We start from the raw sequence: 144179 nt of genomic DNA, 5'->3' as shown, positions 1-144179 counted from the left end.
GCTAACCTCACTGTTGCTAGCAACCAGGTATTTGTTTGGATGTCAGAACAAAGTGTAATTATGGCAAACAGGCCTGGACTGGGATTCAAAATAGGCCCCGTTATTTCAAGTATACAGGCGCCCAAACATCTACCCACAGGCCCACTGAACAGTTTCTGCATATGAAATCTTACAGGAGCTCATCTGCAATTGGGCAGAATTCCTAGATTTACAAAATCATTCTTCACTCCAAAAAGTTAAAAAAGAAAAATCTTATATACCAACCCCACAGTCTACAGCCTTACGCATTTCATGTCCAAATGGCATTTGAAATTTACTGAATAGTATTTCAGGAGAGTTGTCATCCACTGTAGCGCTGTAACAACATGTGACAAATATTACTGTGTGGTGTTGCCCTTAGACACCACTTGCATAGCTGCTTATATCACTTCCATGAACAGTAACAGCTCATTAACAACCAATAAGGGTACTGGCAGATGGGGAGATTTTTTTACTTTATTGCAGGTGCAAAAGCATTTTTGGGAGATTTGTTGCCTGCGCTAGTGCAGCAAATCTCCTCAAAATGCTTTCCCACCTGTAATAAAGTAAATTGCCAATGGGAAAACATACTTGCGCTCTGCTTAAATTGAAGGTGACACATCTCACAGTGTGCCATAATCCTAAAGGTGACCTATAATGCTGAATGAATATGAAACACCGGGCTTTGGACATATAAGAGAACCATATCAGGTTACACTTGCTAGGCACATTCCAGGCACGGCACACCCGCGAAACTTTTTATTTAACTTTCCTAGAAAGTTAAACCTGATCATATCTTCTTATTGAGTGAAACTGCATTGCTTAAGGCAATGTCACAGGATTTCAATCCCGACTGAAATCCAAATATGTCAGTCAAAAATGCCCCCCATCGACTGCCCATTTCTGGCAATCAGAATCTCCCATGCCGGCATTTTCATGTTATTCCCTCTGCTAGAAAATTTAGATTCCACCATTTCAGCAGGGAAACGTGGTGGCCGAAACTTACCTTGTGTGCCACCGTAGTTAATATGCACCACTGTATATAAACATTGGGCATGCAATAGGTTGCATTAATGGTGTAAAAATAAAACAGCAATCAAATCAACAAAACATAATTTACTGACTGCAAAAGCATTGATGCATCAAATTCAGTATATTTACCATACTGTATAATGATTTGGCAGAACAGTAAAACATGATATAGAAGTCAATGGCTGCCGAATTACCCCTGTTAACTTGAATGAATTATGCCAGATCAGAGGGGATGTAATGTAATGCCATAAAATAGAGAGTTTTGGTGACATACAGGAAAAAACATACACCTTTAGAAATAGCAAGACGAGCTTTATTTAATGTGCGATTTCAGAGATTGCGTATTTAACACTGCTTTCGAAGTATGCTATTTAATTTTGAATCACTTTTTTTCATCCCGTTTACCCAGGCTGATTAACAGGCCACACAGATACAGAATATTAGTATAGTTTCAATAGGAAATCTAGAATTTCCTGGTTTGATGCTCTAAAGCCAACATGACTCCCACATCAAAAAACAGCCACATTCGATTGTTATTTACTTTGTGTGTTCCCCCAGCAACTAAATGGTTAACCACCCTAACCCCAACTGTATTCTCATATCCGTGTTCCCTAAGCAGGCAATGGCAGTAGGACAGGGCTCAGGGCCCTTGTTCTAATTGCCAGCACTAACTACGCACTCTCTGCACTTACTTCCCCTGAATAAGCAGCTTTTACTTCCTGCTGTAATATAATGGGGTTTCAAACCTTATATATCTTGCCTATATTGCAAAGCAGGAGGTCATATGTGCTATTTTCCTTTGCCTGTATATGGCAGGAAACTTTTCACCCTGTGTAGGGTGGGCAAGAGAATAATAGAAAGACTGTGCTTCTAAACAGTGCTAACTACTAGCCATACAATATTTGAGTTGTTATAACAAGTTTAGTTTTAAAATGTGAGGAGGCCACCCTGTGACTGTGATTACCACTTCAACATGGCAGATTAAAAAAAATTAACATGAACTTCCTGGTCAGAGTGCCAAACAGCCAGCATATGCAACATAAATAAGGGAGCTATAACTTTGCATCACAGCATGACGGTGGTTAAATACGTGCGGTAATAAAGGCAGTCAAAAGAAATGCAAATGTGCATGACTCCTCCTAAGGTAGTGAGATACAAATATTTTATTTTAATACACAAAATCCATGAATATCTTGTAAATTATATACTTATAGTTCTGATGTCATCAGTTATAAATGGTGAGTTCTGATGTAATTTCTGTCACATGACTCACTGAAAATTGTGTATTATAATAAATAAAATATGAGGATATTATAAGTTACCTCGGAGTTCCATGACCTGTATAAAAGCACTCGGCCTTCGGCCTTGTGCTTTTATATGATCATGAAACTCCTCGATAACTTATAATATCCTTATATTTTACAAGAGGGGGTACTTTATTCACTATATAATACACAAAAGCCATGAATATCCTGTAAATTATATCTTTATAAACGGTGATTTCTGCAGTGGCGTAACTACCGGGGGAGCAAGGGGTGCAATTGGGCCAGGGCCCCCCAGCAGCTCGTGCGCCACTGGATTCAAGGTAGAAAATATCGTACGGAGGGGGGTACCAGGGCCCGCCCCCCTCTGGTTACGTTACTGGATTTCTGATGTCATTTCTGTCACAGGACTCACTGAAACGTGTGTATTATAATAAATAAAGAACCCCCAGTTGTACGGTCGGCAGAGTGTTTTTATACAGGTCATAGAACTCCAAGGTAACTTCTAATATCCTTATAATTTTCAAGAGGGGGTACTTTATTCCCTATATTACCTATTAATACTTTGCCTCTACTCTATTTAATAAGATGGGGAATTAATAGGGGTATCATACAGAAATGCTAACAAGCATGGCCCTGCCAAGTGCATTTAACACCACAGTACACTAGCCGCTCAGCAAAATGGAGCAACAACAGAGCGAGCACTAGGGTAACCAATTGAATTGCAAAATGAGCATCACATGATAAGGTGTGATCGCCGCCAGGCAGCAATTAGAAGGCCAAAGGATGCGTCACGTGAGGAGGTGTTTCAAGATGGCGGACTGTGATGCCGGGTTCAGGCTGCACCCCCAGTTCCCGCGTTGTTCGGTGTAGGCGAGGAGTAGTTTCCCTGCTGGGCGGGAGAGCTATTGATGAGCGATAGCGCCTCCCTCTGCCTCAGAGCCCGGCGACTTAGCGGAACGGGTTGCGCGTGCCCGCGCACTGTCGGTTCCATTCAGAACGAGGGTAGTCGGGGGCGCGCACGTACCCCACCCAGAGCCGCTCCCGCGCACGCACCGCAAGGACCGCTCCCCCGTCCCAGGGCCGCCGATGAAGCAGGAGTGAGCAGGGCGAGTGTGTAAGATGGCGGACTTCCTGCCGTCCCGCTCCGTGCTGTCCGTGTGCTTCCCTAATTGTGCGCTCAACAACCGGGAGGCCGAGCAGCAGCGCAAGTCTAAGGAGATCGATCGCTGTCTGTCCCGGGAGAAAACCTATGTCAAGCGCCTGGTGAAGATCCTACTGCTTGGGGCCGGGGAGAGCGGCAAATCCACTTTCCTCAAGCAGATGCGCATTATCCACGGGCAGGACTTCGATCTGCGGGCCAAGGAGGAGTTCCGGGCTACCATTTACAGCAACGTCATCAAAGGTACCGAGTCGGGGGATGTTACATGTGGGGGAGGGGGCATGGTTACAAGAGTTACCCCCACGGGGGCAGGTGTGTGTCTGGGGTAACAGCAACGTCATCAAACCTACCCCATTAATACTGAAGATGTCTAAAGCTGCTTCATTAGAGTTGCTTCAAGGGCAGTTCTACTGGGGCACCAGAAGTACCTCATGGGCAGTGCTAGATGGGAGGTGGGTATGTGCAGGAAGATGACTTATCCTGTTGCAGTGACTGGGGGAGCAGCAATATCAGACCTACCTCAGGAGCTTTTCTAGTAGGACTGGGGGTATCTACAAAAATGTCCTCTAAGAAACCCCAGAGCATTTATCGCAAGCGGGTGGTGGTTTCGTATCTACTGCAACATCCCTGGGGGCAGTTGTGCTGAAGCAGGGAATGTAACTGCATCAAAGGCAGTGGAATCACCCTTAGCATCATTATAAAATGTACATGCATTACCCAACCTTTAATTCTATTCACTATATTAATTTCCCCAGTACAAATAAAGAACAGGCCGTATTTTCTTCACTGTCAGAAATGTTCGTGCTTCAGAGGGCCGTAGTTGGATTGGGAAAGTCCATATCCGCCGCAACGCCATCCCTGGGCACTTGTACTTCATTGTATCTGTCATGGCTTCATCACAAGTTGCTTTACCCAGGGGCAATGTACTGGGGATATGTTGTAATCAAATGTCTACTCCGGTTTCATTTTTAGTGGAGGCCCCAGTGCCCTCTAGTTACCCTAATGGGCATTCATGCTGCTCCGGTTGGCAATGATACCCAGGGGCAGTTATGATTGGACCTTCAGGTAACCAGTGCAAGGAGTAATCATACGCGTGGGGGAAGGAAAGAAGATAACCCAGGGGTTTAGGGAAATTACATTGTTGGAGTATTTTATTGAAGTTGGGGGCAGCTGTGGCACTTTACATTATCAGAGCTTTGCTTTGCACAATGATTAGCTCAGGTGCCCGTGCAATGTACTGGAAGGTAACACCGAAAATCTGGGGAGTTGAAAGAAATGCAATCATGGGTTCACCACCTCCCCTGGTGCAGGAGTAGTAAGTCACATAGGGTCAAGTTATCAAATGTGTATACAGTAATGTCCTCTCTTGAGGGATCAGGTCTGCACTATAATGACACTAAATCTGGCGTAGAGAAACCTGGGAGGGGGTTGGACATAATCGGTATGTTGCAGCAGTGATATCCATTATGGCTTCTACAATGGATTTTAACTCCACCAAACAGTAAGTGTTTACGGAGTCATATATTGGTTCAGGGTATGTAGATATTGGGTTTTCCAATCAAAGGGATCCCTGGATGGAGTCTTTGAATTTGCACACCCTGCATGGAAAATGGGGTGTAGGTAACATTAATTGCGGCATGATGAGTCATGATGGCAGGTATTTGGGTCAGTGATATGAGAGATGTTGCCCTCATGGACATCAGAGCTACAGTTTACCATCATTCTAAATGACCTTTTGATTGGTCGATAAACCTGTTTCCCGTGACCACGCCACCTCTGTGTTGTCATGCTGACCAATATGACATAGTAAGCGCAGGTTGGAATGCTTATCTGCCCCAGTTTACTTTGCTTCGGTTTTGGGCTTTGCCACTCCATGTGCCACATGCAAACTTCTCTGCCAACATGGGAGAAAGTGCCCCACATGCCATAGGCCTGAGAAGGAGAACAGTTTTTATCCTCAATGGGAAGCCCCAGTTATTGGGAGTAGAGTGATCCCACTGGGATCATTGCAGATACTCTGCCCACCACTTAAAGCAGAACTAAAGTCTAAAATAGAATAATGCTAGAAATACTGTATTTTGTAAATTAACATAAACATGAACTTATTGCACCAGAAGCCTTATTAAACAAATGATTTGTTTTCAAAGTTGGACACGAACTGTCATCTTGTAACTTTGTTAACATCTTTGTAAGACCATGCTGACTCTGGTCTGGGCTTCAGTTTGGAGGTTAAAGGGGACCTGTCGCCCTAAGAAATAACTCCGAATTATTTTCTATACTGTTAGTTGAGCAAAATAAAATTTACTTACACTACATTTATTTACATTTTTTTTTTACTTCAGTCTAGGAATTACACAATCACATCATGCAGGCAGGAGCCATTTTCTGGACACTTATTAAGACACCCCCAAAATCTTATGTATGCACCAGAATGGGGGACCTAATGCCCATGCACAGTACCCTATCAAATTATAGAGTGTCAGGAGGGAGGGGGAATGTGTGGAGGGCAGTGGCATCTAGGAAGTGCTGAATAGAAAGTGAAATGATTGCCTCACCTCTATGCATCACTGCATACAGTTAGGTTTATTATAAAAACAGTAGAATTTTTTTAATTAAAGTATATTGGAAATAGATTTCTTTTTTTATTAAAGAAAGTAAAACTTTAGTTTTATTTTTTTACCTTTATAATCCCCTTTATGCCTGGTTGGCCAATGGCCCCATACAATTTTCTGTACGGAGGGTTATCTGTCACCCAAAATTTCGGTTGAGTGCTTAGCTGTGCTGCAAGTGGTGCAGATCAAGATTTGGCACCACAGCAGGTCGCCCACACATATTCTAGTGCTTAAACTTTGAACCTCCGCCCCACATTAATTTTCCGTCCTGTTGCGTATTACAAGCTGACTTATATAAGTACCTCCCTGAGTGTGCCTACCTACCCACACTGGGTACCAGCCTTGTTACACCTAATTCTGAATAACTTCTTAGGCATGTTACTCCTGCCTACAAAAATGAATGTACCCACCCCCATTGGGGATTTCTATATCAGTGCACCTGTTGCTAAACATAACCGCACAAGCAATTAGGGCATGACATCAGGTTCAACTCTGCTCTCATTTGGATATATCTAATATGGCAATAAGCGCCAGTCCCTCCATCTGCCCTAGAGAGAGAGAGAGTGTGTGTGTGTTTTATGTGTGTTCTGATGTCACCTATGTGTTCTATCCAGGGGATTCTGGGAGTTGTAGTCTAAGCATTTCTTTGCTATGTTACACGCCTATAGAAATATGCATGCGGAGTATCATGTGCTGTGTATATAAATATGCTTTTGCTGCTTTCAGTTACATAATAGCTTGAAGGCTTCCCACCCACCGAGCTCACATTCACATACGCGTGTGTCAGAACTGACAGGAAAACCGCGCTTTTTCTCAGCTGCTTTCTTTGCATGGCTTTACAATTTCTGTTCTTAGCCGTATTAGCCACGGCGTTTTTGTTGGTGACGCTGCCTCATTGCCCGCTAGAGACGGAGCATCGCTATATTGCGAAGATTGTAACTGCAGAAAGCTTTGGGTGTGTCCGACTCTGTACTGTGTGAGAATCTGATGTTACAGTACTATAAAAAATGTTTTTAACTAGAGCCTAGTTAACTATGGCTGCTGTCAGCACAGTCCCATCTAGTGCAAGGAAGTTTTTTTTTTTTATGTGAGCCATGATTATCCGTGTCGTACACTAGGAGGGTTTCCCAATTTGTATTTGGGCTTAAAAACTGCTTCTTCTCATTAATTGATACAAATAGGCCAAATGTCAGGTGCTGGCACGAAATAAGCAACATTTTGTGACCTATTTGACTATGCGAGTATGGTGATCTAGCCAGTTGCTGTGTTCCACTATAGCTTCCACTGCTGACCACAGTTCTACTGCTTTTCTGTGCTACTGGTGTAATATGGATATTAGTCATTTTCAAGCCTGTGAAGTTAATGGGAGGTGGAACGATTACTTTTAAAGTTGCCACTCCCTTCTGCCATCAGCAATAATGTGGAGACACAGACACATGGTAGATTAAGGGGGGGGGTTGTTATGGGAGTTCTAATATTCAGTGTAACTAGAACATGCAGATTAAAGGCACACCAAAGGGGAATTTCTTGCTATCTGTTTGAGGATTGTATTGAATGTTGCTGGCAATGTACGGCTAAACCGAAACACCCTTCTGTTCCACTGGTAAGTTTGTTCACCCACTCACATTGTAGAAACTTGTGTGCTTTTCAGTAGCTTATAGCTTTATAATACACAAAAGCCGTGAATATCCTGTAAATTATATCCTTATAAACGGTGAGTAGTGATGTCATCAGTTATAAACGGTGAGTAGGGATGTAATTTCTGTCACATGACTCACTAAAATTTGTGTATTATAATTAATAAAGTACCCCCAGTTGTAAAATATGAGGATATTATAAGTTACCTCGGAGTTCCATGACCTGTATAAAAACACTCGGCCTTCGGCCTCGTGTTTTTATATGGTCATGAAACTCCTCGGTAACTTATAATATCCTTATATTTTACAAGAGGGGGTACTTTATTCACTATATAATACACAAAAGCCATGCATATCTTGTAAATTATATCCTTATAAACGGTGAGTTCTGATGTCATCCGTTATAAACGTTGAGTTCTGATGTCATTTGTCACATGACTCACTGAAACTTGTCTATTATAATAAAGTACCCCCAGTTGCAAAATATGAGGATATTAGAAGTTACCTCGGAGCTCCATGACCTGTATAAAAACACTCGGCCTTCGGCCTCGTGTTTTTATATGGTCCTGAAACTCCTCGGTAACTTTTATAATATCCTTATATTTTACAAGAGGGGGTACTTTATTCACTATAAATTGATTTGTATGTGATGTGCTCTATACATGAGTTTAGTTTTGTTATTGGCTGATTTGTGCAAGTGACTATTTGATTGGTTGCCCACTTGGTCAGGTACCGAAGTGAATTGCCGCATGTACAGTTTCCCAGTGGCACCAAAAACTAAATGAAGCTTCCTTGCAAAATGTCTCTTGTTGCACAGTATTGTAAGTTTATTAATGTGGCTAGATCCTACCCGTGGCCAGGAGGAAGTTCAAATCTTTGCACCTGATAGTTGAGGTCAGCGGAACCACCAATTCTTAGAACAGGGAGTGAATAATACAAATATGCCACAAAGGGCTGTTGCTTTAGTAAATGCAATGCATTTTTTTTACTATAATACACAAGTTAATTTGGGAATGTTGGTGAAGAGTTCTGCAACCTCCCATTCATAGGGCGAACGTCACATAGGTTTGGGCAGTGAATAATAACAGCATATGTGAGTTTCTATTGGCCGTTGCCTGGCAAAGGAAGTGTGCTGCAAGTGAGAATACAATAGCAGGTATGCATGTAGTATGTACAGATACTGCAGGGTACGGAGTGTGCTAGTGCGGGTGTGTTGTTCTTTACAGTAGCTTTTGTGTGTTTGTAATAAATGGAGTAATGACCCATGAAGGGTGTTCCTTCTATCTACTGTTCTTTATTAGCAGAGCTCAGGTGGAGCATTGGTTGTATGTAAAAAGCTACTGTCCTTTGTGTTTTTTGTGAATAGAGGAGTCAACATTTGTTTTAGAGCTGCTTTCCCTTGTGATCAGCCCCAAACAGCTGCTCTTGGGACAGAGAGACAATTTCAGCCACAGGCCCTGGGCACAGCAAGCGTAGGCATCAGCTCTTGGCCTCCTCGTAGGGCCCATCTCTGCTGCCTGTAGCTACACACAAGCTGAGGCGGTTTAGATGCATGGAGCCGGGCCACGGAGCGGAGCTGCTTCTCTCAGCCTGCAAAAATACACAAGCTAAGCGCAGCGGATCCCACTCACCGTTTGCCCTTAGAACAGGTATAGAAAATGAACAGTAACATCAAAAAAATGAAAGTGTTTTAAAGTAATAAAAATATAATGCAGTGTTGCTCCGCACTGGTAAAACTAGTGTGTTTTCTTTAGAAACACTACTATTGTTTACATAAATAAGCTGCTGTGTAGCAATGGGGGCAGCCGTTCAAAGGAGAAATGGCCCCAGTTACACAGCAGATAGCAGAAAAGCTCTGTAGAACATAATGGTGTTTATCTGTTGTCCACTACATTTAGCCTTTTTCAATTTCTACCATTGCTACACAGCAGCTTGTTTATATGAACTATAGTAGTGTTTCTGAAGCAAACACATCAGTTTTACCAGTGCAGAGCAACGCTACATGATATTTTCATTACTTTAAAATATTTCCATTTTTTTTTTGATGTTACTGTTCCTTTAAGAAATGTTAAAGTGGTTACTGTTCCCTAAATGGCAGTTCTTCCCAGCGTCAGTGATGCAATGCCAAGGGGCGCGGGTGAAAGAGGATGTCAGGCACGTTGCACACTGGGGAGAGGAACTATATCAAGTTTTCGGTTCATAGTTCAAGATGCAATAACTGATAATGTGCTTTCTGCCTCTGGGTGGAATCCGTTCATCTGACTGTGCTGCTCTCCCACAGCAAATGCCTAAAAGTACTAGTGGATGTGATACCTGGATGTGTTGTTACTCTACTTATGTATTTACACCAACTTAATAATCTACCCATGTGCCATTGCTCCAAGCTCCAGTTAGGTTGGATGGCCCACTTTTTGCAACAGAGAACAAATGAGTTTGGAGCTAGTAGATGTGCCTTTTGCCTCAAGCCCTTAAGGGCAGAAACTTATTACCAAATGTAATATTTTAAGGTTGACATTTTGCCCAAATATTGACTTTTATGTGCTATATTTTACTTTACTGTAGTATATTGATGGTAGGGTGCACCCATTGGATTGTACTTGAAACCAGCAAATTGCATGTGCACATGGAAATCTGTCCCCATGTACTGGGAGTGTATTACATGGTTCTCCTTGGCTGTGTAAATCCTAGCAGCCTAGTCCGTATGAGCAGATTGAATTGCTATGTAGCCGTGCCATTAGCAGGTAGATGCGGCATATGGTAGCCATGCCATTAGTAAATAGGTGTACCGTATTGTGAGTAACTGGGCCCTGAGGCCCACACATAACTTTGCTTATCTTGTTTGTTATATAAGTCTCCTCGGGGCTTCCTCATGTTTGTCATATATACAAAGATTTGGTCAGACCGTTTTTGACCATACTTCCCATACAACTGGGCATGTATTCGCAGGCAGACCACTAATCCTTTGATCCTTGTGGATGGAATATTACTGGCCTGGGCTTGTGCCCTCTTACTTCGGAAATCGAAGCGCTGCGAGTGCATTGCCGTTGGCGGTTTCTCATTTTAGGCGGTAGGGGGAAGGCAGTTAGGGGAGGTTGTCGCCAGAGGCGACTAAATCTCCACGAATCTGCCCTTGTGCCCCTGCCCTTACCAAACTGTTAATTGAGTGGATTCCTGTCTGTGTCTTAGAGCTCGGAATTCATGGCTAGCAGCCACCTGGGCAGCTGGAGCCTGCATGGGGACTGATTGCATGGCACATTCCTGTTGGTTTGTGTCAGTGCCCTATACTCATCTGCTTTCCATTGAGTTGTGGTGCACCTATCAGAGATGTGATGGTGAAACCATGCCTAGTCCGTAGTGTCCCATAATTACTCCTAATTGTAAGTATGCTAGTGCTGTTCCTAGGAATGTTCCTATGCTGATCTCCGTGCCCTGTATGGTATATGTGCCAGCTGCAGCACTGACAGGACATGACAGAGCAGTCCTTGTTATGGAATTGCAGCTTCCTCTTTGTCGCTGTTCCTCATTCCATGCCCACCCCCTCACACATTGTGTTTGGTGCAGATCTGTTTGCCCTCTTGTCAGATGGCCCCTCCCACAGCAGTTTGCACAATGCTCGGCAGTCTCAACCGCAGGCATTTCATCTGGTATCTCTGCTATTTGTGTGTCGCTCAGCTGTACGGCAATGGTTTGTATGGACTTGCAGTCTTAAAGCAATAGCACTTACTTAGGAATTCTTCCAGCTGTACATAATGATCCCGGGGGCCCATAACTTGAGGCACATGCAGCTTATGCTTCTCCCCCAGTTGCCCGGACTGTCTGGCACTATAACTTGATGCAGAACATTGTGTTCGTAGTGCCAGTTTTCTGCCATCCTTGCTAGGTGTCTGGGTCAGATTTTGTACAGAAGGGACCATTATGCAGTGCAGGGGTGTCCAAAGGGTAGATTGGGATCTACCCGTAGTCCTTTAGTCAGTGATCAGTAGATTTCAGGACACTGTCAACAAACAGTTTGTCTAAATCACCCTCCTGTTTCATGCTTTTCATTGATATTATTTATTTATGATTACATAACAAAGTTGTTTTTTTAAATCTAGTAATAGAAATTCTCTTATTAATCAATATAATAAAGTAATATTTTCCATGGAACAGAATGCTAACCGTGATATTATGGATGTAGATCATAATGGGTCAGCATCACTAAAACTAGACCCTGTATTAGTAAAGCATGGGAACTGCTGATGTCGGGCCTTGCCACCAGCATTGAAATCCAAGTGTTGGTCCTGAAGCTATGTATGTTTGTTGGCTCTATCAGGTCTTGGCCTGAGTTCGACGACCCCCCCCACACACACACACGGCTGCTTCAGAAGGTAAAAAATGACACTTTACACTTCAATATTAGAAAAACGGTCACACATAGAAAGTCATTGGAAAAAGTCGTTATTTCTGGTGATCTATATGAAAACAACTAGTTGTTTGAAGTGAACCACCCCTTTAAGGCCTTGGGGCTTGATTGGAGCTACCGAAAGTCAGTGGGACCCTGAGATTTGCAAAGCCTATAATAGATTCGCCAGAGGGGTATTGCCAGTAAGCAGTTGTGACTAATTCCCTGATGTAAACATGGGGTTTGCGCCTTCCACTTCCTTTCCCTGGCTTCCTGTCTCCTGTTAAAGGGAAAGTTAAATATAAATTGCTTTACTATAGTCAGATTATCCTGTATGTATGCCCTTACATTGCCATGCCCAATTCAAATGATCAATCCAGTAGCAGCAGCTGCCTACTTTCTGCCTGCATTATACGCTTGTTATGGGGAGTGCTGTCATCACCCTTGGGATTCTGTTCCTATAGGCCCCTGTGGCATTGTCTGGCTGGTCAGCTGGACGTTAGAGACCTGAAACAAGCTTCCAGAGTTGGTTGCAACAAATCTCATAGCTTGCACCCCATGCCTCGCCCACAGTGAATGATTTTGGGATCACCTCAGGGTGAAGGGGGTTTAATCATCTTGTTCATACCTTAAGCTTCCATGAGGATATATTGCTAAGTGTCTCCTCATTGTGGCCTGGAATGATGGCCCCTGCCAGGCTGATATTTGCCTGCTATGAGATCTTGTGCTATATACCGTACCTGCTATCCGTGTTCCCTCTAAGCTGTGCACAAAAACATTGTGGTGCGCACAAATTATTGTGTGAAAACATAACATTTGTATCAATTCTGGCCAAGCACACAGTTAAAAAAAACTATATAATGCATCAGTCTTGGTCGATACCTGGGTGCTATCTTTACTGGCAAAATTATCCAAATAACGAAAAAGAAAAAGATGCACACCAGGATTTGTGTACAAAAAATTAAAATTCCTTATTTATTAATTTACATAAAAAATTTGGCCAACGTTTCAGTCTGCTCCTAAGACCTTTATCAAGACCATATTCTTAGTAAATCCACCATGCTTAAATAGCTAAAAACACGTCACTCACCCAGTCGTGCACACCCCCGCGATCATGTGACTGTGAGGAAACCCAGCACCATGTAGATAAAACAAATTTGTGTTGTTGCTACAAAGTATAAGAAAACCTTGTTACACAAAAATTGATACAGAATAAAACAAAACATACAGACAAATCAATGTGGAAACGTTTTAAAGCTTAATGGCAACTATGTAGCTAGTAGATCCTGATTATCGCTGATTTAAAAAACATAAAAAAGGACAGTATTCATTCAATCCTGCGGGGGCAACAGTGTTAAGTTTATGGATCCAAAAGGTTTCACGCTGCAGTAACAATCTAGATGTGGAGACAGATCTAGATTGTTACTGCAGCGTGAATCCTTTTGGAAACCTTTTTTAAATCAGCGATAATCAGGATCTACTAGCTACATAGTTGCCATTAAGCTTTAAAACGTTTCCACATTGATTTGTCTGTATGTTTTGTTTTATTCTGTATCAATTTTTGTGTAACAAGATTTTCTTATACTTTGTAGCAACAACACAAATTTGTTTTATCTACATGGTGCTGGGTTTCCTCAGTCACATGATCGCGGGGGTGTGCACGACTGGGTGAGTGACATGTTTTTAGCTATTTAAACATGGTGGATTTACTAAGAATATGGTCTTGATAAAGGTCTTAGGAGCAGACCGAAACGTTGGCCAAATTTTTAATGTAAATTAATAAATATGGAATTTAAATTTTTTGTACACAAATCCTGGTGTGCATCTTTTTCGAGATTTTTTCCCAGGCCAGCACATCACAGTGCTCCTGCTCCACAGAGGGAAGCGCTGGCCTGGGAATGCTTTATTCCAAATTGAGAGTATAAATATATATAGATAGTTGGATATCATAGTTACAGCACTCATATTTGATTTGCTTGTGTGTCAGTGCTTCTTGGGAATCACATGATCAGCACTGTCTGACCAGCATGATAGCATAGCGTGGTGGGCTCCGCTCAGCATGCTTGTATTTTTCCCAGGGGCAGTCTGTAGTAAGTATGCTACCGGGTATATAGGCATGCATTGAGCCTCATTCCTGCTCTGGCGTTATTAAAGTGCATAGGACTCTAAGCAATGAGTTTAGCTTTTTGTTTATGATTAGCAGCCCGCGCTTTAAGTGTGCAGTGGACAAAAGGGGCCTACAGGAGTGAATAATGGAGAAATGTTGAATAGATCATGACTACAATCCAAACACTCCAGTTCTAGTCAGTGGCTTAGGGGCTAGGATCTGCTGCTGCACATTGAATATGGCCCCATACAGTTCAGGGATGTATTTATGTACCAATATCATACCCAAATCCAATTTTCCTAATGGTTTTTGCGCCTTTTTGATTATCAGTATTACATTGCATAGATTTGCATGTTTTTAATGCCATTTTGTTAGTCTGATTTTCTAATAATGATTTACTTCTCTCTAGGTATCAGAGTACTGGTGGATGCACGAGAGAAACTGCACATTCCATGGGGCGATCCAGCCAATCAGAAGCATGGAGAGGTGATGATGGCTTTCGATACAAGGTCGGCCATGGTGGCCCAGGGTATGGTGGAAACTCAAGTATTCGTGTCACACCTGATATCGATTAGGGCATTGTGGGCAGACAGTGGCATACAGACGGCTTATGACCGGCGCAGGGAATTTCAATTGGTAAGATACAGCTATATGTTATACATATTTTGTACATCATTTTGCGCTGGGGGTGCCTTATGGTATTCCAGGCCTGCCATAATTGAATATGGGTGGACAGGATAATGGCCTGTGTTGCTGGCTAAGGCCCTGATACAAACTGCTGCAGAGGGAAGTGAATGACAGTCTGCCTCTTAAAGCAGCCAAGGGCACTTTTATAATAAACTGTTAGTTTGTGACCCAAGATGGTAGCATTTATGTTAATGTGTTAAGCCACACGGCATATTTAGCGTAATTTTAATCTGAGAAAGATAAATCTAAAACCAAAATACATTATGCAGTGGCTTTGCTGGCCCTTTAACTAGTGCTTTTGTGACATGGTATATTGTCAGGGCCCAGTGCAGCAGGTTCTGCCCTGTAATTAACCATTTCCCAGATTACAAGTGTTTGCTGAAAGTCCTCTCTTACTACATCTGTTTGCCTTATATCCACCTTCTATTGGCCAATCAGCAGTTAAGGCATCTCTTACTTACTTTGTGTAGGTCAAAGTCCCATGTCTGCTAAGGTGGGTTGCTGAGTCCTTGAATCACAAGCAATTGGTTTTATCTATGTTCGCTCTTTGCTCCCTGGGCATTTAGCTATATGTAGTAATTATATATTTAGTTCTTTACACTGCGGGAATCTAGGTGTAATTTTTACATTAATGATCATGCTTAAGGGGGGGGGGAATAAGGCGTGTAAATAATTGAGGACATGGGATCAAACAGAGATTGAGGTCTGATGTTTTCCCTGCAGTTGCGTCCAGAGTAAAAGCACTGTTTTGTAGCAACTTCTAGACCCACCCCATCAGAGACGCTAATCTGCTTTGGAACAAGTCGGCTGACCTAGGGATACCATTGTACAGACTCATCACATGTCTGAAACCAATTTGCCCCTAATTAATACACAATTAGGCTGATCAGACTAACTTCATTACTGGCAAGTCTCTTTGATAGTGTCTGATTCATTTATGGGAACATTTCACAATTTACTCAGTCTGTAAAGAACTAAAAGATTAACCCTTTACCCCCTACCATTTTGCAGCTAACTTGCCCCAATTCCCTTGCACTGCTTCTCTACCCAGAATTCTTAGCAGTGTTTGATGTGAGAGGGAAAAAAATAACCAAAATAATTTGCCTTGGAACCGAACATGTGGTATGTACGAAGACTAACATTACCCAGAATCCCCTGCATCTTGTATTCAGTGTACTATTAGCCCAAAGTCACTTTGATCTATATTGCCTGCTTATTTGTCTCATGACCAGGATGCACAAACCACTAACTGGCAGCTTGTTTTCATGGCCCTTATTGCTGATATTTTCCTTTAATATTTGTTTAATGTGGATATGAGAGGGTGTTGTTTATAGGGGTCTTTAGTTAAGGTTTCTTGGAACATCCCTAGACAGCACAGGTAACAGATGGGTTAATGCAATCTTCTTTTTAGGAGGCAGTAAAAAGTAGGCTCTCCTCCCATGCTCCCCCCTCTTCCCTGCATTAACCCCTCCCTAAGTAGTTTTTTTTTACCATCCTGATTCCTGGAGGTAGGAGGCAAGGGAGCTCAGCTCCCTTACATTTATTTTATTTTGTACATTTTGGTACTTTTAGTTCCTATTCCTATTACGGTAGTTAATATACCACATTTCTACTAAAAAAGCACTTATGGAACAAGCTAGCCAGATGCTATGGGCCTAATCAGGAGACATTCTCAAGGCAAGCTCTTGCACTGCCTTTTTCTATAGACCACGGAAAATGGTTATGCTGTAGCGCTACCTTATTATATATAATTATAATTGGCTTCAGAGGCATGCTGCATTGCTGCCAATGCTTAAAGGGGCGCTGTAAATAGGTATTCTGCAGCGCTACCCAGTTATGCAGTGATTCTACCTGCTACAAGGTGTTTCTGACGATAGTAAAGCAAACAAAGCCGCTTCAAAGGACGTCACAACCACACACATCACAACCAGATTTTGTATGCACCTCCTGGGCCTCATGACTACTTCCATAGAGGTTGTTCCCTTTGCACAATTCCATTTGCGTCCCATGCAGCTGTAATTCCTTTACATGTGGTCACACCTGCTCCACGACGACCAATAAATATTCAGTCCGACAACACCACAATGGTAGCCTAAACTGAGCATTTCGGCTTGGTGAGATGTATCCCACCTACTCTGTTGGGCAGAAACCATACCGCGATCTACATTCAAGGTCAACTGAACTGGGAAGCGGATTTTCCCAGTCACCACTTTCTTGACGCGGGGGAATGGTCCCTCCACAAATCAGTTTTTTTCAGAAACTCGTCCGTTGCTGGGGTTTCCCCAGATAGACATCATGGCATCCTGGTTCAACCATAAAGTAGCACACTACTCCACCAGGTACCGGGACCCTCAAGCCTTTTCAGTGGACGCAATGACAGCTCCTTGGAATTTCGACCTAGTTTATAGCATTCCTCCAATATCCATGATTCAGCCCATTCTCCGCAGGCTATTGCTGTTCCTGCACAACAGCCGTTGTAATTGCACCGTCCTGGCCCAGGAGGGCATGATCCTCTAACCTCCACCACCTGGCCATCGCCCCGACCATGGAGGTTGCCACGGAAACCAGACCTTTTCCTACAGGGTGACTCTCTCCACCCATATTTGGAGAAGCTAGCTCTCATGGCGTGGCTCTTGAGAGCACCATCTGGCTGAGGAAAGTGTTCTTATCCAAGGTAACTGCCACTCTACTACAAGCTTGCAAAGGTCTCATGGCAAACTCTTGCCATGGTATCTGGAAGACTTGCATTACTTGGTGCCGTGATTCACACCGGAACCCAACCAACCCTGCTGGAATTCCTACAGAGCTTAGGTTTTAGCTCCCTTAAAGTTCAGGTGTCAGCCCTCTGTGTTCTTTCAACACCAACTAGCCCTTCACTCAGACGTCAGAACCTTCCTCCAAGCCGTATGCGACATACAACCTCCATACAAACACCTGGTTCTCCCATGGGACCTGAACTTTGTTTTATGGGCCCTCCACACGGCACCATTTGAGCTGTTGCATTAACCCATCTGTTACCTGTGCTAACATGACAGGACTCCGAGAAAAGTATTTACTGGTCAGTAGAAACAAATTCCCTTTTCCTCATCCCAGAATCACATGGCAGCTCCCACTTGTTTGAATAAATACAGATGAGCAGATGGGCCCATGTGAGTGGTGCAACTGAAGTGCATGTAATGCCTGCTGTACAGAGGGTGTGTGTTCCCCTTGTGGTTTTCCATTTCCTATTAAACACACAGCATTTCTGTACTCTGTGTAGTACCTCCTCATTGGTACATTTCCCTGTGCCTCAGCCAGTTGCATCTGTGTGTGTGTGTGTACAGCCAGCTATGAGGGGCACTTGTCCTTTGCACTGATGTGAGTGCCCGTCTCACTGGAGCATTGCTAACTGACCTGACGATTTATAGAAGCCTAGGGCCAGATAATCCATTTGAGGACCAAATGATGCCAGCTTAAACAGGACAGATACTATTGGGAAAATTCCCTTCCTATCCTGATTTATGGGGCAGTAATAGAATCAATAGTGAGTACTGCAGTTAATAGAGGGATTTATCTAATCACACACAAATGATATTAGAGCAGGGTATGTCTGGCTACAGAGGAAATGTATTCGCATTTCAGGGGGGGGGGTTGTTTATAAAATATAGGTCCAATTAGCATAGAAACCATTTATCTTAGCAGGTACTGCTTCCAATTGGCCATCATTTACAGTTTGTTGTATAAACAAAGGTTTCAGGACTATGCCAAGCACTGAGATTAGTTGCCCACGATGAATTGCCTGAAAACCCGGCAGCTTGTTTCTGCTTCTGACCAAAGTTGCCTTTTGAGGCAGCTTTGGGCTGCTTGAAAAAAAAAACCCAGCCCAGCACATATTTTCCCACCAGGGATTTAAATTGTTGCTGGACTTAAAGGGATAGAGACACCAGAAACAAAAACTTAACGTCTAGCATAACATCTTTGCAAGAACTATATTTTCGCCATAAACTTCTACATTACCAATCAAATCCCATGTTCCTCTGTGAGGGGGCTGCCATATTTGTGCTGCAGTGCATCAGCAAAACATTCAGCTTGAAGTAACATATACTTACAAAAGCAACATGACATATAGGTGACTTTTAACATACATAAAAATTTTGAACAGTAGTTTAACCGGTCTCCCCAAACAGTCTGCACTGAATTAGTTCAGACTCTGATTGCTGGGTGCTGAGCCATTGATCCTTTTGTTAATCTATTCATTAAGCCCAGGTTATTAGTGAGCAGGACATGCAGCTTCTTACATTTAGGGAGAGGATATACACCTCTCCCTTTAAAGTGACTGCTGTCCTGTCCCGGTTGCATTCTAGCTTGCCTGTGCATTAGGGGTAGCATTGCAGTCTTGAGCACAGAAAATATGGCCATGCATTGCACTTCTAGTCCATGATGAGAATTTACAAGTTCCAAGGACTTGGATGGGCAATTTGAGATTATTGTCCATTGAATTAACCTGTAAATTGAAAGGAAGGGTTACCGCTTTTAGTATTGCCCAGTTTCTGCTTAAAGGAGAATTAAACCATTTACCAAAAAAAGCCCTACCCAAACCCCACGTAGACCCCCCCAGGAAATGCCCCTAACTTTATATTTACCCCTCTGTGCAGATTCAGGTATCAGAGTTCACCACAGCCATCTTCCGGGTGTTTGGTAAGCTGAGTAGGAGACCGGCGAAGTGGCACATGCGCAGTTGGAGCAATTTCTCGGTTTGCAGCAACTGCCCATGCAGTGGACGTAAATCGCCAAATCGCTGGATGAGGACACAAAGACCTGTAAGATGGCTGCCGTGGACTGTGATCCTTGAATCTGCACCGAGGGGTAAGTATAAAGTCGGGCATTTCCCCGGATGGCAGCTAGGCTGGGGGGGAGGGGGGTCTAGGTGGCATGGTGGGTATGGGACCTCTTATCCAGAATTCTCGGGACCTGGGGTTTTCCAGATAATGGATCTTTATGCAATTTGGATCTTCAAACCTTAAGTCTACTAGAAAATTTGCACAAACATTAAACCCAATTAGCTCATTTTGCTTAGTTGGAATATTAGTCGGGATCAAGTACAAGGTACTGTTTTATTATTACCGAGAAAAAGGAAATCATTTTTAAAAATTTGGATTATATGTATAAAATTGTGTCTATGGGAGAGGGCCTTTGCATAATTCTGAGCTTTCTGAATAATGGGTTTCAGGATAACCGATCCCATACTTGTATAACAAAAATATCTTCCCCCGGCAGTTGCGGCAGCTTGTGCCATACAGGTTTATTTACGTTATACATACCTATGCCAATTAAGCTCAGTGTTGAGGGGGCATGCTGGGAGCTGTAGTTATGTAACAGCACAAAATGTGGGGGCCTGATGATCTGCTCAGACTAAAGATGTAGGGGAGGGCCCTGGTTAGTTTGTTGTCCCTGGGCTTCCTGCCTGCATACTGATTGAGTGTGAGAGGAAACAGCGTTACGTCTGTACTGGTACATTTGCTCCGAAGTGACGCAGGTGCATGTGACTGCTCTCTTGTTTCCCTTCATTTGTTTAATTTCTCTTGTAAAGCTACAAACCACCTCCTGACAGGAAACCATCTCTGCTGTGGTACGTGTCCCTGTGGCACTGCGTGTGCATGAAAGTGTGTCGCTGCTCATACACCAGGAGCTCCCCATACTGAACATACGGTGAAACACCAGAACTTAAACACAATGAGCCCATTTGTTAAACTGCGGGCAGCAGGACAGAGGTACAGGCAGCAAGCTTGGACTGGCAGTCTGTGGCTTCTGGCAAATGCCAGAGGGGCTGCTGTAAGATGCCACAGACACTATTGGGCTATTTGGGCCTGTGTATTTGAAATGCAAGAGCCCATTTTGAATCGCAGTCGGGACCTGACAGGCAGGAATGGCACAGCACTTACAGATGGGGCCTTTTCCAAAGCAGGAACATAGAGTGAGTTATGCGAGTAATCGTAAAGCAGGCAGTTTTGGCACAAATAGGAAATGAATTAACGAGGGGTTGGCATAGTTATGGGGCTTCTGTACCCACTAGAGACTACATACCTGAGGTCTAGTTCTCGGTGTTGCCTGTCCGACGAGATTATTCCCCTGTCCTCAGCCCATGGCCTGAGGGTGAGTGCCAGTGAGAGGGAGTGCAGCCTCATATAGGGAACTGCCTGTGCTCCCCAGCTGCTTCAGCACAGCTTTTCAGGCTCCTTAAAGGGGTGGTTCACCTTCAAGTTAACTAGTAGTATATAGAATAGGCAATTCTAAGCAACTTTCCAACTGGTCTTCATTATTATTTTTATATTTATTTAATTATTTTCTCTTCTGACTTTTTTCCCAGTTATCAAATGGTGGTCACTGACCCCATCTAAAAACAAATGCTCTGTATGGCTACACATTTTACGGTTATTGTTATTCAGACCCTCCTCTATTCCTATTCCAGCCTCTCATTCAAATGAATGCAGGGTTGCTATTATAATTTGGACCCTAGCAACCAGATTGCTGAAATTGCAAACTGGAGAACTACTGAATAAAAAGTTAAGGGCTAGTCCACACGGGGAGATAGCCCTGCGTTTGCGGTCGCGGCGACAAAGCGCCGCGCCAGTCGCCGCGACCGGCGCAGGCGACAGTTTTGTATGGGCGCCTATGTAAAAACGCCTGTGCTAACCACACGAGGCGATGCGCTTTTCAACAGTCGCCTGAAAAAGCCTGGCGAGGCATTTTCAGGCGACTGTTGAAAAGCGCATCGCCTCGTGTGGTTAGCACAGGCGTTTTTACATAGGCGCCCATACAAAACTGTCGCCTGCGCCGGTCGCGGCGACTGGCGCGGCGCTTTGTCGCCGCGACCGCAAACGCAAGGCTATCTCCCCGTGTGGAATAGCCCTAAACAACTCGAAAACCGCATATGTATAATAAAAAGTGAAAAACAATTGCAAATCGTCTCAGAATATCACTCTCTACATCATACTAAAAGTTAAAGCAAAGGTGAAAAATCCCTTTAAAGGGATTCTGTCGTGATTTCTATAGTGTAGTTTTTATTTCTAAATTACACTGTTTACAAATAATTCACTCTACCAGATACAATTGTCTTCCCGAACCAACAAGTGTAAGCGGTTATCTTGTGTCAGGGGGCTGTTATCTGTTATATTCCCATTGTTCAGTTGATCGACTGCCGGCCGGGCGCCCGAGGGGGGGTGGTGAAGTGAGGGGTGATATCACTCCAACTTTCAGTGCAGCAGTAAAGTGTGACTGAAGTGTGTCGGAGCACAAGTTGCATGACTGATGGCACCTGGGAAGCTAAAAACATGGCTAGCCCATGTTAGATTTCAAAATTAAATATAAAAAAATGTTAACTGATACATATTGGAAAAAACTCAATCCTCATTTGATATCCCTTTAAGAAGCATCCATCCAGCCTATTATTCTGCACTGCCAAACCATTAAAGGGGATGTAACCCTAAATGTTGCTTAATGAATTAATATACATCTGTTCCTCATATTTATTGGTTAAAAAGTTGTGTCAATGAAACTGCTGCTGACAGCAGTGTCTGTCCCATTCTGTACTCTGCACTGGTTTCTGACTCCTGAAATTTTCTAACTTGTAAGGGTCTGGTCACACGGGCAGATTCGGGGAGATTAGTCCCCAGGCGACAAATCTCCTCTTCTTCGGGGTGACTAATCTCCCCGATCTGCCTTCCCCTGCTTTCTGATGGCTAAAATGAAAATTGCCTGGGGGCAGACACTCGGAGCGCTTTGTTTTCCGAAGTCGCCCGAAGTTTACTCATGAAGCAATTATGGGCGACTTCGGAAAACGAAGCGCTCCGAGTGCCTGCCCCCAGGCGATTTTCATTTTAGCTGAGGGAAGGCAGATTGGGTAGATTAGTCGCCCCAAAGAAGAAGAGGAGATTTGTCACCTGGGGACTAATCTCCCCGAATCTGCCCGTTTGGCCAGACCCTAAAATATACAGAGGAGTGCACTGGGCATACAATTATATTAATTAAAGTGAACATATGAGATGAAATTTTGAAAGATAAACGAGCATGCTGTGCTTAGTCTTTAAATCTGTTTCCTGGCTGTATTACAGGGGAGCTCTTTAGGGACTCTGCACTGCCTGTATCTCATGAAGGGTAAAAAGAACATGGCTTTTTATCCCAGTATTGCTTCTGATTATTGCAGTATATAAATATCCATGGGCACCTCCTATTTGATTATATCCAATATGCTGGTTATTCTTGGGTCTGACACCACTATGTGCCTCACTGTTAACTTTGTGTTTAACTTTATCACTTTTTATTCTGTTTAGGGGGAATCTGTGAAGTATTTCTTGGATGATCTGGACAAACTCGGTGACAAGGTGAGTTCCTCTGATACAGTCAGGACCTTGCAAAAGGCTGTCTCTCTTCTGGGATTAGCAGTTTGGAGACAGGCAGGAGTCATTGTGTTGGCTTATGCTTGTGAGGCTTTGGCTTTCCACACTCTTGCAGAGGCTAGTGTGCTTCTTGTCTTTTTCTCCAAGTGTGCATAAGGAGGTGTATGTGGGAGGTTACATTTCTCTGGTACCCCCTGACCCGCCCCTCAGGCACTTTCAGTTTCAGTACTGTCTCTGTGCTGGCCCTGACTACCTAGCAGATTTGTGCAGCAGCAGGTCGCTGGGTTATTGTCCTTTCACTTCAGTTTCTACATGGCCTAGTTTAACCCTTAAAGGAGAAGGAACCCTTGTAGAAAAAAAAAAACCCTTACCCCCCCCCCCCCAGGCTAACTGTGCCCCGGGGAAATTCCCCGTACTTTATACTTACCCCACGTCACAGATTCTGTGATTGCCGGTCTGCCCAGTCAGTTTACCGAGGACCCGGAACATGGTTACCGTGAAGTCCACTGCCAGAACGAGGGGTAAGTATGAAGTATGGGCAAATTCCCCGGGGGGAGAATTAGCCAGGAGGATGGGGGGTAGGGGTTTTTTTTTTGTACAGGATTTCCTTCTCCTTTAAGCACACTGCACACCTGCATTTCTCATGGAAACCAAGAACTGGAAATCGTAACTTGCTCATTTTTGCCCTTGGCATTTATGTGTAGTGTAGATTTTGAGATGCCAATCGTGCAAATTGCCTGTTTGGTGCAGGTATCCCATTCCTTATCCTCGCGCTGCATTCCAACAGCATATCCTTTCCTTGGAGCATCCCTGTAGCCACAGTGCACTGCTAAATAATGCTAAAGGCTTTCTTAGTGGCTAATGTAATAACGGCGTATTTGCTTACTCTAGGACTATCTTCCAACCCAGCAAGACATCCTTCTAGCCCGACGGCCCACCAAAGGAATCCATGAATATGACTTCGAGATCAAAAATGTCCCCTTCAAGATGGTAGATGTGGGAGGTCAGAGGTCAGAGCGTAAGCGGTGGTTTGAGTGTTTCGACAGCGTGACCTCCATCCTCTTTCTGGTGTCCTCAAGTGAATACGACCAAGTCCTGATGGAAGACAGGCAGACAAACCGTCTCACTGAGTCTCTGAACATCTTCGAAACAATAGTCAACAACCGTGTTTTCAGCAACGTCTCCATCATCCTATTCCTAAACAAGACGGACTTGCTGGAGGACAAAGTAAGAATAGTGAGCATTAAGGACTACTTTGCAGATTTCGAAGGAGAGCCCCACTGCCTCGAAGATGTGCAAAAGTTCTTGGTAAATTGTTTCCGAAACAAGCGGCGGGATCAGCAGCAGAAACCTCTCTACCATCACTTCACCACCGCCATAAACACGGAGAACATTCGCCTGGTTTTCCGTGATGTTAAAGATACCATTCTTCACGACAACCTCAAACAGTTAATGTTGCAGTAATGACTTTTATTGGGTTTTTATTTGCCATTTTATAGGCTTTGTTTCCCCTTTTTAAGTTTACATCGTGAGAGGCAAAATGAGTTTTATTTTTTGGATTGAGTCATCTTGGCTTCTATTGGACGTCTGGCTGAACTCTCACCTTCTACATAGTATTGCCTTATTTTGCAAAAAAGAAGCCTCACTCTTAAGTTGGAAGCAACAGACTTAAGCGCAGGTCCTACTGGCTTAGGCATTGTGGCTTAGTCGCAGGAAATACATTCACTTCCATAAGTGATTTTACTTCTCGTTATATTGCTATGATGCTTCTGTCACAGGCATGAGTACCACAGCTGTCGTTCAACTCCCAGACCCCACCAACAGCTGAATGGTAAACATGCGGGGAGTTGCCACAGGTTACCCTTCCCTGTTAAAGGGGAACTATCGTGAAAATTAAATTTTAAAATTTAATTTAAGCTTCCTCATACTGAAGTAAGAAACTTTCTAAAAATTCTGCATTTCTGAATTAAGGATCATTCATCTGACACCCAATTCCTGAATGAAGACAGAAAGAAAAAAAACAGATGCTGAGAGAGGAAAAGTGAAGATAAACTTGATTATTTCAGAAACACAGTGTAGAATTTGTAATCGATTGTATTTAGAAAGTTTCTTATTCATTATGACGAAGCTAATATTACATTTTCATTTTTGCGTTTGTTCCCCTTTAAGCTTCTTATAATTGCTGTTATAGCTGTGCCTTTGACCAGAGATCAGCACAAAGATATGTTGTTAAACAAGGTTGTTTTCTCTTTAAGAAAGGGGGGCCTTATTAAGTTGGAAATTTAAGTTTTTACAATAGATATTTTTTTTACGCGAGTATTCGCAGGCAGCGTGCCGATTGGCTCAGTTTCTTTTAAAAGAAAACAAAACATGACTTTGAGATTTTGCCTTTTGCATTCAAGGCGCCCGTGGAGTAGAAGCCAATGAATGGCGTAACACATTCATATTTTAGTCGTGCACTTTTAATTGAGTTACAAATGGATTCTTTCTATTATTGCAGAATTAGAATTCTTTGTTTAAGGTAATTGAATAGTTTCTCCTAATAAGAAGAGAATCCAGACGTAGTGCCAGGTTAGGTAAGCAGCCATTCTACTTTAGAGACACTGTCTGCATAGGAGGGACTTTTTTTTTTTATAAGGCATTTTTATTTGAAGCTTCTATGCTTTATGTTTTAGAATAAAAAAGAAAACTGGTTCTTATTTGGGCTACTGACCGCACCCTCCAGCTCCTTTGGTGGAAGTTCCTTTTTAAAAGCTGGTGCCGTGATTGGGCTGTGGGAAAGTCTTGCACCAAGGCCTCCATTTATATGGTTGTGTTATTCGTTGAAATCGTTGGATAAAACTGGTGTGCACATTTATGTGAGCAGCAGCTGTTTGCAGGTAAAGATTTGATTCAATCTCCTCACCGTTATGACTTAAACAGCTCTTAGCCTCTTGCATCATCTCCTTTAAAGGAGAATTCAACCCGTAATAAAAAAAAACCTCCCCCCTACCCTGGGTAGACCCCCCCCCCCCCCGGGCAAATGCCCCTAATTTTTTACTCACCCCTCCATGCAGATTCTGGCCTCGGAGTTCACTGCAGCCATCTTCTTATTCTCTGGTAATCTTCTTCTCTTGATGCTATTTTCGGTGCAGGTGTAGTTGGAGTAAATTTCTGATCCCAAACAACTGCGCATGCGCCAAAAATTTAGGAAATTTCATGACTTTCAGGACGTGCAGTGGTTCGGGACCGGAAATTTGCTCTAACTGCGTATGCGCCCGAAAAAGACAGAGGAAAGAAGATGGCACCCGTGAACGCCGAGGCCAGAATCTGCACAGAGGGCTGAGTAAAAAAAATTAGGGGGGGGGCAGGTAGGCTGGGGGGAGGAGAGAGGGGATTTTTTTTATTACAGTTTTAATTCTCCTATAAGCTTGTGTGTGCATAGAGTGGAATGGGAGCTGCCAACACATTCACCCTGGAATAGTGGGGAACCAGGAAAGGGAGTGGGAGCAGAGTTGGCTTATGAGTGAATCTCACCAACCAAGTACCAATAATAGCTGAAAATGAAGTTTGGCACGATTATCTGTGTGTTTTTGGAGGCCTACCAATCCCAACCAATATTCATGTTCTATGGATGACTGTGAAGATTTTCATTCATCCAGGTCATGGTACATCTAGTATAAGTAATTCTAACACAACTGCACTTGCTGAGTAATCATTGAAGACTTTCAATACTCATCCGAGCAGCTTCTTGAATGAGCAGTGAAACGTCTTCAATGATTACTCGACAAGTGCAGTTGTTTTAGAATTACTTATACTAGATCTGTTTTATGGATATTTGTCAGTTTGGAAATTGGGCAGCTATGAGCCTTTCATCTGCTTGATTGTCAATTTCCCTCCGTTCCGTACTGATTATTAGTGAGCTAGATTCAACTGAATTTCACCTAATAGCCAAAGAATCCATTGAGATTTTAATGTCAATTTAAAGGGACACACTAGCCATGTTTTGAGTACGGTTTCCCTTCGTTTTATTTTCCCCAAGGCTACACAAGCTGCTTTTATTTTTGACACTGAAGTGCTTAGAAATTCCACTGACGTTTCGCCTTTGAAATTGTGTAGTTTCTATGAGTTTAGGGAAAGCTACAACCCGTAGTCATTTTCTATTCTCTTCTGTACAGACTTCAAGTGTGATCCCAGCTACAAACCGTCCAGGCATTGCAGTATAAGTACATAGCTTCCTGATAGCATTGAGTGGATTTGCTAAATTGTCTGCTTAAACTGCCACTGCCACAATTACAACAGGACCTGAATTGTCCTACTAGCACTGTGTCACTAGAGCTAAACAATATGGCGGCTCTTGTGCTAACATGCTGATCCGCTATGGTCTCATACTGAGCAGTCTTAGGGAAAATAAACTGAAGGTAAGACATTGCTATGCTTTACTTGACCTTTGTTCCTAACACTAGTAAGCTTAGACGGTCCCAGCATATTTGGAGAGGCTGCACCCAGTTAAAGGGGTGGTTTACCTTTAAATTAACTTATATTATATTCTAGAATGCCTAATTCTAAGCAATTTTTCAATTGGACTTATCTTCGTTAGAGTTTTTGAGTTAATTGCCTTTTTCTTCTGAATCTTTCCAGCTTTCAAATAGGGGTCACGGACCCCCATCTAAAAAACAAATGCTCTATAAGGCTACAAATTTGTTATTGCTACTTTTTGTTACTCATCTTTTTATTCAGGACCTCTTCTATTCATATTTCCGTCTCTCGTTCAATTCCTGGTTGCTAGGGTAATTTGGATCCTAGCAACCAGATTCCTGAAATTACAAACTGGAGAGCTGCTGAATAATAAAACTAAATAACTCAAATGCCACAAATAATTAAAAATTAAAACCAATTGCAAATTGTCTCAGAATACTACGCTGTACTTCATACTTAAAGTTAATTTAAAGGCGAACAACCCATTTAAAGACAATCACAGTTACATTACCAATTGACCAGTGAAGTTTTTATTTTTTGTGGTTGTTGGCAAAGTTAAACAGCATTGTAAGAAAGGTAAAACTGATTTACTGATTCAGGGATAAAAACACACATTCTTAGAAGCAATGTTACTTTGTCCATTCTGCCAGCCGCTCCTGGGGTCCTCTTGCAGAGCAACAGTAAGTCACAGCAGAATGTGATTGTAAGAGGCACCATGCTTGGAACAATTGACATATAAGCAGCTTGTGCCCAGCTCTGGTTTCTATTAAAACAAACGTATTATTTCCTGTCAGTAACTTGTAATAGAATCATTTATGTTTCATAGCCGTATTCCTTCTACAAACTACTGGAAGGCCAGATATTCACTCCAATTGTTATGTTTTGGCACAGACTGGGTTAATCCAGCCATCCCTTTCAAAGGGTTAGATCACCCCTTTCTAGTGCTATAGCAGGGCTAACTTTTCAGTTGGTCTTTTTTTTTTTTATATCGTTTTTGGATTATTTGCCTTGCTTTTCTGCCTCATTCTAGTTTTCAAATGGGGTTTTTGACCCCAGCAGCAAAAAAAAAAAAAAACATTATTATTTTCTTTTGCTTCTCTGTCTGTTCAGGCCTTTCCACATTTCAGTGTCTTGTCCAAACCACAGCCTGGTTGCTAAGGTAATTGGACCCTAGCAACAAGATAACGACTGAAATTCCAAACTGGAGAGCTGCTGAGCAAAAAAAGATAAATAAATCTAAAACCTCAAATAATAGGAAAAGTTCTGTTGCAGAATAAGTAAGAATATCACTCTTTACAGGATATTAAAAAAGGTGAATTTTTCTCACTGTATATAGTATGTTTTATAGACAAATGTGAAATCTTTAAAGATAAAAAAAAAAATGCACATCACAGATGTTGGGTCCAACAGGAGTTAAATGTAGTGCCAAAAAAAGTTCACAAAAGATGATTCGATATTTTTATATATATATATATAAATATTTTTGTGCTAGATTTGTGAGCCGGCTCTTCCCTAAAGTGCCTGACTGAACTGGATCATTTCTGCTTCATAACTGGCCTGACACCATGACTTGAATATGCCTGTAACACAGCTCAGCAGGGAGTTCTATACAGACGCTAGCGTTACAACTCCCGGCATTGCACTGAAAGAGAATACTGGGAACACCATTTGTAGTGCTTAGAAGTGGCAGTATGTTGGGCTTGCGACTGTCCTTTATAGAGGCATTGCAATTCCCTATTCATTGAAACAGCCTCCTTAAAGGGTTGGCTCATCTTTAAGGTAACTTTTAGTATCTTCTAGAATGTCAATTTCAATTGGTTTTCATTTTTATTTTTTTTTATAGTTATTTGCCTTTTTCATCTGACTCTTTGCAGCTTTCAAATGGGCGTCGCTGACCCCCTTCTAAAAATCAAATGCTCAGTTAAGGTGACCATAGACGTAGATATTCGCTCGTTTGGCAAAGTCGCCAAAACGAGTGGATCTCTCCCCCATATGCCCACAATGAAGTGGGCGATATCTGGCTGATCCGATCTTGGCCCCTAGGAACCCAACAATTGGATCATAATACATCCGATACGGGCTGTCGGGACACGCACAGATGCGCCGCGATCCGTCAGGATTTTATAACCTGCCCGATCGAGATCAGCCCAACTTTCGGCCAGATATCGATCAGGAAAGCCCGTTAGACTGAGTCAGCAGCGTGTGTGGGGCCATCCAACGGCAGATTTTATCGGCCCATGTATGGGGAACTTAAGGCTACAAATGTATTGTTTAGCGATGCACCAAATCCAGGATTCGGGCATTTTCAGCAGGATTCAGCCGAATCCTTCTGCCTGGCTGAACCGAATCCTAATTTGCATATACAAATTAGGGGTGGCGAGGGAAATCGCGTGACACTTTGTCACAAAACTAGAAAATAAAAAAATGTTTTCCCTTTCCCACCCCTAATTTGCATATGCAAATTAGGATTCGGTTCGGTATTTGCCCAAATCTTTCGTGAAGAATTCGGGGGTTTGGCCGAATCCAAAATAGTGGATTCGGTGCATCTCTAGTATTGTTATTGCTAATTTATATTATTCATGGTCTATTCTGACCCTCTCCTATTCCAAATCATTGCATGGTTGCTAGGTTACTTTAGACCCTAACTACCAGAATGCTTAAAATGAAAATGAAAGAGCTGCTGAATAAAAAGCTAAATAACTCAAAAACCTTAAATATTAAACAACGAAAACCAACTGCAAATTGTCTCAGAATATCACTCTACAGCATACTAAAAGTTACCTCAAAGGTGAACAACCCCTTTAAGTGGTGTTTAATTTTATAGATAGAACATGGCCGCTGTTAGGTTGAACATGTACCGACTGGCCCCACTGTATAGCAATTTTTGGTGGATATAAACTCTCCAATACATCACTGATATTTGCCTTTTTCTATACACTGTGTAACAAATAGACTGGGCCTCCTTGCTGTGCCTTATTTAGGGAAGCTTCTTCTGTTCCTGAGTATCTCCTGCAGATGCCCCTGTGCCTCAGTGATGCTGTACAACTATAACTTGTGCCTCTATGTAATGCCAATAATAGATCTGATGGGATTGATTGTTCTCTGTGAGCCAACAGCATCCTGTGCCTTCAACTTTATACAGCCCCTAACACCAAACATGGCAAAGTCACATGACCTATTGTACTTGATCCCTGTCCTGGGCTGCCATACATGCTACTGGCCTTAGATCTGCTCTTTACAGCCCCATTGGCTGCCTCACAGGCAGGTATTCAGCAGGACTCCATATGTCAGATTTCAGGCTCTAGGAGTCCTATAAACTGAAAACTAATCCTGGAATTTCTAGAGATGACAAGATACAAATGCTTTTTTTTTTTATATACCATGTTCTACATGGCCCTTTATTATTGGGGCGCCAGAAGCTTTGCCAAACACATGGGCCCCATGTTTGAGATGGTATTGTCTCATTGATGCCATTCCCACCCATCCAAGGGCTCATTGGTACAAACCACTGAATCATGAAGCCAGTTCCTTTGTGCTGAAACTCTCCAGGCGCCTTATTGCCGCTGATCTGGTCAAATAAAGCGGATATTAGGCTTTTGTGCTAACCTGTGCCATATTAGTTCCGTAGCCAGAGTCTGCGGCTCTTTTATTCTAAATATATATATATTTTGTAACAATTTCCATAGATATATCTAACAGATCAGCTTTTGTATCCTCTTTGTATAAAACCTTCCATTTGTAAACCCCTAACTTTTATAACATTTCTGAGAAAACAAAATAGCCGACCGCTTTCCTTTGTTGTACATTTTGTGTTCATTTGCAATTTTTCCGTATAAGCAATAAGTTATTTTAAGGATGGATCTAAGGAGATCAGAGGGATCTGGCACGGCAGCCTGGATATGTTACTAATAATGTGTTCTACCACTCTTGTACATTCTGTACATAAGTCACTTATTTCCCTTCCACATATTTGTCTTGTAAAAATCCCCAAATTACTGACCTTAAATAAACACATTTAAAGTCTATTGTGTGTATGTGATTTTATCTTTCTTACCTGTAATTTACCCGTAAAGTAATACCAAAAAGTAATGAAAATATAATGTACTGTTGCTCTGCACTGGTAAAACTGATGTGTTTGCTTCAGAAACACTACTATAGTTCATATAAACAAGCTGCTGAGTAGCAAGATAACACCATTATGTTCTACAGAGTTTATCTGATATCTGCTGTGTAACCTGGGTTACCCCTTGCTGTTTATTTTGTGCGAACGTGCAACGTTTCGGGGCAAGCCCCTTTATCAAGCATACCACAAAAGTGCAAGTGCAGACATTATAACAGGTATCCAATTGTAATAATTAGCATACTTAGTATACCCCAGTACTTTAAAACTATCTTACGGTAAAACTTAGCATTACTGTCATAAGCAGATATAAATGGTATCCTCTGTGTCTTATTAGAAATCATTGTTTTTTTGGTCAATAATTGCTGTCTGGGCATACATTTTACCTCCTGTCTTATAGACTCTAAATTATTTTCATCATAACCTTTTTCTAGGAATTTGCATAGCATTTTATTGGATTCTGTTTCATATAACTCATCATTTGATGTAATTCTCACTGGGGTATACTACGTAATGATCTTAAATACGGTCACTTATTTCAACAACCTCCTTTTTTCCTACAAACGTGGGAAAAATATTGGTGATCTTATCAAATCTAAGAAATATGGCCATCCGAGGGTTAATACACTTGTTAAATCTACTTCGAATGGGACTTCCCCATGCAGGAATTGTGGCCATTGCAATAGCATTATACAAGGGAATTTTGTTACACATCTACTACAGGGTTCCAGGCATCCCATTAGTGGCTGCTTTTCATGCGAGAGTAGTGATGTGGTATATTGTATTAAATGCCCGTGTGGGCTTGCATATATCGGCCAAACCTCGAGACCAATAAAAATTAGGCTCAATGAGCACAAATGTACTATACGGAACTATAAACCGCAGGCCCCACAGATACCCGAGTTAAAAACAGTGGTTAAGGACACAATAAAAGTTAAAAAGGAAACATTGTTGGCCAAGCATTTTTTCTCACATGGCCATCGTGTGGCACAATTAAGATGGCAGATTCTCGAAAAGGTTATAGTTCAACAAGGTCAGGACAAAAAACGCTTGTTACTCCAGAGAGAATGCTTCTGGATTTGGTTACTCCAGTCCAGAAGTCCGAAAGGTTTAAATGAGGAATACAATTTATCTTGTTATATATGAGTACTCCTGATATCCTTTTGTATTTTAGGAAGTCGATTAGTACTAAACTGTCCCTTTCCTGTCTTTTTTCAGATAAGAGAATCACTTGTAAACTCCAGGGACAGGTAAACCATTTTCCTGTAATAGGGTCAGTTTGTCATTATGTTACATCATTGCTTTGTTGCAATTTTAAATAGTAGGCTATAAATGGCTTTTTTGTATCTGTTTTATCTTTTTATCTTGTTTTTTAGATAAACATTGTATTTGTACACATGAAGTGAATAATCACATTGGGACAATTTTTTCCACAATTGCCAGCCCTGTTGATCATCTTTGGACAGCACTTTTTATCTTTTTATGACGTTTTTTATATTTTTTGATTGGACTACACTCAGGGCAAGCTAAGGGGAGGAGGTGGTTAATTAAGTATGCTAATTATTACAATTGGATATCTGTTATAATGTCTGCACTTGCACTTTTGTGGTATGCTTGATAAAGGGGCTTGCCCCGAAACGTTGCACGTTCGCACAAAATAAACAGCAAGGGGTAACCCTGCACTTTAATTGCCTTGAGTGCCAGTGTATTTCTACACAATTGTCCTATTTGGGGGTTGCCGTACCCTCTCACATTGTGCACCAGGCTATCTGAGGAAAAGAGGGAGTGTGCTCAGCTTTACCTTGTTCCAGTTCAGCAGGAACTGTGTATCCCCACATCTCTCCCACCTGCACAGAAAGTACCTACCCCAGATACCCAGGAACCCACTGTACCTACTGCACTGGGAGGAACTGTGTATCTCCACCCCTCTCCCACCTGCACAGAAAGTACCTACCCCTGATACCCAGGAACTCACTGTACCTACTGCACTGGGAGGAACTGTGTATCCCCACCCCTCTCCTACCTGCACAGTAAGTACCTACCCCTGATACCCAGGAACCCACTGTACCTACTACACTGGGAAGAACTGTATATCCCCACCCCTCTCCTACCTGCACAGTAAGTACCTACCCCTGATACCCAGGAACCCACTGTACCTACTGCACTGGGAGGAACTGTGTATCTCCACCCCTCTCCCACCTGCACAGAAAGTACCTACCCCTGATACCCAGGGAACCCACTGTACCTACTGCACTGGGAGGAACTGTGTATCCCCACCCCTCTCCCACCTGCACAGAAAGTACCTACCCCAGATACCCAGGAACCCACTGTACCTACTGCACTGGGAGGAACTGTGTATCTCCACCCCTCTCCCACCTGCACAGTAAGTACCTACCCCTGATACCCAGGAACCCACTGTACCTACTACACTGGGAAGAACTGTATATCCCCACCCCTCTCCTACCTGCACAGTAAGTACCTACCCCTGATACCCAGGAACCCACTGTACCTACTGCACTGGGAGGAACTGTGTATCTCCACCCCTCTCCCACCTGCACAGAAAGTACCTACCCCTGATACCCAGGGAACCCACTGTACCTACTGCACTGGGAGGAACTGTGTATCCCCACCCCTCTCCCACCTGCACAGAAAGTACCTACCCCAGATACCCAGGAACCCACTGTACCTACTGCACTGGGAGGAACTGTGTATCTCCACCCCTCTCCCACCTGCACAGTAAGTACCTACCCCTGATACCCAGGAACCCACTGTACCTACTACACTGGGAAGAACTGTATATCCCCACCCCTCTCCTACCTGCACAGTAAGTACCTACCCCTGATACCCAGGAACCCACTGTACCTACTGCACTGGGAGGAAGTGACTGTGTATCCACACTTTAGACAAGGCTACATGAAAACACAAATTCCCGTACCTATTTATGATTGATGTTACCGTAGAGTGTTGTTGAATACAGTTTATTTTATCTTTTTGGGGGGGAGGGGGAGCATTAATCTTGTAACAAGTCGAAATCACTAGATAAATAATGAGAACCATATATTTCTTTAAATGAATGTCTCTTTAGGGTATATTCTCAGAATCTTTGGAGATGATAGGGAAACCATTACCCTAAGGGTGAGGTCACGTGTGGCGTTTTTTTTAGAAACATACATCTGAGCGTAAATATGCACAAAATGAAGCCCTATTGAAAATAATAGAATGCACACATCTACGGGCCGCTTGTGAGTCAACATCCGCCATGCAAAGCCAGTAGTTGAGTTTTTTTAGCAGAAATGTGAATTCTCCAAGGCAACGCCATATTATTGAAATCTATGGGATCTGCAGGTTTGGAAACACACCTCTGAAATACGCCATGTATTTTGAATATGGTGGCCAAACTCTCGCGAGATGGATTACGTATTTACGGCGTTGCATGCTGGTGACATCATTACGTTGCGTATTGACGATCAGTACGGTTACATTTTGCATGTAAATTGCTTTTCTGCTCTGCTTTTTTTTCACAAACGTTTACTAAAACTCTGAGTGGAATTGTGGTGAAGGAGAAAAAACAAATGCATGTTGGGAAAAGAAAACTACAGGTTGAAAAACGCACATTATTTGGTGGTTTCATTGGCGTATTTACGTTTCACCACCCATTTTTAAAAAAAGCCATGTGTGACCTTGCCCTAAAAGGCTCGGCCTAGGGGCCTGCTCCATCCCTATGCTGCTGTTCTGGACTAATCCATGCTGGGAAGAAGGGGAAGGAGAGAAAATGCAAGGATTCTCTATATTTAGCACCATATTCTCTTCCTTATTTGCAGTTCTGTGGCCCACCTTATAACCAGTTTGGTGCTCTGTATTGCACAATAGGCAGCCTCACTGCTGGCTGGAAATGGCATTGTTCATGGGCTCAGCCCAACACTAGGGGGCTCACTGATACCTTCAAAGTCAACGCCACCCCTTGGTTAAGAGACAAACCGCCCCTTCCTGCTGTCTTAGGGATCGTCTCCAAATCTCCTGCCTTCAACTCACAGGGAGCTGATGTGCACAAACCCACCCCTAAGATGTAGAACAAGGAGGCAGCGCTGACGTTTTCTACACAGACTGGGAGTTTTCAGCTGCTCCCTATGTGACTGGGCTTAGAGCTGCTCTCATTGGCTGCTTGATTCCCTGCAGCTATGTATGGGCCTCTGGATGATTGACATGTGGCCACCTTCTGTGTTCCAGGAAGCTGTTTGTTATAGGAACCCAGCACTGACAGCAGGTAAAACGCCATCCTGGTGGGGGGGCTGACAGTCTGGGGTTGGCGGAGCCTCAGCATGTGAGCATAGTTACAACACTAATATATGAAGGAAACAATAGGTTAGCTCCCGCCAAAATGTATAAAGATACATATATAAAAATGTCGATTTGACTCAAAGCTGTAGGATATAAAAACACGTTTGCTGCTCCCCTATTGGGTCACCACTATCCCGATATGTATACCATAGAATCTTGGAAATTGACGAGAGCACTCAAAGAGCATATCAAATGCTGTGATTAGTCGGCAATAAAAGAATAATCACAGCATTTAATATACCGGCACTAAGTTTGCCCAGGAGCAGTAACCCATAGCAACCAATAAGATGTTTGCTTTTAAACATGTGACCAGGAAATTCTACCTGCTGGTTGCTGTAGGTTACTGCCCCAGGGCAAACTTAGTGCCTTTAATTACATAACACCCTTTATTTATTAAATATTTGCCCATATACAGTACCAGCAACTGTCTTTTGGCATGTGACAATAGGTTTTTCATTGCTCACGTACCTAAAACAGCCGTAGCCACCTGAAAATGCTATGTGGCGTTCATCCATGCCATATCTTGCAACTGTCCCGTTCTCTGCGGGACAGTCCCAATTTTGACCACTCAGCCCGCAGTCCCGTGTTTCTTACTGAAATGTCCTGACTTTCCTGCACTGATGCTAGAAAAAGAGAGAAAGTTTCCGAAGCAAAGAGCAAGAGCGCAGAACAGTCAGCAGCTGCACTTCGCTTTCATTAGCAAAACTGTTATAACACATAAAACATGGCACTAAAACTCCCAGAAATGTGTTCAAACTTTCATATTTGAACACATTTTGGAAACTGGACATGGTAATTAGGGGGTGTGGCAAAGAATTTGACGTGCTCTGCGGGGGCACAACTCTTTGTCCCTCTTCATTTTTCAAATGTTGGGAGGTATGAATATGCTCTTTTGAGTTCCAAGATTCTAAGATATAAATATACACAGAAGGAATGCTCTGGGCACCCTGTATACAATATATATATATATATATATACTCATACTGTACTATGAGATGTTGCCACACAGACATCTGCAATGCAGGTAATTCGACACTCTGCAGACACATTACGTGATGCCCTGATATCCGGAAGCCCAGTGCTGCAGGCCCAGTATGAGAAATATGGACCAGGAGAGAAGAGGCTGCTTAGCGAGGCCTTCCAACCGAACAGCACCATATTCCGGCCAGTTGTTGTCCATTCTCCATCAGACTGGATCCCGTCTCACCCAGAACTAGCGGAAACCTTCCAGGAATTCTATGAAAAGAGCTACAGGTGCATCCCCAGGGCCCAGAAAAAGACCATCTATGTTCAGACAATAGGTAAGAGCAACATTGCAAGCGCCAATTCCCCAAATCTGCTCTGTCCAGTCCTGAACCCATCTCTGTGTTGTAGGTCCCTTTGGAGAGTCCAGCTCTGGCACCCAGGCTTATATCCACTGGCTGAAGGAATACTGCCAGGCCTTCTTCTTTGGGCTCCCAGTTCAGATCCAGGGTCCTGTCCTGATATCGGCCACTGGCTGCGCATTTCGCGTTAATGAACATTCTCAGAATCTCCAAATCCATGCAGGTGAGATAAAAACCCTTCCTGGTGCCCAGTAACCCAAGAGCTGTGAAGGCAGACTCATGCCAAAGGCTTTGCTTTCTCGTAATGTTCCACTAGAGGGCGCCCTCAGCATATCTATTAAATATGGTAACGCCAACTCATAAGTGTAATTACAAACAGGGCTGCTCTTGCCATCAAGTGAACCTACCCTCGGACATCGATCGATCAGTTCCCAAGAGTGGAAAAAAGCCGCCTCTGATAACGAGCAAGTTTCATTTATTTAAAACGGGATGTGTGTGTTTTCCCTTTCACTCATTAAATGTGACCAGTGAGAACTTTTGCTGCTCAGAACTTCTGTGCCCATTAATTTTCTGTTCTTCTCTCACGTAATTCCCACCAGCTTCTGCTGAACCACTGTACACTGATAATAACATGGGAATATATAAAAAATACTAAAGACAATTGCTGATTCCCCTGCATAATCGGCCACTTTCCCAATGTATTTATGACCCAGGAGTTCTGCAATCATTGCTCCAGGCAGCTGGTTATATGAAATATTTCCTCAAAAGAACATTAACGCTGGGGGTGCAGGAGCGACCTACTGTGAATTTGTTCTATGGGATCTCCCTGTACAGGTCCCTGCTGAATTGTGCTTAGTACAGGGAAATACCTATGTTACCATAGTTTCATGGTATCGTTCTGTACAGACTACATGCATGAGATCCGTTATCCAGAAAACACAGAATTATGCAAATACCTTTTCCCATAGTCTCCATTTTATCCAAATAATCCAATCCAATCTTTATTTCTGTAATAATAAATTACTTGATCCAGACTAACATATAATGAATCCTTATTAGAAGCAAAATCTGCCTAATGGGTTTATTTCATGTTTACGTGATTTTCTAGTAGGCTTAAGGTATGAAGATCCAAATTATGGAAAGATTATCCCGAAAACCCCAGGTCCTGAGCATTCTGCTTATCAGGTCTCATATAAGCAAACTTAGGGGTCTGTTCCTGCTAAAATGTGCTTGGTAATGGAATATACTGGATATTATTGTATTGGAATAATATAATAATTATTTGCTGGTACATGCTATAAGCACATGTAAATGCTGAACTGTGCTTAGTACATGGGGAATGTTTATGCTGGCATAGTTTGATCTTTCTCTTTTCAGGGGATGTCCTTCGGTACCTGAAGAGAGTGAAGCCGGCAGATGCCCTGTGCATTGTGGGTGCTACGATGATTGACCTGTACCCCAGGAACTCCTGGAATTTTGTATTTGGAACAGCGTCTTTGACAGAAGGTTTGTGCAGCTTCTTGTCAGATTTTGAGGTTGGTCGTGGGAATGTAGGCAGTTCTCTCTGTTATTCATACATTGGCCCTGTATCTGAGGGCTGAGGGTAAGAACTACAATATTGGCCAATACTGTACTATGAAAAGGGTTGATTTATTTATGCCTACAATTTCCTATTCCATGCCAGTGGCATAACTACCGGGGGTGTTGGAGTGCACCCGGCCCTGCATCCCTTTAAGTCTTACTACAGGAGGTAGGGCAGGGGGAGGGAGCCTGGCACCCGGCCCACTGGTGACTAGCAGCAGATAGATATTGCCAGTAATCAATTGGCTGAGGGCAGCTTCCTTTTGTATGTCAATTATATTACCAAACATTAAAACTCTTTGACAGAAAATGTTATGCCACCCATGACCCCTGCTATACTAAATTAAATATCATCTAGAATGCCTAGTAGAGAGGGATGCTCTGGTTGCCATGTGATTTTTTTTACTCTTGATTTGCCTTCTGTAGGGCTGGGGATCTTCAGCTTTGCAAGATATGATGATAACTTCTACAGCCCTGACTACAGGGGGCGCCTGAAGATTAGTCAGTTGTTGGCTCCATTGGATTATTCAGTGTTTGACTGTTATTATACGCCACCAATAACCAGCACCCTGCTCCTCAGGTCCTGCAAGGTAGGTCTTTCCTATTTGGTGTCCAAAATACTTCTGTATGGGCTGGTTACTAGGGCTGCAGGCTGTATGGAAAACAACATGGTACCTCCTACCCCTATCTATAAATACAAATATGCAGAGAAGGAGCGTCCTGGGATGCAATAAGCTATATCCTCATACTGTGAGAAGCTATTAAGAGTATGTTGCTGGAGTAGTGATTTTTCTAGGTTCGTAAGGGTCTGGGGGTGTTCGTTTGCCACTGGAATTGCAGGATTAATCTTTGCTCAGCTTTTCTTTTCAAATGTTTGCCTCTTAAATGAGAAATTTTCTCGACCCCATGCTGGGGCGCTGGAGTTAAGGAACATGAAGCAAGTCTGGGTTCTGGAACGCATGTGGTGAAATTCAGGGTTCTGGTAAGAAAAAAAAATTTTGCAAAGAAAAAAAATTTCAAGGCAGGCAAAAGACTCTGTAATAGCCCTGCCTGTCTCTGAGGCCGGTTCTGCCATAACTGCCAGTGATTCTGGTCAGGGATGCCGGGGAAGGAACCAGCAGCTCTGCAATTTGCTTGCCCAGTGTTTCAGCCATCATGAAGGAGGAAGCATGTGTGAGCACTGGGGAGGCTGAGAAGGTTTCTGCAATGGAGGACAGTCCAGTAGTAATTCAGCAACAGACCAACAGAAGGAGCCCATAAGCCAGTCTCAGTGCAGCAAAGTGATTATAGTGCAAAAGCAACATGGCTGCTGGACAGGCTGGAGAATAGCTGGAAACTGACTGTATTGCTAAGGAAGCCCTGAGGGTATATAAAGGTGCTCTGGTGGCAGACAAGGTGACACTTGTTAGTTCTCTGGGGTTCCAAAGTGCTAGAGACGTTGCTAAGCAGAATGTGGGTTCAGCCCTCCTAAAGCAGAAAGAGGGGGAGAGCTTGACTGTCTCTGATAAAATCATTAACGCTATGGAAAGTCTGCAGAAGAGGAACCGAATGCTGCCATAGCTAGAGAAATAAAAAAAAACACCACCCTTGCTAATGGGGAATTCAGGAGGTTCATAAGGAGAATGTGGAACATGAGATTGCTGGGACTATGGACATTATCAAGCCCTGGGAAATGTTTAGGGTTGCCACCTTTTCTGGAAATATATTTATCTGTTTTCCTATTGATAACATTGGGATCAGCCATCATTATTACCGGCTAGGTCGGTAAAATACCGGGCAGGTGGCAACCCTAGAAGTGTTCTACCAGAATAAAGCCTGGTGGTGGCTCCTGAGGTCAGTGAGCCACATAAGCGACAAGGACCCCGGACTTGAACAGAATGTTGCCAGTACTGACACTGCTGAGAGTATGAGTGCAGAACGTGTGGTGAGGGATAGATGTGGAGGGGCACGAGTTGAGGGGTTCAGTGGTACAAATGAGAATAGGGGGAGGGGCCACAGTGTGAATGTGGAGTGGGTGAGCACATGGTGAAAGGGAAATACAGTTATACAGCCCAATATTGGGGAACAGCAGCCTGGTAAGAGTGTCTGGTCGAGAAAAGGCCTCTTCTCTAATTGGAGGAAAAAATTGGCTCTTTTGAAGGGTACGTTTTTAAAATGTGAAATGATGCGATTGAGAATCAGGTTAGATGAGAGAGATTTATTTGCCCCGATTTTAATGTCCAAATCTAGGTAAACAGTGGGAGCACTCACCGATCACTGGCTTAGCTCGTGCTGCACATCCGACCGTGGTCCCACCGGTAACAATACAAAGTCCAATTCATGTAAGGATGGAGCACCAAGATGGCCGTAAGTCGATTAAAAGCTTTGATTTTTATTTCATCATATTAAAACAATCCACAGACAGCATGCCCTTGTGATCCCTTGGGCTATATGCTCAACGCGTTTCGTGACAGCCCGTCACTTCCTCAGGAGCTAACCCCTCTACACACCCACATCAATTTATAGGGTAAATGTGAACTCCACAACACACCTGGGTGAAAAATCAACCAACCCAGGTAAGTGTTGTATATTAATAACACCCTCCCACAAATACAAAATCCAACCCGTAACCCAAAGATATCCATACAAAAGCAATACCTCAAACCTATGCACAATTAAAAATCATAACTAACACAGAAAAAAGACAAAAACTCATTTAACACATAGTTAACAAAGCTAGCAGAGTTAACATTACTACATCGTTCATATTATATCATCCCTCAAAAGACTGCCACAATAATTGTAACAATAATGATACATTAACTCCCTAGAGATAAAATGTAACCAAATGCGAAGGTACTTATATAAATAGCCCACAGGGATAATCTTGATGAAATTCATTAATTAGAATAAGAATAATTTGATCAGAATAATTTAATAAAACATATGTATATATATAATTTAATTCAATAAAAACAAGATAATTCCCATTCCCTGTTCATTCCCCCAAGGGTCTCCGAAGTCTTCAGCTGGTATATCCAATATGCTTCCTTGCACAATAATTTCCTATCCAAATCCCCTCCTCTTACTCCAAGTTTAATATTGTCTATAACTTGAAAGGATACCCCAATCTTGCCATCATGTTTCTCCAAAATATGTTTTGCTACTGCTGATCTATAGTCCCCTCTACTGGTCGCTGATAGATGCTCTAAAAATCGTGTACCCACTTTTCTTACAGTTTTGCCCACGTACTGGGCACCACACTTACAGTTTATCAAATAAATCACACCCATTGATAGGCAATTGAAATATCTCTCAATAGTGTATCTCCTACCCGTATATGTAGCTGAAAATTCCTTTGATACTTTTATATATGAACATGCCTTACACCTGGTCCTGCCACAACCATAGTTGCCCTTGTACCTCAACCAGACACTGTTGTCAACCGTCTCCTTGGAGCTATATAGGCTCCTCGAGACCCAGGATGCTATATTCCTACTTTTCTTAAATACAAATGATGGGCGGGCCTCCAAAACTTTTGCCAACACCTGATCTTGCATGAGAATCCCCCAATGCTTCTTGATACTCCTTGTTACCACTCCTGTCCCTTTGCCAAAAGTGGTGCAATATCTCAGGGGTCTATTCTGTAGTCCCCTATCTTTCATTCTACGATTACTCCCTTGTAGCAGTGTTTTTCTGTCCATCGACACCGCCTTCTCATATGCTGACCTAATCCCTTCATTATCATAGCCTCTCTCAAGGAACCGATCCCAAAGTTGCATAGATTGACTATTGAAGGTTTCCCATGTAGAGCATACCCTTCTAAGACGTATAAATTGTCCCACCGGTATACCCCTTAGGCAATTGGAGGGGTGGGCACTGCTTGAATGTAGCAAAGTATTTCGTGTGATAGGCTTTCTATAGAGATCCGTGGCAATCTTACCCTCCTTTACCGAAAACATCACGTCAAGAAAAGGAATCTGAGTTTCATGTGTATCCATAGTAAATGTTAATCCCTGTACTTTCTCATTACAGTATCCAACAAATTTATTTAAGGATTCTATATCCCCCTCCCATATGCCAATGCAGTCATCTATGTAGCGAAAAAACCGGACTAGTTGTCCTTTAAAGGGGTTCTCAGGCACAAAAATATGGAGTAGTTCGAACCACCCCATAAAAAGATTGGCATAGGTGGGGGCGAATGACGCCCCCATCGCCGCCCCACATTTCTGTAAATAAAATTGTCCATCAAAAAGAAAATAATTTGTCCTAAGAAGAAAATTAATTGAATCTAACAAAAATTCTGACTGTTCTCTTGGAAAAACCCGTTCTCTCTGTAGCCAAAAACTTACAGCCTCAATCCCCAATTGATGGTTAATAGAAGAATAGAGGGCCACAACGTCCATGGAAAACCATCTAAACCCCGGACGCCACACCGTACCTTGTATCTTATCGATACACATTGTGGTATCCCTTAGATAAGTTGGAAGTTGTTCCACCAAGGGCCGTAATAATCCATCAACATAGGTTGACAGATTTGATCCTAAGGATCCAATTCCCGCCACAATGGGACGGCCCTTGACCTCCGTCAGGGACTTATGTACCTTAGGTAGTACATGAAAGACGGGAATGATAGGGGACTTACACCCAAGGCTTTCCCATTCTCTTTTAGACAGTATCCCATTATCATACCCTTCCAATAAAATCGAATCCAATTGTTTCATAAACATTTTAGTGGGGTCCGATTGTATACGTAGATATGTATCAGTGTCATTAAGCTGACGTAAAATCTCATTCTCATAGACTTCTACATCCAAGATCACCACAGATCCCCCCTTATCTGCCTGCTTGATGACAATATTTTTATCTTTACTCAATGCCCGTAGTGCTTTAAATTCACCTGTTGTCAAATTCTTACATCTTGTGCCCCTGACAGTATCTGCCATCTTTTCAATATCCAATTGGACCAATTTCTGAAACATAGATATTTGGGGGCTCTTAGAGTTAACTGGATAGAAATCTGACTTTCTCGTCATCCCTGAATGTCTCACTGCCAAATCTGTATCATCAATATTCTCATTCAGTAAATCATTTAAGACATTTAATGTGCACAAATCGCCAAAATCATGAATATCCCCCCCCTGTCCCATTCCACGATCCCCATCCTGTAAAGAAATCATCGAATCAGTTGGAACTGAAGGTGTCGACATATCTGTCCCTGACAAAATCACATCATCATTGTCCTCCCTGATGGTATCCTCTTGGGCAAAATGTCTTTTCAGGGTAAGGTTCCGGACGAACCTATTCAAGTCCAATATCAACGAAAAATCATCGCAATTTAAATCGGGGATAAAATTAAGCCCCTTAGAAAGCACCGACAGTTCATCCAAAGTCAAAGTCTTAGATGACAAATTAATTATGTTATCAAAAACAGGCTTACCCCTCTCATCCAATAGAGCCGATGTTACCTGCCCGTCGGTCCCAACCGAGATCCCGTCAGGCAGTCCGCTCACCGTTGTTTGTTGCGGGCTCCTTTCCCCGAGTACCATTGTTGGGGATATGGATCTGTACCTCCGTCCGCCCCTCCTCCTCCTCCTCTGCCCCTTCCGAAGCTGCGAGTCTTCATGGGATCCATCCTCGGAGTCGACTGATAACTTGGGTTGTATATCTGCGGCCTCGCCGTTCGGTCGTTGTCCATAGCCTCCGGGTCCGACCTTAAAAAAAGAGAAGAGGGAGAAAGGGAAGGTGTACGGACACCCCGCATCTCACTTTCTTGTCCCACGAACTGCACCACTCGATCTCTCTTCAGTATTGAGCGAGGTCCCGAGCCAGAGAGCACAGAATTCTGCCCCCCTCCCCCATACGGGGAGCGCATGGGAACACTGTTGGATCTCCAAACGTACACCTGTCCACTATCATAATCACGTTTATCTCGTTGAAATTTATCCCTCTTATTAGTCTTTATCATATATTCAAATTGCTGCATCTGTCTATTCAATGTATCCAATAAATTTTTATCAAAGCCAGTACATTTCTTTGATTGCAATAATACTTGGCTCTCAGATACTTCTTTCTGCACCTTCACCAGCTGTTGTTTATTGAATGAAATGATGAGATCCATTAATTTAATAGAGCAGTCTGTAAGTGCAGAGTTCCAGGCCGTAATAAATTCCACCGGCACCTCTGAAAAGGTAGGATATTTTTTAATCCTTAGACCGCGGGGTATCCGTTCACATTTAATATAATTCTCAAGTGAGCTAATATCCCACCATAGGCGTATCTCTCGTTTCATTTCCCGTTCCAAGGTACGGAACACATGCATAGGATCGGGTAACATTCCCTCGTCCATTAACCCCTCATTGGTTGCAGTCTCCGAAAATACAATCTCGGCTTGGCGTAGCCTGTGTTGATCCGCCATATTAGCGATAAAGCAGTAATCAAGGGCATGCACTATCTATAGTAAAGAAACCGTCAGTTGTAAATAAATAATGTGCCGGGTGGTTTGAGGTATTGCTTTTGTATGGATATCTTTGGGTTACGGGTTGGATTTTGTATTTGTGGGAGGGTGTTATTAATATACAACACTTACCTGGGTTGGTTGATTTTTCACCCAGGTGTGTTGTGGAGTTCACATTTACCCTATAAATTGATGTGGGTGTGTAGAGGGGTTAGCTCCTGAGGAAGTGACGGGCTGTCACGAAACGCGTTGAGCATATAGCCCAAGGGATCACAAGGGCATGCTGTCTGTGGATTGTTTTAATATGATGAAATAAAAATCAAAGCTTTTAATCGACTTACGGCCATCTTGGTGCTCCACCCCGATTTTAACAAACAGTCCATGGGCTTTACCCCAGATGATATATTCAACTTCATACCTGTCTGTGATGTGCATGAGGAGAAGAAGGGGGTGCAGGGATGGGAGGGGTTTCCTTATCAAGGCGAGAAACCAAAGTGTTTTACGATTATCTTGAATCTATCCGCCCAGAGGATATTATGGTCTGGCTGTGGAGTGCAAGGTGTTGTCCCCACTAGCTCGTATTTACAAAGAAGAGTTTTATGACATAGAGCTTCCAGGATTTCAGTACAGTGTGATGCTCTGCAGTACTATATGTGCCCAGACAACCCTTATACACAGTTTATTCTAAAAACAAAAGCTGTATTGGGGATACCAATGTCTTCCTGCTGTACATATGGACCTCCAGTTACAGGGACGTTCTGGTGACGTAAAGGTAACATGACTGTAACATCTGTTTGTATAAACCAGTCTGCTGCACGATTGAAAACTTTCTTAGGAACATTGAGTCCTGATGATCTGTCTGCAAATATTGATTTTAGAATGCAGAGCAGGGAGTGTGTAAATGGGTCACAGCAGGAGAACACAGCACTGATGTTAAATTTAATTAAACCAGCCCCAAGCAGTACACAGAGCCAAGCAGCTGCCGATTAGTTGGGGTTATACACATTAAATTATTTGGTTTTGCCAACTAGCTTTGTGGGGGGTTGCCAGGTTCTGAGGGCTGTCATCAAGGGGTGCAGTTGTCAGGAGCCCCATGGCAGTGGATGTCCCAGGAAATGTAAAATTGTAAAGGGGTGGAGCTTATGGGGAGTTGGTGGGATATGGGTGGATCATGAGCAGAAATTCAGCCTAATGTGGCTCAACTGGGGTGGATCAGGGGTGTGCTTTTACTTTTTGGTTGGGCTTTCCATTTAGGGCCCTGGGCCCAGGTAACCAATGGCTTAATAAGTGGGGAGAGGGCCTTGTATGGGGCCCTGTGATTCCCGATGACAGCCCTCCCTGCATGTTCTGTTCTCAACACTCAAAGACATGCTATTATCAGCTAGCATCAAGTCTAGTAACCCATAACAACCAGTCAGTAGCATTTATTAGTCAGTGTTTGAAAAAAAACATCTGATTATTTTATGTACAAACTTTGTTACAGTACACCCAGAACCTTATCTTTGTGCCTACAAAAGTGTATAAGAGAAGCCCATTAGCAAACTCCACAACAAGGCCTCACTTTTTGGCATTCTCCTGACATAGACTTATATATACGTTATATTCAGAGATTCAGAGTCTAAGGAGACAATCTGTCCCTCTGGACTGTAACTTATAAAGGGAATGTATGAGAATGCTTAGATTGTCTGGCATGGAGGGAAACTGCTGCAAATGCTCCAATCTAGTGCCATCTTGCAGAATGTCTTACTATATATTAATCAATTATTGATTGGGATCACCCTGTCCTTTCAATTTTAAAGGTATAGCACTGCTAGTTTTATTTACAATTATGTGTGTGCCAACCATACTGTACACACAAGCATCTCTGGACAGCAGGGTTTTACATGTAACAAGCCAGTCAGATAAAAGATCATTCATCATGTCTATTAAAAGCACGTTTGCGTTCCAGAGCATATATGTAAAATCTCAGGCTGACCCTGCCGTATTTCCCCCTCTCTCTCTTTTAGACTCTGACTCACGAGATTGGGCACATGTTCAGCCTGCTTCACTGCCAGTGGCTCGGGTGTGTGATGCAAGGATCCAATCATCTGGAGGAGGCGGACAGGAGACCCCTGCACCTCTGTGCTATATGTCTCCGCAAGCTGCAGAACGCCCTTGGATTTAGTATAGCTGAACGATACAAGGTGAATGCACTGCTGTGCCAGACATACCATACAGTATATGTGCCCACAGAAAAAATTTTGATTCTGGTCCAGTAGCTTTTCCCCAGAAATCCAGAGTAGGCGCCAGCTAAGTTGTGTCTACAGCAACCTGTGCACCAATATGGAATGCAATTTAGAGTGTGTTTTGGTAAATTGTGCTCAAGTTGCAGCACATTTTCCCCTGATGCATTTTATGTCAGTTGCAACTATTAATGCAACTAGGGTTGCCACCTGACCGGTATTAATGATGGTTGATCCCAATGTTATTAATATGGAAAAAAGATAAATATATAGGAAGGCCGGTATTTTTTTCCAGAAAAGGTGGCAACCCTAAATGCAACCCACTGAGGGGAGCCTGCAATTTACAGGGCGACTGAAGGGGAATTTGGGGCTTGGCTGAAGTTGCAAAGGATCACGTATGGGTGCAAGTACCTATTTGTCAATGTACACTTATTTATGCTTCTATATCAGTGCTTGTAAACAAGCCTTAAAGTATTTCTTACAGGCCTTGCTGCAGTGGATTGAAGCGGGCGAAGATGATGCGGAACGTGGGGGCGCCTGCAGCCAAACCCAATTACATTTCCCCAAACCTGTGGAGGCATTTCAGGATCACAGGAAGTGGATACGGAAGTGCCTGAGTATTCTGGGTGAATGAATGATCTGGAAATACCCATATCCAATCAGGGAGAAAAGCTTTCTGTGTGTTTATTCTGCTTGAGACTCCTGAACCAATTGATACTTGCAACACTCATGCACGTAATTGCACCAGCGGAGAAACCACCCACAGGGCACCCAGGACACCTGTTTCCCTAGTTCTCAAAAACCAACAAGCAGATGCTGTGCCTGAATATTCAGTTCTGCCTGCCTGACCTCTTGCGGCTGTAGTCCAACGAGAGAGAATAAGCAGCTGAACAAAAAGAAAAATAGAGAAACACTCAGCAGTTTGTTTTTCCCTCTCGGCTGGGATTCACCAATAACAGGTGTGTTTTGAAAGTGAGAGGTGGGCAAAAACAGAAGGTAGAAATGTATCAGTGCAAGTAATCTGGTGCTGTTACAGACCCACAAATGTGTTGCTGTTTCATACCAGGCTTAGCCCAATGACGCTGTCTGGCAAGTGTTGGTGGGAGTTGTAGCCCAACACAATCAGAGGGATCACAGCTGGACACACCATGTTTCATACACTCTCAGCACAGAAAGAGATCAGGAAAATTACCCAGAATGGCCTGTTTAGGCATCTCCAGGAGGCCAAAATGCTTTAATTATGGTTGCTAGGGACTAACCCACTGGATTCAGACTTTAATGCAAGGTAGAATGTTAATCTCTTAAAAACATCTCAGGGGTGAATTTATTTTTTCGTTGGCCAGGTTATTCTTTTTTTGCTGGCACAATGTTTTACTCCTGCATTCTATAGGACGGCTGGGTTTTAACCCTTTCATTTCCCTGATCAGGTCTTGGATCTATGGAGCTCATTGGCCTGGGAACAAATGCCTGCCACAGATCACATACTCTAGTGCAGTGATCCCCAACCAGTAGCTCATGAACAACATGTTGCTCTCCAACCCCTTGGATGTTGCTCCTAGTGGCCTCAAAGCAGGTGCTTATTTTTGAATTCCAGGCTTGGAGGCAAGTTTTGGTTGTATAAAAACCAGTTGCACTGCCATACATAGCCTCAATGTAGGTTGACAATCCACATGGGGCTACTAAATGGCCAATCACAGTCCTTATTTGGTACCCTGGGAACATTTTTCATGCTAGTGTTGCTCCCCAACTCCTTTTACTTCTGAATGTTGCTCAGGGGTTCAAAAGGTTGGGGATCCCTGTCTAGTGGGTTAAATGAGGGACTGGTAACTGTAGTAATGATAACAGTAAAAATGTGAACTTGTAAAATTTCATATATTGTTTTGAGTATAGACTATGGTGAAAATACCACTCACCAAGGTGATCACAAAGTATCTTTATTGTGTGGAATTGTTACAAATTATATGCAAGATACAAATAGCCAGTCGAACATACCCTTGTCAGCCTAAAGTAAATAAAGTACAAGTATAAACTATACCATTGGATGTTTTCCCTTGTGTGCTCTCTTTCTTTGGGGGGGGGGGGGTGTGTGTGTGCGTGCGTGCGTGCGTGCGTGTGTGGTGTGTGTGTCCATCTCTCAGGGAGAGAGATCCATCTGTCCCTCCAGGGAAGAGAGATAGAGAGAGACCATGTGTTCTAGAGTATATTCCCCCTTCAATGGGTATGCACTCCCCCAAGTATCTATATAAGGCAAGAGCATATGTTCCAAGGCCCAGTCCTTCCCAAATTACTTACAAGTATGTGTGAGTGAGTAAGACGGGTGTACGTACATTATACTAGTGGCACTGTGACCAGAAAGTTGCTAAACTCCCAGGGGCAAGCTGATGGCATGGGGGGAGGCCAGAAGACTTTTAGATATGCCACTGAGTAAAGATTTTCACTTTTTTCACAAAATCACAGTTGTGCTGCTGTATTCATTAGCTCGCATTTGCGTTACACCAGCACCAAACAAGTCTTGATTCCTAAGTTTGTGATTCCCTTTCTTGAGGATAGGTGGGTCTCTGGGCAAGCCAAGACAGGCAATCTGTGGCAAATGGCAAAGGGATTATGCCATAGAAGGTCCCTATATAGTGGTCCTTTTGGGCTGTTTGGGCCTCTTTATGCATGAAATGCCTATTTTGAATCCCAGACCTGTCTCTGGGGTTACCCATATTCCCTTAGCCCATACTCTGAAGCTGTTTTCCACATTTTGCGTTTTCTGCAGATTATTACCATTGGCCGAACGAACTGGTTCTGCTGTAAAACACACCAGAAAGCAATGGGTAAACCAGTGGCAGTAGTGGCAGCCATGTTGCTGCTGTAGAGAGTAGGAATGAGCAGGAGCTATGTGTTAATTCAAATAATCACCCTCTGCTTGTGCACAGTTAAATGGCAGCAATTCATTACATGACCAGATAGTTTATTGGATTTTCTTTACTACAGGGCTGCGGGGTGCCCAAAACATGTACTATCTTATTTAGTAAAGGGAAATCATTGCGGGACTAGCCGGTGTATGAGGACGAGTGGGCGGAGACATTTATGTTATCCCTTTACGATCACTTTGTAGGCATTGTTTCCCACAATAAACTCTACACTGAACTGTCTCTATACCCGCATCCCCACGGGGCTGTGCCACTTGTATCTGTCCCAGAATACCTTTTGATTCATATATAACCCAGAATCCCCCGGTGCTGTGCTAATGGTGTCTTTCCCAGAATCCCTCACGGTAGAGATGCCAACCAAGTGCTTTTGTTGTCAGGATACGTATTACCCATTCCTTGTTGCACCGACCATTCCCTCTTTGTGCCATTGAATGCACTGGGCTTCAGTTTTAGTGCCATAGAAAATACTGAGCTGTAATAGCACCCTTATTACTGTAGTGTCTTAATCAGTATATCTCTTTAATAATGAATAGTTTTAATACAAGGAATGTTTTATATACAGTGCCCTCCTTTTGAGAGCTAATGGTCACCAGCTGCACCAAAAGGAGAAAATTGTTTCATACTTACCATCATTTTCTTTTCCTGGGTATCCCTATGGCAGCATGATAATGACCTTTGGGTGTGCTCTCTCCCTGTTGGATAAGCAGAAGAAAACCTCCTCCTCCAACTCCCCTTGTCTTAGTACTAAGCACAAACAGGCTAGGTTGGATATGCTGCCATAGGGATGACCAGGAAAAGAAAATAACCGTAAGTGTAAAACAATTTTCTCCTTTCCTGGTCATCCCTGGCAGCATAATAATAACCTTTGGGTAATACCCATGCAATAAAAAACAAAGAGAGGGGAACATAACATGCTGAATATGCCTTAATCAACAGAAGCTGCAAGGACAGACTGTCCAAATTGAATCTCTGAAGAATAATACATCTAATTTATAATGCTTACGAAAGTATCAGATGATCCTAAGGAAGCCGCCCTGCAGATTGCCTCAGAAGAGACCCCTGCTTCTGCTGCCCAAGTAGCCGCAACACTTCTGGATGAATGTGCCCTCAAACCTGAAGGTGATGGTCTGCCCTGCTCTGTATACACCTTGTAAATAGCTTTAGTATATCCAGCTGCTCAAGGTTCTCTTAAATGCAAGTTCCCCTTTTCTTGCACTTGCTGGAATAATGAATAGTCTCCTAGATTTCCTGACTTCCTCCATTCTTTGAATGTAAGCTTGGAGACACCCTCTGACATTTAAAGGACTGTCCTCCCCATCTGAAGGCATAGATGCAAGAGCAATAGGCTCATTAAGATTAAAATTAGACGGGACTGGCTTCAAGACCACCTTTTCCTCATGGAAAACCGTATAGGGCTGATCCACAGACGAAGCTTGCAGCTCCCCTAGCCAATGTCTTGCAACTCGCCTAGCCGATGTCAAGGCTACCAGTAAAATAGTCTTCAAAGACAATGGCCAAAGGGGAATCTCAAGATCCGGCCCAAAGGGGGGTGAAGACAAGGTCTTGAGGACCAGAGGAGCAATCTTTTTCAATGGAGGTCTGATTCTCATAACTGCTTTAAAAGTGATCAATTAAAGGCTTGTCTGCCCATTTCTTGCCCAATACTGCAGATAAGGCAGAAAATTGCAGCTTTAAAGAATTCAATCCATAATCTAGACCAGACTGAAGAAAATCTAAGATCTTGGAAGTAGAAGAGTTCAGGGGATCCCATCCTTGAGCCTTAGACCAGGAAGCAAAACGGTTCCAGATCCTATGATAAGTGGAAGAAGTACCCACTTTCCTGGCCTTCATAAGTTTTTCAACCACCTGATCAGAGAAACCCTATTGCTTCAGTCATAACGTTTCAATGTCCAAAATGCTAGATTTATGGGGCACAATCAATTAATACATTTTTCACCACTGGCAATTTCAAAGGTGATTGGATCGACAGATGCCTCAGTAGTTAAAACCATGGCCTGCGTGGCCAATCTGGGTGAATAGCTATCGCATCCATCTGAGACAGAAGTATCTTCTTCAGGGCTCTGAAATTAGTGGAAAATATGCACGCCCAGAGATTTTCCCAACTCTGTGATAGCGCATCAATGCTCTTGTTGATGCTGATGCAAAACAGGAGAAGATTTGATCTTGATTTTCAATCAGAGGCCATCAGATCTATCTGGGAAAGGCCCCAGTGAGCCACAATCCACCGAGATACCTTCAGGTTCAGCTCCCATTCCTCCCTGTCTATGATTGTCCGACTCAAAACACCCACATGATAGTTCAAGACTGTGGATGGCTGTGATGTCCATTACATGGAACTGCGCCCAAGCCATGATTGGAATAGTTTCTTTAAAGAGCATGAGGCTGCCTGTTCCTCCCTGCTTCCTTATGTATGATACTGCAGAGGCATTGTCTGACCTGATCTTCACAAATAGGCCCATCAGGATTGGCTTGAGAATAATCAAGTCTTCCTGAATCTCTCTCAACTCCAAAATGTTCAACATCATGTGTAACAAATCTTTCTTCCACACCTCCTGGACTCGTACTCCTTCTGTTTGGGCTCCCCAGCCTGTGCCGGATGCATTGGTAAAAACCACTATCCGTTGAGGCTCCTACAGGGGAAACCCTTGCGAAGATTCACTGGGTCCTGCCACCACCCCATGTGAGACTTGAAGGCTAGGGATTTTCTGCGACCAATCCTTGCTATATTGATTCCAGTGAGCCAGGAACCACCTCTGAACACGCTTCATTCTCTACCTCGCCCACTTCACAAGACTGATGGTAGAAGTTAGAGGGCCCAGAAAACTCATGAGGTCCCTGGCTTGCAAAGAACTGAGGTACAGACGCTTCGCCTGTAAGGTAACTTGAGAAATTCTCTGCTGAGGTGTCAAAGAGAGCACCCAGGAATATCATCCTCTATGTGGGTACAGGTTGACTCTTCTCTTCATTCAGAACCCAACCAAAATGGAAAAGAGTTGACATCACCAACAGTACATGGTTCTTGAGTGTCCCTGGATGTCTTGCTACAATTAGATCATCTAAATAATGATAGACTTCCACTCCCAATTTCCTCAATGAGCAGAATACCTTGGTGAAGGTTCTTGGCGAGGTAGAAAGCCCGAAGGTAGGCAACGAAATTGAAAATAGAGACCTTCCCAGGCAAATCTTAAAAAACACTGATGTTCCTCTGCCACAGGAAGGTGAAGATATGCATCCTTTAAAGGAACAGTAACACCAAAAAATTTAAGTGTTTTAAAGTAATGAAAATATCATGTAGTGTTGCCCTGCACTGGTAAAACTGATCTGTTTGCTTCAGAAACACAACTATAGTTCATATAAACAAGCTGCTGTGGAGCAATGGCGGAAACTGAAAAACGGCTATTTCGCACATGTTAACTAATGGATAACAGATAACACTATTAGACAGACAGAGCTTATCTGCTGTGTTATCTGAGCCTTTTCTCCTTTGAATGGCTGCCCCCATTGCTACACAGCAGCTTATTTATATAAACAATAGTAGTGTTTCTTAAGCAGACACAGCAGTTTTACCAGTGCAGGGCAACACTTCATTATATTTTCATTACTTTAAAACACTTTTATTTTTTGGACGTTACTGTTCCTTTAAATTGAGAGAAGCTAACCAATCGCCTGTGTGGACCACTGACTTTATTATGGCAAGTGACTCAATCTTGAAATTCTGATGTTTTAAAGACTTGTTTATATGTCTTAAATCTAGAATAGGCCATAGATTTCGTGATGCCTTTGTAACTAGGAACAAAGGGGAATAAAGCCTAGACTCAATTGCTGAGGGCAAACTGCCACAATTACCTTTTGGAAAGTAACTGAGATATGTAGTCCTGAAAGACTGAATGATTGGCTCCACAGTTGGTTTTTCCGAAAGAAAAGAAGAAATTGTATTGAGGCTTTCATAAAAATTCCAGAAGATACCCCATGGTAATTATAGTTGGTGCCCATTAATCTTGTATTTCTCTGACCCAAGGAGCCTTGCCCCTAATGGAAATGGTAGGGCCAACCTCATCTCATTGCCGCATTGGTTGGCTTTTAGGGGATCTGTAATTCTTAGCCTTAGAGGCACGAAAAAATCCTGATTGACCAGAACGCCAGGCAGACTTGTATTCCTTACCAGGCCTGTAGGAACTAGACTTCTCTCTACACTTGGAAGAAAACATCTCCCCTTGTCTTTTCTCTTGAAATGCTTAGCTTGGGGCAAAAAAGTACTTTCACTACCAGAAGATTCGCAAATAATATCATCCAAAGATTTACCAAAATACTTGCCCTCAAAGGGAAGTTTACATAAAGCATTTTTTGAAGCTTTATCCGCATACCAGGAGCCAAGCCACAATGCGCAGTGGCATATGAGATATTATGGTCTGCCAAGCTCGATAAATGTACTGTCGCAACTAGACAAAATTTCACTGCTTTCTTCAAATCAGAAATGGCTTCACAGAATTCTCCATAAAATCTGTTCAGTGTTCTCTGCCCAAACAGACATTGCTTTAGAAATAAAAATAGCTGCAGCTGCAGGGTTACAAGCAGCTCCTGCTGTGAAAAATGCTTTTTTCAATTCCATCTGTCCATTGGATGCTTTAAAGCTGAAATGTCGTCAATCGGAAGTGCAGTCTTTTTAGACAGACGGGCAACCGGTGGATTTTCCCAGATCTCCAGGTACTCCTGAGAAAAAGGATAAAGGATAAAGGTTAGAAAATGTATTCTCAACAGGAATCTTTTTACGATACTTCGTCCACTCCTGGTCAATTATGTCCTTGATCCCGAACAGCTTTAATAAGCGAAGGAATCAATTTATTATCAAAACATTTTGAACTTTCAGTTTCCTCCTAAGAGGAATGGGATTTATAATCCTCTGAAGCAGGTTTGGACTGGAAGTCAAAATAGGCCCTGGCTTTACAAGTACAGAGAGGCCCAATCTGCTCCCCATCAGCCCAATAAATAGCGACTTTCTATGGCAATTTATGGCAGGCCCTCAGATTGCCAGTCTGGGTCTGCTCTAAAGAAAAAGAATCTTGAACAACAGAGGTAGAAGGAACAGGTTCTTTAGAAAACATAGGTTGCCTTAGTGCATACCTCCCAACTGTCCCTTTTTCGGAGGGACAGTCCCTCTTTTGACAGCTTAACCCGCAGTCCCTCATTTGTACTGGAAAGTCCCTATTTTCTCTGCACTGAACAGCCAGAAAAAGAAACAAAGTTTCTCACTTAATTGGCTTTTAGCAGAGAGCCCAGAACAGCTAACAGGTGCAAATAAGATACTTTGTAACAATTTTGAGACACAAAAACACAGTTTAGATAAAGAGAAATATTTTCAAACTTTCATAACCTGGCAAATTTTGTAAAACAAACATGGTAATTAGGGGGTGTGGCCACAGAAAGGGGTGTGGTCAAAAAATTGCTGCGCTACGTGCAGGAAAAAAAATTTTGTCCCTCTTTTTACTTCCAAAATGTTGGGAGGTATGCCTTAGTGTATCAGCTACAGCATCCCTGATCCACTGCATAATAGACTCCTGATTGAAGGCTGTAGTAGAAGTGGAAGCAGACTCTCTTTCTTTATCCTGCACAGCAAATTCCTGAAAGCATGTCTGACAAAATCTCTTATGCTTCATAGCAGGATTGTCACATGCCCTACAGGGTCTGAAATCTGCACTCTCCTCCCTCCTGTGCCATTTTTTAAAAGCAGCAGGGACAGGGCTACTAAGACATAATGAGAGTAGTAATAAATGAACAGCTCTTTTTGCAGAACTCTAAAATAAAATATAAGTATGCTGGTAGGGCACTCGCCCAGTAGATTTTGAGGCAGCACGCTTGGTAGCAGCCTGATCCATGTTGTGGCACTGTAAGGACTCCATAGAGCACAGAACGCTGAAGCCACGCTGTTTAGAATCAAAAGACCCACCAGTGATGTCACTTCCGGTATGCGACTGTAGGTGGTGCCAGAGCACCAAAAAGATATGCTGCCAGGCTGCAGGGGCCTCTGCACAGTAATATATCGGCAGAGCTTCCGGTGGATGGAGCTGTAGAACTGTACCGTGATCGGATTACAAAAATCCGTGAGTGCCCTACCTGCAACTGCTTTCTTACCCACAGAAGAAAACAAAGACGAGGGGAGTCGGAGGTACTTATATGGGTAAGGGAGGCGTGTTTTTTTCTTCTGCTTATCCAACAGGGAGAGAGCATAACCAAAGTTTATTATTATGCTGCCAGGGATGACCAGGTAATACAATTTCAACTTCTAGTCATCATTGGCTAGAGGAAAGCATTTGATCTAAGTATGAAATTAATTTTTTTGAATACACACTCTATGCCCAGTGACAAAAGAGGGCTCACAGAGAGGCACAGGTAGCAGCAGGATCTTGGTGGCCACTATCATAAAGTGCTGAGACATACTGTGTATATAGTGTCACTAAATGCTGAAGTAACTGTGTAATGAAATGCTGGGGGAACTCTGTTTATATATATTGCTGCAGTCACAGTGTAGGGTTGCCACCTGTTTGGTTTTGACCCGAATAGTTTGTTTTTTCTAAGGCCTGTTCGGGTCTCATCTTTCTGTTCAGTTTTTGGCTTTGTGAAACCCGAACAATAATCTAGCCGATAGATAAAAACTCACCTCATCATGCATTAGTTATTATCAAGTGTTGTTAATTTCGTATTATTACAGAAACAAACAAAAAAAGCAAATCAATCAAAAATAAAAAATACATTTTCTAAATTAGCATTGCTCTATTTGAGCTTTCTGGACAACTGATTTCTGTATAACAGATCTCATACCTGTAATTAAAGATTGGGTATATCCATCAGGCAGAATTTAGAGAGAAATAGTGTTGCTACCAGTGTGGTTTTGAATTAGACATCTTAGTTTTTCAAAGGGCTGTACATTCAAAAATTCTGTCCGGTTCAAAACTAGGCAGCCAGTTATGTCTAAGTCATGCAATAACCCCTCCCTGGCATCATAACTCCACTGACATCATTGTGCCCGCCTCTCCCCCAATGTTATCTGCCCCACACCCTTTGTTCGATTTCGCCACCGGCAAAGGTGGCAACCCTATCACTGTGTCATTATATATTTGGGCCAATACGTCCTGAAATGCTGGGATTTTTGGGGCATACTGAGGCCACTGTGTAATGAAATGGTGGGGTCGCTGTTTCAGCAGATGTCATTGTGTCTTGAAATGCTGGGGCCACTGTGTCAGAGGAAATTACAGAGTCTCTGTGAGTTAAAGGAACAGTTCAGTTTAAAAATAAAAACTGTGTAAATAGATAGGCTGTGCAAAATAAAAAATGTTTTCAATATAGTTAGTTAGCCAAAAATGTAATCTATAAAGACTGGAGTGAGTGGATGTCGAACAGAACAGAACTTTTCTAACTCTTGGTTAGTCAGCGACTGTAAGGGCAGAGACACATGCTCAGATTCTGGGAGATTAGTCGCCCAGCGACAATCCCCTCTTCTTCGGGGCGACTAATCTCCCCAAATGCCTTGCACTAGAATGTAAATCGGCGGCGGGATGGCAATCGGAGTGCTTTGTTTTCCGAAGTCGCTTCACGAGGAAACTTTAGGCTACTTCAGAAAACAAAGAGCTCCGAGTGCCATCCCGCCGCCGATTTACATTCTAGCAGGCGGGAGGCAGTTCGGGGAGATTAGTCGCCCCCCAGGCGACTAAATCTCCCCGAATCTGAGCGTGTGTCTTTGCCCTAAGGGTCACTGATTGGTTATTGCTTGGTAACCAATCAGTGGGAACCAAGAGAGTAGTGTTCTGTCTGTTATATTAGACATCCAGTCACACCAGCCTTTATAGATGACCTTTTTTGACTATACTATATTAAACTAAACTATATTAAAAAAAAAACGTTTTACTTTGCATAGCCATCTATTTATCCAGTTTTTATTTTTATACAACAAACATTCTTTTAAAGCTGGGGCCACTGTGTTATAAAATGCTAGAGCCACTTTGTCAGAGGCAGTCACAAAGCTGTTTAATGCGGGGAGTTTCTGTTACTGAGCCGTTTAAAGCTGGGGCCACTGTGCCATAGGGAGTCTCAAAACAGTTATGTGCTGAGAGTTGTTGGGAGTCAGCAAGCTTTTTAATGTTGGGGGTGCCATTGCGACGTTTGTTCCTGGTATCAACGGTGTTTTTTTACACTGATAACAGAAAGAATCTATGAAATTGTGTCTAGTGAGTCAGTTGTGGATTCAGAAGTAGGAGTGGCTTATGTTAGAACCACAATGTTTTAAAGAATGTGTTTTAGGCTGATGTATTGAAAAATTCCCCCAAAATCCTACTAGTCCCGCCCAGCTGTTGCACATGCTGCTGCCTTCTTTCGCAGGTTGTGCAGGGGAGCCAGCGGCACTTAGCACTGAAGGACAGGAACCAATCAGCAACTAGACTGACCTGATAGGGAACTGAAGCCTGCCCTCCTACTATGCTTCAGGCAGGGACTGTTAGGACACACCCACCACTTATTTGAAACACTGACAGGGGCCATATCAGATCTATATTTTTTTTGGAATAATGTTAATATTTAGCCTAGAGTAAAACCCCATTATATATTAGCCACTATCACCTACAAGATTATTGTTTTTTTTTTACTTTTACCTATACTGTATGTCTCCTTTAAAAAGGTGGGTATGGCCATGGTGGTCTTGCAAGTGGGTGTGGCTAAAATAATTAGGCAAACCGCTGGACATCCCTTCATATTTTTTGAAACACTTCAACCATTGGGCTTGGGTGGGAAAGGGGTAATTAATCATGCCTTTGTCTTATAAGTCTTTGGCTGTTATTCTGTGTGTATGCCTAGAATCCTTGCCATAAAGCAAGGCCGGACTGCTGCTTTTGTGCCAGAAAGGACCTTACGACTGTCACATAATTACCAGGAAACAAACTCTCTCCTGCAGACAATACATATCAAAAAGACACAACTTTACATGACAATACAGATTGAAAATTTCAAGTCAACCCTTTCTACTCTTATGGCAATAATCCCTTTAAGAACAAAAACAGATTTGCTGTGTTTTATTCCAAGGCAAATGATGTCCCAAATGCATTTACATTTACATCTGTCAATACAACTGGTTTTTGGATTTAAATACAAAACAAAATATAGAAAGTCCTGAGGCACTATAGGAAATTTGCAACATTCCTACAGAAATGTAAAACAGACCTGTTTACATCATTGTATTAGAAACCTAATCTGTCAGCAGCAGCTTTTACACTAAAATCATTAAATAAATATTTGGTTTTTGCATTAACAAAAAAAAAAATGTTTTCTATTTTTCTCGAAAAATATATTTTCAGTGTATCTTATTTAATGACGTGCGCAGTGGTACAGAGGAGCGCTGGAGTTTCCGTAATGCAGCCATAACTATTTAGTGTAGGGTTTTGGAGCCATGGGGGGGGAGGCAGCAGTGCAATTACATGCAACTTGCTTGCTCAGCATTCCAGGCTGCAGAGCACAGATCCAGCCATTTAGTAAGCATGCCAGTTGTTTTACCGTTATATGTGTGTTCAAGTTCATACAACACTGCATGTAACGTCAAGAGAACGTGGTAGATAAATAAATACCCTGCATGATCGTTTTCAAACTATTTCTTTGGGTACAAATACCCTAACTACCCTAAAAGAAAAAATATTGTTGCCCAATAATCTCTGATATTCTTTCACATTTTTTCATTTGCTTTCCCTTTTTATGTTTGGTTTAACCTCTGATTCAAAGTCCATTTGCAATAAAACTTGGGCCCATTTGCATTTACCCCACTAAGAACCTTCCCATGAATAAGTGAATCACATCCCTCAGTTCTTACCCAAGAATCAGGAATTCTCTGTGGTTCCTGATGCTGGGTTGCTCTCTTTCCCATGGTCAAACCAGAACCACCCCCTGGTTAAATCAATGCAATCTTTCCCCAGAGTACTTACTTCTGATCATAGCTCTAATTCTCTGTTCTTACTGCTCCCGGCTCTTTACTTTCCCATGATCGGGCAGTGGGGGGCAGAGAAGACAAAAATGGGAACTGGGCAATTATCTTCTAAATCACCCACTACACAACTATGAGAAAGAGAGAGCTCAAGAGCAGGAATCAAATGTGGATTCAAGTATCAGCTTAAGTGGCAGCAAAACAGTCCTAGGACCAGTTCATGTGGAAGTGAGAACCTGTGTGGAGATGTTGGCTCATAGAATTGCATTTAAGGGGGATTGGTTTAGGCTCTGACAGCTTTTGCTGAGACCCTCAACCCTGCCCAAGTCCATTTCAAGAAAATCCACTGGCAGCTCCTTCACATCCTGGCAAATGTTATGCTGCCCAGCCGCCGGCTTCTTCTTGCACAGTCCTCTCTTGCATGGTCTCACCAATGCTAAGAACAGGGCACCCAGAGCCATCCCCGCTGCACAGGAGTAAAATGCTGACCCGTAGTTTTTTGTCCAGTCAACCAGCACCCCTGAAAGAGAAGAAAATATGTATTCGTGTAAAATCCCGGATTGCATAGCCAGGAGAGCTGAATAACTGTAACTGCTTCCAGGCACTATGCAGGCAGGTTGATGGATAATTCTACCAAATTGCACAGCGTCGGGGGCGTTTTATCAGGGCTTTCTGTATTTAGTATGATCAGAAAAATGGACTCCTTGTCAAAGTCTTGTACTTGGGAGAGGAGGAGGAATCCTGTTTATCGGTTACAAATCAACAGATTTCCTGTGATTGTTTGGAATCAGGTTACAAAGAAAGCGGAGCATCAATTTGGGATCTCATTAAAGATATCTTCTAAAAAGGAGTAATTTGTCCTTGTTTTAGTGCAAAGGAAAAGCTTCTATGGATCAGTTGCTGCTTTGTGTAATCACTCGCACCTATGCTGGGATTCACTGTAGCCCTACAGTAGGAGGACAGAAGCAGCTTTCCTTTGTGCTGGTTATTGCACAATGTCTGAGAGAAATGCTCTGCTGGGGGTTAAAATATCGTTACAGTGAGTGGGTAGTAGATAACTGTATGATCTATGAGAGTAATGTCATGTGGGGGTTACACAGGCCCAGATTTGTGGCAAGGCCTCTGTGCACCTTAACATGAAATCCATTCCTGGGATTACAAAAGCCTTACAGTAGGAGGGCAGAATATAGCTGTATGATTTATTAGATTATTGCCTTGCTGGGGGTTACAGTAGCCTTACAGTAGGTGATAAATAACTGCTTGATAGGGAAAGGAAAACTAAAACATATGATTATTAATAATTACCTCCTAGTGGGGGTCCAGCCAACCCAGCGATGCTCTGGATAAATACATATACACCCACTCCCGATGACATCTTCTCAATCCCAACAATATCATCTTCAGCCACCAGTGGGATGTGCGTTCCAGTCACTGTCCCCAACATACATCCAAAGAAGACGCTACAAGCGATGAGGCCACTGAAGTTGTAGGCAAAGGGGAAGGCAATGAGCGCCACACACAGCAGCACCACGAACACCAGCTCAATATAAATTTTCCGCATGGGTTTCTTGTTTAGTATCCACCCTGCGCTGATCCGCCCAAATACCTCGGAAATGGCCATAGCTGACAGCATGTAGGCCGAGAGGTCCTTGTTAATGCCCAGACTCAAGCTTAGGGGAATGATATAAAGCGACGGTGCAAAAAACCCAAGAGTGGCAAAGAGCCCAAAAAGTGCATAACATATGAAACTGGGATTCTTTAATACTGAGAAGTCCAGAAGGGGCGGGGCCTTTATCTCTGGTTCTGGATGTTCCACCATCTCCTTCCTCTCGCTCAGTGTTTCCGGGCTCTTCTCAGGCTTCATGCTTGCTGGTACGTTCTTAGGTGAGGTAGATACTTCAACTCCAGAATCAATGGAGTCTACAGAGGTGAGCGTCTGCTCATTTTCAAGCATATAGGTAGTCTCTAGGTTCTCGGGTTTCGCGGGTGATTTAGATACATCTGGGGGTTTGATGACAATGGGTCGAAGGAGGGAACCACATACAACAATGTTCAGCTGTAGGGCACCCACTGTCAGTAAACAGTATCTCCAGCCAATCAGGTTGTTCAATGCGGTGATGGCTACAATCAGAACAAAGAGGTTGTATGGTCAATAACGACTCATCCTGGTTGTTACTAAAGAAGCCACTACAGCCACGTTTATAGCATGAACATGGCCATAATAAAGGATTTGGAAAGATTTGTGGGAGTTTACAATAGCAGCCATTTTGTAGCAAATCATTCTGGAGTATAGTCCAACAGTAAGCGACTCACCTGGGGCAAAGGCAAACACAGCGAAACATTCTCCAGTGGATGCTACTGCCGTAACCAATGAGCGGCGTTTCTCAAAATACTGAGACAGGATGGTGACAGTAGGAAGGAAAGTCAGACAGTAGCCCAGACCTGTGTGGTGAGAAATGATTAGGCATCAGGAAGCTGTATATAACCAACCAGAGGCAGCACCAGCTCAGGAGGCTGACTAAAAGTCGCCATACACAAGCAGATTTTATTCAGCACCGAAAATCACCAAGATATAGGTCGGAGAGGTTTAACCTTTTACCTGCCAAGAACGTAGGTATTATGTTCTTGCAGGGAAAAGCCCTAACTGCCAAGCACGTAGTACCTATGTTCTTGGCTGTAAAGGGCTCCTCTCTGCATCTGCGGCTTCAGTAGAGGGCTCCGGTGCTCTCCCACCCTGTTAAGTAGACCCTTGGCGTCAATATGTAGGGTCTTTTCCAATTGTATGTAAGAAATTGGGTGAGATAAATGCGACCAACTGCAATATTTTTAGGCGATTTTTAGAAATGTCATAAAAACTCCTACATTTAGTGTAGCTTTGCAGTATGGTAGTTTGTAGTAGAAAGACATAATTAACCATTTTGGATTTGTCAGAATGTGTACTTTCCAAGGATGTATGGTTTTGGGGGGTCTTTGTGCTTTTAGAACAGTGTTTTTGCAGTATGGTAGTCTTTTTTTGTACCTTTTATCCCACATTAAACTTGCAGTGTTTATAAATTAGTGTAAATGTAAGCCATCAAATAAGTATACACTAGGTAGATTCTGGGGTCTTTACGTGCCATGTACTTCGATCAACCTTTGAACATTGGGCATCAAACTGTTCAGAGGATCCCCAGCTTTCATATTTGGGATGCTTTATGTTGATACCTAATTGTATGTTGGAAATAAGATGCTGCAGGGTGGAAGTTTTGATGGGATTTTTGGAAATGTCACCAAAATTGACAAATTTAGGAAAGGTTTGCGGCGTAGAAAGACACACATACCCAATTTGGATTCGGGGACTGTGTACTTTCTGAAAATATATGGTTTTCTGGGGTGAACGTACTTTTTTCTACCTTTGCCCACCCCAAAATTATGTAAATGTGTTGATTTTGCAGTACCTGAAATGACTGACCATGACCATATGGGGGTCTTCCTTTTAGGGTCCCTATATGCCAAGTGCTTAGGTAAACCTATACATATTAGGCATCAAACTGTTCAGTGGACTCCTGGTGATCATATTTAGGGTGTTTCACATTGGTACCTAATGATGTGTGGGAGATATGATGCTGTAGATTGGAAGCTTTGAGGTCATTTTTCAAAAAATTCTATAAAAAATTATAACTTCAGGAAAGAATTGCAACTTGGTAGTTTGGCATACATAGATATATTTACCCATTTTTGATTCTCCAGAATCTGTTCTTTCTAATAATGGGTAGTTTTCTAGGGTAAACCTACTGCTAGTGGAATGTTTGGCCTTGAAATCAGAAGAATGCCGTTCTGGGGAGCGGTGCTTTGGAAATTTGGTAGTGTACTACTTGGAGATTTTGATCTATACAAGTGAGAAATCTCCATAAAACTATATATATATATTTGGTATTGCCGCGTTTAGGAGACATAGACCTTTCCAAATCAGCTGTGTTCTTGTACATTAAATTATGTTTCCGATATATGTGATTGTACTACATGAAACATGGTTTTTTTCATTTTACCAGACACTTAGAAGCCTATGTTTTTTTACAGAAGTGGAATTGCACCAAAATTCATATTTAGAAAGCTCAGGTTGTCCTGAAAAAAACAATATATTGTTTTCCTGGGTAAACTAAAAGACCCCCCAGAAAAGGCCCTTAAAGTGAAAGAGTACAAAATGTTCAAAAATTGTCTGGCAATAAAAGTACCATATCAGCCAAAATGTCTGGCAGCGAAAAAGGTTAAAAATCTAATGGCCGTGTCAGCTTGTTGATGCAGTCCTTGCTCCCCACAACCTGTATGTGGTCTTCTAATGAGCAGATCTTTCAATGTATGGCCACCTCTAGCAACATTCCTCTGGTTAAACCTATGTGTCGTTCAGTGTGGGCAGGAATGAGCGTGACTGCTACTGAACAATTTTTACCCTCCTTTGTCCATCAGAATCAAAATTTTCATTTTCCCCAATTTACCTGATATTAATCCGATGGTGACGTACATCTCCACAACACTGCGTGCGAATGAAGCTACTATCATGCCTGTGCTGATGAGGATCCCTCCGACCATAACCACTGGCCGGTGCCCAAAGCGGTTGCTCAGAACGGTGGACAAGGGAGCTAAACGACAATGAAGACTGTTAGAGAATCCCAGAGAGCATAGAAAATATGAAACAGTATGTTATTCTCTCAAATTTGATTAGGCCCTCTGATTGTCGGCATGGACTGGGGTCTTAAAGAGACGGTGAGTTCCATGGACACGTGCATGTGGCATCTTACAGCAGTCCCTCTGGCATTTGCCAGAACTCACAGATTGCCAGTCCGGGCCTGGCGTTGTATTCCAACAATGGCTGCAGGTTGGACAAAACTGATCTTGCCTCATTCTCTCCATCCTGTGCTATCATCACCATCTTGCCCTCCTGTCTCCATCTTTTCTCCCGTCTAAATCTCACTCTCCTGTCCCCATCTCGCTCTTCTGTCATCCTCTTGCCCTCCAGACTTCCTCTGCTTTTCTTCCCCTTGTCCTACTGTCTGCATCTCGCCCTGCCTCCACTGCGCCCTACTTTCTCCATCTGAAACAAAAACTATATTAAACCAATCACAAAGCTTAGAGGAGGAGTTCCTTCTGCAACACACTCATTTTAAATTGAACTTTTTAATTAGAGAAAAGTGAATGACTAATGTCGCGACAGATAAAAGGGGGAGCCACATGTGAGGACAGGGGGTGATGTCATGTGACTTACCAGTAAATGTCATTACAAAGACACATATTGAGATAATCCACGATATTCGGCTGTTGCTCTCATCAAAGTGGCCCATCAGCTCATTGAAGAAGACCCCAAAGGACTTGATGACACCGTAGGTAAATACTTCCACGAAGAAGAAGGCACCAGCCACGGCCCAACCCCAGCCCCCATCAGGCACTTTGGTATAAACGTTGGCTCTATTGCATCCCTCCATGGCTCTCATCTTTAGCCTGGGGGCAGAGACAGACAGAAGAACATCAGATCAAGGCACAATCTTGGGCAAGATTCATTCTATGCCAATAATAATCTCAAATTTGATTAGGCCCTTCTTAAAAGACTGACTGTTTCCTGAGCTGGGATTAAAGGGCAAGCAACTGCAAAGGACTCTCAGATAAACACTGGCTTTCAGCAGATTATTATGTTTATATAAAGCAGCATGGCAGCACCTGGCAATAAGCTCTACCAAGCAACAGGGTAACAGTTTACATTCCAAGGGCCATAGACAGGGGTCACACATATTGTAAATTGTACAGTTAACTTCCCCTTTAGTTACATAGTTAGGGAGAGTTGTGGGGAAGGACCCCATGACAGATGTCAGTTAGCAGAGTGTTCCATGGGAATATCCTACTAAGGGACTCTGCATAATAACACCCTGAATCTTACCTTCAGCCAGTTGTTACTTCTCACTCATATCACACTTTATAACTCACTAGAATAGGGCAAATTAGAATATCAGAATAGGGCACTGTGATCCAGCTGGGAACTGAATGGTTTTATTGGAGACCTCCGAGCCCCCTCACCATCTCTGACTGTTTTCTTTGTGGTGCAAGTGCAAATGATGCACTGTCCCCACCACACACCTTTCTCCCCACCCGGTTGCATAGTGTATTTGTGGCTTGTCTCTACTTCCTTTGTATTGTGGAGTGTATTTCCTGGTACTCATGTGACTGTCTCCACTTCCGTTGTATTGTGGAGTGTATTTCACAGTACTCGTGCCTTATTCTGCTCCCTTTCTGGTACAAAATGAAATGGGTATTTATATTTATAGCACTGCTGCCTGGAGAAACCATGGACTAATTTAGTGGGAGAATATGCAGAACAAGCAAACCCGATTTTACTGTGACTTTTCTCAAGCAATATTAAAAATGGAGAGTCAGAGCAGCAGTGCATGTGGCGTTTCTCAAAATGGCAATTGAGAGAACACGTTCTGAGGCTCAGATCTGGTTTTTGCCTCAGTTGGGGGGCAGTAAATGAGTATAGAGGAGAAGGAGATGCATTATATAAGGTATTAAGCCTAAGGGCTGGAGCTGTTATTCAGGGTAGGTGGGGTGGTATTGCACAGAAAGGGATTTTTCTATAAATGCAGTGGCAGCATAACCCCTGTGGTCCCTGCAACCTTACGGAAGACTATCTTGTGAATACACGTGGAGGCCCCATCCCCCAGAGGCCATTCATGGGAAATGTGGGGGCAGACGATCATGTGCAGCAATAGCTGGAAAGTTTCTTAATGATGGATTGGCCCCTCCGGCACTGAGAGAGAGAGTGAGGGGCCCATCGGAGTCATTCGTGCCCTCTCCATATAAACACATGGAACTCTTCGGAACCGCCCACAAAAAGAATGAGTGCCTGCGCGTTTAGACACGTATAAGACACAACACTAGCAAAGAGATTTTTATTCAGCAGCTCTCCAGTTTGCAATTTCAGCAATCTGGTTGCTAGGGTCCAGATTACCTTAGCAACCATACAGTGATTTGAAGAAGAGACTGGAATATGAATAGCAGAGGGCCTGGCTAGAAATAGGAGTAATACAAAAGAGCAATAACCATAAATGTGTACCTTTACAGAGCCTTTGTTTTTTTTAGATGGCGCCAGTGACCCCCATTTGAAAGCTGGAAAGAGTTAAACAAGCACACTCACACCAGGTTTTGCACACACACACACACACACACACACACACACACACACACATAAATAAACTTTTAGGGCTCTTACACACGGCCGTTTTTGCCTGCGCTCCCCTGCGCTTTCTACTGTTCAGCCACAGGGGAGCGCAGGAGTAGACACAGTCAATTAATTTGAAGGGGGCTGTACTCACACAGATGCATGTAAGCACCGAACACAGGTGAAATGCAACATGCTGTGTCCCAACCTGCGTTTGGTGCATACATGCGTCTGTGTGAGTACAGCCCCCTTCAAATTAATTGACTGCGTCTTCTCCTGCGCTCCCCTGTGGCTGAACGGAAGAAAGCGCAACGCAGGGGAGCCCAGGCAAAAACGGCCGTGTGTAAGAGCCCTTGCACACACACAAGTGCACATGAATACAGACACACATATACAGAGTGTTTCCACACTTTCACAAGCAGGTGGCAGCTGATAACCCCAGCGCAGGGAGCAGAGGATGACGGGGCAGAATGAGTCTTGTGGGCTCCGGCCTGTTCCAGCGCCAGGGAAGTATGTGTAGCCCTGACACACCACGTAGGTCACAGAGACATCTGTTATGGGAAGCTCTGCCCTTACATTCACAGAAACCACTCAGTTTCCAGTCTGCCGGCCATGCACTTTGAACTGGGAGACGCCAAGTTGTTTTTTTTTGGGGGGGGGGGTCCATTCTGCCTAGGGGTTCTCTTACTTCTCTGTCCCACTAGAAACAGTGGAACACACGTGAAAGTTGATGGGATGGGGTGTGATTATATTGGGGTCATACATTCCAGATTATGTTGGGGGAGGGTTACACATTTGATTTTATGTTGGGGCTAGACACTATGGATTATGTTGGGGGTCACACACACTACAGATTCAATTGGGGGAGTAACACTACAGATTATTTCCTGCTTTTCCCACTGAAGTTGGGAAGTTGTGCAGCGTGAGGTTACATCATACCTATGCGGTACATTTTATCATACATCTCAAACATTGCCACACACACACACACACACACTCTTCTGGTCTGGCAGGCAAGGAGTTAAACGCCCCACCACCTACCAGCAGTGCAATATGTCACTGGCACTCAAGTACAGGCAGCAATCTCCTCAATGACACTATGGTGTCTTCCTGAAGTATAAACCTTTGTGTGTTCTCACCCATATGCACACTGTTACACACAGCTTGTCACACACTCACTGTCACACATTCAGATTGTGAGTCTCGCATTCAGTTAACACTTATATTCTCACTAGTGCATACACACAACTTCTCTACATACACAGTAACACACATACAATTGCCATGCTTAATTACCATGGTTTGGGTTGTGTGTTACAATAAGAGGAGTAGCTATATATATATGCTCTTATTATATATGGAATCTTACTCACTGTGTGAAATGAAGCTGTTCCAGGAGTAGTGGGTGCAGTGCCCAGATGCCAGGAATAGGGGTGTAAGGTCAGATCCTACTTATTATTGTGAGTGTGAGATCAGACTAGTGGGAGCACAGTATAATGTGGGATTCTACTGAGTAAGCTCAGGATGTACCAGGGGTAGTGGGTGCAGTGCCCGGGTGCCAGGGGTAGGGGTAATAAGGTGGCACTCACTGTGAGTGTCTGATCGGGCTATAGCCGGGGATACAGGGTGCTATGGCTGAATGCAGGAATAGCGGTTATCAGGTGGGTTGCTACTTACTGTGAGTGCCACATCGGACTGGGCTTACGCGGTGCCAGGCAGCATATCCCACCAGCCCAAGTGCTGCCCCGGGCGCCCCTTTAAATGGCGCTTAAACAGGCGCTCAGCTTCTGTCCATGCCGGGCTGGATTCTCAGCTCTTCTCCGTATATATACCGGCTTTAGCCGGTCTGGGGCCGCGGGAGCGCGCCTGAGAACGACGGGCATGCGCATAGGGCTGGGATTCTCTTAACCCTTTCTCTGCCGGCGGCAGTATGTTTGCCTCTCGCTGCTCTGCTGCTGGGAAATGAACGGGGGCCACAGGGGCCCATAATCACCTCATTAGTGCAGGGACCTGAATCTGACAGAGGGACATTTTTGGGTTGTGGGATCCCCAATTTCCTATTGGCATAGATCTGGCAGAAGGACTTTATTGGGGTGCGGGACCTTCTCCTCTAGAGATCCAGATCTGTTCGTTAAACATTATTGGAGTGTGGGATCTACACTGTTTTAGAGACCTGGATCTGACACCAGAGCATTACTGGGCTGTGGGATCCCCAATAGGATATTGCAGGATCCCTTATGTTACCGCAGGAAAGTATTAGGGGGGTATCCTCACTATTGCAGGGGTCAGGGTCTGACAGGAGTGTGGTGTCACCAGAAATACAGGATATTATTGGGTTATTGGATCTTCAGTAACTGGTGCCTAGGTCTGGCAGCAGGGGTTATTATTGGGGAAGACCAGGCAAAGGACTAGTTAGTTTGACAAGGAAAACACAGTGTGGTGTTCACACGCAAGGAACAAGGTGCTGGGAATTGATTTTGACTTTATAGGGCATGTGAGGTGACCGGGACTCCATCTGCTGGGTACAGGGTGTCACTGCAGGCAGTGCATTGCTCCATCTCTACACCACTGTACCCCTGGGCTGCTACTTGTGGGTGGATTGGGCTGACAGTGTGCTCACATCTGTCTGACAGCTGCTATACCCTGTGCTGTAACATACAGAGACAATGTTCACTCACTCTGCCCTGAATTAGATGGTCAGATAGAACAGATACACGTGCACACCGGTGCCCCTCAATAAATTGTCCCGCCTGGTGCACAGATCTTTAGGGAGACGGCACTTCCAAAGTGGCTACAAGAAAAAAAAATAGGTACCGCCAGTAAAAGCGATTCAAACAGGTGGCAAGCCCCTTGTGTGTTTATTACGTCACAACGTTTCGGGGGCGTTCACCTGACAAAGGGGGAAGTCCCCAAACGTTGTGACTAATAAACACACAAGGGGCTTGCCACCTGTTTGAATCACTTTTACTGCCGGTACCAATTTATTTTCTTAGATCAGGGGTTCGCAACGTTTTTAACCAGTGAGCCACATTCAAATGTAAAAACAAGTTGGAGAGCAACATAAGCATGCGAAAAGTTCCTGGGGTTTCCAAATATAGCTGTAATTAACTGATGGTAGCCCCTATGTGGACTAGCAGACTACAGGAGGATCTGCTTGGCAGTACACCTGGTTTTTATGCAACTAAAACTTCCTTCCAAGCCTGGAATTCAAAAATAATCACCTGCTTTGAGGCCACTGGGAGCAACTTCCAAGGGGTTGGAGAGCAACATGTTACTCGCACGAGCCGCTGGTTGGGGATCACTGTCTTAGATGGTCAGGTGACAGCTCAAGTAGCAGGCCCGGACTGGCAATCTGTGGGTTCTGGCTATAAGGTACCATAGAAAGTCACTATTTAGTGGGCTGGTGGGGGCTGTTTGGGCTGATTGGGCCTCTGTGTACCTTAAATGGCAGGGTCTATTTTATTTCTCAGTCCGGAGCTGTCAAGTAGTATGGGAGTGTTACGGTACCAGCCAAGCTATGGCCTTTTAGTACTCAGCTGTGACTGCTGGGATCTGTATTCTGTAAAAAGGTAATGTTCACATTCTTGTCCCACTGTCTCCATCTTGTCCTACTGTCTCCATACTGTCTTATTGTCTCCACAAGGGCCTGCACTAGGGGTAAGCTAGAACCCTAGGCACAGTGGAGTGACCAGCAGACTAGTAATGAGCCTAGAGTGCCAGGAATAGGGGAATTGGGCACCCATTCCATTTGGCCTAGTTCTGTTCTCTTCCCTGTTCTTCTAATTTTTTCTTACTGTATTGTGTCCACCATGCCCTATACTTTACACCTTGCTCTACTATACCAACTATTGCCTACTCTTTTGTAAGTCAACCTCTGCTTTATGGGCTCCACTGTCTGAGACCCAAGGTAAATCATCTCTACTTGGCCTCCTAAAGACATCTCTAATTTTGGAAATTGCTACAATGTATCTCTGTTTGCCGTAACCTGTCTCCTCATCCACTGGATCTGCTCAGTAATTTTAAAGAAAGGAGAACTAAAGCCTAACTAAAGAAGTAGCTAGAAATGTAAATTATGTTTTGGGCTCCGGTACCAGCCCAAGTAGGGTTGCCACCTGGCTGGTATTTTACCTGGCTAGTAAAAATGATGGTTGATCCTAATGTTATTAATAGGGAAAAAGATAAATATATAGGAAGGCAGGTATTTTTTTCTTGGAAAAGGTGGCAACCTTAAGCCCAAGGCAACCCCAGCCCTTTAGCAGGGAGGATTTATGTCCCCAAAGATGCCCCACTAGCTCCCCATCTTCTTTTCTGCTGATTCACTGTTCTGTGCTGCTGTCACTTACTGAGCTTAGGGATCGACTCAAAATATACAATACACAGAATATAAATGTCACACTATAAGGCTGATTAGTAATTAATACAGATAATGACTACATGACAGCACAGAAACCAGTGCAATTAGCATCAAAATTTAATAATTAGTCCTGTAGCATCAGCTTATATTACAGGCCAACCTCATTTTTTCTTAATTTGCAACATTCCTTAAAGGGGTGGTTTACCTTCAAACAACTAGTTGTTTTCAGATAGTTCACCAGAAATAATTACTTTTTCCAATGAGTTTCTATTTTCTATATGTGACCGTTTTTCTAATATTGAAGTGTAAAGTGTCATTTTTCACCTTCTGAAGCAACTCTGGGATCCTGTAAACTGTTCTAAACAGATACATTTAGTTGTTACATTTCTTATCTTTGTCCCTGCTGAGCAGAATCTCTGGGTTTCATTACAGGCAGCTGTTAGAATTGATACAATAGTTGCTAATATTCCAGCGATGCTGCTGAGAAATGTATCAACTAAATGTTGCAAAATTGTAATGGGTTAGAGTCTGCGCCTGAATTACTGAGCTGCCAGTCTCAAACACCAGAGACAGGGACATTCAGCTTTACACTTAGATTTTGGAAAAACAGTAAAAAATAAATAATGGAAAGTAATTGGAAAAAATCTTTATTTCTGGGAAACAATCTAAAAACAACTGAGGGTTTGGAAGGTGAACAACCCCTTTAAGCTTAGCTTCTCAGCAGCTGCTCAGAGCCCACTGAGCATGTGAGTGTCACAGACACTTTCCAAGATGGTGACCCCCTGTGACAAGTTTGAAGTCCTGGATCATTGCTGCTATTGAGAAGCTGAAACTTTAGGCTGGTGCAGTGTCGGACTGGGACACCAGGGTCCCACCCAAAAACCTTACACCAGGGGCCCACCAAGAAAATTTAGACCAGGGGCCCACTCTCATTACTATTATTCTCCCTCTCCTCACTCAACCTCTATTCTCCTAGCCTCTTTAGTTATACATACTATAACCTATTATTCCATCTATTTAGCCTCTTTGTTTTATTTGGTCATGAAATTGGTCAAATGTTTAGTAGCACAAGGGCCCACTGACACCTGGGCCCACCGGGAGTTTTCCTGGTATCCCGGTGGGCCAGTCCGACACTGGGCTGGTGCAATCAGTTCAGTACATAAAATGTGGCATTTTTAGCCATATTCATTTTAAGGGTTTAGTTCTCCTTTAACAATCACCTAGCAAAAGCAAATTTCCTGGCTGCTCACAACTCACCATAGTGACTCTTGTTCTAATTCTTGGTGTTACACAACAGTCGTGCTCCTGTCACTAGCTTGTGTAACCACAATGCCTCCCCCACTCCCCACTCACACACTCTCCACTCACACACTGATCACTTATTGCACCAACACTCACGGTTCCACACCCAGCACCTTATATATAATGTTATTAGGGGCATCGTATCAACAGGGCCGAACTGTGGATGATTTACTGAAGTACAGCGCAAGGTGTATGAGACTAGACAGTACAGAGTATATATTATGTGTGTATATTCACTGACAGGTGCTCAGAGGTGCAACGTCTCGGTCATTAACCTTTCTATGACCGGAAGGCGCGGAGCGTTGGGGGTTAATGCGCGGGCGCTGATCGGGGGCACGCAAGCGCGCGGGAGACTCTGGCACAGTCCGGGTAGAACAGGTTCCCGCCAGTCAGGGAGGAGGGGGTGGAGGAGGGAGATAAGAGGCAGCGCCTTCCTCTGCACTCACCCCCTCCCGCTGGTACCGGCTCCTACTCATCGCTATACTGTGTGATCTCTTCCTGCTTCAGTAATAGTCTGGCACCCTGTCCCCTGCCACCATTGCCTGTATCGTGTGATCTGCCCTGTCTCTCTCTGCCCCTGGTATAGTGTGGCACCCCTCCCTGGCACCATTATGGATCTGCCCTGTCTCTGCCCCTGGAATAATGTGGCACCCCTCCCTGGCACCATTGGGGATCTGGCTTGTCTCTCTGCCCCTGGAACAGTGTGGCACCTCCTTGGCACCATTATGGATCTGCCCTGTGTCTCTGCCCCTGGTATAGCATGCAGGACCGCCATGATAAATCGCAGGGCCCCATACGAAAAATTTCCTGGGCCCCCTGGGCTGCGCCCACCGCAAGCCCCACCTACAGGTCCGCCTTCCCCACCACACAGTAAAAAAAAAAAAAATATATTGGTGGATAGGGTTCCCACATGTTAAAAAAAATAAAAAGATATTGGTGGTCAGGGCCCTCCATAAAAAAACATTTGTGGCCAGGGCCCCCCATAAAAAATATTGGTGGCTAGGACCCCACATGAGAAAAAAAAAATTGGTGGCCAAAATTTGAGGCCGGGGCCCCCCACACACACATTGTAAGAAAATTGGTGGCCAGGGCCCCTTAAACGTCCATGCCTTCCCGAAGTCAGGAGCTCTCAGAAAGATGGGGGGCCCGACTAATCAGGTAAGTGTGGCCGGGGCCCCCCTTACCCTCGGCCCCCCTACAACTCTCCCCCCTGTCCCCCCCTGATGGCTGCCCTGATAGCGTGGCACCTCTGACATAGAAGGCTGCAAGTGCAACTGAGGGCCCAACACTGTAATTGTGCCATTGCATGGACAGGATGCCAGCTGGGCCATTCTAGTCTTTGGCAAAACCTGTTTTGACCCGAGGGATAGGACAGTATTGTTCGATTGGTGACCTTACCAGATGTGCAAGAGTTAAGCTGATGCACTCAGCTGGCATAGGCACAGGCGGGCACACATAAGCCAGGCTCAGTGCCACAAGGGGAAGCAGAGAGCAGTAGCCACACTGACAGTGAGTTAGGTCGCTCCCACTATGACACCATGGCACAGACCTTAATTTTACTTGTATTGTTGCCATTGGACTGGTGACTGATTCTGTACCCCCCCCCCCATGCATTTGATGTATTTAGAAATGTCCACGTGTATTTTATTCAGTACCATTGGGCACACATTTATAGTGTCCTCAGATGCTATGCACCTTAAATGCACTGGAAAAAGTGTGATGCTTTCCACTCTCTCCCTTGCCTTGCCCACAGTACCCACCTTGTTCCCTGTGTGTGCCTGGCAGTAACATGTAGCTGAACTGCTGACACTGGGCAATCTAGAGTTTTACTTGGCACAAGTGTCCCCCGTGGTCCTCTGGTTCATACACTAACTCTCATTTACTGGATTCCTTATGCCAAACCCTGGTGTTATTGGTAACCCTTTAACTTCCTGGGGAAATATCCAACCATGTACCAGTGACCATGACCAGTTCCCCTTTCTCTCTGTACCTAGGGTTGCCACCTGGCTGGTGTTTTATCGGCCTGGCCAGTAAAAATTATGCTTTATGCCAGGGGTGTCCAAACTACGGCCCGCGGGCCAAATGCGGCCCGCGATCCATTTTTAATTGGCCCGGCGCAAATTGCAAAAATATACAGAATATGGCCCGCACATGAAACCTGGCTGTAGATTAGAAGAGGCAGATTAACACGGAAGATAATGTTCGGCCCTGTATTGGATGAAGGGGAGGTGGGTAGGACACTCCTTAATGCGTGTCCCTTGGCCCCATTATCCAATCAAACAAGGGCCGGCATTCCTCAGCTAATTAGTTAATTTAGGTCTCCATAGCCCAGCCCCTGGCTATTACTCCCGCCTCAGTGGTGACGTTCCGCTCCGATCACTACGGAATTTTAGGTATTATGGTTCTTGTCGCACTCCGTAAAGCGCTTTCAGATCTTCGCACAGCTGTTGCCATGTCGGTGTTTTGCACTAGTATCTTGGAATAGACCGGCGGCACATAGGGACGGGGAAATACACCGGGGAGCCGGGATCGCTGGTGATTGGGGTATTTTCTCAGGAAGCTATTCTAGATTGCGAGAATGGGGAGATATCGGTTCTATCTTAGCCTAGCTCAATAGAGAGAACTTGCTCTATTGCACGACAGACGTTTTGAGAGTTGTAGTTTTACCATATCGGACTGCCAAGGTTTAAGGATTCCTGGCAAGCTGTTTAAGGAGGCAAAATATAGTTTTATTAAATTATGTTAATGGTTCAAAGAATGACAGGCTGAATGGTCGGCCCCCACATATTTTCACCTCACCAGATCTGGCCCTCGTTGCAAAAAGTTTGGACACCCCTGCTTTATGCCAATGTTATTAATAGGAAAAACAGCAAGAATATAGGAAGGCCGGTATTTCTTTTCTGAAAAGGTGGCAACCCTATCTGTACCACCCTCATACACACAGGCCGTTTGTCCCCCCCATCAGTTCCTTGCAATTTCGGGCACAATTTCTGTTTACGTTGACTAATTCAGTAGATATTTCTGTGAGGTCAGAATTTCCTGGTTCTTTTTCTCCCAAGTTCTGAGCAGCAGCTGGCGCCTTGCAGCAGAGACACTCGGTGTCTGACCGTTTAACCCGCACTCAGCGCCAAGACCCGTGCTAGTGCCTGTGGTGGGAATCCTTTACTAAATCTATGGGTGGATTTATAGGTACCTGCCTGCAGCCATTATACATGGGTGAGTGACAGCATCTTGTCAGCTGATTCCATAAAGTGGAATAACAATTAGTTGTACATTAGTGTATGCACTCATGCAGAAATGATTACTGGCCATGGGAAGAGGGGGTTTGGGTGGTTTGGCTGACCTCTAACTGTTTCTATGTGACCCGAGTCGTGTAATGTCAGCCCCTAAGGCAAGTGCACTCTTCATTGACTTGTTTGTTAACCTTTATGTAATTTTCTGGCATCCATATTGGGTTTCTTGATAACCTGGTGCCTTCATGAATGTTTCAGCATGGCGTCCTGTCCTGGTTATTATTATAGCTTCATGGCTGCTGCCTGTGGTACCTGGTTCTCAGGAGTCTGTCCTGTTTTTTGTCGATGCCAACTGTGGATCCTAATTACCCATGATGGACATTAACCCCCGCCCCTCATTAAACTGGAGGTCACAGTATTAAACCAATTCAAACCAATTCATAGTCAAGCTCATTTTGGCACAGCAGTGTAGATAGGGAGGGCTACCATCAGGTCCGGACTGGCAATCTGTGGGTTCTAGCAAATGCCAGAGGGGCTGTATGCAAATTAGGGGTGGGAAGGGGAAACATTTTTTTACTTCCTTGTTTTGTGACCAAAAAGTCATGCAATTTCCCTCCCCGCCCATAATTTGCATATGCAAATTCAGTTTGGCCAGGCAGAAAGATTCGGCTGAATCCAAATCCTGCAGAAAAAGGCCGAATCCTGGATTCGGTGCATCCCTAGTTCGGTGCTGTCCCAGCTGGCAGGGACGGCGCTTTTGAGAACTATTGCCATTTGCATTAGGGACTGTAATTCCTTTTAAAGGGGTGGTTGGTTCACCATTAAGTTGACCTTTAGTGTGCTATAGAATGGCCAATTTTAAGTAACTTTTCAATTGATCTTCATTATTTTTTTTTTTATAGTTTTTCTAATTATTTGCCTGATGCTTTCCAAATTTTAAAGCAGGGTCATCGACCCCATCTAAAAAAAAAAGGCTTTGTAAAGGTGGCCATAGACGTAGAGATACGCTCGTTTGGCGATGCCTAACCCAGACTTTCTTATTATTTCTTATAAAAACTATGATCCTGCAATGTGACTTGTGTGACTTTTGTTCTGATTCTGAGTCTATCTAATATCCCTGCCGTAAAGTATGGCAGTACTGCTGTAAAAAAAATTTGCTAAAATAGAGATTGACTGTTATTTCAGCACCCAAACAACAGCTATATATATGATTGTAGTTAGAAACAGCAACCCCCCCCCCTTGTCCTTTATTTATGTAGCAACAACAGGTTAATCATGAGCCTGTGGAAAATATAGAGGCACCGTCCCCAAATACTGAGCAGGTTGTTCTATTTGCTGCTTCCTCAGATCCAATTACTGTTGTTCTGGGCTTTTGTCAAGCCGACCTTCAGATCTGCGGGTGCTTCCATACTACAGGGAGGGAGAACGGCCTGCTAATGTCTCTACTAGTGTGTGTGTATCCCAGCAGGCAATCTGCATATATCATTTTAAAGTAATCCTCCTGATCTCTGCAAACACAGTGCTCTGCCTGTCATTCTCTTTAATAGAACCAGATGTGGCCCAAGGAGTCGGCGAGTGATAAATGCACTGACTGACAGATGTTCTACAACTGCGCCCATTGGATTAAGGCTTGATGTGCCATTTGGCAGTTCCCTTTGCTCTGAGTGGATCACATTGTGCTGGCCTGTGAGGTGAGAATCATCCATCTGCAAAAAAGTTTTGGAAGATTAAATTTGGTAATTTTTCAACCTCAGCAACTATCACAGCCACACCATGGATTAGGGATTTAATTACCAACACAGGGCAAAATTTACCTTGATTTCTCCCAAAGCACTTTCGCAGGTGCCAGCTAAGTACGATCACCAGATAATGTACCGATATGCTGCAAATGGAGTGCAAGCTGCGGCACATGTTTTCCGCAGAAGGCTGGCGTCACTATGATATCTAATACACACCAGTTAGCTTGAAGAAAGTCACTTACGTCTGTGCAGGAGTGTCAACTATTTGTCCTTCATCTGTGAATGAATGATAATCTCTAGCAGCCACTGAGTGACTCTTAGTGACTACAGGGAGTTGTACTGAAGGTCTGCAAATTAGGCAACACCAATATAAGTTTTACTCTCTCCATCAGTATCCATCTTGCCCTACTGTCTCATCGTGTCCTCTTGTCTCCACTTTGTCCAACTGTCTCCATCTTGCTCTACTATCTCCATCTTGCCCTACTGCAACTTTTTCTACTGTCTCCATCTTGCCCTACTGTGACATCTTGTTCTACTGTCTCCATCTTGTCTCCACTTCTTCCAACTGTCTTCATCTTGATCTACTATCACAATCTTGCCCTACTGTTTCCATCTTGTCCTACTGTCACGTCTTGCCCTGCTGTCTCCACTTGTTCTACTGTCTCCATCTTGTTCTACTGTCTCCATCTTGTTCTACTGTCTCATTGTCCTACTGTCTCCTTCCTGTCCTGATGTATCCATAACTGTCTCCATCTTGCCCTAATGTCTCTATCTACTTTCTCCATCTTGTTCTTCTGTCTCCATCTTGTTCTGCTGTCACATCTTGCCCAACTGTCTCCATCTTGTTCTACATTCACCATCTTGTTCTACTGTCTCCTTCTTGTCCTTCTGTCTCCTTCCTGTCCTGATGTATCCATAACTATCTCCATCTTGCCCTAATTCTTTATCTCAGGCTACTGTCTCCATCTTGTTCTACTGTCTCCATCTTGTCCTACTGTCTCCTTCCTGTCCTGATGCATTCATAACTTTCTCCATCTTGCCCTAATGTCTCCATCTCGTGCTACTGTCTCCATCTTGCTTTACTGTCTCCATCCTGTCCTACTGTTACATCTTGCCCTAGTGTCTCCATCTTGTTATACTGTCTCCATCTTGCTCTAGTGTCTCCATTCTGTCCTACTATCTCATTCTCACTCTGTTTTATTAATTTACACTGCTGGAGCTGAAGACAGAGAGATGGAGATTGCAGAGCAAGATGGAGACAGTAGGAGAAGAGGGTATAGAAGAGCAAGATGGATGCCATGCTTACATCTTGCTCTTCAGTCTCCATCCTATCCGACTATCGCCATCTTATTGCTAGCCGGTGCAACCAAGTGATCCGCCCACCAGCCCAGGATTTGCGGCATAAGTTTTTGCAGCATAAGACTTGGCACTTTAACCGATTCTAGGAATGAATTAACCTAGCAACCAGACAGCAGTTTAGGAGTCAGAGTGGAAGCTCAGTAGGAGAAAGCCCACACAATTAACAATAACATTATACAGTATATGAAGTCATCCATATAATGTGTTTTGGTTACTGGGTTCAGTGACCCAGATACCAGTTTTAGTGGTTGTTCTTACTGCAGAAAGTTTATCTTTCTTCTATTCTGCCCACCTGGGGCCACTAACAGTATCTACTGTCCTGATATAAGGATCCTGGAGCAGACTGGTAGGAAATGGTTAAGTTGAGAATTTCCCTCCTCATTTGGAGGAAGGATTTCCAGTGCCTGCTTATGTTGGCACATATTCAAGGTAATAGATTTATCTGCCCCTCACCATCTTCCCTGAAAACACTGTGATTGATATTGCCCTCCCCCGGGTCAGGGTGACCTTCTGTGTGCCGATGATGCTGTCAGTGGTGCTGTCTGTCTGTGTTGGACAGGCAGATAAGAGACACCACCAAGGCAGTGTGAGGACATTAGGGCCCCCAATGTCAGGGAATATCAGCTCTAACCTCCTACAACTTTACAACCCTTTCCAGAATCCTCTGTCAGCCTTTGTATGGTTTCGTATAGAACACAGAGAGTCACCTTGCAGCACTTGGATCAGGAGTCAGACCCTGGGGGTACAGGTTGGTACAGTTGTAATGAGTAAAAGTGAACTGAGTGGAGGATATAACTGACATGACATTATTCAGAGGAGCTTACACTCTAGGAACAGACATTGCTGTCCAAAAAGTAGAATATTTTAGTCATATGACTGAAAGGGTTTTGAGTTTAATCAGTGCCCCCGCTTTATTATACTCTTTCTAGTGAGTGGACTTTTCCTGCCCTGGAGGTAACGGCCTCAATGCAAACACAGGAGCCCTGTCCATGGTGCTGAATAATGATTTGAATTGATTTTTCAGTATCGAGGGGGTGGGGAAGAGGTATAATTAATCCTGGCTGCTGCTAATTGCCCACTGGCTACCAAGTGATTTGGGCCACCAGTATTTACCCCGGGTTGCTCTAGGGGGCGCTGAACAAGAAATATTGGTTGTTCTACTCTGTTTGCATTTATGTATAAGTCACCATTACTGGTATTTAGGGGGGAACAGTGTTTGCGCCAGAGGTATGGAAAATTCCATGGGGATAAACTTCTATATTCTCCCTCCCACTGGGGTAAATTAATCTAATCTCCCTTCAATACTGCCGAGCTCTTATTCTCTGTATTTCCTGTTTCGGAACTACTCTCTTTCCCTTGGTCAGTATGTGTGATAATCCTTGGCATCACTAAGGGTAAGATTTGGGGGTGATTTGGTTGGCCCTCAAATGGAGCCTGAACCAAAAAAACAGGAAAACCATTTCCCCTTAAAGATCAAGACAGGAAAATTCACAGATAGGCCCAAACCTCGCTCTCTGCATGACCATGGGAAAGAGAGCAACCCAGGAGCAGGAAGTACAGAAAATTTTAATTTTGTACATGGGGGGGGGGAGAGACTGGATTCACTTTTCCTGGGGGGTCCTTCTTGACCATGGGAGAGAGAAGAACCTGAAGCTTTCCTGCTGTTCTTGGACTGTTACTCTCATAAACCCCAAGAGTCTTTGGCTTCTATGGGGATGCCAGGAATTGTAGTTCAATAACAGATGGACAACCTTCATAAACAGCTTAACTGTGGACATCATGCCTTATTGTACACACTAGCCCACGGTTTCACTCCTTCCCCTGACACTGTTTTGCCATACACACACACTGTGCTCCCCTGACATCTTCTTGCCCTAATCACAATGGCAGGAGTAGAAAATCAGACTGTATTTAAAGGTAATTGGGAGATTGTAGGCGCTGGTGGGAGAGCGCAGATTTAGGGAACACAGCTTTGCTCACATTTATTTTCGATACTTCCCAAACTGGGTTTATCCAATGGTGATAGCTGCACTAATAGTGACCCCCCACTCCAAAATAACTCCCCTTACTTTTGTCAGGATATTATGGATTTGTTTCCATTTGGTTTCCTAGGTCGGAGTGAAGATCTTGCTGGACTACAAGAACGATGGTGCTGCTGGGAATTCTTCTGAAGTCGCTATTCCCTGTGGTTCTTTTCTACAGTTTTCTCTCATTCTGGGTTCCTGATGGTGCTGGATCGAAAAACAATGACACCAAAAAGACAAACTTCATTGTCATTTTAGCTGACGACATTGGATGGGGCGATCTTGGCGCAAACCAGCCGCACCTGGAATCCCACACGCCCAACTTGGACGCATTTGCCGCTGATGGAGTTAGGTACAAATGATGTCACTAATCTTGAGGTGGAGGGAGGGACTTATCTGTACTTATCTTCATCACTCATAAATCAAATTGTTAACACTAACCCCTTGAAGGGTATGCGCATATGGGGTGAAACCTGGGATCCACAGGGGAACACCCAGTTGGGGGGGATGGGATTGAGTTAACCAGGGGGAGGTTCCAGTCTGACAATGGAAAGAGAGCAGCCCAGGCACAGAAAATACTAGGGATGCACCAAATTCAGGATTTGGCCAAGATTTGGCCTTTTTCAGCAGGATCCTTCTGCCTGGCCGAACCGAATCCAAATCCTAATTTGCATATGCAGGGAAATCGCATGATTTTTTTTCACAAAACAAGGTAGTAAAAAATGCTTTCCCCCTCCCATACCTAATTTGCATATGCAAATTAGGATTTGGATTAGGTTCAGCACGAATCTTTCGTGAAGATTCGGGGGTTCGGCCGAATCCAAAATAGTGGATTGGTGCATCCCTAGAAAATACAGACAATGAAAGCTCTGTAACTAGGTACGTTTTGGGAGGTAGGTTGCATTCAGTTTCCCAGGGGAAGGTTCCTGTGTGACCATGGAAAAGAGACCAGTGCAGAAGCAGGATGTACAGAGAATCTAAAGGTATTTACTTGAATCATCAGCAGCGCCGGATTTCACTGAGGCGCGCCCCTAGGCCGTGCGGTCCGACCAGGCGGCCGCGCGGCCCTAGCGCCCACCTCACCTCACTTTCCCAGCGCGCCGGTGAAAAAACGCCGGCGCAGATGCTGTAAATGAATGGGGACGTACGCGTCCCCATAATGCGGCTGGGCGGCATGCCGCCCCTATTTTTTTGCCGCCCTAGGCCCGGGCCTATGCGGCCTTGCCGCAAATCCGGGCCTGATCATCAGGAGTTTCAGGTTCCTGGGCCATAGAAATGATACCTAGTAAAAGAAAAATGGGGAAAATTCTGCATAACTATTGGACTACTTGGCCAGATTTTAAAGGGGTTTAAAGGCTTTATGTAAACTTTTATTATGGCTATTTCTAAGCAACTTTTCAACTGGTCTTCATTTTCCCTTTTTTATAGTTTTTGTATTATTTACCTTCTTCTTCTGACTCTTTCCAGCTTCCAAATGGTAGTCACTGACCCCATCTAAAAAACAAATACTCTCCAAGGCTACACATGTATTGTTATTGTTACTTTTTATTACTCATCGTTCTATGCAGGCCCTCTCCTATTCATATTCCAGTCTCGTATAAAAATCAAGGCATGGTTGCTAGGGTAATTTGGACCCTAGCAACCAGATTGCTGAAATTGAAAACTGGAGAGCTGCACTGGGAATAAAAAGATAACTCAGAAACCAAAAATAAGAAAGAAAGAAAACCAATTGCAAATTGTCTCAGAATATCACTCTCTACATCATGCTAAAAGTTCATTTAAAGGTGAACAACCCCATTTAAATGCAGCTTCTTCGAACTGTTGGCCATTCCTTCTATGACAGCAGCCCCAGGATACCTTAATTGGCTAATGTGGCTGATTGTGCCTCCAGCCCACAGCGATCTGAATAATGATGAAAAAACTGTTTACTGTACAAATAGAGATTTGGGTCAAAACTTCAGCCTGTTGCATTCAGTATCAGCTCCCTACTTTTCTGTCCCTTTATCTCCCTGATGTTACTGTTTCTGACCCTGACCTGGGGGGGGGGCTGTTTGTTTTGGGCACAGTTCTTGGCAGAGAATTTGAGACAGAACCGTCACTGTGTGCAAATTCTAAGAATCCTTTCATCTTCTGACCTGAGCCTTGTTCTGCTGAAGCGCCCCATACTGTGTGGCTCTAACCAGCAACCACTTTCTTTATTTGCTTTTCTGGTGCCTGGGGACCACCGCAGCTAATTCCCCTTTCACATGGATTTCACACTGGGTACATTATGAAGAGCCAAGCTGTGCTTATTGTAGAGGGCATGCAAAGCAGTTCAGGCTGATCCACAACTAGTGACTCATGAACAACATGTTGCTCCCCAACCCCTTGGATGTTGCTCCCAGTGGCCTCAATGCAGGTGCTTATTTTTGAATTCCTGGTTTGGAATCAAGTTTTAGTTGCATAAAAACCAGATGTACTGCCATAGGCTCTTGTAAGCTGCAAGTTCATATAGGAGCTACCAAATGGCCAATCACAGGCCTTGTTTGGCATCTCAAGAACTTTTTTCATGCTTGAGAACCCTACAACTTTCCAGTTCGGCCTTTTCCCACCGTAGTTCCTTGTCATTCTTGGGGTGCTGGGCCCAGAATTGGTCTCTGTATCTGACAAACCCTCTGATCCTATTTAGATTTGTGGATTTCCACTCGGCAGCCTCCACTTGTTCCCCCTCTCGGGCCTCTCTGCTCACAGGAAGGCTGGGCATCCGCAACGGAGTCACCCATAACTTTGCTGTTGAGTCGCTTGGGGGGCTCCCACTTAACGAGACCACTCTGGCTGAGGTTTTAAAGGAATCTGGCTACGCCACGGGTCTGATAGGTAAATCACAGGGACCTGAGCACCATCAAAGGAGACGCTCACCTTAAATGAACAAGATATTAATCATGTGTTGTATTTCAAATAGGAAAATGGCATCTGGGTCACCATGGTGAATATCATCCCAATGCCCGAGGTAAGTGTGAAACTGACACAGCAGCTCCATTTTCTTTAGCAGTCTGTATTTAACAAGGTGTGATTTTTCTAGTGCAGGGCAGTATGTCTCAGTTGTCTTGTTTTATAGATTGGGGCCTCCGCCTTGGCTGTGCACCCAGAATGTGTGGGCATGAGCTCAGTGTATTTACTAGGCACAGCTTATGGGTCAAGGGTAGGAGCCAGAGATACCCTATACCTACTGGGAATCTAACTGGTCCCTCTCCCCCATTACCAGGCTTTGATTATTACTATGGGATTCCCTATAGCAACGACATGGGATGCACAGATGCCCCCGGATACAACATCCCTCCCTGCCAGCCTTGCCCATTGTGCCACAATGCTCCGCAAAGGTAAAAATCTCTGCCAAAAATTTAATCAGGCCATGAAGTGAATTGTCTTTTGTTTCAATATTTCTTTATTGCAAATATTCAAAAATTACATCTCAGTGCATTTATATAAAACGTACGATTACATAACCGTTAAAGACAATAGATCACAGTTAAACATAATACATGCCACATAATTGTCCGACGCATGAATGAGTGCTATATGCTACTGAGAATGTAAAATACTGACAAGCAAGATATTCGAAAAAAAATTTTAAACAGGGGTTAGGGGGGAGAGGAAAAGAGAAGAGAAACAGAAAGGGGCAGCGAGAAGAGAGAAAAAGGAGAAGGAAAGAAGGAGAGAGAAGAAGAGAAAAAAGGGGAGGGGGGAGGGAGAGAAGGAGATTTCTTCCATACACTGCGCTAAGCGTTATACATATAAAACAGCAGTAAGGATGTACCACAGGGCTCCGGTCCTGGTACTACATAAGACCTAGTAGGCTAAAACATTACGATCAAATCTCGTAGGATAACGGTAGCGAATCCATGGGTCCCAAACTTTCCTGAATTGCACCTGTTTATCTTGCGATATGCTAGTGAGTTTTTCCATAAGGAAGACAGCATCTACTCTATTTTTGACTTCAGAGAAGGGCAAATGTGGAGTTAGCCAAGCCTTTGCAATGGTTTGCTTAGTTGCAGTAAAAAAATGTGTGATTAGTTTATAGTGCGATTTACATAACGCCTCTATTGGTTTGTTCAGTAATGCTTCCATTGGACATTTAGGTAAATTTACTTGCAAAACTGTATATATATTAATTCGTAGACTCTAGCCCATAAGCGCTGCGCTCTATTACACTGCCAAAACGTATGTAACATGGTGCCCAGCGTGGCACAGCCTCTGAAACAATTAGGACTAGCACCCTGTTTCCACTTGGCTATGCGAGTAGGTACCAAGTACCATCTACTTAAGATCTTATATGAGGTTTCTTGCGCCAATATATTAACCGAAGTATGCATTGTATTAGTAAAAATCGCTTGCCAAGTCTGCTCATCCAAATCCCGTGACAATTCTGCTGTCCAATTTCTAACATATGTAAGGGATATTATAGGTTGTGAAGTAGTGCTTTGTCTGTATAAGTAACTAATAGATCCTTTCATTTGAGGACGATGCAAACATAATGCCTCAAAGAATGTAGGAGGGGAAAAAGAGCATTGCTTTTCTAGAGTAACCAAGAAATGCCGTATTTGATTATAGCGATATTGCTCTCGATCAGGAATGGCATATCTATCTCGTAGGACAGTCCAACTTAGAACTTTATCATGCAATAAATAGTGGCGAATATGTGTGAGTCCTTTATCCACCCACCAATGGAATTGCCTAGGATCCAGGCCCGGTGGAAAGTCCGGATTATTAAACAAGGGTGCCAAGGGTTTATGTTTAGACAACCAGTGTGGTTTAGAGGCTACAGCTTGCCATATAGCCAAGGTATGCTTGACAGTGGGAAAGCTCTTAGCAGATTGTGGGACATCAGAAATCCAAAAGGTATCCCCAAGGAAACTACAATGACAAATATCCTGTAAAATCAGCACCCATTTCGGTGGATGGGAAAGGACAAACCAATGCAACAACTGAGATATCTGTGCAGCCATATAATATTCACGAAAGTTTGGGACACTTAATCCACCCATTGACCTATGTCTATACAATATTGTTTTAGCAATTCTCGGTCGCTTAGCACACCAAATAAACTTGAGGCATGCATTTTGTAATCTAGTCAGCAAATCAACTGGCGGTGGGACAGGAAGGGTACAAAACAGGTACAATATACGGGGTAAAATACTCATTTTGACAATGTTAATTCTACCGAACCATGAGATCGCAAAACTTTTCCAGGAGTCTAAGTCATCCATTAATTGCTTGACAATTTGTTTGTAATTATTAATACTCAACGTATGGTATGAATCCGTAATACGGACCCCTAAATATTTGATCGAAGTTTGTACCCATGCGAAATCAAAGTTCAATTCTAAAAGTTTCTTCATAGCAGGGGAGATGTTTAGTGGTAATGCCTCAGATTTAGTTACATTAAGTTTAAGCCCAGAAAGAAGCGAAATTTGTCCATGATATTAAAGAGGTTCGGCAATGAAATCAATGGCTTGGAAATAGTAAGCAGCAAGTCATCCGCATATAAAAACGTTTGTATTCTTGCTGTGCTATAGTGATTCCCGATATATCTACATTATGCCTTATACACGCTGCCAAAAATTCCATTGCCAGAACAAACAATATTGGCGACAGTGGGCATCCCTGCCGCGTACCCCTCTCTATTACAATTGGAGTGGAAAGAAAACCACAAAACTTCATTTGTGCCGTAGGGAAATTATACAATGCCTTAATATGTGATAAAAAAGTCGGAGGGAACCCATATCTATCCAGGGCATATTTAAGAAAATCCCATGACAGTGAGTCAAAAGCTTTTTCTATATCCAGAGAGAGAAGCACAGTAGGTGTGCCCCTCTCTCTGGCCCAATGCACCAAATCAATAACCCTGCGAATGTTGTCTGTAGGCTGTCTTCCAGGCACAAAACCAGCCTGGTGTGAATTGTCTTTTAAAGGGGACATACATCATTTTACATGTTAAAGGGGAACCACCCAAACTGTGTTTGTAATATGAAAATAATTGTTATTCTGAAGGGGGTCGGGCTTTTCTTTTAAGTAGAAAAAAAGAATAGTGTTCAATCATTTTTGGCTGCCATACTGTCTGCCTGCACATTGGATGTCAATGTGGAACCTCTGTCTGTTTTGCCAGTGCCCGGGGAGAGTGTTACACCAAACTGGCCCTTCCTCTAATGGAAAACCAAGTGATTGTGGAGCAACCTGTGGATTTAAGCCGTTTGCCGGAGAAATACGCACTCAAAGCAAAGGGGTTTATTAAAGAAGCGAGGTGAGATTTTGCAGAGTGGGATAAATATTGCCTGTGAGGAAATGGGGGCAGAAGAAGGGCTAAAATGTGGAACAGAGTTAGGGTTGCCAACTTTTCTGGAAAAAAATACCGGCCTTCCTCTAATGTTGCCAGGCATGGATTTGTGGAAAGGCCACCAAGGCCCGGGCCTAGGGCAGCAGAATTTTAAGGGGCGGTATGCTGCCCAACCACACCCATATTGGTTCAGAACACTGGGGATGCACAGGAGATACAATCTGTGTGCCAATCCCCATTGCTCCAAAAATAAAGGAATAGGGTGAGGGGACAGGGGTGATGAAGAACAGCAGGCCTTGGGGCGCCAGCTATGTAAATCCGGCCCTGAATGTTGCTGTTTTTTCCTATTAATAACATTGGTAAAAAGCATAATTTTTACCAGCCAGGCTGGTTAAATACTGGCCAGGTGGCAACCCTAAACAGAGTTTATAGTAAGGCAAGATGGTATTATTATCCAGTGTCGGACTGGCCCACTGGGATACAATGCGCCTAACCATTTGGCCTATTTCATGGTCATACCCTTTTTCTTTATGAGAACAAAGAGGCTTGATAATAGAAGAGTAGAGTATAGTATGTAGAGAAAATAGACTAGGAGAATAAAGAGGTTGAGTGAGGGGAGGAGGTATAATAGTTTGGAAAGTGGGCCCTCAGCCTAAGGTTTTCTGGTGGGCCCCTGGCATCTCAGTCCGACACTGTAAATATTATCTCTGTATCAGGGCTGGCAGTTTATATCAAGGATAACCTGCAGTCTGGAACTGCAACTCCCAGAAAGCATGGTCAGGTGATGTGTGGGGCCCCAATAAGTGCATTTTCACTTGCAGCCCACCTCCAATACAGTGTGTATTCTTCTTGGATTAAGGCAAAGTAATGACACAGACAGATGGGTGATCAGAGTGGAGGGGCTACCCGGTGCCTCTATTGGCTGCTGATATCCTTTCAGTACGCTGGTTCCTGTTTGGCCCAGTTCCCCCTCTGTGACCCCCGGCGGAAGGGCAGTGTGTTCCCGGGACATATGGCTCTATAAATGGTGCACAGAAAGGATTTATTCACTGCTATAAATAACCCTGTTCTTGGCGGTCCTTTTTGCTGGGGCTCAGGGAGCTGCAGGGTGTTCCACCAGGGAGCCTTCTGCTATCACACTTTCTAAGCACAGGCTGATGGGACTGGTGCCCAATAAATTTGCAGGGCTCCACATTGCTGGATTATAGGCACCTGCCCCTAATTTTCGTCTGGGATTTGCCTTTTTTTATTCCCAGCCCCTATTGGCGTCTCCTGAGGCTTTACCCTCCCCCAAGCCCCTGTCCAACACAGTGTAGTGTGCTCCTGACCGATCACATTATAGTGTGCTCTTGACCAATCACATTATAGTGTGCTCCTGACCAATCACATTATAGTGTGCTCCTGACCAATCACATTATAGTGTGCTCCTGACCAATCACATTATAGTGTGCTCTTGACCGATCACATTATAGTGTGCTCTTGACCAATCACATTATAGTGTGCTCCTGACCAATCACATAATAGTGTGCTCTTGACCGATCACATTATAGTGTGCTCCTGACCAATCACATTATGTGTGCTTCTGACCAATCACATTATAGTGTGCTCTTGACTGATCACATTATAGTGTGCTCTTGACCAATCACATTATAGTGTGCTCCTGACCAATAACATTATACTGTGCTCCTGACCGATCACATTATAATGTGCTCCTGACCAATTACATTGCAGTGTGCTTTTGAGAATGGTCGCCATTTATAAATCCAGTCTGTGCCCCAGGATCCAAAAGCATCGTCATACACTACCTGTAACTTCCAGGACGGTTTTAGATTCTGCATTATTTGGGTTCCATGAATGACATCAGCACCCTTATAATCCCCTTTTGCTCCTGTATAGTGTATAATATAGGCAGGGGAGGGGAATGAAAATAAAAGTGACCTGCATAAGGACTGCTGTCCCCCCTTCCCCTCCCTCTGCTTATCATTCTAGGTGCATGTAACATGACTGTGCTGCCATATTGTGCATCAGTAAATGATGATCTCTTGTGTTTTAGATCCCGGGGGCAGCCATACTTCCTGTACGTGGCTTTGGCTCACATGCATGTGCCACTTACCACCCACTCAGAGGTTCCCAGCCGCCAGCCTTATGCTGACAGCCTGAGAGAGATGGATGATCTGATTGGACAGATTAAAGCTAGCGCATATGGTGCTGTGGGGCAGGACACACTTCTCTGGTTTACAGGTAAAATGTTTGTGATTGGCATGTAAGGGCTCATAATGATTCAACACATTAATTGCTCCTGCTTCCTGTCCTGCAGGTGACAATGGCCCCTGGGCCGAGAAATGCGATTTTGCAGGAAGTGTTGGTCCCTTTGTGGGCGCATGGCAGATTGTACAAGGTACCGCCTATGGCTAGTGCTACCCCCAACACCATCTTGCTTTACTACACACACTATCCAACAGGAGGGTGCAATTAACTTTATTGACTTTTACACTGCAGACAAGGACTATTTAGTGGGGCCCAGTGTCGGACTGGGACACCAGGGGCCCACCAAAAACCCTTAGACCAGGGGCCCACCCAAAAACCTTTAAACCAGGGGCCCACTCAAATTATTATTTTCTTCCTTTCCTTACTCAACCTCTATTCTCCTATTCTCTTTTCTTTACATACTATAATCTATTATTCCATCTATTTATTCTCATAGAAATAGGGAATGGCCATGAAATAAGGCAAATGTTTAGAAGCAGGAGGGCCCACTGACACCTTGGCCCACCGGAAGTTTTCCTGGTATCCCTGTGGGCCAGTCCGACACTGGTGGGGCCCCACTTGGATCTTGGGGGTCACCTCTGATTTCAGCCCTTCACACACAACTCTGGACTCTTGTCTGGGCACAATATACCCCATGCCTGTGAGTGTGCCACTAGATACACACATAGAAAGCACTGTTGCCAGGCAACAGTACCAACCCACTTTCTATACTGTGTTTGAGGTTGCAAATCCTCTTCCAGAGGAGCTCAGACTCCCAGGCCCCAGATTTTCCAGCACTTTATGGAAACCTTTTGACTAATTAGGCCTGCGGCTCAGGGGCACGGAATTTCTGTCTCTTGCGTGCCAGACCAAGCCTGACATCTGCTATGACAAACGCCTGGAAATATCATGGCATTTCCACAGGAAGTTAGTCAGCCGGGCAGCAGCAGCGCCTGCACCAGATACTTGCACTTACAGCTGACTGGGAGTTACGGCTGGAAAAGTCGCCTCACGCTTCCAGATTAGTACTTTAACCTTTCCATCTCCAGCCCCAAGAGTTCTGAGAATGGAAGAGGTGATAAACCAGGAATAGAGATTAAATAAATAGAGATTAATTAAATTTGTATTTATACATATGGGTAGGAGCTGCCATATTGTTTCTTTAGACAGTACTGTATGAGGGTATAATATCCCTCTTATGTTGCCTTCTGCAGGGGGCAGCTCAGCCAAGAAGACTACCTGGGAGGGTGGGCACCGGGTCCCGACACTAGCTTACTGGCCCGGAAAGATCCAAGGGAACCGTACCAGTTTGGCCTTACTAAGGTAAGAATATAATTGCACATTCTAATGCCCAACCGAGCAGTCCGAAATGTAGGTACAAGCTGGGGGTAAATATGTCCCCTTTAATAATGCATCGCTTGCCACAGTAGCACTCAGTGGGCCACACCCTGTGTAGGAGTCAGGTGATGTGGCACAAAGATCATGTTTGCTGGGCTTGCAGATAAAATAGGAACTGGACTCTGGAACGGCACCAGCTTTCTCTCCTGCTTTATTTCTTGATTCTATGAGGAATTTGGGATTTGTTGTCTAGTAAGTAGGGATGCACCGAATCCAGGATTCTGCCAGGATTCGGCCTTTTTCAGCAGGATTCGGCCGAATCCTTCTGCCCGGCCAAACCGAATCCGAATCATAATTAGTGGTGTAAATTAGTGGTGGGGAGGGAAAACGCATGACTTTTTGTCACAAAACAAGGAAGTAAAAAATGTTTTGCCCTTCCCATTTCCCCTTGCATATGCAAATTCGGGTTCGGATTCGGGGGTTCGGCCGAATCCAAAATAGTGGATTTGGTGCATCCCTACTTGTACCAGTTTATGTTTATGTTGGCCCTACCCCCTTTTGTAAATTATAAGGATATTATAAGTTTATGATATATAATAATTTATAACTTATATCCTCATATTTTGCAACAAGGGGTATAATACACAAGTTTTAGTGAGTTATGTGACAAAAATTACATCGCTACTCCCCGTTTATAACTGATGACATCACTAATCACTGTTTATAAGGATATAATTTACAAGATATTCATGGCTGTTGTGTATTATATAGTGAATAATGTACCCCCTATTGTAAAATGTAAGGATCTTATTAGTCACCAAGCAGTTCCATGACCATATAAAAACACGAGGCGGAAGGCTGAGTGCTTTTATACAGGTCATGGAACTCACAGGTTACTTCTAATATCCTCATATTTTCCAACAAGGGGTACTTTATTTATTATAACACACAAGTTTTACTGAGTCATGTAACAAAAATGACAACACTACTTACCGTTTATAACTGATGATATCAATACTCACCGTTTATAACTGATGACATCACTACTCACCGTTTATAAGGATATAATTTACAAGATATTCATGGCTTTTGTGTATGATATATGTTTATAACCCCCCCCCCCAAAAAAAACAAACAATCTGTTTTATAACTGAGACCTTTCATTCCCTTTATTCATTTAGATGTTAATTGCTGCACTTTTAACCAGGTTGTTTCTTGGCACTGCCGCCAAGCCATTTAAACAGAGCAATCACTGGCATGCTCCCTCAGCTGATAGTATGGTTCTAACTGCCCTGCACTGGTTATGTTGTGTTCCAGCATGGGACGATGAAATGGTCACTGTGTTGCTGTCAGGTCCCATGTTGCTCCCAGGGCGACTGTTGTACCAGCTTGGCATACACCCATAATAAAAGGCACTAAGTTTGCCCAGTAATAGTAAACCATAGCAACCAGTTAGATGTTTGCTTGTAAACAGGTACCAGTGAATCCTGCCTGCTGATTGGTTGCTATGGGTTACTGCTCCTAGGCAAACTTAGTGCCTTTTATTATATAAACCCTTAGTCTGTTAATGCAGAATGCAAGACCTACTGCTGTTATAAGGACCCTCAAACCCTTTGCTGAACTGCAAATCTCAGCATCAAATACCTTAGCTGACAGACATTGTTAATTCTTTGCCTTTGCAGCACACTGGACATCTTTCCCACTTTGGTGTCCCTGGCAAACACATCCCTGCCAGCCAACAGGCGATTTGATGGCATAGACATATCAGGGATTCTGTTTGGGCACTTGCAGGAAGGGCACAAGGTAAGTGGTAACCCTCCTACATTAACACAGTAGGCACCCAGAAAGGCATGTAACTATCTTCTGAAATATCTATAAGTATTACTAGTGCTCCCATCATCGGGAACACTGTTTGGACAAATAAACCCATTTAATGGAACAGTACATCCTTCCTCTACCAAAATCTTGTAGAACCATACTCATACTTCTAACAGAGAAGCACAGAGCAAACATGTTGTTTGCACATTTATGTTTAACCACCAGTTATTTCCAGTGGCCTATAGAGGGAGCTGCTGCAAAATCATAGTTTTTTTGTTGAAGCAGTGAATACTGTGGTAATGCTAAATGTTTCCCTGCTGATCAGGCTCTGGCTTTGGTTAAACTCCTTTAGCTGTGATTCCCATAAACACCTGCATGCCTTTTGGCTGCCTCTTCCCTACACCCCGTGCTGGTCGCCCTGACCTTACTGTTCTTTGAAGGACTGAGAAATGTTGGGCAGCCCTTCCATCAGCAGGTTGTCTAGTGGGTCATTTGTGTGTGTTTCCACCACCTGCTAATGCACAGCAGCCCATACAGCTTAGCATGCCCACCCTTGCCCCTTCAGCACATATCCTGCTTGGTGGAGGCAGGGGGCCAATGAATCATTCACTTACCCTTTCCAAGAGCAGATGTTTCCTGGCTCACGACTGAGTTGTCTGAAATCTGTCCAGCCATGAATAAATACAGCAACCCTGGGACAATCAGGAGTACAGCGGGGCAGTGGCAATGTCAGGCTAACCTTTCCTGGATACAGTAAGAGTTGTAAATGAACCCAAAAGGCAGAATAGTTAAAAATGCTTTATATTATACCCTGGAAAAAGTTATTTTGCCCATCCAGGAGCCTGACATTCCCACTGCCCCTGATTATCCCAGGGCTGCTGTGTTTAATCCGACATTCCCACTGCCCAGGCCTTAATATAGCCACAACCCTTTAATATTAGTGTATGTACTGGTATGAGACGCAATGGAAGGAAATATCGTTGCACCCTCACTTTCTTGCTGCGTCCTTTATCCACGCAACCCACCATTAGAAATTTCATGCAGCAGAATTAGTAGAATTCCCAGCATACTATGGAGCTATAGGTTAGGGCACAAATATCTGACTGCGTTGAGAATTGAAGTTTGTCAACAGTGGGCTGGAGTAACCTCTTTGCTTCTCTCTCAGATCTTGTACCATCCTAACAGCGGCGCCGCTGGGACATTTGGAAATCTAGAAGCCGTGCGACTGGGCCAGTACAAGGCATTTTACACTACAGGCAAGGCTCAGACCTGGTTCTCCAGAAGTGGTACTTACAGGTTTCTCTGCCATTTCATAATCCCTCTGCCATTTCCCTTTTGCAGGCGGAGCCCTGGACTGTAATGGAAGCATTGGGCCAGCTCAGCACCACGACCCTCCACTTGTGTTTAACCTCAACCGGGACATACAGGAAGGGTCCCCACTTGATACAGAGAGTCAAGAGTACCACACACTCTTACTGCACTTAAAACAGGCAATGGGGGACATTCAGGCTGATATTTCAATGGATAATGTCTCTTCAGCAGATTATTTACAAGATGTTTCAGCAGTTCTGTGCTGCAACCGAGAGCATGTGGCCTGCCGCTGTACTGAGCTGTGATGCCTCAAGGCTTCCAACTCTCCCCTACAATGTTTCGCCGGTGCCATGATCCATACAGAATAAGAGATTGGTGTCTTCTCAGGTCAGAACTTGGAAACAGGACTTCCTCCAACACAGAAATGGATAAAGAATTGTATGGGAAGATACCTGCCAGGCCAGGATCTGGCTGAATTGATGTCCAACTCGAATTAAACAACAAGGGAGCTTGACTGGAGAAATGATTATTTGGCCCCCTATTAGGGCAAACTTGCTGCTGACTTAGTCTAGAGTGGTAGGTGATGACTGCATGTGGATAACTTCACTTCTAACTTATTGACACTGTCTGGTCCTTAGGGTCGATGACTCCTCCCTCCGTTACATGCAAGAATTTGTGGAAATATCCCTTACAATGAAAGCCATAGCACATTCCCAAAATGACCTAATGGCTCAGTGGTTAGTGCGGCTGCTTTCCAGAGCTTGGGACGTGAGATCAATTCCCTCCTTGAGATAAGTGAGTTTCTATGTTGTCTGTGTGGGTGGTTGTGCTACATAAATAATCTAGGTGGGCAACTGCTGCCTTGAAGTGCTTCAGTCCTGAGTTCAGTTCCAGTCAACATATTGTCTGCATGGAGTTGTGTGTTCTCTCTGTGCCTGTGTTGGCATACTACAAAACAAGCGTTTATGTGTGTCTGCATAGATGCAGTTGGAGCCGAACCCAGGGCTGAAAAGGGACAAACAGTGTTGTCCTTTAAGTAAATGTTTATGTAGACATGGGACAAATATAAAATCCTCAGTGTAAAACCTCTCAATGTTCATGTTTGTAACCAGAATCAGCACTGCTTATCAACAAGACTTAACAACATTTCATAGCTGTAATGTTTGTACTGGGAATAATCCCATAATCCACTTTAGAGCATTAATCTGGGAACATGCCCCTATATGCCGGTTATGTAAGGTGCCACACGTGACCAAACACCTGTAAATGTAACACTGTCAGGCCTGCGGGTCCCCCTGTGGCTAGTACTGGCAACTGGGAGATGGAGTTTTGCAGCCCAGTCACACAGCTATTACACAGAGGCAGATGCAGAACCAGACAAATTCATTGCAGGGTTTTATTCTTCATCTACATGTTTTTAGTTTTGTTCTGCACATAAGTAACTTGCAGGGTACAATGTGAATAAATTGCTCTATGGACAGGAATAATACATAAAATTAGATATTCTGAGCTTTCGACACACGGACATTTGTATAAATAAAATTTGCATAAATTAGGCAAATACCACTTTATATAAAAAAAGGATAAATAAAAAATTCTATGAGTGAGTCTGAATGGTGACGCATCCGTATGCGCAATACAGTCCCATTTATAGCACACCCTTCCTTGGCTAAATAAAAAGGAAGTACAAGGCTGTCTATGGGGGTGCAGCCATGTTGGGGTAACAATACATAGAATGTAGCACCTACTGAATTTAGGGACTGTTTGTTTTGTGTTAGACGAGCCGATCTTCCAACCTCTGTCCCAAACCCCCTCCTGCTTCTGGTCACGGCCGTCCATCTCTCACCTTCTGACTTCCGCGGCACAAACTTATCTAACAAAAATCAGAAACCAAAACACAGCAGCTTACTCTCCGGGGCGGCTGGCAGGGTGTGTTATAAATGCGACTGGGCACAGGGAAGCGTTAGGGGTAACAAGGCATTGCACTCATAGCTGCAAAAATCATATGGACAGGTATTGGTGCCAAGGAGCAGAACCTAGAAATAGTTCCGGTCCTACCCTTCTGTGTTGCAAATTATATTATATTATTATATATATATATATATATATATATATATATATACACACACACACACACACACACACACACACACACACACACACACACACACACACACACACACACACACACACACACACACACACACACACACACACTTAAAAAATGAAAAGACCTGTGGTCTGGCCTAAAAAATATAATTCAAAATGGCAGCATGCATATTATTTATAAAAAGGTGATTTAAGGAAAATAACTCTGCCACCTGGGTGCGCAGTTTCTATAAAGCTCATTCTGTGTAAAAAGGATTAGTTGCCACATATAAATCCATTAAAAATGGCTGCTGTGATGAGTACTATAAACGATAATAAAAAGATGGAACTACTTTGTGCTTATTCTCTGCGCTACTTCCTCCAGGTGTAACACTGTTTGAAATAAACATCCGCAAGGCACCTAATATTACATCACTGCTCTGTGATATTATTCCAGCCTAAAGCCAATATGGCTGCTGTTAGGACAACTAATACCTTCAGCCATAACTGGCAGAAACAGATGGAATAAAACCACACGAACAGCAGTCACCAAACCTCAGCAACTGGGCTGATTGTCCCTTAGAATTTAAAGCACTTGGTTTCCCTTCTGAGCCATTAGCCCAGATCTGCTATGGGTTTAGGAGTTCTTAATGCTCACAGGTGGGAATTCTTTCTCGTCGTCCAGGCAAATAGGTCCCACCGCCAGTTCATGTTCCGGAATAATCTCACCTCGCAGGGCGCCCCCGTCTTCAGAGTAACCTATGGGGTTGGTGGTAGAAAGGAGAACACACAAATTGAACAGAGGATCCTACAATTTGATACCAATTTCTTTAGGAGCCTGCCAGTCTTACAAGGAACATGCCATCTAACATCTATGAGAAATCGGCAGATCAGAGAAATCAATGCTTTCTGAGGGGAAAGTCAAACATTGGCTCCAACCATTTCCCAAACTAAATGACTGACAGATTTAACTAACACTAGCTAGTCATGAGAGACTAATGACTTCCTGGAAACAACACAACTCAGTCTTGCTTTATGACAAGGAATCTAAATATAATACTCATGATCAAAACAACAGTTGTACACAACACAGTGCAGAAGTAATGTGTACAGCACTGCTGGCTGGAGAAGTCTTTGATTGAGCATTTACTAATACTGTATCTATATAAACTTCTTATATATTATATGTGGTTAAATCCCACATCCATATTTTACAGAAGCCATAATCATGTCCCTGTCCCACCTTAGAGGAGAAGCAAGATTTTACCACGTTACCCCTCATCTCAGTGTACAATGGAGATCAGAGCCGTGGAACTCACCCGTGACTGTGAAATCCACCTTGGGGGGTGAGGTTGAGTCAAATGCAGGGAGAATGCTAACAATGACTACACCTGATCTCTTTTTAAAGGCCAAGTCCCCCCAATCTAAAGCACCAGGAGCTCACCTGTTATGGTGGATGCAGCAGCAGCAGAGCCGGGCCTGGCAACAGTGGCAGCATAGGAAACAGGTACAGGGCCGTCTGCATCGCTGTCTCCATCTGTCTCTGACTTTGCTGAACCCAACAGGCTGTGACACAAACACAAATTATCTTACCTTCCTGCAGTAACATAACACTCTACAAACCATTAACAATTGTGATTACTCAAAACGTCCATCGTCTTCCTTCTGCCAATTTCAATACAGTCTCTCTGTTGTATCAAAGCATATTGTCCATTAATGATCAGCGTCCTAAAGTTAGCAAAGGAGTACAACATACATAGTGTAGTATTTAGGACTGAAATTCAATCCCCACTTGTGCTATTAAAGTAAAGTGTCCGAACCTTTTAGATTCAGTTGCCCTTTAAACACACAGACCATAAAAAGTACTTCTATAAATATGGCGTAAATGTTAGTAATGAGGCTTCATATTCAGGATGTGCTTTCACCAGTTTATACAGCCTACTGACAGATTATTAATTGCTCGCAGTGCCTCTCAGGGATGAATCTTGGTTGCTGTATACCTCCCTCTTACAGCAATCAAAGCCTCCGAGTAAGTGGATTGGCAGCGAAATGCGTCAGGCAAGAACATCACTTCCAGGATGGACTGCTGCAGAGACGGGAGTAAGGGGAGTGCTGGCTACCGAATCACCTCAAATGGAACATAAAACCGACCAGTTTCTAACTGTGGAGCGAGTGTTTTTAGCACTACTTTTATATATCCTAATAAATAAAAGGTTTTTATTCTATGGGAGATGCGACTCTAACTCTGCGTCTCTAACCCTGCTGTTAGATTGCCATAAGAGGGAAGTATATGGCGAGCAAGATTAATTCCTGAGAGGCGCTGCGAGAAATGAGAAAGTCTAACTAACTAACTCACACAGACCTGATTCAGGTACTTTTTATGGTCCGTGTGTTCAAAGGACAACTGAACCTACATTTTGGGACACACTAGCACAAGTGGTGACTGAGTTTAAATCCTAAATACTACACTAAATATATATATTTATATATATTGTTGTACTCCTTTGCTAGCCTTTGGGCGCTGATTATTATTGGACAAATAACGGCCCGAGCGTGTAGTTTGCCCTTTTTACTCAGAACAGAGAGCAGCCCCAATTCACTTAGGGCCTGGTTGCTATGAGCCAGATATACTGTACTTAAGGTACTCGCTCAGCTCAAAGTATTCAATAAGTTCAGACACGCCAGCTCATCATGACATTCCTGGGACACTCACTCCTACCCTACTCACCTGTGTTTTTTGATAAGAACGCACTCGCCCCCATCCTGGGGATCCAGGTTATACACATAAAGATGGCCGCTGGAGGAGGTCACCAAGAGCCGAGGCAGCTTCTGAATTCTGAAAAGGGAAAGAGCAAGGTAATGATTTCAGCTTGTGGCACAGGCATCGAGGTATGTTATATTTTAATGTAAAGCTGGTACAGAGAGGACAAGGTGCAGTCTGGGCCTGTTTCGATTACCCCCACAGGTGTCTTGGACCCAAGATGAGGAGATGGCATTTTTTCAGTATACTGATTTCTTTGGGTAAGGGGGAAGCAAGATAAACAGTCTGATGGAATGAGAGCTCCCTCTAATGGCCACAGCTCCATCTACATTCATATGACAGACTTCTCAGTTAGCTCCAAGCCCTACTGATTCTCTGGAAAGATCTAAGTACATAGAATCAGAGTACTGGGGGGGGGGAAGTAGGGTTGACTTCAACTACACAGAAAGAGATTCTGTCCGACCATGGTAACAAAGCAGCCCGGGAGCAGGAAGAACAGAAATTGAAACCCACTGTGTGACTCTAACCCACTGTGTGCTCCTATTTTTATATACACGCAACTGCCCCGTCGTGATGTCACGGAAGGGGGCGGGGCACGTCAGCGCAAAAGTATATAAAATGGGACGTGTCCGGCGGAAGTGGGCACTAGGAGGTTGTGGGTGAGGTGGACACAGGCTAAAGTTCAGCCCCCCCCCCCCCGCAGCTCACAAACATTGTGTGTAAGTCGACCTGATCCCGTCTGGCTTGGGGTCGGCCGGCACATCACTACTGTGTACCTGGGAATATACTGGGTGGATACTGGGTTCAGTAATCATAATGAGGTTTGTAAAAACAAATCACTGAAACTCACGTGACCAAGGTGCACGCGTTCTTCTGCCCTGAAAAATGTAGCCGGACTGTGGCAAAGGCGCGATCCTGGTTCATCATGTCAGATACTTGTGTCGGGAGGTAGTTTGAAGCAGCCATAAACATCTTTCCCACATAGCCCGTCCAGGAGGCATTCTCCTCTGGCCTGCAGATGAAAGAGTTAAACCCCACTTGTTCTAAAAGTAATCCATCACTCTCTATGACCATAGATCTTACCAGGGATCTATAAAGTAGTATAACTGTCTCTCTCTCTCTGTCCCTGGGGATCTGGATATCTATATAGTGGAACAACCACCCTGCTCACTTTATGTGAATGGGCCAAGTGCAATGAGATGCTGGGTAAAACAGTACAGACAGAAATTGCAGGGTTAATAAATGAGTAATGAAGAGAAGGGAGATTTTTGTGGCTATAGAGATTCCATCTCTGCGGCCAGTCTTATGAAAACTATCACAGCCACAGAAGCCAAATAAACCGCTCTTTGTTTACCTGATTGTTTCCAGAAGCAGATGTGTTTGTGGTTAGGGAGTGAATGAATATAATGCTAGATAATAATTGCTCCGATCAACATATTTACATTGGGCATAACACGGTCAGTAATGTGATTAAATCTGGGTGCAGATCTCACAGTTAACCCTTATAGTAAGTCTGTTACGTGCACAAGCAGGGGACGATATACCCGCAACAACCAAAATGCACTGCTGTGTATGCTACAAGGTACCTACCTCTCCGGCAGTTGTTCTAGTTTGAAGACATGGACAGTCTCTGTGTTGCTGGAGGCACAAAGGAACTGGGAATCCATACTGAATACCAAAGAGCTAATGTTTACATATCTGCCATGGGGCGAGAGACATGGACAGGGAATGAGACCGTTTGAAAGAACAAATAAGTCACAGAAATAATACAAACATTCACACATAAATCTAATTATCAGACCAGGTACAGGCCTCTGTTGGTTAAGTGCAATATCTAGCAGCCTGTACTTAGCCGAGGATGAATGACTGAATATTATTTGTGCAGAGAAAGGCACTAGCTGTGTAAGTATAAAGTCACACACATCAGCGGATCCCACTCTAGTGCTTTTGCCTAAAAGATATTGGCACTTTGGTCGCCAATCCTCACATTTAATTATCTATCCAAACCCTCATCTGATCCAACCTTGACAACTAACCGCTCTTCCAGACTTCCACCTGCCCCTCACTCAGTCTGTCTTAAGTGTCCTACTCCCATGCAGGGCATAACCTGCTCCTCCGCTGTAAAACGAACAGAGATATTATATATCCACAAGCAATATTCCTAGCACTCACCTCTTCATTCCTCTGCGGAACTCATAAAGCTTCTGCCCTTCAGGAATGGAAAAGACGCGAATCACTGTACCCTGCAGGAATAACAAAGTTAGCACTGCTTTTACATGCATGCATGGCACGTATTTTATTTATAACATGCATTAATGTGTATTACTTTTCAAACGCTTCACAAGAAACATTATACTGCAGATGATACATTCCAAATGAACTCTTCTGTGGGCCCGAGGGCTGATTTATAATTGGGTGCAGTAGGCATGGCCCTAGGGTTTCATAGCAAAAAGCATAGGGAATAAGAAAACTTGCAGCACTGAAAAAATGTGGTGTCTGGGGAGGGGAGTCGGTGGGTAGGTGGGTGCCACTTGTTCCCACTCTCCTAAACTTCTGTTCATAATCTTGGACAATGTGTGAGTCAGGAGAATCTAGAGACTCCTACACTTTCCTATTGCATGTGGGTGCTGCTTATAATTCATAATGCAGGGAGGAGAAAAGACCCAAACAAAGCTGTGCATTTGGCAGCCTTGTGCTCCCCCATCTGGTGCTGCCTCTACGGTTAGTGATGTGAGCCAAGCATAAGAGAGAGTGGGGATAACGGGCCCAGAAGATCAGACTATAGCTCTGTTCAGGACTTGGTAGATATTGGTAGTAGTAGGTTCAGACATGCCAGCACTCCCACCCTTCCCAATGGTGTTGCAATGAAATTGGTGCTGGGTGCAGCTGTGAATACTCACTTTCTCTGAAGCACTAGCCAGTTTTGTTCCCGTAGAGTTGAAGGCAATAGCAGCAAGCGGGCTGTCATGGGCTGGGATAGTGCACTCACATTTCTATGGTATGGGGAAGGAAGAGTTAATAATGACTAGGTGGAACCATTGATCTCAAAGATGCTTCAATGATTGGCCACAGCATCAGACTAGGGTGACAAGCTATGTACACTTTTAAAATGTAAGTACACAGAAGGACCTATTAGCAGAGATAGCAGGAGGGCAGTAGCATTACTGAGGTGAGGGAAGAATTAGAGAGAATGCAAGTCACTGGACCAAGCAGCTGACATCGTACTTACCAAGGAGTTGGCATCATACAAGGAGACTTCTCCTGAGGAGGAGCTACTGGGATAGGCCAAGTAGGAGTTGGAATGGTTTATAGACAGAGCACAGAGGCCTAAGAAGAGAAACAAATATTAACTGTCTGGGTGCAGGTCACTAAATGGTTTTGCTTGCAGTAAAGCTTGCAGTGCCAATACTGTACAGTGGGATTCAGTGCCACAACCACCTACCGTGGGGGTTCCTTGGGGTGTCTAGCAACGTCTGTAGCAGTTTCATGTCCTTAATATTATGGATGTAGATTGATTCTTCCAAACACACTACCAGTCTCTGAGTGGGGGACATAAGGGAAATGTCACTTAAAGTTGCATGAATGACCCTAGCACTAAATTGTACCAGTCTGATTGCTCTTTCTAGCCCGTTTGTATTTATTACTCCCACAGCCTCTCTCCACCAGGACATTTGGCAAGTAGTTATGTTAATGTTTTGAGGTAAAGTTTTCAATAAAAAACATAAAAACCCTATCACTGTTTCACATGTGGAGTGGAGACTGCCGTAAGGTCAGATGATGCCATCACAAACCCTTTTTAGTTCTGTGGCCACACCACCCCCTCCTGAATTTAAAGCAGCAGCTCAAGTCACCAAACACATATGGAAATGGTCCAGAGATGGGACTTTCTTACTGCTCCCCATTCCTAGTTAAACCAGTGATGGACAAGCATCTCCAGCCAGAAGTGCTGTATGTGTGACTATGGCTATGCCAGTGTGTGTATCTGGGCTTAAGTGAAGCAGGACAGGAATGATTCCCCCTCTAGTGGTCCTGTCATATATAGTGGGAACATTCCCTCACTGGGAGTTGGACAGTGACTCCCCAAGCACCACCACGACTTACTTGACGGTTCAGCCTGATGGATAAGATGTTGCCAGAGTAGTTATAGTTACAGATCTCTGTGCCCTTCTTGAAGTGGAGCACATTCATCTGGCGTGGTTTGGTGTGACTCACCACTACCACCAGACTGCTGGAGAAAAGGCGCTCCACGATGTAAACATCCTTCACCTCACCTACACAATGATATACACAGTCAGACCTATTCTGCCATCCATTATTATTATTCCTTTATCTCTCTCTCTCGCTACTTCTTACCTACACAATGATATACACAGTCAGTTCATAACAAACGAAGAGGATATGAAAACCACTCAGACTCACCGCAGATTAGGTAAATTCAAAAGCCAGCAATATAATATGTACGTCCGGGTGCAGGAACTTCGGCGTCCCACGCCATATACAAACAGGAATATGGAAGAAGGTAGATTCCGCACACCAGATCATCAGTAAAAAATCACCATCTTTATTCGACCATGTTAAAACACACGCTGCTTGACGCGTTTCGGGCTCAGCTGCCCTTAATCATAAGCATAAGAAAAGGTATTAAGCTGACTAGATTCCATCACATTATTCACCCCCTCTGTGTAATCAGACACTGAAACAGCACTCTCATTCTGAACAAAGTCCAAAGGACGTACAATTCGTCCCCTTAAAGATAGAATAAGAGAACATTTACTTGCAATAGAAAAGGGTGATATTAAATCCCCTATTGGCAAGCATTTCAAATCCTGTAGCAAACATGGCGTTCAGGATTTAGGAGTTAAAATAATTGAAAAAGTATTTACCCCCATAAGGGGAGGTGATCCACTCCTTTCTAACTCTACACACACGCAATCCAGATGGGTTAAACACTAGATTTGATATTTCACATTTCATTTGAATGAACTAAGTAGCTATTCATAATGTACCAATTGTCTAATTGATTTGTGACAACTTTGTATATAATATATTTTTTTGGTCTTAATTGTAATTGATTTGTATCTTTATATATTACGATAGATACATTTTAAATTTTTGTAACCAATGAAATTTTTGTAACCTAATACCTGTTCCTGACCATTGGAGGTCACTATAGCGATTAGCTATTTAAATTGTTACCCTTGCTACCTTTTCTTATGCTTATGATTAAGGGCAGCTGAGCCCGAAACGCGTCAAGCAGCGTGTGTTTTAACATGGTCGAATAAAGATGGTGATTTTTTACTGATGATCTGGTGTGCGGAATCTACCTTCTTCGATATACACAGTCAGACCTATTCTGCCATCCATTATTATTATTCCTTTATCTCTCTCTCTCTACTTCTTACCTACACAATGATATGCACAGTCAGACCTGTTCTGCCATCTATTATTATTATTTCTGTTTCTCTCTCTACATCTTACCAATACACTGATATGTACAGCCAGGCCTATTCTGCCAACCCTTATAATTCCTGTCTCTCTCTCTCTCTACTTCCTACCTACACTATGATATACAGTCAGACTTGTTCTGCCATCCATTATTATTACTGTCTCTCTCTCTCTAATTCTTTCCTACACTATGATATACACAGTCAGACCTATTCTGCCATCCATTATTATTCCTGTCTCTCTCTACTGCTTACCTACACTATGATATACACAGTCAGACCTGTTCTGCCATCCATTATTATTTCTAACTGGCTTGCTCTCTCTCGTTCTTTGAATGTCTGTCTCTGACTAAAAGGTTTGGTTGCTTGGGTCACTTACAGCTCTCGTGCACCAGATCCAGCCGCTCAACGTTGCTTAGAGAGTAGAGTTTGTAGCCAGACCTCATGCCAATAGCCAGGGACCTGCACCAGGAGAGATGGGTGTTACAAATATGTACAGACAAGTCACATGGTCACACATGCACAAACACAATAAGGGGTGGGATGGATTTTTAGCAAGAGAACAAATCCAGGGTTTATTGTCCCTTTAAAGTCAAGAAGAAATTGTTCTCCCCCTTCTCTGGGACAAATTGGAGATGGTTTGAGGAGATGGGGCAATGGTGCACGCCACAGCCTATGAGCCAAAGCTTGAACATGAGCTTGAACTAAAGATTTTTTAGAAGTCTTGGGTCCAATGGGACATGGCCTCTGTGTTCTTAGATTAGAATAGGTTTTATTTGACCAATCATAGTTACACAACTGGCTAAATAAAACCTATCCTAATATAAGAACATGGAGACCACACCCCAATGGACCCAAGACATCTAATGAATATTTAGAATGTTCCTAATCACTACTGCAGCAAATTCCTGATTAAATGAAAGTGATTTCTTGCAGTGCAGCAGATTGTGCCCTGAATTTGAGTTACATGCTAACATAAGCACAAAAACTGGCTAAGGATTCTGGGAAAGCAAGACGGCAATCCTGGGGGAATGAAAGCTCTACTGCCAAGAATGGAAAGAAACATGAAGAGCCTCCTGAATGAATATAGGCAAGTGGCCGAGCGCCAGTCATTCAGCTCAGAGGACATGTTTCAGGCAGAGCTTTAAAGCAGACATGTCAGGGCTTATTGCGTGTCCAGGAAGATTACTCCTCACAACTGTTAATTATAGAGGAATCTGGACACGGATTCTGGTTCTACAGGAAACTCAGCCAATGGAGCAGTTTTTCTGGGAGTCACAATACAACAATGTCACAAGGTTCTACGTGTTTATGGCCTTAAATAAATGGAGTTAATAGTAGTGACTTATCACACTGGAATTATACTAGACCCTAATTCCCTGCTGTCTCTGCTGGGAAGCCCCTCCCTGTTAATTTCTCTCTTCCTCAAATTACTCCTGTGCCAGCAAATTCCCAGTGCAACAGTTTTGTAGGCATCATATCAGCCAAAAGATGCCTTTCTTAAATATTTATCTACATATATTAGTGCTGGGCAGTTTCTGTCATGTCACTTATATGGTAATCACACAACTGCATATTATAAATTACCTGCGGTGTAGTATTTGCCTAGCCTTCTTATCTCAATCTACTAAGTAATCCCAAGGGCCCAAAGTAATAAGTATTATATAGGATAAGTGTCACTGTGACCGAATGCTGTTATAGAGATAGCTAGAATTTCAGCCATAAAGCAGGGCCACTGTGATGTAATGATCTGATATAAGAATAAGTAGAATTTCCTTTAGAACAGTTGTTGAGCCATAAATAACTTTCCCTGTGACTCAGTAAGGCACTAATTAGAAACACAGGGCAGTGACTTGGCTCACATTGCACACTATATGAGTAATAAGAACACTATGAGAGGAAGGTTCTGTAATTGGACTGGTTAACGTATTTATTCATACAAATTCCTGGTCCACTGTTGGGGCACATTTTCCCCACACAGGACTACGATGAAGGGGCCTCCCTGGTAATATTTTGCCCCTCTCTGTTACCCACACATAGGACAGACCAAGGCTGGCATAAGAGAAGGTGGTCAGGGGATTACTTATATGTATAGTGGTTCTGGCAAGCCTGGATCCCCTCTAAATATTGTGACCTGTTGATCATTACCTAAAATGCAGCTATGTCATAATTGTTCTATGGGACAGAGGGGTCAAAAGTTGGGGAAATAAAGGGCAAACTAAACAACACCATTCCTTAAAGGAGAAGGAAAGCTACTAAAGCAGTTTATTGCCAATAGATTAGCCACTGTGCAAGCTATAACACTATATTTATTCTGCAGAATGCTTTACAATACTTAAATAAACAGCTCTTGAATTGTTTCTCTAGCCATATTGGCTTGGTGTGACATCACTTCCTGCCGGAGTCTTTCCCTGCTCACTCATAGCTCTGTACTCAGATCACAGCAGTGAGGGGAGGAGGCAGGGGGAGAGGAGCAAACTGAGCATGCTCAAGGCCGTGCCCTGGAGGTTTATGCTGAAAACAGGAAGTCTGATACAGAAGCCCATGAGTACACAATAGAAGGAAAGAAATGTGATGCTTCTTTTGACAGAGGACTCAGAGCAGCACTACTTTGAGGGTTTACTGCTGTATTTATATAGACCTTTCTGATAAGGCTTACTTAATTTTAGCCTTACCTTCTCCTTTGAAGAAAGGCCAAAATGAGTACCAACCACAAAACTGTGTAATTTCTCAAGGGCAGCCACTAGCATCACCTCAAACACAATACAATGTCAGTAGAACTGAATTTGCAGGCAATCTGGTGACATACGTGGATCTCCTTTATGATTCAAGAGGATCCTCAAAGTATAAGCACCAAGCACAGTGCAGCCCGATCGGGCCAATATAACCAGGGGAGGTGCAATGGGTCAGTGCCAGATGCAGTGTTGAAATAATATTTATGAATTGGGGAGTCAGATCTGATGCTGGGAGGGTGCACTGAATAGATGGGAGGGGCCAATCCTACCTATTCACACAGAACTGGGGGAATACAGGGCTAGGGGTATAGTAGAAAGCAGAGTACAGGGTCTGGGAGTATATTAGAGAGGAAGGGTATAGAACACACTGGGGGGGGGGATTCACATGCAGTGACAGCTGTGGGGCAGGGCAGATCCTGGAGGGAGGGCATCAATCAGGTACAGGGGGTAATTATAGCAGAGGGGCAGCCAATTACATGGGGGTGATTCATACTATAGCTAGTTGTATGTTAGGAAGCAAGGGTAGGGTGAATACAATATGTGGAGAAGGGGTAAATGGAGTACAAGAGGGTAAATATATATAGTTGTTAACAATAGTAGGGTACAGACTCACCCAAATTTCCCTTCCAAAATGCTCCGTTGGGATCAACGAGGGCCGGGTGTGCCCACAATCATGCAGGACTCCTCAACTGCAGCATACAGCACATGAGAAAAAGGGATGGCAACCCACCTCTTGAAGTAAAAATAACTGTTTATTCAAAAATTAAATAAAAAAATAAAAAATTGGTAGCTGGAGTGAATAAGACGCCGAACGCATTTCGGGAACACCTATGATTAAGGGGTGTTCCCGAAAAGCGTTAGGCGTCTTATGCCTTCTAGATACCTTTTTTTTATGATTTAATAAACAGTTATTTTTACTTCAAGAGGCAGCTTGCCATCCCTTTTTCTTATAAATATATATAGACTCTATGGGGCAATTGTTAAGTAAAGCAGACCTGATGTACTAAGGGGGGCAGATACATTGTGTGAGGGCAGAATAGGACACAGGGCTGGGGGTACAAAGCCTGAGTACAGGAAGGACAAAATACAAGGGTGCTTTGTACTGGGTTGAAGGTGTGCATTTGTGAGGGGAGGCAGCAGGTTCTGGGGATGTAAATGGAGGGGGAGTTGTGGGGATAGGATGGCTAATAGGATAAAGAGGAGTGTGTCCTACAGTGTACAGAAGGGGAAAACTGAGTACGTGGGAATAAAAAAACAGCTGGCCAATAGAGTACAGGAAGTGTCAGAGAGACTATAGAGGGGCAGTATATGACAGGGGTGGCCTATAGAGTACAGGAGAGTCAGTCAGCAAAGAGGAGGTAAGTACAGTAACAGGGGCGGCTTATACAGAGTAGCAGAGCGTATCTCACGTGCAGTCCTGGTTGTAGGACAGACAGCAAATGTCCCCGACTCCCTCTCCGCCCCCTCCGGTCTCCATTCCTCCCCGGCCTCTTGGGCGCCCGCGCTATCCCGGTCCGCATCCGCCCGTAAACAAACAGCAGATGACAGCACGTCACTGGCTACCTCTAGCTGATTGGTTGTCCTCGGGCCAGCCACACCCCTCTTCTATTCTTGCAAACATCGTTCTTCCTCGCCGGCCAATCGCAGTGGGGAAGTGATAAGCCGCCCTCTTTCTTTCCGAGTATCATGAGACTAGTAGGAGACTCTATCAAGCCACGCCTATTCCACCAACAGGGCCACTTCTGATTAGCTAAATCTGACGAGAGGCTGATTGGCTGACCTGTTTATATCGCTCATGAACATAGTACTGAAAGCTAGCGCACGACATCTTGGTGCAGGACATTGTCAATAACATACTAGTGGTATCGAAACCAACATTACATAATTACAAATGACTGTCTCTTATGCAATATACTCAGTGAGTGGCGGCATTCTGTAGCCCTCCTGTTTACTCTTGGGCCAGCAACGCAAGCAACGTCCCAGACCTGCTGATAGGGCCCAGTCTTAGTTGCGATTCTTAGTTACTGCTGCCACCTGCTGGTCACTATCTGCATGTAGCCATTTACTGACACACCTGACCCTGGGCGCCTGCAAATGCAGGACAACGATTTCCCCTGACGATGTCCTAAAATGCGTTCCGTAGAAATAGCCCTGCAGCATTAGAGCTACCCCTCAGTCATGAGTAACAACACATCTAAATGTACCAAACATCTGCTATATTTCGCATGCCCTCTGAGTAATGCAGTTGCTGCAATGGTTTGTTTAAGGGGCCTTCTTACTCTTCCCCCTAATATGTGCGAAGGAGGAGGAGGAAACAGATTTTACTTCCACCAATAAAAAATGCTGAAGGTCACAAAACTGGGCCAGTGAGCTCACATTCCAAGGAACTTAATTATCACATGCATGTGTACAGAGAAGGTGGGCCTGCTGTATTTAGTCACCTGAAAGCTCTGGTGACCCCCCCATGGGTCACTATTTGATTGTTTGATATTCAGACCGATCAGGTTCGGATTTGTGAGAAGGCCTGGGCCTAGGTTGGCAAGATTTTAGGGGAAGCATGCTGCCCAGCCAACTCCTAATTTTTTGTGAAGCAATGTGGACATACATAGGCTTCATTGTACTGAAATGAGAGACTTTCTAAATACAATCAATTAAATATTCTGCATATTTTCTGAAATAATCAAGTTTACCTTCACTCTATCTGCATCTGTTTCTCTTCATTCTGTCTTCATGCAGCAGATGGGTGTCAGATTTTCATTGACAGATCTTATTCACTCTCTCGTCACATCACGTCTAGACTACTGTAACTCTCTTTTAATTGGCCTTCCCCTCCAGAGACCGTCACCTCTCCAGTCCATAATGAACACTGCTGCGAGGCTCATACACCTCAGCAACCGCTCCTCCTCTGCCTCGCCATTCTGTCAATCCCTGCACTGGCTTCCGCTACCTTTCAGAATCAAATTCAAATTAATGACCCTGACATTCAAAGCACTTCATAACTCTGCCCCACCCTACATCTCTGAACTCATCTCTATATACTACGCTCCTCTACTGACCTGCTACTCAACTCTTCTCACAATACCTCCTCACATGCTCACATTCAAGACATTGCAAGGGCTGCACCCCTCCTCTGGAACTCTCTCCCACGGTCTGTCCGACTTTCTCCCAACCTTTCTGCTTTCAAGAAATCTCTGAAAACGCACTTCTTTCGAGAAGCCTACCCTCACTCTGCTTAACTACCAAAAGCAACACCACATACAGTACCACATTTTTCACCCACTTAATTCGATCTTGCCCACTCCCACACCTTGTGTATTACTCCCTTCCCTTTAGAGTGTAAGCTCTTTCTGCATAGGGCTTTCCTCACTTTTTGTACCGGTATTGATTGTGATGTATGTAACTCCATATGTTCTATGTATATAATTCATGTGATTTAGTTGTATAACCACATTTACTTTACAGTGCTACGCAATATGTTGGCGCTATATAAATAAATGTTAATAATAATAATAATAATATATATCTATAGGAGGGGCTTCCTTGACATGGGCAGCTTCAAGTTTCATACCCTTACCCAATCCAAGTCACCCTTCTCCCATTAGACACAATCTGGACACTCTTGAATGGATTGAAAAGGCCACAGCCACTTTTATTACAAAATGATATATTATATAATTCCACATTTCCAACATCTTAATATCACAACTGTCCAGCAGGATCCCCCACCCTTAGCCGCTGAAGGCTGCTGCAATGGAGATCCATGTTTAACTGGATTTCCGCATTCTGAGGCTATTCCCCTTGTTTTTTTCTTTCCCTTCTTTACAGTGGCCAATATCCCCCAAAAACTCCCAGCCTCAGACCTACACATCTTCCGCAAAACCTTTGTAGCCGTTCCAACGCTACTTTCCTTCCCCATGGCTGTGACTGAGTTGTCCATCCCCTTTTCTCATCTTCCCATAACTGGGTAGGAGGGTGGGGTTGATAATAACCTTGTTACCGAAAGCTTCTCTGCATCCTCCTTCTCTCCTTCATCTCCTTATATTCTCCCGCCACTTACGGACTACATTACCCACAATCCCTTGCTCCCCAACTTCCGGTTCCGCTTCCTAACCCTGTCATGGCCCCGTCTATCCATTCTTTCTGGTCCCCAAATTTCCTATCAGATGTATTAGAGCTCACTCATATAACTGATTCCGGTACAAACAAAATCTAACAAAATAACCGACTTTTGCACAAATCCTGCATGTAGAGAGACATGATGTCTGGTGATTTTAATCGAGTGAGCTCTAATACATCTTCTAGGGCAAAAGGAGCCCCCTAAGATATAAGATATATTGGATCTAACTGGCAATGATTATCTGACACCCAACTCCTGCATAAAGACAGAATGAAGAGAAACAGATGCAGAGAGAGGAATAGTGAAGATGAACTTGATTATTTCAGAAACCGTATAGAATTTTTAAATGATTGCATTTACAAAGTTTCTTATTTCAGTATGCTGAAGCTTATATTAAATTATCATTTTTGCAACAGTTTCCCTTTAAATCTCCTGCGTGCCTAATTTCCAGTGCTCTGGTGGAACCTGTGCACGTGGACGTGTGTGAATGGGAGGGGGTGGTTAGAGGACCGTTTAGCCTAGGGGCCCCCACATCATAAGTCCGGGCCTGAGACCCCTCTGTGTACTTTATAAATACACGAGGATTTAAACTAGGCCCTAGCATTTCAAGTACACGGGGGCTCCAAAAAACCCTCCCATCAGCCCAATAAATAGTGACTGTCTGGCATCATACAGCAGTCCCTCTAGCAGAATTCACAAATTGCCATTCCGAGCCTGGATACAAAGATGTATACACAGGGCACACACACTTTCCCGTTCCCTTTATCACATCACATGTTTATCTCATTAAAGTTGTGTTACTTTAACGTCAATCTGTAGCCGTGCCATATCAGCTGAGTCAGAAGATTTGCAGGCTCTTGGGGCAACCTGTACTTCTGTTTTACCGCTAGGGGGCAACAACAGCCACACATTGGCTTCTGGTTACATTGATCCACAGAAAGCAGGGTGTCTCTTGCAACAGTGACATTAGCAACCAGATAGCTTGTGGTCTGATACATTTACTGTATTGATTTGATTGTTCTGCGTCACTTGAATAAGTCAGCAGTGTTACAAATGACAGGAGGTTTTCATATACTGTAAATGGTGATTGATCCTACTATGTGTATTGTTAGAACATAGCTCTAACCCTGAGTTTATAGCTAGAATTGTTGCCATAAAGCAAGACGGGATAGCTGTGTTTTTGCCAGACAGGAAGTAACGACAGTTATATGAGTACCAGAAAAGACACCCACTTGCATGGAAATAATAGTTCTTCCATAGTAGAAAAAAATCAAGCCCCCCACAATTGGAATCACTTTGCACATATCATACATGTTTCCAGGCACTTTTTATTGTAAGAACAGTTTCCTAAACAACGTGTCTCATGAACTAATCATTCGTGCCGCAATCTCATTTCCAGGTTTACTGTGGCCCTTGAGAGGTGGATACAAATGTCACTTTTCCAGTAAGACATTCAGGTAAAGTCATAATGAGTTTTATGTGCACAAATAAGACAACAGGCAGGCTTAGTGTTGTAAGCAAAGAGGCACCAGAATGAAGGAATAGCCACAGGGATGCATTCTCATCATAGGAAGGGATATATTTGCCAGGTTTTAAAGGGTCCACAAGGATACTTTTGTCTGGGATTAAGGGACCACAGGGAAGCAATTACCCCATAGAAGGGGTTATATTTTGATAAGATTAAGGGGCCACAGGGATGCAATCTCCCCATAAAAGGGGTTATATTTTGATAAAATTAAGGGGCCATAGGGATGCAATCTCCCCATAGGAAGGGTTACATTTGCCTGGGATTAAAGGGTCAGAGGTATGCAGTTTCACTATAAGAAGGGTTACATTTGCTTGGGATTAAGGGGTCACATGGGTGCATTCTCCCCATAAAAAGGGTTATATTTGCATGGGATTATGGGGTCACAGGGATGCATTCTCGCCATAGGAATGGTTGTATTTGCCTGGGATTAAGGGTTTACAGAGATGCAATCTCCCTGTTGTAAGGGTTATAATTGCAGGGGTCACATGTATGCATTCTCCCCATAGGAAGGGTTGTATTTGCCTGGTAATAGGGGTTTACAGAGATGCATTCTCCCTGTTGAAGGGGTTATATTTGCATGGGATTAAGGGGCCACAGGGTTGCACTCTCCCCATAGGAAGGATTCTATTTGCATGGGATTAGGGTGTCCGTAGGATTATATTTTCATGTAGCAGGTGTCCGTAGCTGAAAGCGAATCCTAGACTTAATATGCTGTGGCTTTTTCGGCCCATTATAGGGCAGATTAATTTTAAGCTGCGGAAGTTGGCAGCCGTTTGGTATTTACAGCCTGCATCCCATCCTGTGTGGCATGTGGGGTCTCAGGTTTCAGATGGTTACAGATCCGCTCCAGGCGCTGACTTTGATGAGAGAGAGCTCACAGGATTGTCAGGCCTGAGAAATGATGGAGAAAAGCAGCTTTTACAGGCATGTTAAAGGAGGTGGCCATGGGGCTAATACAAAAAAACAGCTTTGTGTCAATGGCATAAAAGCTACAAACTGCACCAGGTCTAGTAACCCATAGCTACCACTTAAATGTTCTTTCTAAAACGGCAACCTGTAAATGCTACTTGCTAATTGGTTGCTATGAGTGGCTAGCCCTTGTCTACTTCATTGAAACTGAGCAGCAATTAACATATTTATCACCTTGAGTGTCCAGATAACCAAAGCTCCGTCAATCCCAGTGCTGCTAAACGTGGTAACGTTGGACGGGTCTCCATCCACGATGGACAATTGGCTGTGGGTTAATGAACAAAATACAATTTCTATCAGACAAAATATTAGAATAAATCTTTGTTTTCTCACTTAAATTTAGTGTAGCCCTCTAGAAAGCTAGATGATGCCCTTCTGCTGATGGCTACAGGAAACGTCAGATACAAAACAAAACACTAACAGTAGTGTGACTACAAAGTTCCTGCTGGGTCTCACGTTCCACTGACCTGATGCTGTTCTGATGCAGGCTGTTCACATCGGAGCTGTCATTCTCCTTCGCCCCTTTCTTATCCAGGTTACGGAAGTGACTCATCGCAGAGAGGGTGGTCTTGGTGGTCTCCTTCTGAGCATCAATCTTGGCCTCAAAGTCCAACTTTCCGGAGCCGCCATATGAGAAGAGATAGGGAGCGCAGTCATGCCCCTAGAGCAACAGACAAGTATGGCATTTTAGAATTTATTGCCAAACTTAAGTTGCATATAACAATCCCCAGCATGCTCAGCTGTTAGTAGCCAAATGGGTTAAGTAATGAGTAATAACCTTGCTTACATGCACTCAATCTAATAACAAAAATATAATCCATCAAGAGGAGATAAGGGCTGGCAGGTGAGAGTTATCCAAGAGGAAGGAAAGAATAGCCAACTGCCAGTATGTTGAGTATTCAAGGTAATGACAATCCATAAAATGTACACTGGGAATGATGGTCTACCAGTGCTGTCCAACCTTAGTGGTATGGAGGGCTGAAGTTTTTCTGGCCTACGTGGTGAAGGGTCAATAATGAAAGCCAGTGTTGACCACTCCCTGTTTTTAAACCACACCCACTTTAAAGCCATGTTACCACAAGAACTTTTAAGACCATGTCCACAATAATGGTGGTAGCACACCACAAAACCAAATGGTTGGTGCTCACTGCAGGGATATCACTCATATGTGAAACAAGTTTATTAAGTCAGATGAAGACATACCCTTAAATCCATATGCAACCCTCAGCACATGATTACATAGTTACATAGTTAAATCGGGTTGAAAAAAGACAAAGTCCATCAAGTTCAACCCCTCCAAATGAAAACCCTTAGGTATTTACAAATTATAACAACCCCCCATCAGACTCACATTCCACAGACAGAGCATGACACACACAGACAGAGTAAGGCAGGCAGAGTATGGCACACACAGGGAGCATAGGGCAGGCAGAGCATGTTACACACAGCGAGCATAAGGAAGGCAGAATACAGCAACACACTCAATTGAATGCAGTGGGAGAAGATCCCCCTTTTATTATGCCACCGGTAATTCAACGTTTCGGGGGAAACCCTCCCTTCAGTGGAAGTGAAGAACAGGTGTGCGGCAGGACTCTAACACTGAGAATACAGCAGGAGACAGGGACCACTCAGAGATGAAAAATTCATTGCTACATACAGTGACACAATGCCAGTAATCTGAAATCTGTCTGAGATGTGAACAGGTGAACAATGTGGGTGTGAACAGGTGTGAACAGTACAGGATTTTAGAGATATTAACAGTACAGGAATTTAGAGGTATTACAGGTGTGAACAATGTAGGAATTTGAGATGTAAACAATGCTGGGACCAGTTAATCTCAGAATTGATATCTTTTAAAGTTTACACAAGGCAGGCAGTCACTCCTCTGATGAAATGCCCAATGAAGAAAAACACATCAGGAAGGAATGGCTGACATGAGGTATGCAGACAGGGGGAAGCCACTGCCTTGTGGTATGATATGAGCTAATGTTTCACATTGATTCTTATAATTATATAATGTTGTATCTAATTGCTGTGGTGATTTTGCATGAATACATGTTTGAAGTGAGCTACTGTGCACCTTCTTTAATTAAAATTTTTGCTGAGTGCTTTTGGACCCTTGCATAGTGCTCACCGACAGATAGCATATATCGGTTTTCTAACGGAGTATAAGCAGTCACAGCAGGTAGACATTCATGTGGGGGTCACGCGAAGGGGGTTTGCTGGCCAGATGCAGCCCACAGGCTACCAGTTCAATAGCACTGGTCTATGAGGATTTTTTATAGAAAACTATACTTGGAAGCCATTGTTTAGCTTAGAGAGACAAACAAACTGCAAAATGTCCTGTAATGCCAATCAGTGAGTAAAGTTTAGAAACTGCACAGCTGCAACCACACAGTGACCAACATCTCCAAATAACAGCCAGAAGAAGCATTATACAGTAGGTATATCAGGACAAGTAATGGTATGCAAATAATCCTTATGTATTTTGCCTTATCAAAATCAGTAAATTGCTTTAGGTGAAAGTTGGCCAGTGCAAAAGAGCCCACTGGTACATCTTGTACAATATTTATAATTTGCACAAGAAATTCCTTTATTATGCATTTATATATTTATATACATTTATAGTTAGGGGCAGCAATTAAACATAGGGAGAGTAAACAATTCCATTACGTGCTCTACTACTTAGTAGTAAGCCAGTGCTGTAGATGTGCGGCATTTAGGTGGTTAAATGGCTAAACCCCTAATAACTACTAACATTAAATAATTTGTCTTGCATCAGAGCATTGTGGGTGATGATATGCAAATAATCCCTTTGTCCTGCTGGAAACTGAGTTGTAGCTGTAACATATCAGGTAGGTTGGACAGACTCAGCACCCACTTGTAGACTGATGAACTGAAGCATTCTTAAATGATATCACCACTCAGAAAAACAGATTTAGAAAGGCCATTAGGAGGTGCAGATCTATTTTGGCATGGTGGCCTATGGTAACGTGTAACTTCATCCAAAACAAACAGAGGCAGTCAGAGCATAAACACAGGAAAAGGGGAAGTTGTCAGATAGGGAGAAATGTACTGACTCTGTATAATATGAAGCCCTGTGTGAATGGGGCATTAATAGCAAGGGCTGAGACACCAAAGCATTGTGGGGCATTGGCACTGACCCAGCCATAATGATTTCACTTGTTATGAAAAATAAGCCTTCCCAAAATAGAGCTCAGGTCAGGGCCCAGAGAGGAAGTGAGGACTTACAGCGGCGAGGAGCTTGGATTCATTCACAAACAGCAGGGAGAGGAAGGGCAGGTACTCAGTACTCAGTCTCGTTACCCTGGAACAGAGAATACAGCACGTTGAGCGGAACAGGTGTCCCTGACAGGCTGATTTATGGGCACCAGAAAAAGATTTCCAGTTAGTGTCCCAACATGAAAGCATAAAAGAGACAGTTGTAAAGGGGAATAAAATACATTCTTGGTGTAAATCTTTCCACGATTAACCCAAAGGGTTTACCAGTGGTTGCTAATGCTTCATTTAGACGTAACTTAGAACAAATCAGGTGGTGGCACTGTTCTATTGAAGCCCTATGGCAAATGCTACACATTGGCTAAAAGTAGTGGGAATCATCATCTATAAACCTATTGTTCCATAATTTTATCTGCAATAATGTTTAAATGAAACATCAGCCCACCACATGCAGGACCCTCGCTTTACCCAGATCATTAAAGTGACTGTCATTCTCTCTTACATTTTGTCTTCATTTGAATCTGCAATGTTGACGCAGCTGTTATGGTCGACCCAGGCCAGGTACCTTCCACTGGGGGAAAAGGTGACACCATGAACCCATCCCCCTTTCTCCCCACTCTGGAACAAGAGCTCTCCAAAAGGTATCTTGGTCCCCCAAGGCGTCGGGCTTGGCTTCTCATCAATCTCCTTTACATACCCTGAAAAGACTCTTTAGACAATGCCAAAAAAAAAAGCCCAACAAACATTTTCATGTTAATTAATGAGATTTTCCATCAGTAACAGACATAAACCTACTAAATGCAACTTGTCTGAAAGTATACATAATTAGACCTTAATTTTCTGTACTTCCTTCTCCTGGGCTGTTCTCCTTCCCACAGTCAATCTGGAGAGTCAACCTTAACCCCCCTGTTAAGTAAATGTACTATCCCAGAGTTCTGATTCTCTGTACACCCTGCTCCTTTACTGTTCTATTTCCCATGGTCAAACAGAATATACCCCTGGGTAATTGAATACAGTTCCTCTCAGTACATACTCTGGCATAGAGCATCTATTCTCTAAACCTTCTGCTCATGGGTTGCTCTCCACTGGATAACTAAATTCAATCTGCAACAATACTTACCTAAGTACGGAAGTTGAATTATCTGTACTGGCTGCTCCTGGGCGGGTCTCTTTCCCATGGTCAGTAAAAGGTTGGAGCATGGTCTCAACTAAAATAGCTGCCCGGGGTATCCTATAATTCTGATCTTAATGCCAAAGCAAATAAACAGGAGTGGAGTCCCCTCTAAAACCCAAAACCATTTCATTCACATTTACAATGTTCTTGGAGATCAATGGGCCTAGATTCTCATGAAGCTCCTTCCTTGAAATTGACCACGGGTAAGAGAACCCTTCTATGTTCTGTGCTCTTGTATGGGCTTGTCATACCAGAGCAGAAACAAAAGCTACATAAACACTATGGCATATCACTAGTTTCAAGGGATTCTGGGCGGAGTATTCAGCACCATCATTCATTTTATTGACTTCATGTTCCTTAGCCACAGAGAGTAATAGTGACATTTAGTTTCCAATGGGGTTATTGCCGGGCACTTATAATACTTACCTGCACTGGAAATCACTACTCCCCGCGGCAAGTAGGACATTGTTTGGATGCCAGGCCAGGCTGAGGATCGTGGAACCAATTGATTTTTTGATATGTTTGCTCAGCCACCTGCAACAATAACAAAACCTTTGTCTTCCATTCCTCCGAGGAGCTCCCTTTGAGCCAGGAGTACAGAACTACATTCTACATTGTGGTCAAAACATATCAGATAAACCCCACATTCACATAATGCCACACTTGGGCAGGCTGGGGCAGTACCGGAGGTAGATATTTGGGAAGCAAGAAATCTTCTGGTGGAAACAGTGTGAGACTCACAGATAGCACCCTGACTATATGGGACATCATAGTGAGATCTGCTTTTAAAAGGAAGTGGATATAAATCACATGGCTAACAGGAAGTTACTTCATGAGCAAGCAGAAAAAGTGAGGAAAATGGGTAATTTATAAACTGCATGACAATAAATATGAAATTCTATGTTGGTTTGTGATGGAGAATAATGTAGCTGCTTTGCAGCCTATCCCTGTTCCAATCAGTGTTACGCACCAATCATTTTCCTTCTCAAAATAACAAATTGAGATGATTTTGGAGCCACTTCCCACTGCAATCTTATTCTCCTGGGGGGACCATTTCACGCAGGTGGCGGCACGGTTGATGCGCAGAAGGACAAGAGTTGGTTTCCAGACCCCGTCGCGTAAGGACCAGACGTAGGCGTTTCTGTCCGCAGCACATGTGACAATGCGGTTGGAAGTGGGGGCCCAGTCAATTCCTGGCCAAGCAGATAGACAGTGTTAGTGCAGGAGGGTGATTATACATAGCCTCACACAGGGACTGGTAATAACCAAAATACTCCATATTCCCTGTGTTCTACGTAGGGTTACTCTCTCTCTCTCTCTATATACTATATATATATATATATATATACACTACCCCACCTTCACGCTTTACCTTCAATATATTCCATTCTGTCTTGGTTTAAGTACCTGTAACCCTGCCATTATGTTCTGTCAGCTCATGGATCTTCTTCCAGTCATTTTCAGTTTTTTGGTAAATTTGCACTATGTTGTTGTTGGGACTGATTGCGATCTCTGTAAAAATAAAGATATGTTAAGTCTATGTAATAAGCTGCTCAGGCCCTCTTGTATAAAGTCTATCTAACAAGCTAATCAAGTACTCTATATAAAGTCTATATAACAAGCTGTTCAGATTCACTTACAGTATATAAAGTCTTTCTAAGCATTGATCTAGAAATTCAATCTAAGCAATCATCCCGGATCCATTTATGTCAGCTCATGAGATGACTGGGATGGGCACCTAAGGAGCAGGGTCTCAGTTTAATTTTGCAGAAGAAAAGTAAGTGAAACCAAGTCACCCAACTGCCCACCAATGGCGGATGAATGCGATGTGAGACCCCTAGGATACACTTTCCACAGCCCCTCCCTTCTAGGCTTCAGGGTCACACGTGCACCTAGAAACACAAGAGGCCAGTGATCTAGATTTTTTCAATTATTTGCTGAGATTGCAGCAATTCATTCTCCAACCAATTAATTGTGTCACAGCATCGCAAAGACTCTTGAAGCCTCATTTACAAAAGTAATAAAATGGACGCAAATTAACAAAAAACATGTATGTTCTGTAGCACTGGGCCCAATTTCAGCAGGCGTGACAGTTTACAGCCTCAGTGTTGCTGGCATTCCAAGAAGAATATGCTGCACTGTGGAAAGAAAAGCCTGTCGATTTGCATCTGTAAATGTACATTTTTGCATTCTATATTCATAAATGACCCTCTGGCACTAGTAAGTGTGCAAAGTTCAGAACTGCTGATTGGGGCAAGTCATAAGTTCTATAACCTTCTATAAGGCAGGGAGATGGTTACTTCTGATTACTTACGGGTTCTGTCCTGGTTCCAGGCATGGCAAGATATGGGATCTGTCCCAAAACTGTATAGGGACATCGCAATTAGCTCTGTGATAATAATGATCTGTATAGAAAAGAACAGGACTTAACCATTGCAATGCCATACAGCATGTATCTACTGGATCTAAAGCCATAGCACACAGAGGCAACACAGGTGACAAGGGTGGGCTCTACCTTCTGTAGGTAGTTATTGTAGGTAGGCAGGGTGGCATGTGCTTTCAGGTTTGGCCCGACTTCCCTATAATACTACCCCCCCTATAATATACAGAGATGAATGCCCACAGTTTGGGGCCCCTACCGAACCATAATATATCTGTGTAATTCTTCCTGTGTTCAGAGGGGGCCCAGATTCTTCCCCAGCCCACAAGCTGCAGGGACACGCCGACATAACAGTATCTGTCAGGACTTGATCAACACACCCTGAGTTATGTGAAAAGACAGGAGAAATCCTAAAAATGCTCAGATACTCCCAGTGTGCTCCAGAACATAAAACAAATATATATGTATATCTATTCTGGGCAGAAAATTAGATTTTTTTGGTAACGGTTTAGCCTAATTGTCCACATTGCCATGGTCGATACTATTACTTATGTCCTTATTAGGTTAGCAGATGAGGACAATTTTTGCTGAATTTATCTTATACCTGTATTTTCTGGATTTTTCTAAGAAAATTATTTTTGCTGGAAATGGTTTCCTTGTATGAGTTCCCCTTTACACCCTATTTACACATGTTTTTCCTCTTTAAATAAATGCAACCCTTTGGGTGTACATTTCTTTCAAATTGGTGTGATAGGGCCCAAGGGCAAAACATACTTTGCAGGGGTCTAATGTTAAGTGTTATTGTACTTATCTACTGTGACCATGTGCTCTTCTGTCTCCATTTTGCTCTACTAGTGCCATCTTGCCCTGCTTTAATCTTACTCTACTAGCTCCCTCTTGCCCTACTGTTTCCATTTGCACTATTAGGGATGGGCGAATTTTTTCGCCTTGTTTCGCCTCGGAATTGACGGCCATAGACTTGTATGGTGTCGTGCGACAAAAAAAAAGACTTGCGTCAAAAAAACGAAACGGGTCAAATTCGCCCATCCCAGTGTCTCCTTTGTGCTTTAATATCTTCTTCTTGCCCTACTGTATCCATCTTTTACTACTGTCCCCTTTCCCTGTCTCCATCTTCCCCTACTGTCTCCATCTTATCCTACAATTACAATCTCATCTTGTTTTATGTCTGCCCTGCCCTACCTTTTCCATTTTGCCCTTCTGTCTAGAACTCATTCTAAAGCTGTGGAGAAAACAGTTAACCCAGATGTTTTGGTGTTCAATCAAGAGCAGACACAGAACTTAGTAAAATAAAATGCAAGCTCTGTAGCACAGGTGGCTGGAGGACAGAAACAGAGGGTGAAGGTGAATTGTGGGGTTGATATAAGATCTAAGCAAAAGAGTGACTTACCAGGGGAGCTGGCTTTCTGGATACAGATGGCTCACTGCCTACTGCAATCTTCCAGCCTTTACCTGAGCACAGGTATGCAAAGGGGAGGAGCTGGAAGAAGATCTATATCTACACTGCTGAAGGGGGTTACAGGGATATCAGGGGAAGTAGACACGTCCACCAAAGGAATTACTGTAGGTTGTCAGATGCTGTCATACAAGTCCCAGCATAGTCCAGTAAATTTTGTAGTCTCCATTATTCCTGGGAACAAGATAGCTCATGGGGAAATGAGTCTGCATCAGAAAGGTCTTTGTCAGCTATTTTGCTCTGCACTGCCAGGACCCAGAGGCTTTAAAAGGGTTGTTCACCTTTGAGATAACTTTTAGTATGATGTAGAGAGTGATATTTGACAATTTGCAATTTGTTTTCATTTTTTATTACTTGTGGTTTTTGAGTTTCAGCAAACATTCCAGTCTATTGATTTGAATAGACTGGAATGTGAATAGGAGAGGGCCTGTATAGAAGGATCAGTAGTAAAAAGTAACAATAACAATACATTTGTAGCCTTACAGAGCATTTGTTTTTTAGCGACTCCTATTTAAAAGCTGAAAAGAGTCAGAAGAAAAAGGCAAATAACTATAAAACTATGAAAAATAAATGGTCAAAACCAATTGAAAAGTTTCTTAGAATTGGCCATTCTATAACATAGAAAAAGTTACCTTCAAGGTGAACCACCCCTTTAAGGAGGGAACAGGGTGAGGTGGGAAACATTGTTGCACCCACGTTTATCAGTTTTGGTCCCTTATCACTGCAGAACCAGACAGATGTGGTGAGTGATTAATTAGCAGTTACTTATGGTTGTATGGAAGGAAAAGCAGTTGGCAACATGTTTAAATATTAATGGTAACTGATAAGAAGAATATGGTTTAAACTCGGTGAGGTACAAACCCTGCCAACAATACAGTGCCCTTTATAAGAGCATAGCACTCTATCCATTTAACTGATTATGGACATTTGAAGGCTCGTTTGAGAAGCCAATGTGCCCATCAATCAGATTCAACTCTCTGCACCTCAGGTATGGAAAGTAGAGTTGCTTCAGGCTGTAAGTGCCATGCCCGCTACTGGCTGGTGCAAGTTGTGCCCTGCATTGAAGATTAGCATGTGGGCATCACCTTGTCATTTACCCATCACAAAAAGGGGTAACCAGTTGGTGCAAAGAGCACCTGTGCCACTTTACTTAGCACCTGCTCACGGCAGTCATTAAATACAGGGTTCCCTTGTGCCAATAAATACTGCAGTGCGGTGGCTTGGACTCGAACACTGATGGCAGCTTACAGGGGGAGGAGCAGGAAGACCGTCTATGAAGATCCTCATTCATCCAGGTCATGATATACAGTATCTAGCAGAGTTAAGTCTAAAGCAAATTCCTGATTTTTCTTGAAAACATTTCACCATTCATCTGAGTGCCTTCTTCAGTTCAACTCAGTGGTAGGGAATTCCCTGACATTTAAAACCTTAAGGGCAGAGACACCCACTCAGATTCGGGGAGATTAGATGCCCGGCGACAAATCTCCTCTTCTTCGGGGCGACTAATCTCCCCAAACTGCCTCCCCTGCCTTCCTGAAGACGCCCAAAGTTGCCTCACAAGGAAATTTTCAGGTGAGGCAGTTCGGGGAGATTAGTCACCCCGAAGAAGAGGAAATTTGTCACCGGGCGTCTAATATCCCCGAATCTGAGAGTGTGTCTCTGCCCTAAAGGTGAAGGGCTTTTGTCAAAACAAAATCAAGGTCAAGCAAAAACATCAGGCCAACAAACAGAGTTCTAGGCAGGCCGAGGGACACTCCTTTGAAGACTGCAATGGGCATATTTTGGATCAAGAAGACTAGATTACAACTGAATTAGTTCAGTGGAACCATTGTGATTGGATGTTTGTGACTTTACTGACCTTAAAAGACAAGGAAAGGCTTCAACTGCATCCCACACAATATCATAGAGCCCCTTTGCCTATACTTCCATAAATTCCACTTGTGTCTATTGCAGGGTTTTTTTAAAGTTTGCGCCCCTTTCCCCTTTGTCGTGTCATTAATATAGCACTGCGGAACTCGATGCACAAGACATGTGTAAAACTATAGGGGAGCGCAGGACAGCACCATTAGCAGAACGAGGTAGGATGGCAGAAGGATACAGAAGCAGCATTAAAACATACCGATCGACTCACAGGAGGCTTTACTACTAAGAACTTGCAAATTGGTGTGTACTTATTTCTTCTGTAGAGTCACACGTCACATGGCAACCTGCGTAGGCTGCTGCCATTGGTGCTCTCATTATAGAAGGCAGGGCTTTCCAGGTTCAGTGCACCTTCTTCAGAACTAAAAGGCACGCTCACAAAGATTGTTTATGCACATGCGCTGCCTGTCCTCGATCGTTCTGCTCATGCCAGGAAGTCTTGGTCTTGATGAACGAGTGATGTATCATGGGAATTTTCCGTAAAGAAGGAAGCGGTTTTGCCTATAACATGGAGATTGCACTGACAAAGAGCTTAATCAAGAGTGTAATGGAAAGAATGGATGGCATCACTGTAAGTATAACTTTTAATAGAGGTTTACTTATTCCTACCCTTTCCTTGTCCTTGAAGGGTTTAAACGCCGGTGAGTTCCCTACCACTCAGTTTAAAGGAGAACTAAACCATAAAAATGAATATGGCTAAAAATGCCATATTTTATATACTGAACTTATTGCACCAGCCTAAGGTTTTGGCTTCACACTTGTCGCAGGGGGTCACCATCTTGGAAAGTGTCTGTGACACTCACATGCTCAGTGGCCTCTGAGCAGCTGTTGAGAAGCTAAGCTTAGGGGTCGTCACTAATTATCAAGCAGAAAATGAGGGTTGTCTGTAATATAAGCTGATGCTACAGGGCTGATTATTAAATTCTGATTCTGACACTCATTTCTGTGCTGCCATGAAGTAATTATCTTTGTTAATTACTGATGAGCCTTATATTGTGACATTTATATTCTTTGTGTACAGGTATGGGATCCGTTATCCAGAAACCCGTTATCCAGAAAGTTCCGACCTACAGAATGAACATCTCCCATAGACTCCATTATAATCAAATAATCCACATTTTTAAAAAGGATTCCCTTTTTCTCTATAATAATAAAACAGTACCTTGTACTTGATCCAAACTAAGATATAATTAATCCATATTGGAAGCAGAACCAGCCTATTGGGTTTATTTAATGTTTACATAATTTTCTAGTAGAGTTAAGGTATGAAGATCTAAATTTCGAAAAGATCCGTTATCCGGAACACCCCAGGTACCGAGCATTCTGGATAACAGGTCCCATACTTGTACTGTATATTGTGTGCAGGTCCCTAAACTCAGTAACTGACAGCAGCACAGATTATGTGCAGTGAATCAGCAGAAAAGAATATGGGGAGCTACTGGGGCATCTTTGGACGCACAGATCTTCCCTGCTAAAGGGCTTTGGTTGCCTTGGGCTGGTACAGAAGTTCAGAACATAATGTACAACATTTCTAGCCTACTTCTTTAAGTTTTAAACTGTGACACAAGCAGTCGGTGGGACTAAAATACTCTGATGGAAGCTTACATTTATTGTATTTAAAAAAAATTAGGAATGCACCGAATCCACTATTTTGGATTCGGCCGAACCCTTCACGAAAGATTCGGCTGAATACCGAACGGAATCCTAATTTGCATATGCAAATTATGGATGGGAAGGGGAAAACATTTTTACTTCCTTGTTTTGTAACAAAAGTCACGTGATTTCCCTCCCTGCCCCTAATTTGCATATGCAAAGCCTTCACGAAAGATTCACCACATTTGCATATGCAAATTAGGATTCGGTTCGGCCAGGAAGAAGGATTCAGCCGAATCTGAATCCTACTGAATCCTGGCCGAATCCCGAACCGAATCCTGGATTCGGTGCATCCCTAAAAAAAATTACACCAGAAAAGCAGTAGCAAGAAGCATGTAAGGTGTTATTTAGAGGCACATTTATCAAAGGTCAAATTTAGATTTTGTGTGAGTTTTTAAAAACTCTTCTAAACTTCCATAAATTCGACAAATCGAAATGTATTAATAAAATCAAATTTTTAAAGCTCGGATGAATTGAAGCGATCTAACTATTCGATGAAACTCGATTAAAGTTTTTTCTCCGCAAACAACTCTAAATTGATCCCTGGACCTCTCCCATTGACTTAAACAGCAATTTGGCAGGTTTTAGGTGACAAATAGTTGATTAATTTGAGATCTTAAAGGGCCAGAGTATGAGAAATCTCAAAAAGCATATTAGATTTTTTTTTTAAATACTTGAATCCAATTTGAATAACTCAAATTTTCAATTCGACCCTTGAAAATCTGCCCCCTAATGTAAAGGTCCCCATAGCCGCAAAGATTTTTCTTTGCCGAACGACCGATTTTATCGTAATACGATCAATCCGTCAAATTATCGTGACGTTAGTGGGATTCGAATGATCGTACATCTTACGATTTTTCGACATCTGTCAGAAAATTGATTGGCCAGGTTAAAAAATCTTTATTGGTCCCAGTGCAATCTATCTATGTTTGCAGGGCCAAGCAGGCAGCTATAAATCATTGTATAATTGGGAGTCCATGCATCTTATTTCCGTATATCTTTCACCACAGCCAGAGGGACATGCCAGAGACACCTATGAGCCGGAGGGTACGAAAGCGTAAGGTGGGCCATGTGGGGTCAGTATGTATCAAACTTTTAAAATGTGAACTTTAATAAATAATTTATTTTTACTAACTATAAGCCTTGGGACATCTTTTGATATAAAAAATTTTCGTCCAAGCAGGCAGCTACCCTTAAGTTTTGTTGGCAATATCGCCTGAAATTGTCTTTTTAGTTGATGGACACATCGTACATTTAAACGATCGTTTCGAGATAATCGTGGTCTCACGATAAAGAAAAGATCTTTTAAAGATCTTTACATCTGTGGCCAGCTTAAGTCAAGGTTTGTCCATAAGGTCAGAACATTTCATCTGAGGGTTCCTCTCCTCCCATGTCACTTCTATTCTGGAGGTCTTACAGCAGAGTGCCCATTGCTAGCATATACAGGGATGTTTATTTGGTTGCCCTGGGCTGACTCTAGCAATGTCACTAGCCCCAGGCATTGAGGAATGATTTGTTTCCAAAATAGAAGCCACGTCAGCTTGTTTGGAAGAAAGGAATCTTCCAGCTGAGACTCATTCACAAATAGCAGGGAGAGGATAGGCAGGTACTCAGTACTTGGTCTGGTTACCCTGTAACAGAGATGCAGGAAAGCTGAGCAGAACAGGTGCACCCGACAGGCTGATTTATATTCTCTTTGAGACACTAGTTAGATGGTGGGCATAATGGCCAGACGGCCACCACTTTTTGCACGCATTCCTCCAAGCTTTATACACGGCATGAGTTCAAGGAACATAGGTCTCTGACTAAAGGGAAAATCTTGATATGGACTTTAAGCACAGAAATGATACCCAATGCAGTTCCTTATTTGAGGAATTGGAGAAGAACTGATAATAAAGACATGTTTTTTTCCAAAACGCATCAGCTAATAGTGCTGCTTCAGCAGAATTCTGCACTGTAATAGGGAAAAAAGATAAATATATAGGAAGGCCGGTATTTTTTTCCAGAAAAGGTGGCAACGCTACCTACACACCAATATTACAACTAAAAAAGAGTGTAAATCCCAGATTGGAAAACTGCAGAACAGAAAGGTCAAAAGAACACAAGGAATAAAACACGAAATGAACTGAATAACAGAATAACATTGTCTACAAGTATATACTGTATTTAGGGAAAATACCCTACTTAAAGGGGTGGTTCACCTTTAAATTACCTTTTAGTATATTATAGAATGGCCAAATCTAAGCAACTTTTCAATTGCTCTTCGTTATTTCTTTTTTTTTTTAACTACTTGCCCTCTTCTTCAGACTCCAGTTTTAAAATGGGGGGCACTGACATCATCCAAAATGTTCTGTAAAGCTACAAATGTATTGTTGTTGCTACTTTTTATTGCTCATCTTTCTATTCAGAGCCTCTCCTATTCATATTCCAGTGTCTTATTCAAATCAAAAGCATGATTGCTAGCTAGGGTAATTAAGACCCCAACAACCAGATTGCTGAAACTGCAAACTTGAGAGCTGCTGAATAAAAAAGCTAAATAACTCAAAAACCACAAATAATAAAAAAAATGGAAACCAATTGCAAATTGTCTCAGACTCTCTCTCTACATCATTGTAAAAGTCAGGGCCGGAACTATGGGTAGGCAGAGTAGGCACGTGCCTAGGGCGCATAGTTGGGGGGGGGAACCAGACACGTACCTGCTCTGTCGCCTACCCCATTGTCCGGTCCCGTCTCTCCCCGACTGGAGCTAATATTTTCTCCTCAATTGTGGTTCTGCGCATGCGCGCTCGAGCGTAATTTCGCGCATGCACACCTGAGAGTAATTTCGCGCATACGCACCTGAGCGTAATTTCTCGCATGTGCACCTGAGCATAATTCTTGAGCGTAATTTTGCGCATGCACACTCCAGCACACACTCACCCGGCACCGTGGCTGCCCAGGTTGCCTAGGGCGCCTGGCCGGGTTGGCCCGGCTCTGGTAAAAGTTAATTTAAGGGTGAACAACCCCTTTAAAATAAACATATATAAAAGCACATAGAACCATAATACATGCCAGATCCAGAAACAATATACTGGACTGACTGGGGGCGACTGCATGAGAGAATGACAGGGATGGTACCTCATGAGATTCAGGAATTTTTTTTATATCAAAACAGAAAACTGAACCTTGTAGCCTTTTCACTGTTTTTCTGTTTGAAAAATAAACCTAGCAACTTCTAACTATATTTCTGCTTGTTGTGATTATCTTGGTAAACCTGTAGGTATTTTCTCACCGTTCACATAAGCCTGGTTATTTGGTGTTTACTTGTGCCCATTGAGATGCTCCCAATTTTATTAATAGGGAAAAAAAGATAAATATATAGGAAGGCCAGTATTTTTTTCCAGAAAAGGTGGCAACCCTAGCCGCACTCTTTATATCTTATTATCACTGAAATCAAATAGAATTAGAAGTTTCCTTTAAGGACCAGTTCTATGTTTACCAACAACAGCAGATACAAAGGAACTTGGGACTGGCTCCAAAGGCGACTGCTTGGGAACGTGCAGAGAGACCGGATGTGAATCAGAATCAAAATTCTGAGGAAATGTAAACGGAAAAGCAACACATTAATACATGGCAGCTATCTATACTTTTTATGACTTATTTTTCTATTCAGGCTTCTCCTATTTATCTTTCAGCCTTTTATTCAAGCCATTGTCTGGTCACTATGTTCATTTTGACCATAGCAACCAGAGAGCTGCTGAAATTCCAAACTTGAGAGCTGCTGAACAAAATGCTAAATATGACAAAAAAACACCAAAAATAAAGAATAATTGCAAGTTGTTTCAAAATAGCACTGTCTATGTCATACTAAGGGGCAGATCTATCAAAATTTAAGATTAGAGCTTGCCACAGAAAACTGTGAGTGTAATGTGCAACCAATAAATACTGTGTGTAAACCAGGGTATTTTGGTCATACAAGTGAGTGGAAAAAATACACAGGCAAATTACATATATGGGGTATTACTAGTTTATGGCGTAGATAATGAGAAGCCCTCACACGTTTGCCCTACCGTCCCAGTCTTTCTCTACAGTCTCCATCTTGCCCTACTATCTCCATCTTTCTCTACAGTCTCCATCTTGCCCTACTGTCTCCATGTTTATCTAAAGTCTCCATATTGCCCTACTGTCTCCAACTTTCTCCACAGTCTCCATCTTGCCCTAAAGTCTACATTTTTCCTACTGTCTCCATCTTGCTGTTGCCCTGCTGCTCTGCCTCTCTCTTGCCCTACTATACCTGCATTTACCAGCCCCATTACGTGCAGGGCTGAGGATTAACTCATTTTCTGAACTCTTTTTCTTCCTTATTAATAACATTGGGATGTGCGCCAGGCAGGTAAAATGAGGGCAGGAGGGCACTCTGATGGGGACAGTTTGTTAACCTGAACACTGTGAGTAAATACAAGTTACCAGTTTATGACATTTGTTTTTGCAGTGAGATGCTGAAAAGACTGTTCTTTATTTATAATGCTAGATGGCCTGGACCTGGGGAAACTACTTTTGGGGAAAATGCATTGGTACTCTTGATGTATTCAAAGTTTGGTGGTGGTTTCATTATGCCTAGTGAAGACATGAATGTTCACTAATGCAAAGTTAGTATGCTAAAACTTGCCATACTCACTGTTAGTAAATTGTTTATGTTGTGGCGAATATTCTTTTTTGGAGAAAATACATTTGACATTACTGTTACCATCTTGTCCTGCTATTGCACTTTTGCTCTACTGTATCCATCTTGTCTAACTTTCTCCATCTTGCTCTATTGTCTCCATCTTGTCCAACTTTCTTCATCTTGCTCTACTGTCTCCATCTTGTTCTACTGTCTCCATCTTTTTTCTACCATCTCCATCTAACCTACGGTCTCCATCTTGCTGTACAGTCTCCTTCTTTGCCCTACAGTCTCCATCTTGTCCTAATGCCTTTAACTTGCTCTGCTGTCTCTGTCTTGCTCTACTGTCTACATATGTTCCTACTCTCTTCATCTTGTTGTGCTGTCTCCATTTTACCCTACTGTCTGCATCTTGTGCTAGTCTCAATTTTTTCCTACTGTCTCCATCTTGCTCTACAGTCTCCATCTTTCCCTACAGCCTCTATATTTTCCTACTGTCTCCATCTTGCTCTATAGTTTCCATTTTCCCCTACAGTCTCTAACTTTTCCTGCAGTTTCCATCTTGCTCTACAGTCTCCATCTTTCCGTACAGCCTCTATATTTTCTTACTGTCTCCATCTTGCTCTATAGTTTCCATTTTTCCATTACAGTCTCTAACTTTTCCTGCTGTTTCCATCTTGCTCTACAGTTTCTAACTTTTCCTGCTGTCGCCACCTTGCTCTACTGTCTCCACCTTGGCCTACAGTCTCCATCTTTTCCTACTGTCCTTATCTTGCTCTACTGTCTCAATCTTGTCCTGCTGTCTCCTTGCTGTACTGTTGCCCTGCAGCTCTTTAGGGCTGAGGATTAGCATATTTTCTGCACAAATGCAGCCTCCACCTACTTAATAAAGATAAAATGAGGGCAGGACATGTACAGTAAATACAAGAGACAGTTTATGACATTATTAGTTTGTGTCTCAGAGAGGTTTCTGGCTATTCTGGGGACTATGAGTGAATAGAGTTAAACACCGAGAGAAAAGGGCCAGGGAGAATCTTGTTGCACTGAAGCAGTTGGAGAGAGAGGTCCCTGTTCCCAGGCGATAGCCGGGCGCTAATCCTGCGCTAATTCCCCTCCCAGAAGACGAAATCCAGTAAAGGTTACACAGAGGTCACTGAGGTCCAGCGCCTCGCTAACTTGATTAAAGTGTCAGCTCTGCAGGCCAGGGGCCCCTTCTGACTGTATCATTGACTCTCATGTTCTCCATTAACACCTCACTGTCTATCTAAGTAAATAGGTACGTCCAATGCAATCTGGATCTACAGAATGACTAGATCCCGGGACCGGGCGTCACATGGAAGGGAGCAGAGCACGATTCTCCTATAAAATCGAGAAGATTACCCACTGCCGGTGTAAAAGCAGGACACGGTGTTGATACACACAACCCAGCAGTGAAGAGGTTACACACACGTCTAAGGGGCGTGGTTACAGTCAGGCTTGGGTCGGGTATACACAGAGGCAAAAGGGCGGAGATGGGCAGAAGCTGGAGGGGCGGGGGATAGCGGTTGCCATGGTTCGCGGTTCCTGTCAGACCGATTGACGTCACAGACGGCTGCTGATTGGCTTCGCGCTGTTTCCGGTGAGGGCAGAGGAAGAGACGGAGCTGGGCCTGAGGCAGAGGGGAGAGACTGGGGGGACACAGCCGAGATACCGGGGACACAAAACAGACACAGCCTGGTATTGGGACTGGTGAGATAAACCTTGATTCCTTCCCCATCTATCTGCCACATGCATCTGCCTTCTCTTACTATCTCTTCGTTTCTACGACTGATTAATTGTCCCTCCCCCTATTCATGCCCTGATTAACTCCCCCTCCCTTATACTTACTCTGATCAATTGCCCCTCCCCTTATTATTGCTCTGATCAATTGCCCCTCCCCTTATTATTGCTCTGATCAATTGCCCCTCCCCTTATTATTGCTCTGATCAATTGCCCCTCCCCTTATAATTGCTTTGATCAACTGCTCCTTTCTTTATTATTGCCCTGAGCAACTGCCCTTTCCCTTAATATTGCCCTGAGCAACTGCCCTTTCCCTTAATATTGCCCCAAGCAACTGCCCCATCCCTTAATATTGCCCCAAGCAACTGCCCCATCCCTTAATATTGTTCTGAACAACTGCCTCATCCCTTAATATTTCACTGAGCAACTGCCCCATCCCTTAATATTTCACTGAGCAACTTCCCCATCTCTTATTATTGCACTGAGCAACTGCCCCTTCCCTTAATATTGCCCTGAACAACTGCCCCATCCCTTAATATTTCACTGAACAACTGCCCCATCCCTTAATATTTCACTGAGCAACTGCCCCATCCCTTAATATTTCACGGAGCAACTGCCCCATCCCTTAATATTGCCCTGAGCAACTGCCACATCCCTTAATATTTCACTGAGCAACTGCCCCGTCCCTTATTATTGCCCTGATCCTCTACCCCTCTCCTTATTATTTCCATGAGCAGCTCATCTTTTTGTTATTGCCCTGAGAAACTGCCCCTTCCCTTATTATTGCCCTGATCCAGCCCCCCTCTGGTATGCCTGTCCTGTTTATTTGTTCCACCCATTAAACCTGCTCTGGAAATTTCCCCATAACATTATGCCTGCCCTGTTTATCTGACGCTCACTTTTATATTTGCCCTAAGTAACTGCCCTGTCTCTGTTGCATTTGCTTCACTCATTATTCTTTTCCAGTTTATTAGCCCCTTCCCTTATATCTGCCCTTGTCTCACATAGCTCCTCCGCCTGTGTAGGTACTCTTCCGTTGTGTATGTTTGTAAGCCTTTAGTACCTCTGCGGGTTATGCCCAGGGGCCAGCTCGTGTGATGTCCAGGGGTCTGCTCTTGTGGGTGTTTAGTAGCCGTAAACAGGTCCGGACTGAGAATTAAAATAGGCCCTGGCATTTCAGGTACACAGAGGCACACTCAGCCCACACAGAGGCCCAAACAGCCCCCACCAGCCCACTAAATACTGACTTTCTATGGAACCTTATAGCAGAACCCACAGATTGCCAGTCTGGGCCTGGCCGTAAATACACTATTCCTGCAGAATGCACATAGGGAACATTTGCACAAGTACCCTCGTGGCATCCCCACATAGTGTTTATATTGAAGTGTGAGAGAAAAGCTGGTATTGGCTGCTAGTGATGCCGATATACCCACACTACAATGGCAGTGCTGCTGGGAAGTTAGGGAAGTGGAGTGAATGGGACACCTGAGAGGCAGTATACTGTATTAACCCTTTGAGGCCCGTTCAGAGCAGTAATACAGCAAATAAAGAGATGAGGGAGAAATGTTATGAAACTGAATCCTGTTTCGTTTTTGCGCCTCCTGGTCCTGTCCCCTCAAAATGGGTACAACTCAATGACTGTTATCAAGTGTAGGTTAAAGGGACAGTTTGGTTTTGTCCATAAAAACTCTGCTAATTTGTCTTTGGTTCAGGCACACATATGATTATATGAGGTAAGTGCTCCCAATTCTCTTTTCCTCAGCCTGTCACTAGGAACTTCATTCCTTCTCCCCCCCCCATTTTCCCTGTATCGTTTCTGACAATCATTACCCCCCACCCAGCCCTAATCATGGTGCCTGTTTTTCCCAGCAGATAGAGCAATGGCTTCTGGCAGCACCAGCAGTGAGGAGGACCGCAGCCTCCGGGAGTGTGAACAGTATGTGCAGAAACACAATATACAGCAGCTTCTCAAGGACTGCATTGTGCAGCTGTGCACTGTCCGGCCCGCCTGCCCCATGGCTTTCCTTAGGGAGCACTTTGAAAGGCTTGAGAAGGTAATACTTTACTTATGGCTTCTTTTCACTGCACCCTGGCGGAGAAGGGAGCACTGTGCCCCCAGCATTGGTACTAAAAGAAAAAAACACCCTGTCCCCAGTATTGGCACTGCAAGGATTCTTCCATAGTTCCCCTTTTCAGGAAATTGTTGTTAAAGGAGAACTAATCCCTGGGTCAACCCCTGTTTCTGTCTCTGATCACCGACTGGTAGCATGTGCAGGGGGATATTGGCTTCCACTGTGAATGTTCCTGACAGGGGACCAACATGGTCAAATATGGCAGCCATCAACCCTGCTGCTTTTGATGATCTGATTAAAGTAGGATGGCATTTTTGGTTTCATTTGGGAAGTAGCAGGGTCCTGAATACTGTAAATGACAGCAGTAGGGGTTAGTCATGCTTTAAAAAAGATGAAAGTGCTAATAAAGGGCAATTGTATATAGGGTGCAGCAGGAAGAGAAAGCAGCTCAGCAGCTGTAGATAAAGCAGAAATATGTCACAGCTCCAGTGATCCTCCTGCAATCCCTGACAGAGATTAAGCACAGGAAACAGCTGGCACTTTATACGGACGGAGGGGAATCTATACCAGCTTAACCAGTGATGCCAACAGCAGGATCATGTTCAGTAAAGAAACAAATAGCAAAATGATACCAATTGCGCCTCTCATTTCTGGGTTCATTTGTCCATTTTCTTAATTTATACGGCAACCCTTGGGCTTAGTAAGCACCTTGCTCTTATATTCATGGGTCTGTAAGATCTATGGGTCCTGTATTAAGTCATAAACTGACATTGTATAGTAATTACCCCATATGAGGCCATGCCCTTTTAAATAAAGACCCCCTTGTGGCCAGAGCTGGCATTGCAGAAGGATTTAGTAAATACAGTAGGAGTTTTTTCCAGTGAAATACATTTAGGGGAGTAATTATCAAGCAGTGTTAAAAGAAAGGCATAAACAGCAATTGCTTGACTTATTTCCCGTTCATCTGAATGGGCAATGCCTTGTCTGTGCGTAAAATAATGCATAAAAGGAAATATCCATAGCAACCTGTTGTTTTTAATGGGTGATTTTAGGGATTGCAGTAGGTGGTATAAAATTATGTGTATAGCTTTATCATGCTGTATAAAATATAAAGAAATATAATAAATAAATGGCATATTTTTAAAATAGGGGCCATTTTCTTCACATAACACTGATTATGATTATACAGTTTTAACCTCTAGATCAGGGATCCCCAACCTTTTGAAGCCGTGAGCAACATTCAGAAGTAAAAGGAGTTGGGGAGCAACACGAACATGAAAAATGTTATTGGGGTGCCAAATAAGTGCTGTAATTGGCCATTTTGCAGCCCCTATGTGGATTGTCAACCTACATTGAAGCTTTGTTTGGCAGTACACCTGGATTTTATACAATCAAAACTTGCCTCCAAGCCTGGAATTTAAAAATAAGCACTTGCTTTGAGGCCACTGGGAGCAACATCCAAGGGGTTGAAGAGCAACATGTTGCTCACGAGCTACTGGTTGGGGATCCCTGCTCTAGATGATGTAAACTGGGGATATATTAATGCAAATCTAGGATTTTTGGGACCTGAAACTCAAGAGAAAATACAATTCAGTGTATTCAGCAAAATGGTGTTGTTGCTAGTGATCCTGTGCGGATTTTATCTGCATGTTTGCATTTGTTAAGGTGAGACGGAGATGAGATTCTGATACTCTTATGCTTGCCCCACAGATGATAATCTGCTGTGTTTCTATAGAATAAAAATCAATACAGCCAATAAATAAGCCTTAATCCATATTGATCTCCTCCATTGGGAAGATGACACATACAGAAGCCTTTTTTTCTGGGGAGGTTTATTTCTTATCAAACAGAGTTCTCAAATGATGATTAATGCAATTTTGTTTTGCTCCGCTCAGGAGGAAGCACGTCAGATTTTAAACCAACAGAAATCTGGCTCCCGTTCCGATTCTCGTGAGGATGAGATTTCCCCTCCCCCACACATGAATTCTGTGGTTAAAGGCAGGAGACGTCGGGGTGCAATCAGCGCTGAGGTGTATACAGAGGAGGATGCTGCGTCGTATGTCCGCAAGGTAAACACCTCAAGTTCTGCAGTAGAAACGGTAGAGGGTACCTGTGCCCCACCATAACTGTTGTGGGGTACAACATTTTAGCCACCACTGACTGCTGAGCTTGTAGTAGAACCAATGGTTGGAGGGCTGCAGGTATAACAAACAGTAAGTATCATTCCATATAAATCCTTCCTCCCACTGAATAAAGCTTTCCAGCCCCTTCCTGTCCAGGGCACCACTTGCTGTACCATTTGTCTCCAGTCAGCACTGCTATTTACAGGAGAAGTTCACCTTTAAATGTACTTTTACTATATAGAATGTTATAGGCTGCTTCATGTTGAAGGTAAATTGTGGGGTGAGTTGCCATTTAAAGCCAAATCAGGGCATTAACCAGTTGTGCTGATATAAAATTACCTGCTTTTTTGCCCTTTAGGTTATCCCTAAAGATTACAAGACTATGGCGGCTTTGGCTAAAGCCATTGAAAAGAACGTTCTGTTTGCCCATCTGGATGATACTGAAAGAAGGTATGAAGGGGGTGGTCCCAGGACAAACGGCTCCTAACATGTTCAAATGACAAATAAATGGAGGGGATATTGTTTCTGGGCTGCACATTATTTGCATACTATCTTAATCTAAAGTGGTGAAACATTTAAATTCGATTCCTTATCATAGAGCGAAAGAGAGTGTGCGTGCATGCCATTTCATTCGTCGGTATTCTGTATCGACTATAAAAAGTCCCTTACAATTTTACACCTGTAACTTTTCCCCCTTTCTTATCTTCCAGTGATATCTTTGATGCAATGTTTTCAGTTACATACATCTCAGGAGAGACTGTCATACAGCAAGGTAATAAACTATCTGGTCACCAGGGTGGTCCATTGACTCGGCTGCCAGCAGACCCTGTCTTTCACTGCACACAATCCTCCTCCTTGGTGATAAAGAGCGGCTTTAACAGCTCTGTGTTACAGCTTAGCCTGTCCCTTGGTAGGGGTGAACTGATCCACATACAACGTCAACTTAACTGACACCCATATCCTTTCCCGCAGGTGATGAAGGAGATAACTTCTATGTTGTTGACCAGGGTGAAATGGATGTAAGTTGTGCTAATTTTTTATAATGGCAGAGATGGAAATTCTTAACAGTTCATTTCAGATTTGGCCAATGGCTGTCTCAGAATTGCCAAGTAATATGTAACTTACTTTGCTAATTTCTCCCCCCTCCCATCTCCCCCCACGTCCAAGGTTTATAGTTTGAGCCTCACCTGCACTGTGGCACAAGCAATACATACCATATTCCCTCCTGTCTGCTGGTGTGGAGACTAATTCAATTCTGTGCACAGGGTAGGGGAAGATCCTTTATGCTCCGAAACAGTGTTGGTATAAATGCACTGATGCCTCTTTGAATGGACACATACAAAACTGCTGTACCTGTAGCATTTAGTTATATTCTAAAATGGTCACACCACACACACTGTCTATTTCTCTAGGTGACACTCCCTACAAGGTTCTTGAATATGGATTGTAACAAAATGCGAGGGCTATGAAATTCTCCAGATGGTATTAGCAGGTTATTGTGATGTGTATGGGCTAAATGAAATGAAACCTGGCCAGAAATTGACCAGATATTCATTGTTCCTCTCCCGATAAATACCTTTGGGCCTATAATGTAGTCAGATCGTAATTGGATCAGCCTGATTTGGCATTTGGGTGGCCAAACTCAGAAAAGATCCTCTCATTGGGTGACCCCACCAAACTAGTGGAACTTGGAGTGTTTGGTCAGCTTTATATTATAAACATCCTCTTTGTTTAGGTGTATGTGAACAATGAATGGATGACCAGCATTGGCGAGGGAGGAAGCTTTGGGGAGCTGGCTCTGATATACGGGACTCCTAGAGCTGCAACCGTGAAGGCCAAAACGAATGTGAAGCTGTGGGGCATAGACCGTGACAGTTACAGGAGAATCCTTATGGTAGGTCATCTTGTCCTTTTCTGCGGCAGCATTTCTGTAGCTCCTAACTATTCTAACTGGGATGAAATTCTAAGGGGACATTATGAAAGGGTGTGTTTGACACTAGAACTCTGGCAGCCTTAGCTCTGTAGTTCTGCCATTAGCCAGTGTCGTTACCTTAACTCTCGCCTAGCCAATGAATACAATTGATTGACTATGGGTTCCTTGCAGGGAAGTACACTAAGGAAGAGGAAGATGTATGAGGAATTCCTGAGCAAGGTGTCTATTCTAGGTGAGTTCTGCCCTTTGCTGTTCATGATAGTAGACATAACCATAGTACATACCTGGCTGCAGCTTTGATGTATATAAGCCATGGAATATTTATGGGGCCATTCTTATGAAGCTGCTTACTCTCTGAATGTTTGGAACAACCTGCCAGTCTCCATCTCTGCTGCACTTCTTTGGTAGAAATCTGGTTAATGGGGAGGTTAGTAAATTGGCAGGGTATTTGGAGATTGTGCGGCTATGTCCATAGTGATGCTATGGTCAGAAATAGATATGAGTGAAATGTTCTAGATTTCACTGCTAAAAAAAACGCCCATAGACTCCAATGTATTTTGGTCTGAAAAGGTCTCTGTTAAAAAAAAAAAAAAAAAAAAAAAAAAAAAAAGGTTCCACAGCCACCACAAAAAAATGCCTTTAATGCATTTTCCGAATTTTCACTGTTTTGCAAATTTCTGGCATTGTGTATACAGGACAGTTTCTCTTATCAGCAGTCAGGGAAAGTACTTTGTTGCCACACAAGCTCCCTCTGTTGGCCAGAGGGAGTAATGTCAAACTCTAAAAAAAGTGATCCCCAACCAGTGTGTCATGAGCAACATGTTGCTCACCAACTCCTTTTATGTATCTCCCAGTGGCCTAAAAGCAGGAGCTTATTTTTGAATCCTAGGTGTGGCAAGTTTTAATTGCATAAAAACCAGGTATACTGCCAAAGAGAGCCTCCTTCAGACTGCCAGTCCACGCAGGGGCCACCAAATAGCCACCCAGTCCTTTTTTTGGTATCCCCAAGAACTTTTTCATGCTTGTGTTGCTCTCCAACTTTTTTTACATTTGAATGTGGCTCACGCATAAAAAAGGTTGGGGACCCCTGCACTAACAGAACAAGCCTGTGTATAACAAGGTAATTATTTTAGATTGGTAAATGCCCATTCTGTGCCGTTACCTTAAGCTTTAAATACAGAAATTGCATTTCATCCATAGCCACATTTTTGTGAGCGGGAAGGGTGGCTCTTTTGCCCAAGTCTGCTATATATACTGTTGCATTTAACATATTACATGCCTGCCCTTTGTGCTCGTGCCATGTATACCATGCTGCATTTCCATTTCTAGGGGAGCTAAAGAGACTTCTTTCTTTCCTTCCTAGAATCCCTGGATAAGTGGGAGCGCCTGACTGTGGCTGATGCCTTGGAACCTGTACAGTTTGAGGATGGGCAGAAAATCGTGGTGCAGGGAGAGCCTGGAGACGAGTTCTTCATCATTCTAGAGGTGTGGCTTTGCCACAGGGATGAAATGGGTTGTGAAAACTTACCTGACATATCCAACCTAAAGGGGCTGCATATTAACAGTACTTCACAAAGAGAATATACAGAAGCCAGGATACAGATGGGCATTAGTGTAGATCCCAGAGAGGCAGCATGGTGGAATGCAAGTAAATCTGAATGTGCGGTGGCTCATTGCAAATGTCCCTTTTTCTCTCTTTAGGGGTCAGCGGCAGTGCTGCAGCGCCGCTCGGAGAATGAAGAATTTGTAGAGGTTGGCCGTTTGGGTCCCTCCGATTACTTTGGTGAGTTCCAGCACTATTTATGGATTGTGTCTTTGTTATGCTAATGTTTGATTTGTAACAAGTGAGTGTGTTATGGCTCATGTGTGATTGGTCCTGTTGTGAGTCACATGAGGCTATTATTGTATATCTGGAGTTGCGCACTATATTCAGGAGTAAGCACAATAGTATCACAAGGCACCCACTAGTGAGGAGAATATGATATTAAACATTCTGAATACATGTCTTCTTGTTTCTCTTCCTCTCAGGTGAAATTGCCCTGCTGATGAACAGGCCCCGAGCAGCCACCGTGGTAGCCCGCGGGCCCCTTAAGTGTGTCAAACTCGACCGCCCACGCTTTGAGAGAGTCTTGGGGCCCTGCTCTGACATCCTGAAAAGGAACATCCAGCAGTACAACAGCTTTGTGTCACTGTCTGTCTGAGTCGCCTTCCCAAGCCATATTGGGACCCCCCGTTTCTCCTCCACACAAGTTAAACCACACGGCTTTTCCTCCGCACATTGATTTCCTTCACAGCGGAACAGCACCTGCCAAAAGCTTGACATCGTCAACTTTTTATTGTTTAAGGAACTATTTTTGTATTTCCCCCTTACATCTGTCGCTGCCACAGAAGACTCTCTTTCTCTGGAAACAGAAATGCATCCCACGCAGAGCTGAAGTGAGTGTGCTAACAGGGGGTTAAGTCTTGGTGATTGTGGCTGATCCAGTTCCAGCCTCATAGCTCAGGGTAGGAATCAGTCCTTTCACTCAGCACTGTGATTTCTATGGCATCTCCCACCATTCCTAGTTATTCCACACACTCCCCTGTTCTTTTTTTTTTTTCTTTCTTTTAAAGCATTTAAAATATTATTTTTGCCCAATTTACAAAACAACATGAAACGTTTAAAAGTAAAAGAGGTCTTTCTAATTCTGCTCAGGTCTGCTGTGATTCCCTGCTATAATATTTAGGGTTTTTAGGGAAAAATAATCTGACTGAAAGTCATCTCCAAAGTCCAAAGATGCAGCAGTCTCGCTGGCAACCCAAGAAAGTCTGTGACACCACAATCACCATAGTTTAACCCATGCTATAATCACCCTGACTTAGCCGCTGCCACTTCTCTCTTGTGTGACGTAAGTGCTGTGCTATTCTATCCTAAACACATGTTGCTCCTGTCTCTGAGCAGGGAGTTGTTACAGTGGGGTAACTGTAGACGTGGTTATTTTCATTTCTTGTGTTTCTTCCGATCACTGTTTTGAAAACTGTCTTTCTTCTGACCTAAGTAGGACCTTGCACCTCTCAATTTCATTGTTCTGATTTGCCCGTGTGGGGAAAAGCTTCACAAGACAACTAACCGGTTATAGTTTAGTTATAGTCTTGTCTGCTGAAGCCAAGCTTTCCAGGTTAACAAACATGTTTTTTGGAATCAACCCAGCCATTAAGCAGAAATGGGCATTTGTGCTATCCTGTGCCTGGAGTTGGATAGGCTGCTGTTGTGCTGGGAATCTTCATATACTAATAGTTCTGCAGTATAAGGGGCAGTTTTGGGGTTACCATGTCACAGGCAGATTGTGCTTTATCTTCTGAGATTTTAGGTACTCGCTGCTTTTCAAGTTTGGCTCTGTAGGGAATCATTTGCACCTGGTTTCTATTCAGCGCCCTCTAGCTGTCAGTTAAGAGAAAGATTTTACAGTTGGGCTCAAGAAACCGCACAAAGTTATCGCGGATTATGGCAAAACACACCGCATGGTGTTTCTGGTTTATTTCAGGGAACTCAAGCCTGAGTGGAAGTTGAATTGGGTCTCATTAAGTTCTGTTTTTAATGATTCAAATAAAAGCTGTGTTTTAACGCATAGGAACCTTAGTAACACCATGTGAGGCTTTTAAGCTCAGATCTCCAGCTGGGGGGCGCTGTAGCGGCCATTGCACCGATTCCTCATAGACTCCCATCTGCTGTCTCGTCTGCATTTTATATTCTGTCCTGTTAATTCACACACGCGCGGTTTTAGCTTTGCCTTTATTCTCGTAGCTGCGGCGTGAAGATAAATATAAATAACACAGCTTTATTTTCCTGTGTGTGCGCGCGTGAAAATCTAAAGATGTTTTGAAATCACAAATCTGTATAGTTATATTTTTTGCCTTTTGCTTCCACGAAACCCCCAACCCCCCCCCATCCGATTTCTCAGTTCTTGTGTCCTAGAGAGTCACAGTATAGTCAAAGAGAGGACCATTTTTGTATTGTAACCTGACTATATCAGTCTCATTACTGTATGTGCTAAAATATATAAATATATAAATATATATTCCTTTTGTTATAGATCTCTCCTAAAATGCAGGTCGAGCAATAAAAATGATTTTAATTCTTAAACTCTGCCTGTGTTTTTTATTGGGGGGTGTTTAATAGTTTTAACCACCGAAAAAAGTGGGGTACAGGATACAAAATATGTTGTTCACTTGCCATGTAGAGCACCAGCCCCAGACCCTTGGCTTAGGGAGCGGATAAACCAGCGAAGTGCAAGAAGAGGGGTATCGGGCACTTAAAAGAACTCCACAAGGGATGCCAAAAATAAAGTTAAAAATTTAATATTGATTGAAGATTCATTAAAAAAAGGAACCGTATGGAGATACTGTTCCTTTTTTGATGAATCTACAATAAATATTAAATTTTTAACTTTATTTTTGGCATCCCTTGTGGAGTTCTTTTTAGTGCCCGATACCCCTCTTCTTGGATACCCCTATTCTGGGGTGTTTAATAGTGACATTTGTGTCCAGACTATTGGCTAATCTATTTGCAAATCAGGAGGCATTTAAACTTATTATTGCTGCCCCCAATAGAGTCTGCATGCCACTGTGCCAAGACAGAAAAATACACCATAAGAGTTCTTCATGGGACCGGTCCGTCAGACACATGCTGACCCTGCCACCCCACTACAATTTTCTACCTGACCCCCCACAAATAGGTTGACACCTTCTGACCCGCAAAACCAGAACCAATCTCATTCCTGAGCCAGATCAGATGGGGGGGTTGGGGATTGCTGTATCCTCAGAGGAGGGTGGTGGGATCACTCCTGCACTTTTTGCCAAAAACCCAACCACTTTGAGGGTATTCCGCGGGTACTCTGGTGTGACGCAGGGCTCTACTACTGATTGTCAAAGCAGGCGGTGGGGATACAAAGCACATAAATGGTGGGACAGGAAGAGTTAAAGGAAGGAGCTGGGTAACTGCTATTGCACCTAATATCATGGGGTTCTGGCTCTCACTGCTACACAGGGCTGCTATCGAGGGGGAGGGACCCAATGGGTTTATGGGTCTTAAGGGGACCCAGCTAATCCAAGTAAGTGATTTTTAATGGCAGCCCTGCTGCCACAGCTGGGAAATGAGAGAGGATTCCAGTTCTGCTAACAGGGTTCTGCCAATTCCTGTGCTCTTAGCAAATCCTTGTATTATGCTCAAGCCGGGGAATTTAAAGGTTACAGCCCAAGTTTCTTGGGGATGGGGTGAAATGGTGACCTGAGATAAACCCAAAAAATCCTGTCCTACA

General features: G+C 43.4%; 7 protein-coding genes across 14 annotated transcripts; 4 read left to right on the top strand and 3 right to left on the bottom strand.

Annotated features, from left to right (window-relative positions):
- Window positions 1-2863: 2863 nt before the first annotated feature.
- Window positions 2864-29140, top strand: gna13.L (guanine nucleotide binding protein (G protein), alpha 13 L homeolog). Its single transcript, XM_018235508.2, has 4 exons — window positions 2864-3717; window positions 14621-14847; window positions 23208-23258; window positions 24165-29140. The coding sequence occupies exons 1-4, from the start codon at window positions 3435-3437 to the stop codon at window positions 24735-24737; spliced, it is 1134 nt and encodes a 377-aa protein (XP_018090997.1). The 5' UTR covers window positions 2864-3434; the 3' UTR covers window positions 24738-29140.
- Window positions 29141-33626: 4486 nt separating this feature from the next.
- amz2.L (archaemetzincin-2 L homeolog) lies at window positions 33627-48505 on the top strand. 2 transcript variants are annotated; one of them, XM_041576521.1, is made up of 7 exons: window positions 33627-36115; window positions 37233-37490; window positions 37564-37737; window positions 38892-39020; window positions 39522-39685; window positions 47538-47714; window positions 48238-48505. In XM_041576521.1, the coding sequence occupies exons 1-7, from the start codon at window positions 36034-36036 to the stop codon at window positions 48385-48387; spliced, it is 1134 nt and encodes a 377-aa protein (XP_041432455.1). In that variant the 5' UTR covers window positions 33627-36033; the 3' UTR covers window positions 48388-48505. The 2 variants fall into 2 exon arrangements, with proteins under 2 accessions (XP_041432455.1, XP_041432456.1); XM_041576522.1 differs by having other exon boundaries at window positions 33629-36115; window positions 37199-37490.
- Window positions 48506-56647: 8142 nt separating this feature from the next.
- LOC108701202 (arylsulfatase G) lies at window positions 56648-96503 on the top strand. 3 transcript variants are annotated; one of them, XM_041576803.1, is made up of 14 exons: window positions 56649-56867; window positions 78270-78413; window positions 80479-80568; window positions 81933-82196; window positions 84513-84700; window positions 84786-84833; window positions 85089-85203; window positions 87990-88124; window positions 90211-90398; window positions 90475-90555; window positions 91619-91727; window positions 93425-93545; window positions 94726-94816; window positions 94902-96503. In XM_041576803.1, exons 4-14 carry the CDS (start codon window positions 81967-81969, stop codon window positions 95174-95176), a joined length of 1581 nt encoding a protein of 526 aa, XP_041432737.1. In that variant the 5' UTR covers window positions 56649-56867; window positions 78270-78413; window positions 80479-80568; window positions 81933-81966; the 3' UTR covers window positions 95177-96503. The 3 variants fall into 3 exon arrangements, with proteins under 3 accessions (XP_041432738.1, XP_041432737.1, XP_018090995.1); XM_018235506.2 differs by lacking the exon at window positions 80479-80568; XM_041576804.1 differs by lacking the exons at window positions 78270-78413; window positions 80479-80568 and having other exon boundaries at window positions 56648-56867.
- slc16a6.L (solute carrier family 16 member 6 L homeolog) lies at window positions 59734-69636 on the bottom strand (the record flags this gene model as incomplete). Its single annotated transcript, NM_001086838.1, is given in 6 exon segments — window positions 59734-61167; window positions 61953-62768; window positions 62961-63089; window positions 65123-65266; window positions 65890-66122; window positions 69511-69636. Coding segments are annotated over 6 exon segments (1602 nt in total). The 3' UTR covers window positions 59734-60901.
- Window positions 96254-109464, bottom strand: wipi1.L (WD repeat domain, phosphoinositide interacting 1 L homeolog). 3 transcript variants are annotated; one of them, XM_041575661.1, is made up of 13 exons: window positions 109309-109464; window positions 105544-105626; window positions 103822-103991; window positions 103163-103259; window positions 102950-103047; window positions 102621-102713; window positions 101893-101963; window positions 101311-101418; window positions 100571-100732; window positions 99688-99795; window positions 98404-98525; window positions 97618-97718; window positions 96254-96744 (listed from the first exon to the last, which is right to left on the bottom strand). In XM_041575661.1, the coding sequence occupies exons 1-13, from the start codon at window positions 109374-109376 to the stop codon at window positions 96697-96699; spliced, it is 1329 nt and encodes a 442-aa protein (XP_041431595.1). In that variant the 5' UTR covers window positions 109377-109464; the 3' UTR covers window positions 96254-96696.
- A 3862-nt stretch (window positions 109465-113326) lies between these two features.
- LOC108701201 (actin-related protein 2/3 complex subunit 1A-B-like) lies at window positions 113327-132447 on the bottom strand. 2 transcript variants are annotated; one of them, XM_041577355.1, is made up of 10 exons: window positions 132377-132447; window positions 121242-121332; window positions 120335-120439; window positions 119898-120120; window positions 119354-119461; window positions 118256-118462; window positions 117766-117841; window positions 114981-115174; window positions 114688-114778; window positions 113327-114435 (listed from the first exon to the last, which is right to left on the bottom strand). In XM_041577355.1, the coding sequence occupies exons 2-10, from the start codon at window positions 121303-121305 to the stop codon at window positions 114430-114432; spliced, it is 1074 nt and encodes a 357-aa protein (XP_041433289.1). In that variant the 5' UTR covers window positions 121306-121332; window positions 132377-132447; the 3' UTR covers window positions 113327-114429. The 2 variants fall into 2 exon arrangements, with proteins under 2 accessions (XP_041433289.1, XP_018090992.1); XM_018235503.2 differs by lacking the exon at window positions 132377-132447 and adding an exon at window positions 122716-122944.
- An 89-nt stretch (window positions 132448-132536) lies between these two features.
- prkar1a.L (protein kinase cAMP-dependent type I regulatory subunit alpha L homeolog) lies at window positions 132537-143005 on the top strand. 2 transcript variants are annotated; one of them, XM_018234270.2, is made up of 11 exons: window positions 132537-132724; window positions 134624-134808; window positions 136722-136895; window positions 137308-137399; window positions 137660-137721; window positions 137922-137968; window positions 138685-138843; window positions 139054-139114; window positions 140246-140367; window positions 140584-140665; window positions 140911-143005. In XM_018234270.2, exons 2-11 carry the CDS (start codon window positions 134635-134637, stop codon window positions 141081-141083), a joined length of 1146 nt encoding a protein of 381 aa, XP_018089759.1. In that variant the 5' UTR covers window positions 132537-132724; window positions 134624-134634; the 3' UTR covers window positions 141084-143005.
- Window positions 143006-144179: the final 1174 nt, after the last annotated feature.

This window comes from Xenopus laevis, chromosome 9_10L (genome assembly GCF_017654675.1).
Source record: "Xenopus laevis strain J_2021 chromosome 9_10L, Xenopus_laevis_v10.1, whole genome shotgun sequence".
Taxonomy (NCBI): Eukaryota; Metazoa; Chordata; class Amphibia; order Anura; family Pipidae; genus Xenopus; species Xenopus laevis.
This window is presented reverse-complemented; position numbering and strand designations above follow the sequence as displayed.

Coding starts and splice junctions, on each gene's coding strand:
- prkar1a.L (XM_018234270.2), top strand. CDS start 134,635: ATGGCTTCTGGCAGCACCAGCAGTGAGGAGGACCGCAGCCTCCGGGAG. Junction 137,722..137,921: donor AGAGACTGTCATACAGCAAG/GTAATAAACTAT, acceptor CCTTTCCCGCAG/GTGATGAAGGAGATAACTTC. Junction 140,666..140,910: donor GGGTCCCTCCGATTACTTTG/GTGAGTTCCAGC, acceptor TCTTCCTCTCAG/GTGAAATTGCCCTGCTGATG.
- wipi1.L (XM_041575661.1), bottom strand. CDS start 109,376: ATGGAGACCGGAGGGGGCGGAGAGGGAGTCGGGGACATTTGCTGTCTG. Junction 101,964..102,620: donor TGGCTAGTGCTTCAGAGAAA/GTGAGTATTCAC, acceptor TTATTCCTGCAG/GGTACAGTGATTCGCGTCTT. Junction 97,719..98,403: donor TGCTGCATCCACCATAACAG/GTGAGCTCCTGG, acceptor CCAACCCCATAG/GTTACTCTGAAGACGGGGGC.
- gna13.L (XM_018235508.2), top strand. CDS start 3,435: ATGGCGGACTTCCTGCCGTCCCGCTCCGTGCTGTCCGTGTGCTTCCCT. Junction 3,718..14,620: donor TTACAGCAACGTCATCAAAG/GTACCGAGTCGG, acceptor ACTTCTCTCTAG/GTATCAGAGTACTGGTGGAT. Junction 14,848..23,207: donor GGCGCAGGGAATTTCAATTG/GTAAGATACAGC, acceptor TATTCTGTTTAG/GGGGAATCTGTGAAGTATTT.
- amz2.L (XM_041576521.1), top strand. CDS start 36,034: ATGGGCCTCTGGATGATTGACATGTGGCCACCTTCTGTGTTCCAGGAA. Junction 36,116..37,232: donor GAACCCAGCACTGACAGCAG/GTAAAACGCCAT, acceptor GACACTCTGCAG/ACACATTACGTGATGCCCTG. Junction 39,686..47,537: donor TGCTCCTCAGGTCCTGCAAG/GTAGGTCTTTCC, acceptor TCTCTCTTTTAG/ACTCTGACTCACGAGATTGG.
- LOC108701202 (XM_041576804.1), top strand. CDS start 81,967: ATGGTGCTGCTGGGAATTCTTCTGAAGTCGCTATTCCCTGTGGTTCTT. Junction 82,197..84,512: donor TTTGCCGCTGATGGAGTTAG/GTACAAATGATG, acceptor GATCCTATTTAG/ATTTGTGGATTTCCACTCGG. Junction 85,204..87,989: donor TGCCACAATGCTCCGCAAAG/GTAAAAATCTCT, acceptor CTGTTTTGCCAG/TGCCCGGGGAGAGTGTTACA.
- LOC108701201 (XM_041577355.1), bottom strand. CDS start 121,305: ATGTCCCTATACAGTTTTGGGACAGATCCCATATCTTGCCATGCCTGG. Junction 118,463..119,353: donor AGTAGTGATTTCCAGTGCAG/GTAAGTATTATA, acceptor CATTGTCTAAAG/AGTCTTTTCAGGGTATGTAA. Junction 114,779..114,980: donor CTGCATCAGAACAGCATCAG/GTCAGTGGAACG, acceptor ATTAACCCACAG/CCAATTGTCCATCGTGGATG.